This window comes from Neltuma alba, unplaced genomic scaffold (genome assembly GCF_004799145.2).
Source record: "Neltuma alba isolate B1F8T4 unplaced genomic scaffold, ASM479914v2 tig00010389_pilon, whole genome shotgun sequence".
Classification (NCBI taxonomy): Eukaryota; Viridiplantae; Streptophyta; class Magnoliopsida; order Fabales; family Fabaceae; genus Neltuma; species Neltuma alba.
This window is the reverse complement of record NW_021635292.1, coordinates 434194-578372: the sequence shown is the minus strand read 5'-3', so window position 1 is coordinate 578372 and position 144179 is coordinate 434194. Positions and strand designations below refer to the sequence as shown.

The 144179-nt window shown below is 32.7% G+C and overlaps 4 protein-coding genes, 2 long non-coding RNA genes and 1 other non-coding gene across 13 annotated transcripts; 3 read left to right on the top strand and 4 right to left on the bottom strand.

Annotated features, from left to right (window-relative positions):
- Positions 1 to 34776: 34776 nt before the first annotated feature.
- On the top strand, positions 34777 to 38389 carry LOC114756381 (uncharacterized). Its single transcript, XR_003741446.1, has 3 exons — positions 34777 to 35085; positions 37475 to 37535; positions 38070 to 38389. It is a non-coding gene; the product is annotated as an uncharacterized LOC114756381 (long non-coding RNA).
- A 4118-nt stretch (positions 38390 to 42507) lies between these two features.
- On the bottom strand, positions 42508 to 90581 carry LOC114756355 (disease resistance-like protein DSC1). 4 transcript variants are annotated; one of them, XM_028945294.1, is made up of 6 exons: positions 89847 to 90581; positions 89450 to 89752; positions 87999 to 89346; positions 86664 to 86691; positions 43191 to 43287; positions 42508 to 42728 (listed from the first exon to the last, which is right to left on the bottom strand). In XM_028945294.1, the coding sequence occupies exons 1-3, from the start codon at positions 90501 to 90503 to the stop codon at positions 88108 to 88110; spliced, it is 2199 nt and encodes a 732-aa protein (XP_028801127.1). In that variant the 5' UTR covers positions 90504 to 90581; the 3' UTR covers positions 42508 to 42728; positions 43191 to 43287; positions 86664 to 86691; positions 87999 to 88107. The 4 variants fall into 4 exon arrangements, with proteins under 4 accessions (XP_028801127.1, XP_028801130.1, XP_028801131.1 ...); XM_028945297.1 differs by lacking the exon at positions 42508 to 42728 and adding an exon at positions 42742 to 42825; XM_028945295.1 differs by lacking the exons at positions 42508 to 42728; positions 43191 to 43287 and adding an exon at positions 86466 to 86497.
- LOC114756372 (ankyrin repeat-containing protein At2g01680-like) lies at positions 50478 to 52114 on the bottom strand. Its single transcript, XM_028945315.1, has 2 exons — positions 51488 to 52114; positions 50478 to 51368 (listed from the first exon to the last, which is right to left on the bottom strand). The coding sequence occupies exons 1-2, from the start codon at positions 52112 to 52114 to the stop codon at positions 50478 to 50480; spliced, it is 1518 nt and encodes a 505-aa protein (XP_028801148.1).
- Positions 78008 to 81496, top strand: LOC114756356 (uncharacterized). The gene is made up of 3 exons (XR_003741440.1): positions 78008 to 78086; positions 80655 to 80699; positions 81271 to 81496. It is a non-coding gene; the product is annotated as an uncharacterized LOC114756356 (long non-coding RNA).
- On the bottom strand, positions 90569 to 91648 carry LOC114756371 (TMV resistance protein N-like). The gene is made up of 3 exons (XM_028945314.1): positions 91052 to 91648; positions 90651 to 90903; positions 90569 to 90583 (listed from the first exon to the last, which is right to left on the bottom strand). Exons 1-3 carry the CDS (start codon positions 91642 to 91644, stop codon positions 90569 to 90571), a joined length of 861 nt encoding a protein of 286 aa, XP_028801147.1. The 5' UTR covers positions 91645 to 91648.
- Positions 91649 to 93181: 1533 nt separating this feature from the next.
- LOC114756385 (U1 spliceosomal RNA) lies at positions 93182 to 93335 on the bottom strand. Its single transcript, XR_003741447.1, has one exon. It is a non-coding gene; the product is annotated as a U1 spliceosomal RNA (small nuclear RNA).
- Positions 93336 to 124862: 31527 nt separating this feature from the next.
- Positions 124863 to 128901, top strand: LOC114756382 (peroxisomal membrane protein 11C). 4 transcript variants are annotated; one of them, XM_028945321.1, is made up of 8 exons: positions 124863 to 124989; positions 126450 to 126659; positions 127014 to 127088; positions 127182 to 127256; positions 127358 to 127438; positions 127549 to 127623; positions 127741 to 127914; positions 128621 to 128901. In XM_028945321.1, the coding sequence occupies exons 2-8, from the start codon at positions 126468 to 126470 to the stop codon at positions 128654 to 128656; spliced, it is 708 nt and encodes a 235-aa protein (XP_028801154.1). In that variant the 5' UTR covers positions 124863 to 124989; positions 126450 to 126467; the 3' UTR covers positions 128657 to 128901. The 4 variants fall into 4 exon arrangements, with proteins under 4 accessions (XP_028801154.1, XP_028801156.1, XP_028801157.1 ...); XM_028945323.1 differs by lacking the exon at positions 124863 to 124989 and adding an exon at positions 125046 to 125187; XM_028945324.1 differs by lacking the exon at positions 124863 to 124989 and adding an exon at positions 125255 to 125426.
- The last annotated feature ends 15278 nt before the right edge of the window (positions 128902 to 144179 follow it).

Below are 144179 nucleotides of genomic sequence, written 5' to 3'. Positions count from 1 at the left end.
GCAGAAAAAGAGTTGCAAATTGATAAAGAGCAAAGATAGATATATGAGTGTGTTTGATGATTGGAAGTAACAGAGAATAAGAAAAGGAAAGGCTATTGTGTACGAGCTGCCAAATAAAGGTACAAAATTTTTATTAACGACTTGCCTGCGTAATTTTCTTACTCCATAGAGACTTGCTCTCTCCGGTCCTAAATATAAAATCCTTTTTGTGGTGTAATTTACACCACAAAAAGGGTTTTATATTTAGGACCAGAGAAGTACATATCTTTTCTGGCTTTCTTTATGATATTATAAGCATCAAATTAATAAAAGTTTTCAGTGACGACAAGTCATCGCTGAAAAGTCGTTGCCGTAGCAGCCGCGGCTAAAAACTTTCAGTGGCGACTAAAAAAGTTGCCGTTGAAAAATACTTTCAATGGCGACTTTTAGAAGTTTCGGCGGCGTTCGGCAGCGACATTCTTGTCGCCGCTAAAAGACTTTTCAGCCCGAAAGTGTTTTCAGCAGCGACTTTTTGGTCGCCGCTGAAAGTAATGTCTAAGAAGAATGTGTCTTCTTCAAGGTTCGAACTCGTGACTGCCTCCTTTCGTGTCCAATCTTCTTGCCGCTGAGCCAGATTGAATTTGTTTATTAATATTGTAAAATAAAATATATATCATTATATTACACTTTCAGCTGCGACAAAAAAAGTAGCCGCTAAAGATCCACTTTTAGTGGCGACACTTTTATCGCCGCTGAAAGTTTTAGTTTCAACAGCAAACTTTTAGCGGCGACAAAAAAAGTCGCTGCTGAAGGTCCACTTTCAGCAGCGAACTTTTAGCAGTGATAAAAAAAAGTCGCCGCTGAAGGTCCACTTTCAGCGGCGACAAAAAATGTCACCGCTAAAACTAAGATTTTCAGTGGCGACGAAAATGTCGCCGCTGAAAGTGGACTTTCAGCGGCGACTTTTTTTATCGCCGCCGAAAGTCGTCGCCTAAAGTCTGTTTTTTTGTAGTGTACCCCTATCTAAATATTTTTTAAGTGTATCATATTTTATATTTTGCGCTGACATTATATAAATTATATTAAACTATACATCTAGAGTCATAATGAAATCAAAATCAAAATTATTAATATTTCAATTAAATATTTTTTAAGTTTATCATATTTTATTATTGTTTTGTTATTTTGAACCCATGTTATACACAAAATATTCCCTAACTATTATCAATTGAGAATAAATAGATGCTCACACACACACACGCACGCACGCTCCAGAGACCATTATGATTAAGTATTGTAAATGTTATAGTTATTTATACCCGTAATAGGCCTATCATACTGGGTACTTACTGTTACCTTGTCCAAGGATTGATCCTCGTATAAATACTGTCACATGGAGTTGGGACCCACATAGATTCTTGGCAAGTTCATCGATGAATTCACATCCATTTAAGGAATTCAAAATCCATAATAGCCATTATTGTCATATATGATTTGGTTTCTTTAAAAGCAAGAACTGGAATATGCAAATTAAATGCATGTGCCTGCAGTTCATGTTAAAGTTGATTTGTCTTTTGTTTCTTTGGCAATAACTTTTAGCCATTCTAAATTCCAAATATCGCATGCAATTATCATTCACACAAATGACACGGCTCTGAAATGAAACAGAAAAATGACACAAAAATTCTCAAAAAGTTTGATAGATACATTTTAACAATGCAAATTAGCATGTATTAATTAATAGTTACCTGTAGGATCTAATATTGAAACATCTAATTAGGTAACAATTTTTTCTAGTGAAATGCCCACAAAAAATAATTTAAACACAAAAAACTGGTCAAAAGATCCTCCCACATCGTAGTTTAGTAACACCGTCCCTTGGCTTTCTTATTAATTGATCATCTTATTTATTGGGTCTTGTATTAGCAGTCATTCTTCTTGGTCTCCTAGAACTTGACTTTTACCATATATTTGCTCCCCAAGGAAACTTCGCAACAGGTAACTTAAAATAAACTTGATATATGGTTACTGGGGAAATACAAAGGAAAGACAAATTAAACCAAGCATCAGAAACACATCAACTAACTGTTATCGACAGTTGAAGAATGAAGACACGGGCTAGTTCTGAGTCTTACCTCTGGGCTGAGACGGATGAGCTCATAAACACAACGAATCAAGGAGACTTTGATGGAGATTTCCAGAAGAGGGTTGGAAAGTTGGAAGAAGATCTCAGAAGATCTCAGCAACTTCAGGAGCTCATCGTCTATTTATTTGTTGAGATCTTCTTCCAACTTTTCAACCCCCTTCTTGAGGGCGCAGAAGTGTCGATGAAGCTCCATGAACTGACTTTTCCATTCTTTACATATACCTTCGCGGCAAACACACAACGATGACGAATAAAGGAGAAAGATTGAAGCAGTGAGGGAAATAAGGTTGATGATGAACCAAATGGCTGGGGGCTCACCTTTATGTTGTGAAAGAATGCTTTATTTGGAGCTCAAAATGAAGCAGAGGTTGAAGAGATTCGGACAGATAGAGAAATTTTTTATTAAAATAGATACAAAAAAATGTGCAGATAAATGTCGCCTTGCATTTATATGTACTCTGTAGTATATGGTGGAATTTGATTTTACTTAGATCAGATTCCAGTGACAAATTTTTTTTTTGGACTAAGATTTATTTCACAAATTTGTAATCTGGGTATGTGCTAAGTATTAGTCATGTCATCTGTTTCTAGTATTGTTTCTCTTACAAATTATTAAATTATGAGGGCTCATGTCAATGAAATTAAAATAATATTTTATTTTTACTTCATTTTTAAATTATTAAGATTAATACAAAATGTATTTTAACCATTTGCATTTACAGGGGAAGCAACTTTTGCAAGGACGCGGTAAAACCTAAAGTACAACCTACGGACAAAGAAGGGAATCCTAAGTACAACCTATAACCAAGCAAGGAAACTAAGACTTAACCTACACCCTTCTTAGTGTCAGCAGAAATGTTACAGCAAGTAAGGTCCTGAAGTAAAATCCGGTTCAGAGGAGGTGGTGGCTTATCAAGCCATCCTTGCAGTACCATTCTCCTCATAGCTTGTGCTGCTAAAAAGTCTGCAGCACTATTGCCCCCACGAGCTACCAAGGCTATTGACCATCTGTCCGTCTTATCCCCTAACTCTAAACACTCCTGCATCATTTCCACACACTTCCAATCGCATCCATCCAAGCTCCTACTTCTTACTCTTCTATACAGTTCCAAACAGTCCGTCTCAATTATCACCTCTCGATCACAAAATATATCTTTCATTTTCAAAGCTTCAAGTAAGGCTCTACATTCAGACATGAAAGCAGACCTTGCATCAATAATCATACCAAGGCCGCCCAAGTATCTGCCATTACTGTCTCTTCCTATCACCCCAATACCAGCAATCATGTCTTTACTACAGAAGGCCCCATCTATGTTAATTTTCACCACCCCTTCTGCTGGTCTCTCACAAGCCAAAGATCTCTCCACCACTGCAACTGGCATCTTCCTTCTCTCCCTCTTCTTGAAACAGCCCCAATACTCATTAACCAATCTGATAGCCTGAGATAAGCAGCCCCCAGCATCTACTTCTTTTCCTTCAAACACACTACAGCATCTGGCCTTCCAGACCCCCCAACACAAGGCAGCAAAAAATGATATATTATAATCATCAATCTCATTCTTCTTTGACAACCAGCTTTCCAGCCACCTATCCAATCTTCCCATATTCTTCTCATCAAATCTCAAAGCTAGAGGGGAACTGAACCAGCATAACTGAGCCCAGGGACACAAAAAAAGTGCATGTTCGACCGTCTCCACATACACTTTGCAAATGCTGCCTATAGGATCTCTTGCACATTTTCTCTTAAAGAGAGCTTCTTTTGTCGCCAAAGCATTGCTAACTGCTCTCCACATGAACTGATTGACTTTTGGAGGCACCTTCACTTTCCAAATACTGTTCCAAACCTTCTTGGACATAGTATAGGAGCTACTGGGGGCTTCCCTTTCTTCCTTTGCTTCCTGAAGTCTGGCAATTTTGTAACCTCTCTTGACCGAATATATTCCATCTCTACTCCCCAACCAAGTATACTTATCTTCCCCTCAACCACTGGAATTTTCACCTTTAGAATAGCCACTCGATCTTCCTCATCCAATAAGTCTTCAAACCCATCAAAGTTCCAATTCCTATTGGAAATAATGTCTTTTACCTTTAGCTTTTTCATTTCCTCAGTGAGATTTCTTTGCTTAAGACAGAAACCTTCCTCCTCGGTCAACCATTTTCCTTCAAACAGACTTATCTTATCTCCTTTATTAACTCTCCAAATTAGATCCCTTTGCAGCAACTCCCTTCCTTCCAGAATGCTCGACCAACCCCAAGAGGCTTTACTACCCTTTTTAGCTTGCAAAAAATCAGCATTTGGAAAATATAAGCCTTTGAGGATCCTGCTCCACATCTCATCAGGATTCTGACAAAGCCGCCATGCAATCTTTGCTAATAAGGCTTTATTCATCTTCATAAAATCTCTAAATCCCATACCACCTTCCCCCTTATCCCTACACATAGTTTTCCAAGACCTCCAGTGAATTCTTCCTTCCCCATTCTTTTGTCCCCACCAAAAGCCAAAAATCATCTGATTAAGCTCTTTACAGGTCTTTTTGGGAAAACTAAAGCAAGACATAGGGTAAATTGGTATTGCATTCGCTACTGCTTTAATCATGACCTCCCTTCCAGCAAAAGTCAACAATTTCTGCTTCCATCCTTGTAGCTTAAGGCTTAGTTTGTTCTTCACAAAAGTCAAAGCCTCATACTTAGACTTACCCCACAAGACAGGAAGGCCAAGATACTTTCCAGGTTCAGCTATATCCATAATTCCCATAATCTCAAACACCTCCTGCTTCACCTCTTCTACTGTATTCTTTGAGAAGAAGATACATGACTTGTCCAAATTCACTGATTGGCCCGATGCTTTGCAATAGCTATCCAGAATTTCCCTCAAGATATCACAATTCCTTCTTTTAGCATTGACAAAAAACACCAAGTCATCTGCAAAAAAGCAATGAGATAGTATAGGAAATTTGTTAGCCAGCCTGATTCCTTTCAGTTTCCCATTATCAACATAAGCATCAACCATGGCAGACAGAACATTAGAAGCAATTATGAAGAGAAAAGGTGAAAGTGGATCCCCTTGGCGTACCCCTCTTTCCATATTCAAATCAGCAATCTTGTGTCCTCCTACTACCAAACTCAATTGAACTAATCTCACACATTCCATAATCCAAGACAACCACCTTTCTCCGAAGCCCATCTCCCTCATAACCGCCTCAATGAAGTCCCATTCAAGCCTATCATAGGCTTTATTCATATCGATCTTTACAGCCATTTCAAACTTCCTTCCCTTTTTTTTATTTTTCAAATAATGGTAAGCCTCATGAGCTACCAGAATATTGTCTTGTATAAGCCTCCCAACAATAAAAGCTCTTTGATTTCCTGATATAATTCTAGCCAGCAACTGTCTCATTCTGTTTGCCAGAATCTTGGAAATGACTTTATAAGCAAAGTTGCAAAGACCAATAGGTCTATACTGTCCCACATTCTCAGCATTATCTACTTTGGGAATTAGTACCACATTAGTCTTGTTAATAGCTGCTAGCTTTGCATTATTATTAAAGAAATCAAAGACCATCTCCCCTACCTCCTTACTAACTTCTGACCAAGCCGACTGATAAAACATGCTAGAGTAACCATCTGGTCCAGGGGCTTTAGATCCCCCAAGTTGGAATACCGCCATTTTAACCTCCTCTATTGTCACAAGTTTCTCAAGCTGCACATTATCTTCTATAGTTACTTGTTTCTTAACAAATTTCAGAACCTTCTCTAAATCCCTGCATCCCCCCGAGGCAAACAAAGTGCTATAGTACTTGGTAAAAGCACTATTAATCTCTTCCTCCTTCTCCAGCCACGTTTCCCCTCTCCTCTCAATTTAATCACTTTGTTTCTTGTATGCATCTGGATCGTGCTAGAGTGAAAGAAACGTGTATTCCTGTCACCAGCTTCCAGCCACTTTATCCTCGATCTCTACCACCAATACACCTCCTCCCTATCCCAAGCTTCTTCCATTTTCATTATTATTTCTTCAATTTTCAATTTCTTCTCAGCAGTCAAAAGTCCACTTCTGCAGATACTCAATTCCTTGTTTAACTTGTCGATGGAAGTCCTTGCATTTGGAAAGGTCTACTTACCCCATTTCAGTAAAGCATCTTTACAATTTTCCAGTCTGTGTATAAACTCCTCTACTTTATTCCCTTCCATTTCCACCACTTTCTGCCATCCTTCCCTTACTACTTTCAGAAAATCTTCATGTTCAATCCAGAATGCTTCAAACCTGAAAGCTTTAGGGACCCTTGAATGCTTATATTCACATTCAACACTAAGCATATGGTGATCAGATCCCACAGGTTCGATATGGATGACTAGTGCATTCTAAAATTTCTCTCTGAATTCCACATTTACTGTAGCCCTGTCTATTCTTTCTTTCACATGAGCCTCCCCCAATCTTTTATTGTTCCAGGTGTAAGGCACCCCATTGAAATTCAGGTCAATCAACCCACAATCAGATAGCATTCTCTGAAAATTTAACGTTCTTCTCAGATCAATAGGTCTGCTGCCAAACTTTTCAAAACAAGAGACCATATCATTAAAGTCTCCCACGCACAGCCAAGATCCTGTTACTCCCCCTGCAATACGTCTCAAGTCTTCCCACACCTTCTCCTTATCTTCATCTCGAGGGGCACCATAAACATATGTAACAAAGTCAGGGACATCTAGCACTGTGGAGTTCATGCTTGTGTGAATTATATTGCGTGAACTATGTACGTTTATCACAACTTCTTTTTTCCACCATAAAGCCATCCCACCACTTCTACCTACTGGTTCCACATACCATTCCTCATCCATCCCACACTTCTTTTTCACATCTTTCATTTTTCTACTCTTCATTCTTGTTTCCATAAGGAAGATAACTGAGGGCTTTCTTCTAATATTTTCTTCCCTCAGTTTTTTGACTGTCAAGGCTCTCCCAAGACCTTGACAGTTCCATGTGATGAAATTCATTGCCCCTTGGTGGCTGTTAAAGGCTAGCCACCTTCACCTTCAGCAATGACACATGATTCACTTCTGTCCTCCTCCGATGTATCTTGTACTTCTCTTCTTACCATTTCCTCCAACTTTCCCCTACCATCCTTCCCCTTCCTAGCCCTTCTTTTTAACAATCTGACACTCTTTCTGGTTATTGTTTTTTGACTCTCCTGCTTGTTCAACCCAAAATCATCAGCAGAATTGTTGAAAAATAGCCTTCTTCTCTTAATATTCAACTGCTCTACTCCTTCTTCAAGCTCTCTCTTCAGTTTGATCCTTCTTAGACCAATAGCCACTTCAGAAATAGGTGAGAGTTTGTCAAATACTACAATTGCCTTTGACAAATCCTCCTTCAACTTGGGAGATCCATCAGTCGACATATTTATCACTTCAATTTCCTTCATACTAGAGAGGTTCCTAACATTCTCATTGTCCACCCCTTCACTCACATCAATCTTCTTTTGTGTCTGTACATCAGAACTTCCTTCCCCTTTAGTTTTCTTTCCTTCTCTAGGATCAACCTTCATCTGTTTATCAATCTTACCACTCCTCAGGTCATCCTGCCCCTTCAAGGTTCTGTTTGCCAGTTTCTTTAACTCTTCTTCCACACTTCTTTTCACTCCATTCTTCCTAGTTATTATTGCAACAAACAATCTCAGCATCAATTCTCTTAGCAGCTTGAACACCTAACCAGCTTCCAAACTCTAAGTCACCATACTCTGGTTCCTCACTTCTTGGACAGTTTCTCTTATCATGTCCCAGCAATCCACAACGATAGCAAAAGTTTTGTAATCTCTCGTACCTGGCTTTGATCCACACAGGCTCCTTTCCTGGTCTGGTAGTCCACATACCAGACACCAGAGGCTTTTTCGTATCCACCAAAACTCCTACACGCAAATAGCTATGAATCAACAAATTGCCAGACCTAGGATTCTCCACCAACATCACCTCACCTAATTCAGATCACAGGGTTATCGCGTTCTCTACATCCATTCCTTCCAGCGGCAGATCATGGAATTGAATCCAAAATGGACATTTGTTGAAGTCCACTTCCTTGTAAGTCATAAACTGTTTCCATAGCTGAACGTTGAGCAGTATTCCTTGGATTGACCATGGACGCCCTCGCAAGATCCTTAAGTAATCTTCCCTGTGACGGAATTCAAAAATGAATGATCGATCCTCAATTTCAATGATCTCCAGGTCCTCATGCTTCTCCAAGTTCCAGCCTTTCCTGATCATCTTGATCACCGTCAGAGCATTGAAACTCTTTACTATCATCATTCTTCCAACAAGTGCTCCACCATATAATTGCCGATGGTCGCTCTTCTTCCAAACCAGCTCCACTTCCTTTCCTTTCCTTCCCCTCGCAACTCCGTCTCCACTACATTGTCCTTCTACTCCTACCTCCATACCTTACTAATTCCTCTCCATCATAATGAGCGACAGATCGGACACTCTTTAGTCACCGTCGCAGTAGGCGGCGGATCTCGCACAAAGAACGACGATAACCGTCGTAACTAACTCTCACAGAGGAGTCTTTCTCTCTTCTACTTGATTGTTGTTGAAGAAATATTACTAGGATTAATTTAAAAAAATTGATAAACATATTAAATATATCTTATATATAAGACCGACATCGATTCTCAAATTAAGTCCTACTTTAAGAAGTATAATAATTTTCAAAGTAAAAGGATTATGTTTGAGATGATTTACAAAACTCAGCAAAACTCCAAATGTATTTTCTATACCTTATAATTCCATTCGTGTGGGGCACGTTGCAAGTTGGAGTCCACCACTGTTTCCCTTTTTTGGGTCTGTTGCCCTTTCATATTCTTCTTTTTTTTTTTTCCAAAAAAAAATGACGATTTCTAGTTTTGAAATACGACTATATGGCTGTAACAGATGCACAGTGAGCTAAGAGAAAACGGCTATAAAAGTTAATTAGTATTCAATTAAAAAATGTTTTCCAAAAGGAAATTTAATAATCTCTGCAGTCTTTTTAACAATTAGTCGCCTAAATAGGCACCTAATTAAAAATTTAGATAACATTTATTGAGATTTAATAAAATTATGAGGACCTGATAAAAATTTTGTAAAACTATAGAAGTCTGACAAAAAGTAAAAAAGCTACAAAAACTTAATTAAAAATGAGATGAACCTATATAAATATACATATTTTCAGAGTTAGCTTGTATTACTCAAGGGTACTTGGTTTGATGGTGAAACCAACTAGATCACAAAAATGGAGAGAATATTTTTTCTTATAACGACTGCATATCTTTTCTGGCTTTCTCTATGATTTATTATAAAAGAATGTAATAATGATCAAAAACTCCTGGGAATCATTTTGCTCGCAAAGTCTCAATCTAAATTAGTTTGAATTTTTATATTTAGAATAAAAATAAAACTCCTAATACGTTTAGAACGAGAGGGGATATATATTTTTTCTTATAAAGACTGCATATCTTTTCTAGCTTTCTCTGTGATTTATTACAAAGAGAATGTAATAATGATCAAACTAATCAATGTGTGAGCTGGTGGAACAGTCAACATTGATGAGCCTGACCCATCTCCCGTGAGAGCATTTTGCTACTCTTTCTTGAGTTATAATTTATTTAATTTTTATGGATGAATTAACTGTTAAGATAATGATTTCATATAAATATGAAAGCCCAATCTTCTGTTTCGTAAATATTTATATTATATCTAAACATTTTTAAGTCTATTATATTTTATATTTTATACTGATATTAAATAAATTGTATCAAATTAAATTCGGAATAAATCCAAATCTAGTATAGAATTAAATAAAATCAAATGAACTTAAAACCTAAAACTAATGTGTGTGTGTGTCCTAGTAATTATTGGTGTTTCGTCGGATGCCATTTGTCTTTTCGCTTGTGATCGGCGTGCTACCCGCACTTTCTGACGGCGATTTGAAGTTTGAACTTTGAAGGAAGTTAGTCTCCCCTTGCACTTTCCGACGGTGACTGTTACACATTAATATATATATATACACACGCGCGCGACTTCCGATACTTAATATAAGATTTTGTTTGATTTTTATTTTGATCCTAAATATAAGACCTCAATCTACTTTGTCTCTTATATATATTTATTTTTTTCTAAGATAGTCTTTCTAATAATGGTAGTTCTAACTAATAAATTTGATTAGTAAGGATATTTTAGGAAAGATAACACCTATTTATTATAAATATCTAATTTTACTTATTTTCTTAATCTACTGAAATTAATCAACTAGCTTTTATATTTAGGATTGAAGGTAGTATGTGTATATATATATGTTATATGGATGAGAATAAGCCGGCCGGAGGTGGGAAATTTCCAGGAAATTTCGAAGAAGCAAAAATAGAATTTTTGCAGCAACGAGAGATACGAGTGGAATGCAGAAAATGGAAAGGATGAATGAGTTGTTGGAAAGAGTAATTAATGCGACCTTCGTTAAATGACGAGCTAAATTTATCTCCTTCATGGATCAAATGAACAAAAAGTTTTTGGTTATTTGAAAAATTAATTAAATATTTATATATTGCAAATAAACATTATTTTATTATTATTACTAAGACTAGTAAGGTGAGTAGTGCAGCAACTTGAGATGTCCGCATACCATGGCTAGACGACGACCCCATCCTAGAAATATATAAAGTGACGTCACAGTCTGCGTTGACGCCGTTACTAGACTGGCATAAAAAACAAAAAAGTTAGTGCTATTCCTAAAATGTAAGATAAAGAGAAAAACATAAGGTAAAAGAGTAAACAAAAATTAGTTAAAAATTTTAACCCTATTTTATTATTTTTTTAAAACAAGCTCATCAAAATTTTTGCTGGGAAAATGACAGATAAAGAACTTTGAAAATGTCAATTTGGAAAGCTAAGGAAATGTAATTACACATAGGAAAGTCCTTCCCAAATTAGAATTTTGAAATTCAGTGAAATGACAAAAATACCCTTTATTCTTTTTTTTTTTTTAAAAAAACACAACCCCTCACCGGTGGCCGCTGACCGCCTCTAGCCACCGGCACCGGTGTGGTGGCTGCCGATAAAGAATTTTTGTAACAATTTTTTTTTTGGAATGGGATAATATTGGTTCAAAGTGGCAGGGGTGGGATTTGATTCCACAACCCCTTGGCCACTTGGGCCAACAAAAGGGAAAATGGCCATTGGGCCATCAAAAATTTCTTAACTTTATAATGCAAACAAAAATATAAGTTAACTCTTTTACTGTGACTCCAGCTCGTGACAACAATTTATTTTGAGGATGACAAATCTTAATTGAGAAATAACAAGTCTAAATTTGATATTAACAAAGCAACTTTTCCTTATACATAACAAATAGCAGCATGTGCATTAATTAAAAATGATTATAATTTATTTAAAAATGACACGTCTTTACTGGAAAATGATAAGTCTAAACTTGATATTAACAAAGCAATTTTTCCTTATATATAACAAGAAATAGCATGTACGTTAATTAAAAATGGCCATAATTTATTTGAAAATAACACATCTTTACTAGAAAATGATAAGTCTAAACTTGATATTAACAAGGCAACTTTTCCTTATACATAACAAGAAATACCGAATAAATTGTTGTTATTTTCCAGTAAAGACGTGTTATTTTCAAATAAATTATGGTCATTTTTAATTAACGTACATGCTATTTCTTGTTATGTACAAGGAAAAGTTGTTTTGTTAATATCAAATTTAGACTTGTTATTTCTCAATTAAGACTTGTCATCCTCAGATAAATTGTTGTCACGAGTTGGAGTCACAGTAAAAGAGTTAACTTATATTTTTGTTTGCATTATAAGGTTAAGAAATTTTTGATAGCCCAATGGCCATCTTTTTTTTTGTTGGTCCAAGTGGCCAAGGGGTTGTGGGATCAAATCCCATCCCCGCCACTTTGAACCAATATTATCCCATTCAAAAAAAAAAATCTTGTCACAAAAATCCTTCACCGGCAGCCACCACACCGGTTGCCGGTGCTAGTGGCCAGAGGCGGTCGGCGACCGCCGGAGGCTAGTTGCCGGTCGCCACCCACCGGTGAGAGGCTGGTTTTTTTTTAAAAAAAAGGACAAAGGGTATTTTTATCATTTCACTAAATTTCAAAATTCTAATTTGGGAAGCACTTTCCTATCTGTAATTACATTTCCTTAGCTTCCCAAATTGGCATTTCACATTTTGAAGCTTCTTTATCTGTCATTTTCCCATTTTTGTTCTCCTTTTCTTCATTCTATTCCCTCATACCAAATTTGACTGAAACATCCTAAAGGATAAAATGAAAAAAATATAGTTAGATTAAATTTCTTATGCTTATTATGTTAAGTTTTTTAATCTTATATAGCTATGTATTTTTTTTTTGTATAGGTTTATAATTAAATAATAATATTTTAAAAATTAAATAGATGATCATGTGTGATTGAAAAAATATGTAAAAAAGTTGATGTAGATATTGTCTAAACACTGATCTAAAAAAGGTAATGATCATGCATTTATTTTAAAAATAATAGAAATATTAAATAAGAATTTAACGTCCAAAATTATGATTTTGTAAGGTAATTCTTATGTCCTAACATTTTTTTATATAACCCTTTGGGCCACCTGGTATGCATCGCTTTTTAAAATCTTATTACTAGGTATTTGAACAATTGCATACTAAGGGCTCCAATATAAGATCACTGGCTAAGCAGGACAGACCACTTATCATTTTGACCAAATACTTGTTGGTATTCCTATTTTGTGTAGGAATGTTAATTTCTCCAAATTGATTAACTAGGTTTTATATTAAGGATTGAAGATAGTATGTTCTTAATTTTATTAATTTCAAATTAATGTCTAGGGAGAATCCCACAAAAAAAAATTAAAATTATTAAATCCTAAATTAAGTTTGGTAACGATACTTTAATAGGTTTAGATAATATTAGACTTGCAAATAACAGCATATTTTTATAAAAATTTCTTATTTGGGATTTAGTAATTTCAAAATTCTTTCATGGAATTCTCCCAAATGTCTATCCCATTTGCATTGAGTTTGATAAATAAACAACATTGTTCATTACTAATACATAATAATGGAACTTGTCAGAAGTTTTAATTTTTTTCAGTGGCATACACAATTTCTTTAGTTTATAACAATGACAAGTTCTAAGATGAGATAAAAACTTTGAACGGTCTCACTTTCAAGACTAGGTACTAATACCTTTAAAACATGGATAAATTAAGCAACTACAACAACTTTTTGACCCCACGCAAATTTACTGTATTTAGATTCACAAAATCTAGCTTGTGATATCAATGGAAAGAAAAGTATTATAGCCTAAAAATTCCAAATAAATTTAATTAGATCAAAGACATATAAAATAATTATAAGTAACTAACAAGTGTCGGTCTTAGTGAAAAAGATTTTGGCTTCTTAAGCATAGCGTCTCAAATTTGAGTCCATATGAATGTAGAAAAACCTCTCAATATAGAGTTGCCTCTAATTAGGCTCGACAATATTCAAATCTGGCCTAGTCAAATAATATATATGTAGATATATATATATATGTACTTATTTTCATCCCAAAGCTTTTTAACATTGTTGTTTTGCATGTGAAGTTCAACAAATGATGTACAATGTGGGGTCAAGGAATGTGGGGACTTGGGTTAAATCCAGTGTGATAGTTGAAAATGGTGTAGATGTTGATAGTATGACCATTGAACCCATGTATCTCACAGAATGTGTAAAGCCTTCCTTGCTCCTACTTGAGTTTGAATTGGAAAGGAGCACAACTAGGCATAGCGCTGGCTGCTGGAGGAAGATGATGGTTATGATTTCCTTTGTAGTTTGTTACTAGCACTATCTTGTCCTTGGCATACCTTTGCAATTGTTGAAATGGTATCTAGTTTTTGATAATCTTTCAATATACTTGAATACCCTACATATAAGTCCAAGATTTCAAGATGAGAGCCTAATGGTGTGGAAACTCAATGAATACTGTAAGCAGAATGAAAAAAAATCAAAACAAGAAAACTATTGTAATGTGTTTCAATGTCACCAACAGTTTTAGAATGGGAGTTAAATATTTTTATTAACCCAGCACAAACAAAGGAGAAGAGGGGACATGGGTATTGGAAAGCAAAAGAAGAATAATAAAGCCTTACGTCATATGATCAACTTCTTGTAATAAATAGAGGAGAAGAGGAAACATGGGTATAGAATATTAGTTATACAACAAGAATATAATACAAAGCAACAAAAATAAAACACTTCAGTTACAAAATACAAACATTCCATACAACCCATTACTTCTTACACTCCCTATCAGGTTAGGGATTGAACAAACCCAACTTGCCTATAGTCTTCCTCTACACTTCACCAGATATTGCCTTATTAGTGAGAATATCAGCTTCTTGTATGCTTGGTCTAACATGCTTGAAGTTAATCTGTTTTGATCCCCACTTTTCCCTGATAGAGTGACAATCCACCTCAATGTGTTTTGTGTACTTGTGATAAACTGGATTAGTAGCGATATGCATGGCCGCTTGACTATTGTAGTAAACATCTACCAGCTGTTCATGCTCAATCTTCAAGTCTCTATGTAGTCCCAAAGCCCACACTATTTTTGAAGTTGCCATACTCAATGCCCAATACTTAGCCTCTACAGACTTAGAAACAAAGTATTGTTTCTGTCTCTGACATTACTAATGAGCCTTCAAACGTTAGTAAATACCCTGTAACTGAGTGTCTTGTAATCCCACATGATGCCCAGTCTGAATCACAAAAGCACTGCAGCTCCAGTTTTCCTTCTGAACTTATGAAGAGTCCCAATCTAAGAGTTCCCTTCAAATATCTGATTATTTCTTTAACTGCTGCCATGTGTGATTTCATGGGAGACTACATGAATTGGCTCAAAACCTGCACAGAGAAAGAGATATCAAGTCATTGTATTGTTAGATAAATTAACTTACTAACTAGTTGTTTGTATTTGTCTAGTCTACTAAACAATTCTTCCTCTTTTCACTACCAGGAAAAAGGCTTTTCACGGCAGTTAATAGTGGCTTTTCACGGCGATTTTGAAGGCGACGTTGAAAGGTGAAGAAAACACGACAGTTTCAAACCGCTGTGGAAAATGTTTTTAACTGCAGTTATACATATAACCGCCGTTAAAAATTTTTTTTTTAAATTCTGCTCGGTTTTCATTTTCACCACTCTACAGTTTACAGTTTCAAATAAATGTAGACAGTGCAGAATAAGATCAATTAGCTAGTTAATATATATACAGTATTGAAATTTCTTTTACAAAAAGCGAAAATAGAGAAACCGGCCAATAGAACTAAGGGGTTAAGACCAAAGAACACATATAGGCTAGGACCAGCAATTCTGAAGAAGAAGTGACTATTTCTCTGTACAATAGAAATCATGAACATGTATAAGAGGGAACCAAGAGAAAACATCTAACAATGAATTTTTTGAGAAATGACCTAACTATTTGAAAGCTAAATTTCAATAGTTTGTACCAATGTTGTTGACAAAGTGTCCCTCATCAAGTTGATGTCATCCATGAGATATGGCGTAGTATTTTGAAATACTTGTTAATAAAAAATAGGGAAAACCATATTGTAGGTATCTATACTTTCTCTTAATTTTTAATTTGGTACCTATGTGTTTTTTGCCCTTTAATTAAACATTTAATTTTATCTTTTTAGCAACATTAGCTCTTATAACTTTGTTCCATTGATATTTTTAGTCTCTACATAAGGATTAATGATGTTAATAGAGGAAAAATAAAGATTTAGTTAAGAACAAAAAACACATAGGTACCAAATTAAAAATTGAAAAAAAGTATAGGTACCTCCAATATGGTTTTCCCTAAAAAATAACATAGTAAACTTAGTCAAAAATATGAAATAAATTGAAGAACATCATGCAACGTAACTCATCTTTACCTCGTCTAATTTCTCAATCGTTCCTGTCTCAATGATGTCATTCATGTAGCGGATGACATAATATTCACATTCAACATGTCCTTGTTGACAACGGTACTAACAAAATGAGATATAAAATTGAATATTAGACATTATTGATTATAAACATTAACTTTAATTCATCTAAAAATGTTTAAAGGTTAGTTCAAAACAACATATACCTTTGGAAGAATCCATCTTGGTGCTTGTCTATTTTGTTTAATCGTCACAACATTAAAACTATGAAAAGCCCTATCAATAGTATAAAAGAAAATGATATTAGAGCATGTTTTTATAAACTTCACAAGTAATAAATATATAAACACAAACTAATGTGTCGATGACATCTTTGGTTTCTTCGGATGGACTTCCACAGAGTGAATCGAACCAGTAAACTTTGTTATCAAAAGGGGCACAAACAATTAGAGTCTAATAATAACTACAAAAGACAAACCATGTTAATTATAATCTGACACATACAACTTGTGTATCTCAAATACAATAATACACTTACCCTTCCATGTAAGGTGCAAAATATATTGGCTTTCTGGTCTGAGTTATTATGGTCATGATGTAGATTAATCTCGCTTCTACAGTATTAAACTCTTTCTGCACCCTTTGAGGACACATAAAACCATATGTTCCTTCAAGTCCTTTGTTTCGACAGATTTGATTAAAGTGCCTGTTGTTCAAATAAAAAACATTAGGACATGCATAAAGTATAACATGAAATAAGAAAATGATATTGTAACCTACAAAATAGAGAGCTGCATGAAGACTATATCAAGCTCCTCAAAGTTGAGGAACTAAATGAGGTCCCTCTTGTCAATGGTGAAGTCGTATGTTATATATGAACCCACAATTCCCAACGGCATCTTGAAAGTAACAGGCTTATCTATGTTTGGCACCATGGAATGAAGAACCTCCAAACTGGAATACATAAGTGCAACATCACCAGAAAGAGGTAAGAGTACAGAATCTGATGATGCGCTCGTTGTGGCCTTCTTCGCTGCCACCTTCTTCACCATTAGCTTTGCAATAAGTCTCTTTGGCCACAAAATGAAGCGTTCTTTAGCTTGGGCCAATAGTCGAACCTCATCAGTAGGATTAGGCACTGGTGTACCTCCTGACCTATGAAAAGCCCTATCAATAGTATAAAAGAAAATGATATTAGAGCATGTTTTTATAAACTTCACAAGTAATAAATATATAAACATAAACTAATGTGTCGATGACATCTTTGGTTTCTTCGGATGGACTTCCACAGAGTGAATCGAACCAGTAAACTTTGTTATCAAAAGGGGCACAAACAATTAGAGTCTAATAATAACTGCAAAAGACAAACCATGTTAATTATAATCTGACACATACAACTTATGTATCTCAAATACAATAATACACTTACCCTTCCATGTAAGGTGCAAAATATATTGGCTTTCTGGTCTGAGTTATTATGGTCATGATGTAGATTGATCTCGCTTCTACAGTATTAAACTCTTTCTGCACCCTTTGAGGACACATAAAACCATATGTTCCTTCAAGTCCTTTGTTTCGACAGATTTGATTAAAGTGCCTGTTGTTCAAATAAAAAACATTAGGACATGCATAAAGTATAACATGAAATAAGAAAATGATATTGTAACCTACAAAATAGAGAGCTGCATGAAGACTATATCAAGCTCCTCAAAGTTGAGGAATTGAATGAGGTCCCTCTTGTCAATGGTGAAGTCGTATGTTATATATGAACCCACAATTCCGAACGGCATCTTGAAAGTAACAGGCTTATCTATGTTTGGCACCATGGAATGAAGAACCTCCAAATTGGAATACACAAGTGCAACATCACCAGAAAGAGGCAAGAGTACAGAATCTGATGATGCGCTCGTTGTGGCCTTCTTCGCTGCCACCTTCTTCACCATTGGCTTTGCAATAAGTCTCTTTGGCCACAAAATGAAGCGTCCTTTAGCTTGGGCCAATAGTCGAACCTCATCAGTAGGATTAGGCACTGGTGTACCTCCTGACCTATGAAAAGCCCTATCAATAGTATAAAAGAAAATGATATTAGAGCATGTTTTTATAAACTTCACAAGTAATAAATATATAAACATAAACTAATGTGTCGATGACATCTTTGGTTTCTTCGGATGGACTTCCACAGAGTGAATCGAACCAGTAAACTTTGTTATCAAAAGGGGCACAAACAATTAGAGTCTAATAATAACTGCAAAAGACAAACCATGTTAATTATAATCTGACACATACAACTTGTGTATCTCAAATACAATAATACACTTACCCTTTCATGTAAGGTGCAAAATATATTGGCTTTCTGGTCTGAGTTATTATGGTCATGATGTAGATTGATCTCGCTTCTACAGTATTAAACTCTTTCTGCACCCTTTGAGGACACATAAAACCATATGTTCCTTCAAGTCCTTTGTTTCGACATATTTGATTAAAGTGCCTGTTGTTCAAATAAAAAACATTAGGACATGCATAAAGTAAAACATGAAATAAGAAAATGATATTATAACCTACAAAATAGAGAGCTGCATGAAGACTATATCAAGCTCCTCAAAGTTGAGGAACTGAATGAGGTCCCTCTTGTCAATGGTGAAGTCGTATGTTATATATGAACCCACAATTCCGAACGGCATCTTGAAAGTAACAGGCTTATCTATGTTTGGCACCATGGAATGAAGAACCTCCAAATTGGAATACACAAGTGCAACATCACCAGAAAGAGGCAAGAGTACAGAATCTGATGATGCACTCGTTGTGGCCTTCTTCGCTGCCACCTTCTTCACCATTGGCTTTGCAATAAGTCTCTTTGGCCACAAAATGAAGTGTCCTTTAGCTTGGGCCAATAGTCGAACCTCATCAGTAGGATTAGGCACTGGTGTATCTCCTGACCACGAACAATTCTCTCTACTGTCACCCTTGCTTGATTGCTCAGAATTTTATTGCCGTGAATCGTTATGCCCATGGATGCTCGACCACTAGCAACATGAACAAGTGAATTTTCATAATCCACATAGAGAGTACACGGCATCCCATTGTCTTCGACAGGGTCAGGGTTAAGGTCAGGGTCAGATACTGTCAGTTGCTGTGTCTGATTATTACTGCCCTTCCCGCTTTTTATCACAGGTGAACCCTGAAACATAATATGAAATTAGTTAAGGAACATTAAATAAGTTTAAATGGATCAAATGAATCTTTAGAAGATTTAAAAAGATGTGTGATTATTACCTGGGAAGGTTCAGATACTCGGGGCATCTAGAATCCGCTCGTGACCATCATCATCAGAGTCTGTTGAAACTTGGCATCGAATTCGTCACGTATCTTTTGCATCTCTGCCATGTGTTGTTGACTTAGTTCAGCTCGAACTCTCTCTGTTTCTTCCTGTAGTCATTGGTCGAGCTCCTCTTTAGATACCATGTTAGTGGAGGATGATCTAGTGCTTCTTCGTGAAGCAGAGCAAAAAAATTCTTTAATACCAATCCCTTTAGGGGTCTCTCTGACTCTGCCGGGATGGCCAACCTTTCCAATAGCAGTGGCCAAGATATCCATCCGTCCTTGAGGGATGAATGTACCTTGGGATAATTGCTTCTCAAGTGTATCTTGTAACATTAAAGCAACAAATTCAATTTAAGATAATTGAAAAAAAAAACAATTAATGAAGCATAATTCTTAAATATTACTTACAATCCTCTCAACAACAGTAGCAGACTGTGGAGTAATGTATTGACCCTTTTTAATCCTCGCCGCCTTCCATTTTTCTTGGCGAGAAGGACACTCAATGGGTGGAATATAGCCAGTAGGATCTGAAGTAGTAGCCATCTGTGCATTCTTCATCCGTTCCTCCATCATACTTCTTTCCAACCCACCATACCCTGCACGAGACATGGTATGTGGGTATACATTCTGCTCAAATATTTATTTGTTCTTCTGACTCAATGCCTATGACAATGAAACAAATTCGACAAAGTTAGTTTAGTTAAATAAAATATGACCTGATTAAAAACTAAGTTTGAAGAAACCAAACCTGAAATGCAGGGTCTTCACGTTGCTTCACAAAACTCTCACATGTCTCGTCACTAATAAACGAATATCGTTCCTTAGGATGCTTACCCTTTCTTTTTTCATGAATATAATGTTTTGTAAGCGTGGCCTTAAAATCCCTCCACCGTTCATCAAGTTACTTAAACAGACAGTCTCTCATTTGCTCAGTGGCAGCAAAATCAAATGTCAATTGCAATACAATAATAGTATAGAGTTATAAAGTAAATAAGCAACTATAATTGAAACAAGTAGAGAAAACAATTCACAATATACCAATATATCCTCCCAAATGTTTTGCTTCAAATCTTTGTCCACCTTCTTCCAGCTAGGAATGTCAATGCCAATCTTACTACGTGCGACATAACCCACATAACTAGTAAATTGAGCCCTAGTCTTTCCTATAGGCTTCAAATCATCATCAAACTCCACTATAATCCTCATAGGCTGTGTGGTCTCATCATGTAAAGCTAAATGCCTCATACGGGTTGGCCCTCTACCCTTTCTCTGGCTAGTAAAAGAGTTGTCATCACCAGAACCTTGTTGACCGGATCTGTTCATTTCCTGTTTAAAGAACAACGAATTAATAAATGTAAGAATAAGAAATATCAAGTTGATATAAAACATTATTAAGTATATTTAGCAAAAAATCATCAAATAATTTATTTAAGCCTTACAATGATTATCCTCCCAAATTCCTTCACAATGATCATCTCTAACAGCATAGTCATCATCTACCAAATCTAATTCAACTGTTTTAGGTCGAGTGGCTGTGAAAGGCGGGGTCTCATCAAGATTAAGCTCTAAGTCACCATCATCTCCACCAACTCCTTGCCTTTTACCTTGAAGCATGATAGAAAATTTCTTTTTTGCTAGATCGGGAACAAAGAACACTTGTTTTGCTTGACTTGCCAAAATAAATGGCTGTCTCCATATCCAAACCTCTCAAGATCGACCGAAACAAATCTAAATTCTTCATCCACTTGCACAGCATTACTATTAACCCACTTACATTTGAAGACAGGAACTTTAAACTTGGTATAACTAACCTCCCATATCTCTTCTATTATTCCATAATAGGACATTGCCGCCAACATTGGATTTCTGTCTTTAGAACTAGCAAAATGCATAGCTTCCGCTACTACCATCACCCCACTATTCTGCATAGTACTCTTATCGTCTTGGGCTTTTGTGTAAAAAGAATAACCATTTATATCATATCCACCCCAACACAAAACCTCAAAAGAAGGCCCTACAACTAGCCTCTATATTGTCTCAGAAGGATTGCCATCTTTTAACACTTCTCGCTTGAACCACTCTGCAAATGAGTTATTATGTTCATTAGCTAGTTGCATATCGTTCTTTCTTGGATTCAAGTTCTTCAACATATTCTTGTGAGCATTCAAGTAAGGCAAAACTTCATCTATGTTGTTTAAAATGTATAGATGTGCCTGCATTACAACTTCTCTTGACATAGACCTCACTATGACACCCCATGTTCCTTTGCTTCTTCTCCTTTGATCATGTCGAGATTGAGGAAGACCAACTGCCTTTACCCTATCAAGATATGCGTTACAAAACTCAACTGCTCCTCAGCTATATATCTCTCAACAATTGATACCTTAGGCTGATAAGGATTCTTAGAGTACCCTTTTAGGATTTTCATGTATCTCTCAAAATGGTACATCCATCTTAAACACACAGGGCCACAAAGTCTTATCTCTCGCACAAGATGAGCTATCAAGTAGACCATAATATCAAAAAATGATGGAGGAAAATGCATTTCTAATTGAGAGAGGATCACATAACCTTCATTTTCTAATTCATCCAACTCAGCAGGATCAATGACTTTGCTGCAAATGGCACTAAAAAACATACAAAGTCTTGTAATAGTATTTCTCATATCGGTTTTCATAATGCCTCGAATAGCAAGTGGAAGTAATTGTTGTATTAACACATGACAATCATGAGACTTCATTCCCATTATCTTCAAATCTTGCATTGAAACAAGTTTGCTTAAATTAGAAGAATAACCTTGTGGCACCTTAATACTATTGACAAAACCACAGAAACTTCTTTTCTCTTCTTTTGATAATGTGTGCGCAGCTGGATGTAAATAAGCCCTCTTACCATCTCTTTCTTGTGGGTGGAGGACATTTCTTATTCCAATTTCGACTAAGTCTCGTCTTGTATTGATTCCATCTTTAGTCTTTCCACTTATATGCAAAAGTGTACCAACAAGGCTCTCACACACATTCTTCTCCACATGCATCACATCTAGACTATGCCTCACATCAAGACTTTGCCAATATGGAAGATAAAAAAAATAGATCCTTTTTTCCATATATTCCTCTCACCGGCAGTCTTCTTCTTCTTCTTACCAAAGACCACATTAATTCCCTCCACCTGCTGATAAACTTCTTCTCCAGTTAATGGTCTTGGAGCCATTTCATATTCTTGTGAGCCATTAAATGCCTTTTTCAATCTACGGTAAGGGTGATACCGACTAAGAAACCTTCTGTGACCAAGGTATACTGTCTTCCTGCCATGTTTAAGTTGCATATAGTGGGTGCCTTCTTCGCATATTGGGCATGCTTTATGCCCCTTAACACTGTATCCTAAAAAATTTTCATATGCCAGAAAGTCATTTATCGTGGTGAAGATCATGACACATAAATTGAACGTCTCTTGTTTATATGCATCAAACACATCAACACCTTCCTCCTATAATTTCTTCAAATCCTCAATCAAAGGTTCCAAATACACATCGATATCGTTTCCTGGTTGTTTTAGCCCCGAGATCATCAAAGATAGCATGATATACTTTATTTTCATACATAACCAAGGAGGCACGTTGTAAATTACGAGGAGCACTGGCCAAGCACTGTGTGTGCTACTAAGATTACCGTATGGGTTAATTTCGTCCATACAAAGCCCTAGCCGAAGGTTTCTTGGCTCGCCACCAAATTGAGGAAATTTTTTATCTATTGTTTTCCATTGAGGAAAATCTGCCGGGTGACGAAGCTTTCCATCACATATTTTCTCATTGAAATGCCATCTCAAGTTCTTTGCATTTGTGGCATTAGCAAATAGACGCTTAAATCGTGGTATTATTGGAAGATACCACAGAACCTTCAAAGGAGAACCTTTGGTCATCTCATTATAATCACCATCATCTTTCTTCATTTTGTATCTTGAAGTCCCACATTTAGGACACTTATTCAACCCTTCATAATCATTTCTTAATAATATGCAGTCATTAGGACACGCATGTATCTTCTCATATTCCAAACCCATCGGACACAAAATCTTTTTTGCCTCATACATTCGTTTCAGAAGTGAATTCCCTTTAGGAAGAATATCACTAAGCAATTCAAGCAATTCCGTAAAACTAGCATCGATCCAACCATTTCTTGCCTTCAAATTCATCAGTTTCAATACAGTTGTCAACCTTGTGTAATCATCTTTGCACCTTGGGTATAAAGGCATCTCTGCATCGCTACACAAAGTTTCAAAGGTGGGAGAGAACTGTGTAGAGGATTCAGACCTTATATCACAAAACATATCCGAAATTCTATCACTAAAGTCTTCATTCACAACCTTCTCATTTGCAAGCAGTGTAGTCTTTCTAATTTCTCCATGCCATATCCAGTTTGTATACCTCAAATTTATCCCATCACAGATAAGATGCTCTTTTATCTCAGAAATACTCCGTCGACTATTGTTTAAACATTTGATACAAGGACAATAGTACAATCCATCTCTTTTACTAGGGGCATTTCTTTGAGCAAACTCAAGAAACCTTTCAACCCCATCCTCATATTCCTTGCTAATTCTCTTAGCTTTCATCCAACTACGATCCATTGTTCTACAGAGTCAATGAATATAGTTGTCAAGCTCAATTCTAATTTCTTAATTCAAATATTGAAATAATAAAATCATTAAATGTTAGTCAATAAATTAAAATTGACTAACATTAATTACAAATTAAAGGGAATGTCTCTTTTTTAAAAATAAAAAATTTGACAAAATTTCCCCTTAACAACTATGTACAAATTAAACACCAAATTAGAAAAAAAAAAACTCAAAATTTTTAATCAACATGAATCCAAAAATATAACAAATAAAACAAAAGTAAAAATACCATATTTCAATGTTGAAATAGTTAAACAAAAATTATTTTAATAAACAAAAAAAATATTGTTCATAACATATTTCAACATGATAAATTTGAAAAAATATAACAAATTTGAAGAAATATAACATATAAAACAAAACAAAAAAGCAATTTCAAACCAATTCAATTAATAAAGATTTTTAAAGCTAAAACTTCTAAATCCAAAACGGGAACACAAATTATATCCATTTGCAGTGAAATTTTAAACAACACTTTACTATCAATCAAAGTTCATAACGAAGAAAAAAAAAAACAAAAATAACAAACAGATTATTTATTACTAAATTCTTATATTCATTACAAAAAAATTACCAAAAATTCGAAATAAATATCAAAAAATTATTAAAAAAATTTAAAAACTTCACAACTAATCAACTTCAAACATTTAAACATGTTTCTAATACGGTATATAAGAAGGAATTAAGGTTTTCTCACATCCAATGCCCACCAATCAATGGTTCAACCACATAAAAAATGCAAAATGAACAACATAAGCCAACCACAATGTAAAACTAACAAACCCATTTCAAACACAACAGATTTTCATGGCCAAAACATTCAACAAACCAAGAAAAATTGAAAAGAATGAAAGAAAAGGATACTCACAGAGTAGAGAAGATTCAAATGCGATATGAGGGGCGTTCGAACTGCGGCGAATGGCGGCAAGACACCACAAGCTCAATGGAGGAGTTTAAACAGTGGGGTAGTGGGGGGAATGGCCGGCGATGGCAGTTTTTTGGTGGTGGGACAGAGGAGAACTACGGCGCACTATCGAAGAACCGAGAAAGAACCAAGAAAGAATGACCAAACGTGAGAGGCCGTAAGGTTAATGAACACACTTTCCACGGCAGTTTTTAAGAAAATCGCCGTGGAAAATAACAACACATTCAACTTATTTACAAAAATGCCACTGCCTTTTTTTCCACGTCGTTTTTCTACTTATCCATTGTTATTTTGTGACATTAAAAGTCTTTTTTCTAGTAGTGTTTGTCTTTCCTTGCTCATATGGCATTAACTTCAAATTATGTGGCATGGGTATTGATAGTGGCCTATGTCCACCCATTCCTGTTTGAGACAACAAATCTAGGATATATATATTTACTTTGAGACAAGACTCACTACTACAAAAGAGGCATTTTATGGCTATTAAAATGAGCTTTTTACAGTGGTTTTGAATGTGAAGTCTATGCCATCAACATAAACAAGTAGAGGATTTCATGACGGTTTAGAAACGGTCATGGTATATGACTTTTCATAACAGTTATATGAATAACGGCTATGGAAAGTTTAGAAACCGCCATGGTATAGAGCCCTAAAGCCCTTCGTTACCAGTAGAATATCAAAGCATTCAACCACCAGTTTAAAGCCAATAAGATTTGATAAAGGTAAAATTGAACACCCAAATTTGGCAAACATAAATTTTAGGCTGTCAAACTCAAATCTATAAAATAAGGGGAACGAAAATTATATTTATTCAAGTTTTCATGTATCAAAGTATATTTAAGCAAGGAGATTAACAAAAAATAGATCTATTCAAATTAATTCAGAACAAACATCATATTTTTAATCAAAGAAAACACTATCCACATCTTTTTAAACAATCAAACCACAAAAAAACTATGAAATCTTTGAAAATAATAGAGGAGAAATGACGAAAAACTCACAAATAAGGATAAAGAAGATGATGCACTGGTGATAGCAATGGAAGAACATGGCGAAGATGATAGAACCAAAAGGGAAAAACATCAACAATAGTGGGAAGAGGGAGAAAATTGAGTAGAGATAATAGTGAAGGACCATGAGCTTTGACTGTAAAAATTAAAAAATTATCATGTGATGGAAATGATTTTAAAATTATGATAAACTTTTTAAAGCAATTTTTTAAAAATCACTATAAAAAGGACTTTTCATGAATTTAAAAAAAAAAACCATTGTCAAAAAGACTTTTCGTGGTAGTTTTCTAGATAACTACTGTGAAAAGCAAAATTAACTTCCAGATAATTACAAAAATATCACCACCAATTTTTTAATAACGTTTTGACCAATAGTCATCATAAATTATTGTCGTGAAAGTCCCCCCCTTATTTTGCGATCTCAGTCACAAGGAAATATTTCATAAGACCAAGATCTTTGATTTTAAAATTAGTACGTAGGAAAGTTTTTTCATCTTTAATACCATCCTTAGAACTTCCTATCAACAATATATCATCAACATAGGCTAAAATGATAACAATTCCATCAAGAAAATTCTTACAAACAGGGAATAATCACCTTTGCTTTGCCTAAAACCTCCATTGCTCAAGGTCTTTGATAGCTTTTGATTCCACCGTGTAGAGGTTTGTTTCAAGCCATAAAAAGACTTTTTCAATATGCAAACCATATACTCCCCCTTACTTTCAAAACCTTGGAGAATCCTCATTGAGGTCTCCTTACAACAAAGCATTGTGCACATCCATCTAGCTAGTACAAATTCCACCTCTTCACAAATGCAAGTTTAAGAACTAAACGCACAGTAAACATTTTCATAACAGAAAAAAAAATTTCATGATAATCGACTCCTTCACTTTGACAATAGCTTTTTGCAAACTAGCTTAGTTTTATATTTTTTTATACTTCCATGAGTTATATTTAATCTTGTAGACCCACTTACAACCTATGGGTCTCTTTCCTTTTGGTAAAGAAATAATATCCAAGTTTTTATTCATCCTCAAGAGCTTTTATTTCATTTCTTATTGCATCTATCCACCTTTTATTTCTGACAGCGTCTTCATATTTAATAGGTTCAACATCATAATCACTAAAGCAAAGAAAACTCGTAATCGAGGGAAATATTTGCATAAGAAATGTTTTTATTAATGGGATACTTGCGCCTACCATTTTGGTTTATTTTATTTCTAGAACAAAGTAGATAGCAAACACAGTCCTTTGACCATATGGAGTCTTCTCTCCTTAATGGGTCTAGGAGGATCAGTCTTAGAGACATTACCATTGTGATTTACCTATTGACAATCGTTCTTAATCTCTTCGTTCTCTACTTCACTATTGCTTTCATTTGCATGATCTATCTTAATAGGGTTGACACCCCCCTGCTCAATGGTCATGGCTTCTTTGTAAGAAAACCTGTCTTCAGAGAAACTCACATGTCTACTAGCCTTAATAGTTTTATTTTTCAAATCAACAAGAAGGAAACCTTTCTGGTTATTAGGATAACCTAAACACTAAAAAACTCTCAAGTTATTCAAGTTGGGTTTATTTCCATGTACCTTTTCATAGGGGTTTTATATCCTATTATTTTAGAAGAAATTCTATTCACAAGATAAACAGTCATTCTTACACATTATCCCCAATACTGTACAGGTATATTAGATTGTAGCATGAGACCCCTCGTTAATTGCATTATAGTCCTATGCTTTCTTTCTACTGTCCCATTTTGCAATGGGGTATAAGGGCAAGAAATTTTTAGCTCCATATTTTAAAATTCTATTCCATTGTCACTTCATATTCTTTTTACATGTTTATGAAACTGATTAAAATGTAATTAAGCGATGAAATTTTCAATGTGAATCACAGCTTCAAATTTATTTCTCAACATAAACCCAAGTTCCTCTTGAAAAATCATCAACTGCAACAAGGAAATACTAGAACCCTTTATCTGTTGGGGTTCTATATGGACCCCAAACATCCATATGCAATAGTTCAAAGCAACTCCTAGTCTTTATACAACTAGAATTAAAAGGAAACTTGGTCTGTTTGGATTGAATACAAACATCACAGGTTTTATTTGTAAGAACCTTATCACTGATTACAAAGTCCAGATGCTGCATTACAGAGTAGGGAGCCAGTCCCAGCCTTTTATGCCATAAACTAACATTAGAAAAATTTTCAATTTTGTAATTGTTGCCACTTTCAAAATGTATAGACCATGAACAACTTTACCAATCAGTTTCATCTTCCCACCCCGCATTCCCTTCATAAAACAGAGATCATGATAGAAGCAAGCTGCACCCCTATATTCTTTGATGAATCTAGATATAGCAATTAAATTGAACTTAAGATTAGGGGCATATAAAACATCATCAAGAACAGTTTCATTTGATATGCTGCTCTATCTATGTGTGTTACAGGAAGTCTAATTCCATCTAGAATTTTTATCGATTTAATTGGCCCTTCATAAATCTTACAATCTTGTAGCAAGTCTAAGCTTCCTGCCCCCAGAGTCTAAAATCCAACTTGTAATAGAAATATGAGAAGAAGGAACATCAGACCTATACCAATTAAGGAATGGCTGGTAACATCAGTGTCCTTTTGAATTAACTCTAGGATCTTTTGATATTGCTCCTGTGTGAATAAAGGCGCCATTGTGTTTGCAGAGCTTGAAAGTGCCTCATGTTCTGAATTCGAGTCTGGTGCTTCTTGATTTTAGTCCTTGCTTCAGTTTGCGCTGTTGCCCTTAAAATTTGGAGGATGCCCAATTATCTGTTAACAGTTCTCTCTATTATGTCCTTTCTTGCACCAATGAGAGCATTCCGAAGCACTTGCTTCACATCCTCGGCCTCCACCTCATCCATGTCCCTCAATCAAGAGAGTTCTTTTTTGAACCAATGATAGATTTCCAGACTTCATCTTGTACATAATCATCGAGTAAGCCTCATTAACAATAGGTAGAGGATTCATCAACAAAATATGGCTTCCTGCTTGTGAATAAGATCCATTCAATCCCAACAAAAATTATAGAAGCTTTGACTCATGGAGTATTTTAGCATACATGCGAGAAGTTGACAGGCGCAAGATGGAAGAGTAAAAACTGTGGATTGCTCTTCCCAAAGTTCCTTTAACTTCGATTAATATGCAGAAATAGAGAGAGATCCTTGTATGAGGGAATTGATCTCTTGATGAAGGGCAAATACTTGAGCCCTTTTTTCTGTTGAACCTCTCCTTTAGGTTGACCCATACGGCATGTGCACTCTAAAAGAAGGTAACGCCATTGACAAGCTCCTTCAAGATTGAATTGATGATCCAGGAGAGAGAGATTGCGTTGCATCATTCCCATTACCCTTGCAGCGACTAATCTTGATCTTCTTTCTTGCAAGTTCCGTTGATGAACTCTAGTTTATTCTTTCCCAGTAATGTGATCTCCATGGCTCTGCTCCACACCTCTATCCAACTCTCTATATGCACTGTATAAAGCTAAGGGAACTTCTCCTTAAACTATAAGAAAGAATACAACAAAGTACATCCAATGGACTTAGCCCAATTGTTGTGGTCTAAACTCTATTTATAAGCTACAAATGAAAAAAATAAGAAAACACTGGCTGAAGTCATGTTGAGCTATATGACAAGAATCCAAGGAAGTAGACATAAAACACTTCAATTACAAAACGCAAACATTCTTTAAAACCCCTTGCTTCTTATAGAAACCTTGAAGGAAGCCTAACCTTCCAGTTAGCCTTGTGCTTCAGAAACTTTATGCATCTCTCCTTCCATCCATTCTCATCTTTAGTGAATCAATAAAGCATAGATTTCTTGCAACCAAATGAATCCCTATTTCAGGAAGGAAAGCAAACAACAATGAGAACCAAATGTCTACAAATTGTTGAAGGCCCTCTTAACAAATTTAAAGGGCGAGGATGAAGACGGCCGTAGAGAGTGAGACACTAATGAAGAGGAGAGAAAGATCGAGTGGGGAATAAGAAATTTGTGCTCTTTCATTGGAGAGAGCTTTAGATACATGTAGATGAGGAGCCAGAGAAGAAGTCCATTGTAAGGTGATGCTCTTTTCATTAATTATGAAGTGATGTTTATAATCTTATATTTTACTCAGTAAAATATGAGTAAAATATAGCTTTGACACCTATTATTTTTCTGGTGCGTCCTTCTCTTGCTTATGTTATTGTTCAGATGCATCTAGTACCATAATCTTATTTATGGTTTAAGATGTTAGATGCATTATCAATGAAATTAAGACACTGAAAGCACAAAAGAAAATAACATTAAGATATTGGAAACACTATATAGATAAGATCAGAGTATTAGATAGAACTGGAAAATAACATGAGGTTGTTGATGGATGCTACTTTACCCTATTTTAATTTATTTGCTTGATAATTCATAAAGTCTTAAAGTTTGTGTGCTGCGTGTTTTTTTTTTTTTTCCTTTGAAATTACACATCGAGTTACCACCGTTGCCTTCTATCTTCCTCTTTCACAGCCAGCCAACCACTATGGACTAGTTGAGCTACAAAACTCAGGAAAAAGCACCTTAATAAAGAGAAAAGTAGATGGCTATGTGCTGGAGAGGTAGGAGACGGTATGGGATAAAATGGAAAGAAAGGGGAATAAGAGAAGGGAATGCTATGTACATACAAGGTCATACTAAATATACAAAAGAGTTAAGTAGATAGCTCTCTGCTATGTTCACCGGACCACTTTTACTTATATGGTTTTTTAAAATATCTTATGCATGCATCCATCACTTGCCCTGAGCTTTTAAATGAAAGATTAACTTTTATGCATTTATAGCCAAACATGATGAAACAGTTCAAGGGTCAAATTCAGAAGCGCACAAACACACACACACACACAGATATATATATTTCCGAGTGTGTGTATCAAAAATATGTGTATACGCACGCGCGCGCGCGCACACACACACAGAGACGTCGAGCTGGTAAGGTTTGTGTCTGTATCTTCAATCCATGAAAGGTTTGACGTCTCTGCTACATTGTGGCTTACGTGATCAACATGAGATTATGAGTTATCAAAGGCAAGAATTCAGGATGCCACCAAAATTTGTAAAATTTCTTCAATCTGTCATAGGATGGGAATTAAATTTCCAGATCCGAGAAATTTAAACAAAAGAAAAAAAGAAAGTGTGGGAATCTTGTCATACATTGTTTGTCGTCAATCAGTGATTGGCCTGAGAAAATTCAACATAGAGTTTGTTTATTGTTTCTTCCCTTTTTTATCAGTGATGAAAGCACACAGCGTGCCGAACTCATTATCCCTTTCAAGTTTAAACAAAAAATATGGGAAATGGTGCACATGCTGATACTGTGGCCGTAGATGCGCAGAGATAGGCCGTTGAACCCATTGATGCATAAAGGTCGCCAGCTGGTTGACAATGGGAGTTAATTATTTTTATTAAGCCTGGCACAAACAGGAATAGATTAAGGAAAAAAAAACGAGGAATAATAAAGCCTTACGGTACGTAATCAACTTTTTCTAACAAATAGAGAAGAGGAAATAGAAAAGAAAAAACAAGACAAAAGAGAAGATAATGATGCAAGTGAGCAGGATTTAGTAACATACACACCGATAAATATTAATAGCCGAAATTTTAAACAATTTAATTAACAAAAAAAGTTATCTGTAGGATCTAATTAATAATTGAAACACAAAGAAACATGTCAAAAAATCCCCAGACACACGTAGTCTAGCAGCAACACACTGAATCCCTTGGTCTACTTATTATTAGTTCATCTTAGTTTTTGGGCCTAGCATTAGGAGTTATTTTTCCCGGTCTCCTAGAATGTGACTTTCGCCAAATATTTTCTCACCCAGAAAACTTAGCATTCTTAAAAAAAAATTGATATATTGTTACTGGGAAAATAAAGAGGAAAGACAAAAACAAGCATCAGAAACACATGAACTAAGAAGTCTATTCTGCACATCATCAGCTAATTATTGTAGTCACTTGAAGAATGAAGACACAGGACCATACATGGTCAAGAAGCCTAGACGAAATAGGTATGCACAGAGATGGATTGAACATCAGAGGAGATTGGAGCCAGCGCTTAGCTACCGGTCTTACCTCTGGGCTGAGATCGATGGAGATTTCAAGAAGAGGGGTTGAAAAGTTGGAAGAAGATCTCAACAAACTTCATCAGAATCCCATCGTACATTTGTTGAGATCTTCTTCTAACATGTCAACCCTCTTCTTGAGGACACAGAAGAAGTGTTGAGAACTCTGACCAGCTAGCAGATTGAGGACAAAGAATTGTTGAGGACAAAGAATTATGATCACTAGGTTGCTTGGATTATGATAGAGACTGGGTATTTTCTCTGGCTTTCTCTATGATATGTTATAAAGGAATGCAAATATAAAATTAATGAATGTGGGAGCTGGTGGTGGAACAGGCTTTTTCCTTTCAAGGAAGTTTGAAGGTAGGTTTATATTCCACTTGGAAACTCACAAAATCATAATGGTCATTGTGATTTGGGTTTGGTTTCTTTAACATCTGTTGAGCAAATAGAGCAAGAACTGGAAGACGCACATGCAGATTAATGTCAAAGTTGATTTTTCTTCCGTTTCTTTAGCAATGAAGACCAGTATGGAAGGATCCCATAAAAAGTGGGTGCGTGTTCTCCAAGAAAACATCCTCGGTCGGGCAATCCAGTCGCCTCATTGTAAAAGCTGAGCGAAAGAAGATAACTACATTTATTTGAGAGCTTTCCATGTGTGGAATTTTCTTCCATAAAGGATATGATGTCTTGTGTGTTTCCTTTTTCTAGAGTGTACTTCGTGTGTGTTGGTATTTCTCTCTTCACTCTCTCGTGCACTTCATTCCATTCCATGTTAGTCAACGAGCGGACCAAACATGTTTGGGAAGCATCAGAAGTGCTTTTAAAAAGTATTTTTCTGCAAATTGATATAAACTTCTCCACATATTTACTTCGTATATCGTAAAAACATTTTCAAAACCATGATTTTGATTCCATCCAAACACTCCCTTAATCATTTTTATATGTTGCCTTGTAGACCTTGTATACATTGAATAAAAATTCTTCCAATACTACATAGTGGGAATTGAGTTTGACTATAGTATTTGGAGAAATATAAAATTCAACATATACAAGGTCTATAAAGTAACATATAAAATGATTAAATATAAAATTCTACTCATCATTTAATAAAATACATATAAAAATTATTTTAAAAAAAGTTAATCAAAAGAATGTACCTTAATTAGGTAAAAAAAATCAAATTTTAAGTTGAAATAAAACATATACAAGAAGGAAGCATACACCACTAGCTCTCTTATAAAAAACCGAAAAAACCTAAAAAGAAAGAAGAATAATGAAAAGATAAAGGAACGGAAGAAAAAAAGACAATAGCACTAGAAGACAAAATCAAAGTTCAGAAGTATGAACATCTTTACCTTTTTAAGTAGGACCCACTAAACTCTTTTTTATGACAAGGAGTTCTATAATTTTAAATGTGAGATCCACTTGAACTTGTTCTCAATAAGAAGGAGTTCTTTATAAATTTAAACTCAATTTCTGCCTAAATGATTACAACTTCACTTTTTTAAGGTGGGACCCACTGAACTTGTGTTTGGTGAGAACGAGTTCTTCATAAATTTAAATGTGATCTTTGCCTGAACAATTTTGAAGTGTAGTATTTCGATAAATATTTTTCATGTTATAATATCTGAGCAAAATAACTTACTGTACATAGTGTATAGGGGTGTTCAAGGAGCCCAGTGACCCGCTATGCCCGCCCAAGCCCGCAAAAAAATGCCCAGCCCATCCTAAAAAAAATGGCCCAAAAGATATATTGGGCATATTCAGGCTGGGCATATTGTCGGGCAGGGCTGGGCATCGGGCACGGTATGCTGCCCTGCCCATTTAGCCCTGCCCACAAAAATATATATAATTTTATTTATATATATTTTATTTGTCTCATTTATTTATCTTCTGAATCAAATACTCTGTTAAATTAACATTCAATATTCATTATACTTATTTATTTTTAAATGATTTTGAAAGTAAACGTGTTATCATTTACTGCAATTTGTATAACCATTCTCTTTTTTAATGCAAACATTATGACTATTAGCAATTTGTATAATTGATCCATGCTCTTACGAGTATCTAGGAGTTATGGGGAAAAAAATATTTACATTTGGTTAAGAAATTTTAAAAATTAGAAAAGCAATCAAGTTTAATAAAGTATACTAATAAAATTTTTGTTTTTCATAGTTTACTCCTCTTAGCAACTATAAAATGTTGTTTCATAATATATCAATTGCTAATAACTAAATTAAAGTCAAGTTACCATTTTAATATAAAATTACATTTTATTATCTAGAAGAACATAAATAACTAGTTAAATAATATAGTATATTGATTTTCTGGGCATGGAAGCCCGTCCTGCCCAGCCCGCATTTGCCCTGCCCAAACTTATTAGGGCTTTTCATGGGCAGGGCCGGGCAATGGGCTGCATTTTTCAGCCCGTTCATTTTTCGGACTGGGCATCGGGCAAGGGTCCTGCCCTGCCCTACCCAGCCCTATCCATGTGCAGCCCTAATAGTGTATACGTAAAAAAAGCCCATTCGAGACTAGAGTAAATTTCCGAAGACGGTAGAGTTGAAATTAAAATTATAAGAGAAGGGCAAAGTAGACTTTTAAACATATCCTCATCTCCACATGCCCTCTGCTTCAGCTTCAAACTCCTTTTTGTGGGCACGTTTCCAGTCCCTCTCCCATCTTCAGCCACCTCTTCGTCCCTGCTTCTCATCTTCCTCAATACGCCACATTTTGTTCTTGAGTGGCAAGATCCTCATCTCCTTCGCTGACACGGTGCTTCTCAAAGAAGCCAAGGAGGAATTATAAATACAGCGAAGATGAATGGATAGAGAGAGAGAGAGAGAAGGAAACCGAGGGAACCCGAGGAGCAAGTCGAAGGGAAAGAAGAAGAGGAAGGAGGGAGGATTTTCCACATGCAATCTGATCTTTGAACCATGGTAAATGCTTTGATTCTTCCCCGTTTTCATTTTCTGGGATCATGGCATTTGAGGGATCGAAGAAGGTGAAACCTAAGGGGTGAGGGAGGAAGACTTATTGAGTGAGTGAGATCCCTGAACCCAAGTGAACTTCTGGATTTCACTCTACCCTCTGCCTCTTCGTTTGGGTCTGATTTAAGGGGGAGAGACGTTTGAAACTGAAGCAAGATAATAGATAGGATATTTGATTAAACTAAGAGTAGTTACTGTTTGAAATTTGGGCTATTCGTCGGAAATAAATCTTGAATAGTTTATTCATATATATATGAATGTTATGCGATTGGTCATGTTGAAAGTGATTTCCGTACTCCTTCTCTTTTGTTTTGGTGGGTGTAGCAACGGGTTCCAGAATAAGATGGAAAGGGAAGTCGTTTGGGCATTTGATTAATGACATTAAACACTTGAATACTATGTATAAATGACATTAAACACATGGAGCTGGATGTGTGTCCGTGCCATTGAGTTATTCTTTTACTTCGAACTTTGGTCAAGCTAACTAAAAGAAAAGAAAAGGGAGAAATTTCTTTAGTTGCTAAGAATATGTGTATGGGTGTGTCATCTGAATATGTGAAGCTGGAATATTTTTATATAACCTTCAAATGCTGCCATCATTGATACTGTAACAGTAGTTTAGAGTTTAGACTATTAAAATGCTGCTAGATTTCTTAATGGAAGCCGTGAGACTGTTGGATGATAATCAAGCTAAGTAAAAGTGATGATAGCTAGTAAATGAGGATGATAATTCAGATTTAAGAAGGATGCTGTCATGAGGCCAAACTGAATTATTGAGGCTTGAATAGCTAAGCTATATCTATATCTATATATATATATATATATATATATATATTGCGTGTTATATTATTGTTGCTGGATGAGATGGATGCTGAAAATTGATTTAAACTTGTTAAATGCTGTTTTGGAAGCTGAAATATGTTGAGAATGCTATTGATGTGAATTTTTCTGATTCATGTTTCAAATTGGATTATTATATGTGTGGACATTTGAACCATTCCATTTTAATGTTTTTAGTTTGTAATTGAAGCAAGAAAAATGGTATTAAATTTCTATATAATGCCTAAAATATTAGCTGAGTAATTAGATTGTTAAATATGTTGCTGGTATAGGATAATGACAGCTTTATGTGTTTGAAGGTATTAAAATGGGAGCTGCCCAAGAAAGAACCTAAAACCAAAGTATATGAGCAATTGGCAATTTGAGGGATGATATTAAATCTGGAAAATTTGCAGAATAATCTGGAAAATACTTCATGAATGAGAAATGTGCGATGTACTTGAATGGGATGATTATAGAGTTGTATGAATGTAATATAATGGATGTGCCGATACATGCTCATTAAATTTGAATGTTGGAAATTGATATAAACTTGTTGTAGCTGTTACCAATGTTGAATGCTACCCACTGTTTATAATGGTTAGAGTGACAGCTGAAAGTTAGGAATTCTCAATTCTATTAAGAGTAGTCATGGTTGCTGCGTGAGAATTGATTATTTTACTATTACAATCTCATGTCCTGTAATTTAAAGACTAAGGACATAAAATAGCCACTGTTTCATTAAGAATGACAATGTGTGAATTATTAAAGGCTTAATATAATGGATAGAATAAAAGGCTTGGAGCTGAAGATCTAATAGAAGTTGCTGTTTGGTATTTACAAATATAAAGTTGCTATACATAGTGTTAAACAGATGCTCAAGTATAGTCGAAAGTTTGGGCTTGATTAAGTGGTGCTGTTTGAAATGTTATAGAGGTTTTGTGCATTGCTAGTGATTTGGATAATGTTTTTAAAAGTTGAAAGTTATTGTGAATGTTGCTGAATTATATGTTTAGATGTTAAACTGTTATTCTCAGCTGTGTGAGTGAGATTGAATGTTCGAAACAGATAAGAAAGGAAACTGACATACTTGATGAAACCATCCATGTTTGTGAAATGTATAAGAGTGAGCTAGACCTGAGGAACTAATTTGAAATTCCTTTTAAATATCTCTAAATGTCAAGTTAATGTTTTGTATAGCTATTCATAATCAAAGACATTGAATGATGATGTACGTTTGTTTTTCTTGCTAATCATAATCCTAGAAACATGAAGATTTGGTAACTAAGTTAAATCTTTTCCCTAAACTAAATTATAGTGGATTAAGAAGTTAAGAGCAACAAAAGTAAAGGAGAGACTTTATAGACCCTTAGACTTATAAAGATAAAATTTTACCCAAGATGACTTATCCCCTTAAAGAGAGTTGGCCCGAGAGGGGGTTTATAGAGAGATTTAGTTATATATGGGTTAGCCATAACCCCAGTTTTGACTTAACTTATATATATACATGCACTGTTAGGTTTTAATTGGTGGCTCGGTTTACTAAGAAGAAACTCAAACCAAGGTACCCGGCAAGAAAGGTAGCTTTAATCATTATTTTGTATGTTTTGTTTTGGTGGTATGTCTGTTTGTGTCATAATGCTATAGTTAAGCATGAGAACATGTAAATTGCCTTACTAGTTATTGCCATGGTCGTGTATGCATTTCACTGTTTATTATATATGTATTTAATAGTTAATTAGATAATAGCTGCACAGTTTTTCAGTTAATCACAGTTATGCAATTAATCAGTTAGTAGCTGTACAAATTACTCAGTTATTCAGTTATGCAGTTTAGATGATTTGTTAGCAACTGCTTAGTTATACAGTTCTACAGTTCAGTTAGTTAGTTATGCAGCTGCCCAGTTATTTAGTTATACATAGCAGTTATATGAGTTTCAATTAAATGACAGCAAATATGTCTCAATTAGTCATTCAGTTCAGTTCAGTTATTTTGTAAGGTGTTATTCTCTATGGCTTGCCTTGCATGCTTAGTTTTTTACCACGTATAATATATGAAATATGATTACTACTGAGATTTTTTGAGTCTTACCCCTCCTTTCTATTTAACCATAGGGCCCAATTCATCCAAGAGGAAAGAGGAGTTGGTGGAAGCATAGCTAAGGTTGAAGGAGAGAAGAACTTAGTGCTTAGTTAATTGATTAATCTTGAATACATTCGATGTAATGTTTCCTCTTTTCTTTGTGATATGTGATGTTTATACTTCCTTTTGAGAAGTTACGTAGATTTCACTTATAGGGTTTCCTACATAAAGATGAGTGATAGGGGGTAGTTTAGCATAGATGGGGAGTTAGTGTGTATGTATTTATGTATATATTGATAATATATCTGGGGCATGAAAGAATTAGAATTTACAAAGCATGATTTATTAGAGTTGGAATAGAAAAGTACAGTTTTTAAAAATAACATCTTTACAGCTCTGATAAATAAAAGTTGTTATCAGGTACCTGAAGAATAAAGGGAAAATCGCAAAAAAAAAGCTTCCGAAATAGAAAAATTATAAATAGGGACTCCTTATAACATTAGTATGGTTTTTGACAATAATAGTACGGGTTTTAACAACAATTTTTGTGAATGGGTCTTTGTATGTAATAATTCAATTTTGATGGTTCTTTTTAGCGATTTTTCCAAGAATGAATCTAGTTCTTATTTTTATAGCATAAATCTTGAAGAAAATAAAATGATAAGTCATGATTCAAAGTTCAATAAAAAGTTTGGTTGTAAGTCTTCAGCCATAATTAATAAATTTGCTCATATCAAGGTGTATAGAGGAGTGTGCTGTAAAAGTTTTTTATATCCCCAATTTTTTCTTTTAATAGATATTATAGATATATTTTGAAAATAAGTTGTTTGTATCAACGACATATAGAGTTGTGTTTATCTTTCAGTCTATGTTATCAAATTTAACAATTAATTTGATTTTTTTTATGTTTATATTTCATTCTTTGAGAGAATTTAAAGCCACTTTTAATAGTAGAATATATTATTTTCAATGAAGGTATCAAAATATTGTCCCTAAAAAAAAAAACAAAAAAGAAACTACCATCACTCTTCAATCTATTAATGGTGTTCTTGGCTCATTTGCTTTTCAAGAAAAAAATCCTCCTTCTTATAACAAGATGGATTTGTATTCTTTTTATATCAATCAAATTTTAAAGCATCTTTATATAATTTTTTTTCTAGAATTAATTAATTTTTTTAAAATTGAATTGAAAATATGAAAATATCAAATGAATATTAATCAAAGGATTAAAATGTAAATATTTATTTTGTTAACTTTATTTAACAATTTTTTAGAATTAAAACACTCCGACATAAGTAGTAATGATATTAAAATATAAAACATGATAAGTTACAAAAAATATATTTAGTCATTATGTATAATATTTATGTTATTAAAATATTTTGAGCCATAACAATGAATATGATAACAATTAAAAAAACACAAATTTGTTGATCAAGAAAAATTTTTATTAAGAAATATTAATAATCTTTTTTAATTGTAAAGATTGTGATATAAAAATTTGTTATAATTAATAATTTCTAACACACTCTAATGCTATGCCCTTCAATATTGGAATATTTTAATACTTTAATTAAAAATTACAGCGTTTGGTAAAATTTTAGTACAAGTTCATGGGTATTTTTTACCCTTAATTTTTTTTTATTAGTGGTATTCTGATATTTTCATATAAAAATTGTGGGTCCCACCGCTAAAAAACAGATGTTAACAGTGTTGGTATTTTTGATCTGCTTTTAAATTTTGATTGGTATATTAGGACATAAAGAAAGTTTGTGGTATTGGATAAACTTTTAGTATATTTTTATGGGTATTTTTAACCCTTAATTTTTTTTGAGGCTACTGTATATGTTTGGTCCTCTAAATTTTCATCAAGTTTCAACTTAGCTTCTTAATTTTATAAAGTGCATTTTCAATCACTGAATCTTAACATTCTCGATTTCACCTAACCGGGGAAAAGTTAACTCAATAAATTTAACTTGTGACTGTACAACTAAACGTTGATAAAACATGGTTACATTTTACTCTTTTAATATGATGTTTTTATTTTTTAAATTGCGTAAATTAACAAACATTATTTAAAATAAAAATAACTCTATCTATATAGAATTGTTCTAGGGCTTCACGTGAACAAAACAGGGATGTTTGGAATACAGGGGTGCTTGGAATGCCTTGGAAGCACTTCAAAAAAAAAAAAAGAAGAGAATTTCAATGAAACCCCATGTAGCAACTTGATATCAGTCAAACCCTAAAGAATTTCAAAATTTCAATCCACCCTTTAACCAAAATGAAATCAAAATTTAACAGTGAAAATACAATAATACTCCTCCTTTTTATATTATTTTAAAAGAATATTAATTGTCACCCAAGCTCTGGTAGCTGGAATTCTGACCTCCAGTGCCAACCACCTTAGCGTCGGTCGCCAAACCTCCGACCTTCGGTGGCTAGTCACCTAAGTTCTTGTAATATCCTAAATTTTGTGGATTTAATTAAAGCATGATGGAGAAAATTTTTTAGAGAAATTATTAAGATTAAAATCCTTAAAATATGGTCTAAATAATTATAAAGCTAATTTAGGGAATTAAGAAGACTTATTTTCTTGAAATTAGAGAAAAAATAGTTAGAGGATTATTTTTGAGCTGCGATTTTTAGAATAATTATTTTTTGGAATAAAGCAGTTAATTGAGATATTAAATCCATTATAAGGAAGCTAACACATTATAAGTGTTAAGGATTAATTTTCAAAATTAAGGGCTATTTTCTTGAAGAATTCAAGAAAAATAGTTAAGAGTGGATTTTTGACTTGAAATTTTTAAGTAAACTATTTCATGGGTCAAAGAAACTAAGGTAGTAACTCTTTAACATTGTTGTGATTGTGCATTGATTGCCGCATACTTGAATGTGCCATTATGCTTATTATGCATGAGAACATGTAAATTGCCTTTACATGATATGATTCGTCATGACAATATGTACTAGTTTCCATTTATTTTGGAATGTAGGCATGATAGTTAGTGACTGGCTATGTAAGTGTATGAAGTTGGTGCATCATTGATTATATTTGGTTGCAAGGTGGTGTTCTCTCTAGTCTTGGTATCATGTTTGTTTGTGATCTTATATGATTACATGAAGGAATTTTGTTACTATTGGAATTCTTTAGAGTCACCTTTTTCTTCCATGTCATACATCAAAAGCAAGTACTTCTAGGGCAAGGGAGCTGTGATTGGTAGAGCTTGAAGATAGAGGAGGTTGAAAAATCTATTATGTATTTTGTTTAAATATGCTTACCATTTGGTAAGTTCATTAAAAATTATATGGTGCTGAGTAAAGTTTTGGTATAAGTTCAAGAAAATTTTTAACCTTAACTTTTTTTGTTCTAATTGAGAGTATTTTAGTACTTTCATTAAAAATATCGTTAAGTCCCACTGTAAAAGTAACAAACATTTGTTCATTTTAATAGCACCGTCATTATTGGGGTTTTTTTAAAATTAGATTAGTAGATTTGAGACCAAAAAAAGTTCATAGTATTGGATGAACTTTTGATATATTTTTATAGGTATTTTTCACTCTTAACTCATTTCTTATTTTATCCAGCAACTTCGGTAAGAAAATTCTAATCAGGAATATTAGGTGGAAGCAAACTAAATTCAATGTGGCATATTGGTCAAAAATCAAAAAGCTCTCTCAATTAGAGATGGATTTAAGGCATCCACGTTCCTGTACCATGCTAAATTGCCAACAAATGTTGTATTTATAGATGTAACCAAGCATGTCAGTCTTCCCTTAACTGGTTCAAGACCTTTATTCGCTACACGATCTCAGAAGTTAGAAATTGAAGATTCTACCGATTCATAATTCTCGTGTTATTTATAAGTTACCTTTAATATATTTCACTAAAATTGCAAAAAAATCTTAAACTTTATAAACTTTACCTTAAAATTTATTCATCCAGTTTTATTTATAAGGTAGAAAGAGAAGTTTTTTTTTTCTATTTATAAGTTATGTCATTTAATTTTTAGAATGAATATATTATTTTGTCATTCATTTATCAGAGTGTAGGTGATTATTTTGTTTTTGAAAGGTGTATATATTAAATAGACATAAAGTTGAAAAGTTGTTATATTTTAATAGAAAGTCAATACAATTTAATATTTTTCTTGATCTGTGCAAAATATACTAAAAGATTTTTTTATAAATAAGACTAAAGAGTAACCATTAAACTTTACCATTATCTAACACCTACACTTTCCAAAAAAAAAATTTAGACAAAAATGAAGGGTAAGTAATACATTTATGATAAAAATTTAACAACACGCGTCTCATAAATGGGAGGGAAAATGTTTCTCCCTCTGTCCTATGACAGGACCACAGGAGCAAGTTTCAATTTGGTGAGTGAATTACCCTTGATACCCTTAGAAAACCCATAAATATGATTTTGCCATATATGACCAAAATTTAAGGCGAAATAAACCATTGAGACAAGACATTGATGATCATTAATTTATGAAGACAAACGCCTTAGCTGATGATGGAAAAACACGCATGCTCCAGGGACTCTGCTAATTCATTTGCTTCCAAAAACATTGTTCAGTAAATACATTCATGGAGGGATTATTTTGAGGACGATCATCATCAGGGGAGGGAAATCCCACGCGCAATTGAAAGAAATGGGCTCCACTTGTTGTCCCAGCACACTGTGACGAAATAACTAATGCATTCGAGAATGATGTTTCAGCTACTTCCACGTGAAAGAATCAACCTGTTCATAAAACTTTTTTGACAGGTGATAACCTGTTATAATTAAAATTAATTATTATTAGTTTTAGTCACCTAAAGCAAGAAACTAAAACATCATAACCAGTGCCATTCTTGCTGGAAGAAAATATATTGAAAGATCCTAAAAACTGTTTGGAGTAAAATGATGTTCATCGATTTCTAAATACTAAATTGATGGAACACACATTTTCCAGGTACTTCAATGGTTACATATAGTTCACTTCATTTGCGTTTTAAACGTTGTCCATAGTTAATACTCAAGAAAAATTATGAAGAGGTTGACTTATTTTGTTAGTGCACATGTACTGTTAAAGGGGCAGTTGCAAAATGAGATATGCAAATTTTCAATAAAATAAATATGTAGTCATAATGGCAGGCACCTGATAGCAAGATATTAGGAAGTGATGACAAATCCAAAGGTTCCACCAGTCTCTTTGATATAAGTGCTAGAATCTTCCAAGCTTGGTATTGCTCATTCTGCGTTCATGGCAAATGGGGTTAATTAAATGTAGTTTTTAAATGATTGGAAACAGTGTTACTGTCTTAATGGCAGAGAGGAAGGAGGCCTTTATTGGTGTATACACAACAAAAGTATAGGCAAGAAGAAGGGCACAAACCTCAACCAAGGTGCTATAACCGAACAACCTGTCCAACCAAAAAAGCAAAACAAAAACAATGAATAAATGTATAGGGTAGTTATTTCATAATAAGAAGATAGAATAGTACAACCTTGAATAGACCAAAACCATTGCGAGCCAAAATGGTTGATTTGTTAAAATTTGGAACCAATAGTATTGCCCTGCATATTTCATATCTGACTTCATTCAGCCTCATTCAAATATAAAACCATAAGATCAAGTCCAGCTCAGGTTAATTTGCATTCAATATGCTCATTCTTTATGCCAATCACAGATGCAGAAGAACATTAAAGCACAATTATAGTATTAAATTTTATTATTATTTTATATATTATTTTCATATTACATAATTATAAATATAAATACTAAAATAAATAATATAATAGCTTAAATAATTAGAAATAAAAAATATAACAAATAATACTGTATGAATTATATTTTTTTATACAAAATGAATATTATAAATAAATATTTTAATCAAATAAAAAATTAAATATAAATATTTAATAATAGTATTATTATTTAACAATATGTAATATAATAGACTTTAGTGACGACTTTTTACCTGTTTAGATTGAGTTTATAATAAGTTTTTTTGCCAACGATAATAAATTATATCTAGCTAAACTTTGTTTCTGTTGAAGATGATCTATGCACCCGTCTTAATGATAAAATCTATTATTGGGTTTAAATTTTGATTTAGCCATAAGCTGTTAACAAAAGTTTCAAATAATCGTTGTGAATCAGTTTTATAATCATTTTATGAATCATAATTCAAGACAATTTATTTTACCAATAAATTTTATCCAAAATTTATTCTTCCCACAATTAATTCAAACATACGTGCGTAAGTGGATATAGCATTTAGTAAAATGCTTGTTTTGAGGTGATCATTGCTCCTATATATGGCCCCCAAAAAACGGAGTAACCGCCCCTGCTAATGGAATTATTATATATCCTGAGCTCGTGGATGATACGGCTGAGGGCAAAGGAGGATCTCGAAGCATTTGTTAATGGAGTTTTATCCGAAGAACTGAAAAATAAAAAGCCTATGGTGTTTTGATTATGTTTCTGTCTATTTCTAATACTTCTTCATTCTTAATTTTCTGCACATCCTCCACTTTTTTTTATAAGAGAAGAATAATTAGTTTTTAAAAATTAAGAAACGCAGTTAAGGTCAGTTGGGTTTTATAAATATGTCAAAATTGTAAATTTCTTTACCAAAATATTCTCATCTAGTAATCGAGTGGTTGTTTTCAATAATTGATCCAATTAATAAATATTTCATTTTAATGAAAATAATAATAAATAATCTAAACTGGAGTTCCCCCCCCCCATAAATAATATTAAGAAAATCCTTCAAAAGTTCTTAGTAAAGGATCAAGTTTAGGAAGTACATAACAATCTCACTTCTCGCTAGTGGTCGAATTACATACTACATCTGGTCTTAATTATAAGATCTTGTTTGTATACTATAAATAGAGTTTTATAATTAGGACCGGAGGTTGTATTACAATAACTAAACCTAGCATACCCTCCTATGAGAAGCAAATTAACCTAATTTTACTCTAATTTGATTATATAGAGCCTCCAAGTATATGTCTGTCCTTAGATCAAATCTAATTTCATATTACGTAATCTCATGGTCTGTTGTTTAATATTCCCTTCGTCAAGTTCAATTCTAAATTTCCAAAACAAGCTCAGTGGTGACCGAGCAAGTTACAATAAACCCAAAATTAACTCAACTGAGTTAAAATTAAGTATAACTAAAAGTGGGAATATTCTCTAGATCACAAACAACTTCATAGTTTCTCTGGGTTGTATATCGAACTAGTCGCACATGGCTTTAAGCAATCTGAATTGGGCAACAATAAATTCGAAACAAAATGACATAATGGAATGGAAGAAGAATATAAACAGTGGAATGAATGAACTGAACGATAGAATGATGGAAAACGAAATGAATGCGAACTGAATGAGAAGACCCCAAAGCTCCAAACAATGCAGTCTCTCCCTGCTCTCGTCGGAAAGCAGCCTCTGATCTCCCTCCTCTTCAGCTACTCTCTCAAGCTTCCTCTGAGAAGGAAAGGAAGAACAGCAGCGTGCTCGCCGTCGGTCTCGATCCACTGGCTCAGTATGCTGAACTCGTCCCCTCGTCCAGAGAAGAAGAGAATGAACAGTCGCCTCCTTGTGCAGCTCGCCCTCTCCCTCTCCCTTGCTACCTCGCCCGCGTCTCTGCTTCCCTAAAGAAGAGGCTTTTTTTACTGATATACTGCAAACAGTAAAAAATATTAACAAAATCCTGTAAAGTGAAAATTATATAAAGAACGAGTTAAATTTTATCTTTACTTTTTGTCACGTCATCCTATCAACTTTGACACATACATTTCTTTTGAATAAAAAAGTAAACTTCATCAAGCATGGAACAATTTTGCCTTCCCCTCTCCTCTCTCCTGCCATTAGAATCAAATCGAATGCTCGAAAAATTAATGAGTATGGAATAGTTTTGGAAAAAAATACGGTGATGGCAATTTAGGAGAGAGAGAATGATTGATAGAGTTAATATACCAAATATGGAGTAGAGCAAAATAGGCAAATCAAATACACACTCCGTCAATCCCTAATATAAGATTTATTTATTTAATTTAAATAGATTAAAAAAACTAAACAAATTACTTGATTATAAATATGAAAAATAAAGTAGATAAATGTCTTACATTTATGATCAAAATTCACCCTTAGACTAAGTCCTACATTTAGGACGAAGGAATAGATTGTATCAAAAAATGTAAAAGTATTTTAGTTTAAAAAATTTATAAATATAAGAGATAAGATAGATAAAGGTTTTACATTTAGGAAAAAAATTATAAATATGAGAAATAAAATAAATAAAAGTCTTACATTTAGAAAAAATGATAAATATGATAATTAAGATAGATATAAATATAAGAGATAAGATAGATAAAGGTCTTATATTTAGAAAAAATTATAAACATGAGAAATAAAATAGATAAAGGTCTTATATTTAGAAAAAATGATAAATATAAGAATTAAGATAAATAAAAGTTTTACATTTAGGAAAAAATACTTTTACAGTTTTTGATATAATATACTCCTCCCATCATAAATGTAGGACTTAGTCCTAGGATGAATTTTGATCCTAAGTGTAAGATATTTATTTATCTTATTTCTCATATTTATAATTAAATATTTTTTTTATTTTTTTAATCTATTTAAATTAAATAAATATATTTTATATTAAGAATTAACAGGGTGTGTATTTGATTCGTCTATTTTGCATTTTTGCTCTACTCCATATTTTGTATTTTAACTCTATCGATCATTCTCTCTCTCCTAAATGGCCATCACCGTATTTTTTTTCAAACTATTCCATAGTCATCGATTTTGCGAGCACTCCATTTGATTCCAGTGGCAGGAGAGAGGAGAGAGGAAGGCAAAATCGTTCCATGCATGATGAGTATACTTTTTATTCAAAAAAAATGTATGTACCAGGATTGATACTTGATAGGATGATGTGACAAAGAGTAAAAATAAAATTCATTTTGGAGTAAACGACTTTCTCAAAATTTTAAACATGTTCTTTATATGAACGATGTTAAACATAGTATTCTGATAAATAATTTTCACTTTGCAGGATTTTGGTAATTTTTTTTTTTTACTATTTACAGTACATTAGTAAAAAAAACCCTAAGACGATGAACAGTAAACAACGCCGCCTCCCCAGTCGATCGTGGTTCTTTTGCTCTTAACCCTCCATAACTCTCCGCTCCTCTCCTTTGCTACAACGCTGTCGTTCTCTCTAATTCCTCCGCAGTGAACTTATGGCTTCAGCTTCCCAAATCTGAACTCCTCAAAACCGTGCGCATCTGGCTAAGGGAGAAGAAGAAAACATAATTTAAAAAAATAAAGAAAATAAACTAAAATAAAATAAAATAAAAATAAACTGAAATAGGAGAGATAAGGTAAGATAACCCAATCTTAACTTCCTAAAATTACTTTTAACTACTTTTATTTCTTTTAAAACTTAGATATTTACAATGAAATAATCCCCCAATTAACGCTCCAAATTAATTTCTTTAATATATCACTCAAAATTCTAATAGTACTCCTCCGGTCCTTATTATAAGACCCAATTTGACTTTTTATTTGGTCCTAATTATAAGACCCAATCCATTTTCTCTCTTATATTTATGCATTTTTTTCCCAGATAATCCTTCTAATAATAATAGTTTTAGCCAATATACTTAATTAGCAAGGATATTTTAGGAATAACAACACTTATTTATTATAAATAACCAACTTAACTTACTTCCTTAATCTCCTCAAATAAGTCAATTGGGTCTTATAATTAGGACCGGAGGAGTAACTCTCAAAAAATCACTCAAAATACCATGTAAAGATACTCAAAATGAAGAGTTGTCACTTTACATATATACATATATCTATATATGCATCGATAATAAACTTCATTATTCATCATGTAATAGTTCTAATGCTGGATTCCAATCAATCACCAAGTTCCACTTGCAAAACCGACGTCAAAAATATAAAACTTGTGGAAATGTCAGAGTTTAACACCCCTACTCAGGTAAAACTCAATCACAGAACAGCAAATAAATTAATTTATTAACAAGTACGTAAGGCGAATAATAGAGAACTAACGAAAAGAAGTAACAAGGCTTGCTTGAAGTAACAATAATCTAAGAACAATTCTTATGTTTGGCCCAAGACTTTAACAGCATACTCTGAAGAGATCCATAATTCAGAAGCCTGGTGGTTGTCATATTCAGAATGATAGAGCCACTAGATGGAGAACAAAACACTGATGGCGATGTCGTATACTGTCGTTGCCGATGCTAGGATGAATCTGACGCTTGAATTTTTATCAACTACTTTTCCTTGCCTAGCCAAATAATAAACGCCATGTTATAAGCAGAACAGCCGCACCTAGGAAGCCAACCCAAATCCTACGCGATACTCTTACCATTTTCCAAGCCGAGTCGAAGAGTATTCACCATCTGGGTTCACCAAATAGAGGCCATTAATGCAGGTGGGTGTCAAGAATGTGAGAGTTATGGGCATAGCATCCACATCACAGCCTTATTGCTTGAGGGGAACTCCACTTACGAGTACGAGGAGGACAGTGAGAGATGAAATGAAAGCTAAGTTATTATATTTTGTGTAGGGAGGATGAAAATAAGGTGCGTATCTAATAGCTGATACCGCATCTCTGGGGCATGCCGAGCTAGCATCTTTATTTAGGGTCAAAGAATCCAAACGCTTATATTCACTACAAAACAATAGACTTTAGATAATGACTTTTGATGGCAACAAAAAAATTCGCCACTAAAAGTAAGACTTTCAGCGACATTTTTGTAGCCGCTGAAAATCCATTTTCTGTAGCGACTTTTTTTGTTATCACTGAAAGTCTACTTTTTACGGTTTTTTTTTTTTTAACTGCTGAAAGTAGACTTTTAGCGGCGACTATTAGTGTCGTCGCTGAAGGTCTGACTTTTAACGGTAACTTTATAATGCCACCGTTGAAGGTCCGACTTTCAGCGGCAACTTTCTAATGCTACCGCTGAAGGTCTAACTTTCAGTAGTGACTTTCTAATGTCGCCCCTGAAAGTATAATCTAATAATATATATTTTATTTTATAATAATAATAAACAAATTCAATCCAGCTCAATGGCAAGACGATTGGATATGAAATGAAGTGAACCCTGAAGAAGACACATTTAAGGTGAAAATATTTAGGTGATAACGTGTCATGAGAGTGGTGACGTGGCAACAACATGGAGGCGGTTAATGATGACATGGAGGTGGCTAGTGGTGACTGGTATCTGGTCAGTGATGATGTGGTGACCGACAGCAATGAGGTGGAGATGACTAGTGATGACGTGGTGTCAATGGTGATGATGTGGCATCAGTAAAGTCAATTTTTCTTAGGCATCACTTTTAGTGGCAACAAAAAAGTCATCACTAAAAGTCTCTTTTGGCGGAGACAGAGGTGATTTTTTTGTCGCCACTAAAAGTCACTTTTGGCTGCGACAGTTTGTCGCCGCCAAAAGTTTTTTCAGCGGCAACATGAAACTTTTAAAAGTCGCCGCTGAAAGTTTTCAACCACGATCGCTACGGCAATGACTTTTCAGTGGTTTGTCGCCAGTGAAAACTTTTAAAGTCACCACAAAAAGTCAATGTTTTTGTAGTGATCAGAGTCGTGTTTCCTTAGGCATTGTTTGGATCATCCCCACAAATAAATAACATATATATATATATATATATATTAGTCCCTTTGATTCAAAATGTAAAGAATAGATAACTAATTTGTGGATATTAAAAAAAATAACTAAATCAGTTATTTGTTAAAAAAATATGTTTTATTTTTTAAATATCCTCTTTAATTATTTCTGTGAGAACTATTCTATGATAAAAAATTTCTTAATTTATATAATCAATAGGGATAAATTAAAAAAATTATGAATTTACAAAACAAAGTGGTTTAAAGTTTTACATTTAAGACCAAAGGAAGGATAACATTTTAGGCTAAATTATAAAAGTTTGAACAGACACTTTTTAGTAATTATTTTGCTTGTGTGATATCCTAAATTCATCGATAATCAAATTTCTGTAATTTTTTTAAAACTCCTAAGGTTACAGAAAATACATGACTATATAGTAGTAACAATAATATAACAATAAGTTGAAAAGTAAGCCGCAAGATTGACCACCCTTAGTTGTTGACGATTCTCATTTTAATCTGTTTCTTTCTCTTCGTTAGCGAATCAACGCTAAGCAAGGTATGTTATTCGCTTGTTCTAAGTTTCATCTCATGGTAATGAAAGAGATATATGGAACACTACATAATTTTGCTTGAAAATTCTTGTTATTATCCAAAGAACATATATATATATATATATATATATATAAATATATAAAAACACATACTTATAGCACTCTAGTGATTGTAATCATAGCAAACAACAACCATTTTCTTTTTTGTTCCTCTAACACACTGACATGCGATGTTTAACTATCTTGATGCATTTCTTCACTGCCCATATAACGACGCCCACAATGATGTATAAACCTACGACTCCAAGCAACGCAACCCAAGTCCAAGCGGCTACGTTATACACTTCAGCAGTTGAATCCCAAACTTTGGATGGGGATATCAAAAAGAGTCCATTAAAGTAGGTCAGTGCTAGGGCTGTGAGGGTGATACACATTCCTATGCATAGCGTCCACATCACAACTTTATTCTTCAGAGGAACTCCACTTACCAGCAAAAGGGTAACGCCAAGAGATGCAACGAAAGAGATGGTGTTGTAAATTACGAAGATGCGAAAGGCATCTGGTTCACGAGAAGCAAGCATGGCTTCCCCTGGACATGCTTCATCGATTACAGAACCATCATTATCATCCTTCGGCAGGAGGCAATCGAGGGGTCCCATGTTGTCACTGGATTTGGCATTAGGATCAACTAGACCCTGTTGAATGAAGCTTCCTGGAGGATTAATGACAACTTGAAAGGTCATGGTTGCAATAACAGTGGCCACAAGACTTAAGTTCCCTCTCATCTCCTCTAACCAATCACCATTATGCTTAAACCACTTTCCCATGCACTCGAAAATTTTCCTTCTTTTGCGCTTCGTCTTAGGGCTCGCAGCTGCTTGGTCAAAAGCCGCCTCATCAGTAACTGGTGTTTGATGAGCATTTTCCATTCTTTTCTTTTCATCTCTTTTGATGCAAGTAGCGTTCATGAATATCAACTCTATTTCAAGGCTCTTCAAGTCCTGTGGAATTCGTTTCACAATATCATGAGCCGTGTAACCCATGCAGTTCTCCAAATTTGCCACCTCTCTTGTTTCAGGAACTGAAAGCAAGTACCTTACAATCTGCATATATAATCACAAATTAAATAAGCATGTTAATACTTGTGTTTTTCCCCATAAGATATAAGTTAATTAACCTATAGTACAGGATTTTTAAATAGTAATAAAAATAAGCAAAGTACCTCAACTTGCTTGAACATGACAGCCAAATGGAGAATGGTGTTTTTTCCATCCAAATCTCTTGAAATGAGCAGCTCGTAGGTGTGAGGAGTGTCCAATTCCACCAAAGCTTTTAGGATCTTCAAGCGATTGTGGATGACACAGAGGTGGAAAATGGTGTTCCCGTTGTGGAGCATCCTCAAAGACTCTGGCTTGGCTCTAATCAACTCTATCACAACCTCAAATCTCCCTCTCATGACAGCATAATGCAAGGGAATCATGCCTTGTTGATCAGAAACCAAGCATGCCTCATCACAAGCTAACAACAACTCTTTCACAATCTCGACATGGCCTTCTGCCGAAGCCAAGTGGAAAGCTGTGCTTTGGAAGGAGTTCAACTCAAGAGCGAGTTTGGGTTTGTGAGTAAGAAGGGTTTTTGAGAATTCAAGGTGGCCAAGTAAAGCTGATATGTGCAAGGGAGTTTCAACAAAGATAGTTTGTGAGCTAATTCTGTGTAAGATTAACGGATCGTTCTGTATCAGTGCGTTCAAAATCGAAACACTTCCTTGGTATGATGCCTCATAAAGAACTTTCATATTCTCTTCTTCATGATGATGATGATAAGCAATTTCCACTTTCATGGACTCCATGATAATGGATAGTAGTTAATGCACGGTGTTGGTTAAGGATGAAACTTCTGCAGCTATTTATATTTCTCTGGCCTCTCCTCGTTGGGCTCCTCATGTATTATATATAGTCTCTCTAATTCCACTAATTAAAGTTATTAACTCCTAATAATTAAAGTACTAAACTATTTCACGTGTCCCTCTTTAGAATAAATCAGGTTTGGTGTAAATCCATCCAAATAGACTTGAGAAAGTAAAACCTATATGATTGTAATAATTAAGTGATAAAGTTAACGGAACCGCTTTAGCTTGTAATTAAGTCAAAAACCTATTCTCTTTAGTCTTATAAAGTATTTTTAATATATTTTACACAAATCAAGAAAAACTTTAAGCAGCATTAACTCTTTATTAAAATATAACAACTTTTCAACTTTAATCTTATTTAATATATACACCTATAAAAAAAATACTTATCTACATTATAATAAATAAAGGGCAATAGAATATATTCATGATAAAAATTTAATGAAATGACTTATAAATAAAATCAGGAAAAACTTTTTCTTTCTATCTTATAAATATGATCAGAGGAGTATGATGCCACGTTTCATGCCTTAGTTGACTACCTGCATTTGTTCATAAGAGAGAGTTGATTTCATACTTAACTAAGGCTGCATATATACATCAATTTGTTGTTTTCTCGAGCACCATGTCTTTCATCAATGAGGTTATAAATTAATCCCTTTTATCTTAAATACAAAAGCCAATGGCAGGTGACACGATGACTTTCTTACTCCTATCATGGCTTCTGCCTCAATACCAATCATCAATCAATATCAATGTCTTTTAATACTCTTCCATCATGCGACTTAGGCCTGTTTGGTAGAGTGGTAAAAGTTATTTATGAACATATTTTACAGCAAAATTATTTTCATATACTTGTCCATATTTTGTAAATCATTATTGAAAAATAATTTATAAGTTATTTATAAATTATTCTAAATAAGTTCTTAGTTTTTAGTTACATAATCATGATTTCATCATAATTTTATTGGGCTCTCTGTTACATGGCTCATATACATTCGGTTGCGTGCTACAGATACATATTTTGAAATCTGAATCTGAATTTTGAATTATCTCATTTCTCAGTCTTAAATTCAAAATTTAAATTAATTATTTATTACTCACTTTCTTATTAAAAAAAAAATAACCTCTCCGGCTTTTTCAGCACCTTTCATGCTGATCCCTTCTTCTTTTCCCCTTGCCCCAAGCCTGTCATCATCCCTCCCGGTCTCAGTCACCCTCATCTTTGAATTCAAAATTCAAAACTCAAAACCTCCCTCTTTAAGCATAGAAAGTGATACCAGTCCGTATTTGCAAAATTGCAGAGAAGGACGGAGGGTGGAGTACAGCTGGATACAAGGTGTCAACTGTGGCGGTGAAACCGAAGTTGGACAATCTCTTTTGTCTTTCACACCAATTCCACTGCTAATGGTGGTTGGCCCCACTTTCTCGCGCCTTTTGTTGTCGATTCATACTCTTATTATTAGTATTATTTTTTCTAATAAATTAATACTGTAATTCCATTTGTCTAATTTTTTGATGCGAGGATCGCACGAGGACTGAGGAGTATCTCCCACACCTGGAGGCGCCAGCAGATTATAATGAATATGTGTGAGAGAAAGGATCAGTATCTATGTGTGAAATGTATGTCCGATTGGGAATCAGTTGGGGGTGGATGTTTGGTTTGAAGCGATTGAGAAGTGAGAAGGGGCAAAGGAACTGGTGTTGGCGGGCGTGATATTTAAGAGCCTGTTCGGAAGGGTTTAAAAAATTTCTTATAAATATATTTTATGTAAACCGGAACAAAACTTTTTTTTGTATATTTATCTCGTATTTCTTAAATCATTATTAAAAACTACTTATAAGCTATTCTAAATGGGTCTTAAATCACCTTATAAGCTCATATAGTTTGAATTTAATAATCGTGTCAATTTTTAAAATGTATGGAGTGGATATCTAGATTATGAATTGTAGAGATTGAAATGTTATGATGAATTGACCTTCCTTTTTTTTTCAAAGAAATATTTTATATTAAGAAGTTGATGATTCCAATGATGAACAAGCCATAATTTCATTTTAAAAATCCTTGCTGAACGTATGTTTTTATTTAGCGCTTATGCATCTCATGCTAAAGATATTGCTTTTTGGTATATTAAGTCGGTTCTTGCTGGTTTGATAGAAAAAAAATGAAGTTTATGATTTTTAAGTAATCCTTCAATTCTTTAAATAAATGGATTTATAGATGAAAAGAACATTGATATATACAAATGAAAAAAGAGGCAGTTCCTCTAACATGGTGATAAAAACGTATTTTCATTTTGCATTGATGTGAAATTAAGTCCCAAAATTTTTTTTACATAAGTCCCATAAATTATCATTTTTTATTTTAAAACTTATCATTTCAAACTATTTAGATTGTTTTTGGGATTTTTTGATAATTTTTTTAAGAATCTCATTATAATTTTTTCAAAATCATATTCCTTCCTTCAAGTTCATTGTTACAATCATCCGACGAGTGTTTGGGGCTGACAATATTATATTGTGCAGAGGGTTTCAATTTATTTTAATGCAAGTTGAAACCAAATATAAGATAGCTCAATGAGAACAAGTTATTTGGTTCATCCACTTAACGTAAAATATTTCATGTCATTCTATTTTCAAATATTCAAACAACCTTAAGTGGAATCTTATAAAAATGATCAAGACAATTTAAATTTCAAACTCTTATAAAAAGGACAGGAGGGAGTATGAAATAACTTTTGTAAATGAAAAAAATTGATTTGAATATAAAATGAAAAATAAAATCAAAATATTACTAAAAATATATTTTAAAAAATAATGAACATATTGATAACTAGATGGGGGAGTCTAAAACCAAATCTTCGCCTAGAAAGACGGAAGTTAATTTGGCACGAGGATTCACATTCGCATTATTGTGTCGGTGGACATTTCTTGTTTTTTTTTTTTGGCCGAAAAGACATTTCTTGTTTTTTTTTTTGACCAAAAAAAGACATTTCTTGTTTAAAGTAAGAAGAAATTGCAACGACACAATTCGAATCTGTCTCTGGTAGACTATTTTTTTAACCAGTCCAAAAAACATTTTCTTATTTACAAACATCGCGTTCTGTTTGGAGAAGGGTTTTCCACAAAAATACAGTGAAAGTTGATTCGTACAAACACTTTTTTGAAAATAATAGATTTAATTTGTAATCCAGTTTAAACTATTAACTAAATTTTATATTTTGAAGTAGAGGTAGTATCTGCTTTTGGTTTTATTGGGAAGTTTTAATTTAGCCCCAAGGATTCTTCCCAATTACGTGGAAATATTTTATGTTGTAACATTTGTTAATATAAATAAACTAATTCAGATTCTAAAGGTATAAAAGTGATCTCAGTAAAATAAACAATAATGATCATGTGGTTATTTTTAAAATGATTGTAATATTCTTCTGATCATATTTATAGGATACAGAAAAATATTTTCATATAAATATATAATTTCACCCTTCATTTAATATTGTTTTAATTTTATTCTAATAAGGTATACTATATATTAAATAGAGATAAAGTTAAAAAATTATTAAATTTTAAATGAGAGTTAATAAAATTTAAAATTTTTCTTGACCTGTATGAAATATGTTAGAAATGACTTATAAATAAGACCAGAAGATTATTAAATATTTATAAGTTGGAAGCCACGTGTACCCCAAAAAAGTGCATACGATTTACGACATTTCTTGTTTACATCCAACTTTATATACAATATTTCTTGTAACCATAATTTCCAGGTGGCCTTTTCCTTTGTTTCGCAACCCACTTCCCTAGTGGGATGGAGAAGATGTGATTCTCTTCTTTGCTAATGTTCTAATAACCAAAGCTGACCTTGTCAAAATTGATTTAATTGTGAGCCACCTCACTCCTTTTTAACAGCAGTTATGAATCTCAAATTGATTATAGAGTTGTTAAAAATTGAGTAAAATTGTAGGGATTTATAAATTAATCTTTTGCAACTTTTATCAATGAAAAAAATTTGATTTGGTTATAGAATTAAAAAGAAAATCAAAATGCCCTTAAAAAAAATAATGATTATATTAATACCCTTAACAAGAACATCTAAGTGCCTATTTGGCAAAATACCACAATTAATTAAAATAATTTTATGCATGTTATGAGAAAAAATTCTTCTGATATATTTATTTGTATAACATAAAACGAGTGACTATTGACAACAGCAGCAAACGGATGAAAGGATTTGTGTGTTTTTTCCGTTCATATACAAGATGCGTCGTTCATGGTTCGGTAGAAATCATCCCATTTTTTGTCAATAGCATTTTTTATTTCTCAAGGTTCTGGGAAGAAAGAAGTTGCATGCTTCAAAACTTCAGCATCTTATTAGATATTATTGGCACATTAAAGGGATGGTGAGCGTGGTTCAAAGTTTTAACAATCCTCTTGTTCTGTATTTCGATCACGTTGGAGACCGACTTAGGTTTCTGAACTACGGGACTCGGATGCTGCAAGGATATTCTCTTGCTCTCTCTGATTGGCATCCAAATGTCTATCTTGATGCTGCTGTCTTTTCAAAAAATTCATGTTTGGGTCCGATTCTCTGGATTGCCTTTGGAGTACTCTAAGGAGGTTGCAGTTTTTCTAAGCAATGCCCTGGTGTTCTATTGATACGAAACATAACAAATAAGAGGTAGGAACTGCAATTGTTATTAAAAAAATTATTAAAAAATTAGTTAGCATGAGTAATTACTCCCTCCGTTCCTTATTATAAGAGACATTTGATGTTTATGACATGTTTCTATACATAAGAGACACTTAAAAGTTGTCTTTACTTTTTTGTGTTGATTTTCTATTTTAGCCATATTCATTGTTTTCAACTCACACTCTCTCTCCTTATTAATGAGAGCATTTTTAGAAAAAAAATTATACTTTTTACATATTGATTGTTCTTAACTAATTTTAACTGTTTTTTTTTATCAACCTAATTCGGTTATTCATCTCTTATAATAAGAAACGGAGGTAGTATTGGTTACATAGAATTGGACAAATATAATATGTCGAATTGGAAAATATCATGAAAAGAGATAATATTTCCCAATCCTACTTTTATGGATTTGTCTAATCTTATGTAATAAATAATCTCTCATATTTAATATTTTTTTAATAGATTTTCTCAAATTTAATCCTAATCTCTACCTTTTATTTTCATTTCGTACCAAATGAGGACCCACCTTCTTCCATGAAACATGACGAGTGTGTTGAATTGGATAAGGAAGTAACCATTTAATGCTTGTTCATCTCTTATACTCATTCAAGTGAGAAAGGCTGCCCGTCATTATTATTTGCGCACATTAATGGCATCCGCATTTGTTGTAGTGGATTGGGTCACGAGATTCATCATTGCTATAAGGACACTGTGGCCCAAAGTCATCTTATGTTAACTCTCAAGGACAAGATTTATTCGCTACGCGGTCTACGCTTCAAAATATGAAGAACTTCTTTTAGTGCGGATACAGGTTCAATGAACAAAGCACATGGCGACGTGGGCTTGAATCATGGTGAGCTTGCTTCAAATATTGCCACGCGTAAAAGAAAAGGATCGTACAATGAGATCGAACCCTTAGCTAAGCACCCTAAACATAGCAGGCTGGTTTCTCCCTCAACGATGGAGGTGGTAAGGTTGATAATATGAGTTAAATTTATGGATCTAACCTGCCAACTTCGGGTTAAAAATCAACCCGTCATCAAACAACTTTTTTCCACTCATATCGCAAACCCACGACCTGCTGAGAGTTAGTCCGCATTTATTTTTTTGGTATTTTTAAATTTTATTAATTATTATAATTATATTATTATATTGTATATCCTATAAAAAAATTTTAAAAAATACCAATATCATTTATTGGTCTTTTTAATCAAATATTTGAAAAAGAATAAAAATTTTATTATATTATCTTTATATTGTATAAGAAAAATATTTTTAAAATGAAAAAAATTTAAAACTATATACATAGTTGGCGGGCCGGCGGGCTTGCCTGTTAACCCACTATGATGAGTTAAGGCTGGTTAAAAACTAACTTGTCATTACACGGGTCTTTTCAACTCGCACTGTTTAATCCTAATCCGTGATTGCGGGTTGGTTCATATTAGCACTGCTAGCAGGTACCACGCTACAAGCTAATAGTTAATGAGGTGTCACCATCTCATCCTAACACGAAAAAAAGTAGCAGAACTTGGAAATCTTGGGTCGCAGACGGAGGAGATAGCATTTATTGGACCTAACTGCTTTAATTCACAAATGGGTACAATCATGTCCATCCTAAATGCTTCAATAAATCCTACTGTTGGTGGAGACTTGACTCTAATTACACGTAGAGGCTTGCTAGATGTAGAAGAATTGGCTAAAACTCTCTTGGACATAAGGAAACGGAAGTTGCATGATCTTGTGTATTATCAATCTTTTGTTTCGGCTCTACTACTTATAACTAAGGCACTATGCTTTCAAAACATGGAGAACTGTTGCTTTACAGGAAAGCATTCACGGGACGAGCCTTGTGATCATGATCTGGGTTCCAACGGAGTTTGTGCCAAAAAGCTCCGTGCACTTACATGATTATATTAAGGACCTCTAAGTTCCTTAGCAGCCACTTAGAGGTCCATCTTGCAGTGCTATTTTTCAGAGTCTTTTTACATCAATTTGTTGTGTTTTTATTATCATCATCTTCTATTTGCACGAGCGAGAGTAATTGTTTCTTTGTGGATGGCATGCTTTGTGCATTATAACACCCTTCAAGATTTCAATACCCATTGCGGCGTCTACGCCGTGAGGTTTTGGCTTATTCTAAGGTCTTATGGTGGCATGTCTCGGTAGTTCCGAACAATTCATCTTCACAAGGTCCTTGATCGACGGAACTTCCTTCTCAATATGATCAGAAGCTTCGGCTGCCGGTTTGGATTTAAGTTTGCTCAAGAAAGGCACAAGTTTGCACTGAGTTTCGTTACATGTGGATATTTCGCTTTTCAGTAGTTTGTTGTTAGCTTTTTACGTTGCGGTTTGTGTTGTTGGATTTCTGCCTTGATGTTCTGGGTCGGTCTAATCATTTGGATAATTTAGTTAATATCATTACATGACTTGTTATTAGAGTTGTTAATAGCACTATAAGAGTTATTAATATCATTATATGACTTGTGAACCACATTACTCAAGTTGCAAAAATACCACTTTTTGAATTTTCTGAAAAATCTATTGTTAATTGTTATACCAAACTTATTAATAGTGTTAAAAAATTTGTTAACTGTGTTACTAAAATTGTAAAAATGTGAATTTTAAATTTGTTGGAAAACCTATTGTTAAATGTTATAACGAACTTATTAATCACATTAAAAAACTTCCTAATCATATTACTACACTTAAAAAAAATCCCAAAAAATTAGTTTCTCGTCACTGGAGATTTGGTGACCGGTCACCAGCCGGCCTTTCAGAGCTCAGGTAACCGGTGGCCTACCTGAACTCTGACGGTGGCCAGCATCACCAGAGCCCTAGTGACGAGCTGGCTATGGGGGTGTTTGATAGTTTTTTTTTTTTTAAAAAAAAGACAATTTGGTCTTTTCAGCAAATTTCAAAATCTAATTTTGGCCATATGTACTCAAAATGTTATTTTTATCATTTAGATGACCGAATAGGGATGTAGAAATTTAGGTGTCATTTTTCCTATATTCTTGCCCATTTAATATTTTTATTATTTTGCTGAAATTTGTGCTTACCTTTTTAGTTTTACCTTTGTCTATACAAGAATTTTTTAATTATGTTCATCCAGAAACAGCAACGAAGCATTTTTATTTGTTAATTACATTATTGGAGTTGTAAAACTATCACTTTTTGAATGTTTTGAAAAACTTATCATTAAGTATTATAATGAACTTATTAATAGCATTAAAGAACTTGTTAACCATATTACTAAAGTTGCAAAAATACCAATTTTTGAATTTTCTGAAAAATTTGTTGTTAAATGCTATAATGAACTTGTTAATCATATAAAAAAAAATTGTGAATCGTATTACTGGACTTGAAAAAATCTAAAAAAAAATAGTTGCCGATTACTGGAGATTTGGTAACCGATCTTTGGCTAGTTGTCAGAGCTCAAGCAACCGATGGCCTACTTAAACTCTAACGGTAGCCATTGGTGTGAATCTCTAGCGACCAGCCAGCTGGTGAGGACGCTTGATAGTCTTTTAAAAATAAATTAAAAGGTAATTTGATCTTTTCAGCAAATTTCAAAATTTCAATTTGATCGGGGATTTTCATTATTTAGGTTACCGAATAAGAACTTCTAAACTTAAGCGTCATTTTTATGTCATTTTCCCGAGAATATACCAAGGAGGACATCTTTATTTAATAAGCATAAATTTTTGTGAAATAATTAAAAAGTTTGGTCTTTTTTTTGGGAAAAATGTTTCGATTGAATTTCGTATATCTTAAATTTCCCAATGACATAGGTAATTTGTCTTATATTTTCATGTGAGTTTATAATTAAATGATAATATTTTAAAATAAAAAAATAATTATGTATGATTAGACAATTTGATATAATGAATATGAGCAACTTAGGTATGGATTGTCCTTTTATATATATATATATATATATATATATAAAAGAAAGAGACAACAAAATAAAGAAATCAGAAACAGAAGTAAAATCAGCTACGTGACTCCCAGTCAAAAATGCTTTCATTTTTGGGTTTTTATTGTTTAAAGTAATTAACAAATTCCACGAAGTCTTGACAATCCTTCAAATATAGATCTTTCTTTCTTCATGTCATTAATACGGGCTGCGTCCAAATAAAAAGTACTTCTTTTTTGTTTCTGGTTTAACCTAATTACAACAAAATTGTCCAGTGGAAATTTCAACAAAATGTAATGAAAATCTAACTTTACCAATTCTGTTAGTTAGAAAGAGTGTGCACGAAAGGTTCTCGCAACAGTGATGTCCCCCTTCCTGAGGAGGTAGAAGGCTCAACCAAGGAGGAAGATGATGTTAGACGTAGGAATATGAAATCGATGGAAAGTAGAACATGGTGAACAGAAACAAGCTTCTACTGGGAAGGACGAGGTTATGCAAGACTTTCAAAATGAGAATGGGGGGACAAAACTCAGAACCAAAATCCTCCACTGGCAACAATGAAAACTCAGTTCTCTTATAAATCCAAACTTCTGGGAAGAGAGGAAAAAGCTTTTAATAAGGGATTTGAAGTACAAATGAAGGAGTGGCTAGCTAAGGAAGAGGCTATGGCTCCTATTTTGAATAAAGAACAATAAAAACTCACTGAGAGTCTACCAAAACTCAATATGCCAAATAAAATATTAAAGGAGTTATGAAAACCTTGGAAGGATGCCCTTGTTATTACTACGTTAGGGAAATATACAAATTTAAATATGATGAGAAACCAAGTAAGCGGGCTAATTCAAGCTCCACAATTTGAGCTCATCGACCTCCCCAACAACTTCTGTGTTATCAATCCCCTGATAAAGAACTATGTCGAAGATTGCTGTTTGATGGCCCTAAGGCAATACAAGGACACTATCTAGCAGTACAATGCTGAAGTCTAAATTTCAATATGATTGGAAAAACACTAAGGTAGATATCAATACACTTGCTCACTATGAAAATAAAATAGCGATGGAAAAGGGGAAGTATGTGCGAGTAAGTATGAAGGTAGATCTGAATAAGAAACTCCAATCACAGTTTGTGATTCACAAGACCATATACACTGTTGAAGACAAAGGGCTCGACATCATCTGCTTCAAATGTGGAGTTCGCAAGCATCGTTAGGAAGATTGTCCTCTGAATAGTAGTATTACTATGACTAGCTCACTGGAAACAACTTCAGTTGAAGCCCAGGGGTCGCCATTGGAGGTAAGGTCACCAGAAAAGCTTAATCTGTTTAGTATAGTGCGCATTAAAACCGAGGAGGAGTGCAGATCTTGGATAAAAGCCAAGAATACCTTCAGCCAGAGGAACCAAAAAACTGAGTCAGAGAAAAAAAAAATAGAACAAAAAGCATGGGGAGCCTAGACAGACGAAAAGAGATCAGAAAGTTATTGCTAGTACTTGATTCAATATCCTGAGGGATGTGGACGTTCCTATCAAATCGACAGAAAAAGATAAGCCTAATACAAATAAGATACCTGTGAAGATTCAGAGAATGAAAGTAGAGAAAAATAAAACATTGAAAGAAGCCTCTAAACCTGGTACTAGTGGACAAAAAATCAACATGACAGAGGTTGACGATGAGGGAGAAAAGAAGATGGCTAGTACAGAGGATAAAGACAACGACAATGGCTTAGAAATGAAGGAGGGAAGAGGAAGCAACATACTGGTTTAGAGAATAGATTCAGAATAGATTTTGTGAAGAATAGATTTTGATAAAGTGAGAGTGTTTGGATATTTGTTATCAGTAACACTTTTTATATGTGCAAATTACTAAAAAAGACATAAGTTAATATGATAACTATACAAAAAATAGATTTTATAATATATTTTAATTTGAAAGAATAAAATTGTTAATAATATATTTTTTTACCAACATAATTAATAATATATAAGATAATATAATTAATAAATAATTAATATGTGTATATGTATTTATAAAATATAAGATTAAATATGCTTATAAAAAAATAATTGAGGGGTGTTAAATTCATATTATCATTGAGACCTACTCAGACAGACAATTATACTCTCTAATTTGAACTTGAAGCAGAATGAATTCACTTCTTCTGAAACCATGATTTTTGTTTTTTTTTTTGTCCTTCAGTGTCTGACAATTTTTTTGCCCAAATCATAATTTGGACAATTACCTAAATAGGCCCTTAGAAGCATATGAGGGATAACAAAACCCCAAACAAAGAGAAGTGGATCCAAGCCGAAAAAAGCCCCAAAAATATGTGGGATGAAGAAGCTAAGTAGGGGGGGGGGGGAAGAAGCTTCACAGATAGGCCCAAGACTTTGCCCCTTCTGCTAAAAAAGAAACAAGCAAGTCATGGGCACAACCTGGTCCTAGGCTCCCTGGCCTACAATACTTGGGCCAAACTTTACATGATGGAATGCAGACTAAAAAACAAATCTATAAACAAATTATTTTATCTGAAGCCTAACGTCAAACCCCAGAGGCCGCAGAACAAATCATTCCTTCACCCAAACCACTTGACTTGGCACATTTCCAAATTCCAGGACAGTGGGTACCAGGAAAGTGAACCTGCCGAGGTTAACGATATGTGGTTTGAACCACTTGATGAAGTCTGAGAAGAAGATAAGGATGTTAATGAGAAGACGCATGAAGTCAATGGGCTCGTCGAGTTGCAGGAGCTTTGAACTACGATTAGTGGTTTCCCTTTTCCTTGAATTACTGATTATGAATATCATTTATTCGAATTGCTAGGGTGTTATATCTATGTCTTGTCCTGGAAGAATTAGAGATGTGACTTATAGAAGAGAAGTTAACCTCCTCATTCTGTTGGAAACATGAGTGAGTGGTGAGAAAGCTAATTGAACCATGTGCAAATTGGGTTTCAATATGTGGTTATGTCTTGAAGCGACTAGTTATGCGGGAGGAATACATTTGCTTTGGAATAAAGCAAGTATCTCTGTTCATTATGTGACCTCAAACCCTCAAGCTGTGCATGCTAAAGTCTCTACTTGGGAGTTCTCAAAATTTGAGTGTCGTGTGTTTATGCTGAACCCTGCATTAATCTTCGAAAGTTCCTTTGGGAAAAGCTCATTGAAATCAGTAATAGTGTTGAAGCATCTTTGATAGTGGTTGGAGATTTCAACTCTTACTTATATCTTACTGATAAAAGAGGAGGATCTAAGTTCGATCAATGACTCAGTTCAGGGATTGTATACAATAACCCACACTCATGGAAGTTGATTATGTAAGTGAAAGATTTATGATCTTATGCCGTTTAAGAATCAAATTTAATACTCTAATTAATATACAAAGTGGATCAACTAGAGGTTGGTCTCAGAGCTTTTACGTTTCTTGGTGAAGTTTAGTGATCAAATCACAAATTAAGATAGGAATTAGGTATATAAGAGAGAATTTGGATTGGAAATCATTTTTATAAATTGTTCTGAATTCAAAATGAGAATGTAGTAGAAAACAGAGAATTGGAAAGCTAAAACAGAGAGTGATTAAAAAGACGAAATCAATGAGATGGTCAAGTTCCTAGGATCTACGATTTTATTTCATTTCTTATTGCATCTATCCATCTTTTATTTCTGACAGCGTCTTCATATTTAATAGGTTCAACATCATAATCAATAAAGCAAAGAAAACTCCCCATCAAGGGAAATATTTGCATAAGAAATGTTTTTATTAATGGGATACTTGCACTTATCATTTTGGTTTATTTTATTTCTAGAACAAAGTAGATAACAAACATAGTCCTTCGACCATATGGAGTCTTCTCTCCTTAATGGGTCTAGGAGGATCAGTCTTAGAGACATTACCATTGTGATTTACCTATTGATGATCATTCTAATTCTCTTCGTGCTCTACCTCACTATTGCTTTCATTTGCATGATCTATCTTAATAGGGTTGACTCCCCCTTGCTCAATGGTCATGGCTTCTTTGTAAGGAAACCTGTTTCAGAGAAACTCACATGCCTACTGGCCTTAGTAGTTTTATTTTTCAAATCAAGAAGGAGGGAACCTTTCTGGTTATTAGGATAACCTAGGGAAATACGAGCAATGGCCCTAGGTTGGAGTTTATCATGCACCTTGAGGTTGGTGGCATAAGCTAAACACTAAAAAACTCTCAAGTTATTCAAGTTGGGTTTATTTCCATGTACCTCTTTTCATATGGGGTTTTATATCCTCTTATTTTAGAAAGAATTCTATTCACAAGATAAACAGTCATTCTTACCATTATCCCCAATATTGTACAGGTATATTAGATTGTAGCATTAGACCCCTTGTTAATTGCATTATAGTTCTATGCTTTCTTTTTACTGCCCCATTTTGCTTTGGGGCATAAGGGCAAGAAATTTTCAACTCCATATTTTAAAATTCTATCATTGTCACTTCATATTCTTTTTACATGCTTATGAAACTGATTGAAAATGTAAGCAATGAAATGTTTAATGTGAATCACGGCTTCAAATTTATTTCTGAACATAAAAACCCAAGTTCCTCTTGAAAAATCATCAACTGCAATAAGAAAATACTGGAACCATTTATGCAATAGTTTAAAGGAAATCGTAGTCTTTATACAACTAGAATTAAAAGGAAACTTGGTTTGTTTGGATTAAATACAAACATCACAAGTTTTATTTGTAAGAATCTTATCATTGATTACAAAGTCCAGACGCTGCATTACAGAGTAGGAAGCAAGTCCCAGCCTTCTATGCCATAAATTAAAATTAGAAAAATTTTCAATTTTGTAATTGTTGCGACTTTCAAAATGTATACACCATGAACAACTTTACCAATCAGTTTCGTCTTCCCACCCCGAATTCCCTTCATAAAACAGAGATCATGATAGAAGGAAGCTACACACGTCTATTCTTTGATGAATCTGGATATAGCAATTAAATTGAGCTTAAGATTAGGGGCATATAAAACATCATCAAGAACAGTTTCATTTGATATTATGGCTCTACCTATGTGTGTTGTAGGAAGTCTAATTCCATCTAGAATTTTTATCAATTTAATTGGCCCTTCATAAATTGTACAATCTTGCAGCAAGTCTAAGCTTCCTGCTATGTGGGTCGTGGCCCCCGAGTCTAAAATCCAACTTGTAATAGAGATATAATGAGAAGAAGGAACATCAGACCTACACCAATTAAGGAGTGGTTGATAACATCAGTTTCCTTTTGAATTAACTCTAGGACCTTTTGATATTGCTCCTGTGTGAATAAAGGCGCCACTGTGTTTGTAGAACTTGAAAGTGCCTCATGTTCTGAATTCGAGTCTGGTGCTTCTTGATGTTGGTCCTTGCTTCAGTTTGCTCTGTTGCCCTTAAAATTTGGAGGATGCCCAATTATATGTTAACAGTTCTCTCTATTATGTCCTTTCTTGTGGCAATGAGAGCATTCGAAAGCACTTGCTCCACATCGTCTGCCTCCACCTCATCCTTGTCCCTTTATTGCCATAGCAATTCCTTTCGCAAGCGAGTTATTTTTTGAACCAACGATAGATTTCTAGACTTCATCTTGTATAATCATCGAGTAAGCCTCATTAACAATAGGTAGAGGATTCATAACTAAATATGGCTTCCTGCTTGTGAGTTGTGAATAAGATCCATTCAATCCCAACAAAGATTGTGGAAGCTTTTACTCATGGATTATTTTAGCAACATGCGAGAAGTGTCACAGGTACAAGATGGAAAGTAAAAACTGCGGATCGCTCTTCCCAAGTTCCTTTAACTTTGATTAATATGCAGAAATAGAGAGAGATCCTTGTATGAGGGAATTGATCTCTTGATGAAGGGCAAATACTTGAGTCCTTTTTCTGTTGAACCTCTCTTTTAGGTTGACCCATACGGCATGTGCACTCTAAAAGGAGGTAATGCCAATGACAAGCTCCTTCAAGATTGAATTGATGATCCAGGAAAGAACGACTGCGTTGCATCGTTCCCATTACCCTTGCAGTGACGAATCTTGATCTTCTTTCTTGCAAGTTCTGTTGATGAACTCTAGTTTATTCTTTCCCAGTAATGCAATCTTCATGGCTCTGCTCCACACCTCTATCCAACTCTCTATATGCACTGTATAAAGCAAGGGGAACTTTTCATTAAACTAGAAGAAAGAATACAACAAAGTACATCCAATAGACTTAGCCCGATTGTTGTGGTCTAAACTCTATTTATAAGCTACAAATGAAAAAAATGAGAAAACACTGGCTCAAGTCTTATTGAGCTATATGACAAGAATACAAGGAAGTAGAAATAAAACACTTCAATTACAAAACGCAAACATGCTTTAAAACTCCTTACTTCTTATAGAAAACTTGACGGAAGCCTAACTTTCCCGTTATCCTTGTGCTTCAGAAACATTATGCATCTCTCCTTCCATCCGTTCTCATCTTTAGTGAATCAATAAAGCATAGATTTCTTGCAACCAAATGAATCCCTATTTCAGCAAGGAAAGCAAACAACAATGAGAACCAAATGTATATAAATTGTTAAAGGCCCTCTTAACAAATTTAAAGGGCGAGGATGAAGACGGCTTTAAAGCGAGAGAAACTAATGAAGAGAAGAGACAGAGATTGAGTGGGGAATAAGATATTTGTGCTCTTTCATTGGAGAGAGTCTTAGATATATGTAGATGAGGAGCCAGAGAAGAAGCCCATTGTAAGGTGATGCTCTTGTCATTAATTATGAAGTGACGTTTATAATCTTATATTTTATTGAGTAAAATATAGCTCTGACACCTATTATTTTTCTGGTTCGTCCATCTCTTGCTTATGTTATTGTTCGGATGCATCTAGTACCATAATCTTATTTATGGTTTAAGATGCTAGATGCACTATGAATGAAATTAAGACACTGAAAGCACAATTGAAAATAACATTAAGATATTGGATACGCTAGATAAGATTAGAGTATTAGATAGAACTGAAAAATAACATTGAGGTTGATGGATGCTACTTGTCTGATAATTCATAAAGAGTCTTAAAGTTTGTGTGTTGCGTGTTTTTTTTTTTCCTTTGAAGTTATACATCGAGTTACCACCGTTGCCTTCTATCTTCCTCTTTCACAGTCAGCCAACCACTATGGACTAGTTGAGCTACAAAACCCAGGAGAAAGCACCTTAATAAAGAGAAAAAGTAGATGGCTGTGTGCTGGAGAGGCAGGAGACGGTATGGGATAAAATGGAAAGAAAGGGGAATAAGAGAATGGAATGCTATGTACATGCAAGGTCATACCAAATATACAAAAGAGTAAAGTAGATAGCTATCTGCTATGTTCATTGGACCACTTTCACTTATAGGGTTAAACATTTTAAAATATCTGATGCATGCATCCATCACTTACCCTGATCATTTATAGCCAAACATGATGAAACGGTTCAAGGGTCAAATTCAGAAGCGCACACACATTTATATATTTCCGTTTGTGTGTGTTAATAACATGTATATGTACACACACATAGAGACGTCGATTTGATCTGGTAAGGTTTGATTCTGTATCTTCAATCCATGAAAGGTTTGACGTCTCTGCTACATTGTGGTTTACGTGATCAACATGAGATTATGCGTTATCAAAGGCAAGAATTCAGGATGCCACCAAAATTTGTAAAATTTCTTCAATATGTCATAGGATGGGAGTTAAATTTCCAGATCCGAGAAATTTAAACAAAGGAAAAAAGAAAGAAAGTGTGGGAATCTTGTCATGCATTGTTTGTCGTCAATCAGTGATTGGCCTGAGAAGATTCAAAATAAAGTTTGTTTATTTTTTCTTCCCTTTTTTATCAGTGATGAAAGCACACTGTGTGCCGAACTCATTATCCCTTTCAAGTTTAAACAAAAAATATGGGAAATGGTGCAGATGCCGATACTGTGGCCATAGATGCGCAGAGATAGGCCGTTGAACCCATTGATGCATAAAGGTCCCCAGCTGGTTGACAATGGGAGTTAATTATTTTTATTAAGCTTGGCACAAACAGGAATAGATTAATAAAAAAAAAAAAAACAGGAATAACAAAGCCTTACGGTATGTAATCAACTTTTTCTAACAAATAGAGAAGAGGAAATAGAAAAGAAAAAACAAGACAAAAGAGAAGATAATGATGCAACTGAGCAGGATTTAGTAACATATACACCGATAAATATTAATAGCCGAAATTTTAAACAATTTAATTAACAAAAAAAGTTATCTGTAGGATCTAATTAATAATTGAAACACAAAGAAACATGTCAAAACATCCCCAGACACACGTAGCCTAGCAGTAACACACTGAATAACACACCATTAGGAGTTATTTTTCTCGGTCTCCTGGAATGTGACTTTCACCAAATATTTTCTCACCCAGAAAACTTAGCATTATTAAATAAAATTGATGTATTGTTACTGGGAAAATAAAAGGAAAGACAAAAACCAAGCATCAGAAACACATGAGCTGAGAAGTCTATTCTGCACATCAGCTAATTATTATAGTCACTTGAAGAATGAAGACACAGGACCATACATGTACAAGGCTAAGCCTAAACGAAATAGGTATGCAAAGAGATGGATTGAACATCAGAGGAGATTGGAGCCAGCGCTTAGCTACCGGTCTTACCTCTGGGCTGAGATCGATGGAGATTTCAAGAAGAGGGGTTGAAAAGTTGGAAGAAGATCTCAACAAACTTCATCAGAATCCCATCGTACATTTGTTGAGATCTTCTTCTAACATGTCAACCCTCTTCTTGAGGACACAGAAGAACTGTTGAGAACTCTGACCAGCTAGCAGATTGAGGACAAAGAATTGTTGATGAAGCTCCAACAGCAAGTCTTTGGATCACTAGGTTGCTTGGATTATGATAGAGACTGGGTATTTTCTCTGGCTTTCTCTATGATATGTTATAAAGGAATGCAAATATAAAATTAATGAATGTGGGAGCTGGTGGTGGAGCAGGCTTTTTCCTTTCAAGGAAGTTTGAAGGTAGGTTTATATTCCACTTGGAAACTCACAAAATCATAATGGTCATTGTGATTTGGGTTTCGTTTCTTTAACATCTGTTGAGCAAATAAAGCAAGAACTGGAAGCCGCACATGCAGATTAAGGTTAAAGTTGATTTTTCTTCTGTTTCTTTAGCAATGAAGACCAGTATGGAAGGATCCCATAAAAGGGTGGGTGCGTGTTCTCCAAGAAAACATCCTCCGTCGGGCAATCCAGTCGCCCCACTGTAAAAGCTGAGGGAAAGAAGATAACTGCATTTATTTGAGAGCTTTCCATGTGTGGAAGTTTTTTTCTATGAAGGATATGATGTTTTGTGTGTTTCCTTTTTCTAGTGTGCACTTCGTATGTGTTGGTATTTCTCTCTTCACTCGCTCGTGCACTTCATTCCATTCCATGTAATTCGACAAGCTAGCGGACCACACATGTGGAAAGCCTTTGAAGTTGATATTGAAAAATTTATCAGTGAGACAAACTTGATAAATTTTTATATATATAGAAAATATCGCTAATTTAAAAATCTTATACGCATAGAATATAGATACTTTAATTTAAGTCCTTCCTGCCAACAATTTAATTCATCACCTCTATTTTACCAAATCATTTTATAGCACATTAATTTAATATGCTAAGGTATAGGTTTGATCTTTTGAGTTTATATCAAGTTTCAGCCATTAAGTTTAAAAAGTGTATTTTTGCTTCTTTAGCTAACCTTAGCCCATTTACTGGAAAATGAGCTCTAAATTTTAATTCTTTAACAGAATTATTTTTATATTAAAATTTAAACACTTTAAAATCAGATATTTGATAAAATATTAAGAATTCAAGAATTTATAAAAATGATTATATTAAAGAATTAATTTAGAGTGCGCTTTGTCAGCATTAAATTATGTAGTTACCATTTCAATTTACTAAGTTAGCTTTTTTCCTTAAATGAAACTAATAGTTTTAATGTTAATTAAAATACTAAAAATATATTTTTTAAACTTAAGAGATAAAAGTTGAAGTAAATTTAAAAGACTAAATGTATATATTATCCTATTAAATAAAAGTGCAATGAGATGATTTGGTAGTTAAACAGATATGGATTAAGATTTATATTTTTCTATTCGCGAAAGCAAAGGAGATGAAATCCATATTATTAAAAATCGTGTTTTCTTATACACTTCATTGTTTTCTACTTGTGAGTAAGAATAAACGAAGCAGGAAGAAGTCATTTGTCACAAAGAATTTCTAAGATGGTTTTTTAGTCAGGTTAAAGGTGAAAAATATCAATAAACTACACTAAAAATTTACCAAACACTATATAATTTTTAATAAAAGTACCAAAACATCCCAAATCTCAAAAGACTATCACATCAAAGTGTACTACCTCCGATTCTAATTATAAGCCCTTGTTTGTAGACTATAAAATAAATTTTATAATTAGGACCAGAAGCAGTATTAAAGAATATTAATTATAATAACTTTTATAATTAAAATAACACATAAAAAAATTTTTGAGCTTGAATCGAATTGCTTTTTAAAGATAAGTTATAATATCCCAAATTTGAAACTAAGAATTTATAAGATTTCTGAGTGGCTAAATAATTAGTCAAGGCCTCCGGAAAATAATTATAAAATAAAAGCGTAGCTTTGAGCAAGAAATGCAGAATAAAAATCAGGAAAGGAATAATGATTAAAAATTTGTATCTTGGCTTAGAATAATTATAGAAAAATTGTAGATAATTATTTTGAAAAATAAATGAATTTATTTTCCAAAAGAAATAGAGATCATTGAAAAGCTAATTTTCAAAAATTCAAAAAAAATAGTTAGAGGTTAATTCTTCACTCGAAAGTTTTAGAAAATAATAAGGATTAATTTTTAGAAACCATTTGAGATGGCTTTACACACACACTACAAACAATAATTTATTTTACTCAGATGCTATTATAGTATAAAAAATATTTATTGTGATACTACACTTCAAAATCGTTCAAGCAGAGGTCGAGTTTAAATTTATAAAGAACTCATTCTTATTTAGAACGAATCTAGTTGGTCTCACATTAAAAATTGTAGAACTTGTTCTTACGAAGAACGAGTTCAGTGGGTTTCACCTTAAAAAAGTAAAGTTGTTTGCACGTTGAACAACTTTAGTTTTGTCTTTTAGCGTTGTTATCTTTTTTCCTTCAGTTCCTTAGTCCTTCCATTATTCTTCCTGCTCTTTAAGTTTTTTCATTCTATTGTAAGAGAGTTGGTGGTGTGTGCTGCCTTCTTATACCCGTTTTGTTTCAACTTAAACTTGATGTTTTTTCCCTTGATTAAGGTACATTCTCTTGATTAACTTTTTTTTATAATTTTTACATGTATTTTCGTAAATAATGAGTAGAATTTTATATTTAGTCATTTTATATGTTGAGTTTGTTTAAATTTTTATATTTAATCATTTTTATATGTTGCCTTGTAGACCTTGTACACATTGAATAAAAATTCTTCCAATACTACATAGTGAGATTGAGTTTGATTATAGTATTTGAAAAAATATAAAATTCAACGTATACAAGGTTTACAAGGCAACATATAAAATGACTAACTATAAAATTATACTCATCATTTAATAAAATACATATAAAAATTATTAAAAAAAGTTAATTGAAAGAATGTACCTTAATTAGGTAAAAAAGAAATCAAATTTTAAGTTAAAACAAAACAGATACAAGAAGGCAGCACACGCCACCAGCTTTCTTATAAGAAAACAAAGAAACTTAAAAAGGAGGAAGAATAATAAAAAGATAAAGGAACCGGGGGGAAAAAAGACAATGGCACTAAAAGACAAAATAAAAATTGTTGAAGGTATGAATAACTTCACTTTTTAAGGTGAGGCCCACTAAACTCGTTTTTTGTGAGAACGAGTTTTGTAATTTTTAATGTAGGATTCACTAAACTCGTTCTTAGTAAGAATAAGTTTTTTATAAATTTAAACTCAATCTCTACATGAATGATTACAACTTCATTTTTTTAAGAGAAAATTACACACAGGTCCCACAGAAGATAATTAATTCAGAAAAAGTCTCTAGAAATCCCCAAATGCTTTCTAAGTCCCCAGGGACCTCTGAATAATTAATTTCAATTGTGATATTACCTATTTACCCCCATTAATTTGAGTGTGAATCATTTGCCCGCCTTAAACCCTCGGGACCACCTTCTTCGCGTTTCCAGCTTTCCATTACAGCACAGGCGGCTTCACATCCATCATCGGCGAGCTTTACTCACACTGTTGGCGAGCTTCATACCCCATCATCGACAACCTTCGCACCCCACTACCAGCGAGCCTCGTGGGTTCCATCATCGATGACCTTCGCACCCCACCGCTAGTGAGCCTCTCTCTCTTGGGATATCATATTGATATTATCTATTACTGGCATATTTAGGTGAGGTGCTTCTCAGTTTCAGAGCAATAGTTGGCTATTGTATAAGTTGTATTATTTAAATTTTGAAGTAATGTTGGCTATTGTCAATTGTTGTGTATAAGTTGTTATTCCAATGATCGAAGGTTGTCATTAACGATCCCATGACCTGTCCTGTTATGTAGAATGGAAGACTTGTGTAAGTTGTATTATTTAAATTTCGAAGCAATGTTGGCTATTGTTAATTGTTGTGCATAAGTTGTTATTACAGTGATCGAAGGTTGTCATTAACGACCCCATGACCTGTCCTGTTATGTAGGATGAAAGACTTGTTTGGACGTTTAGATGCATTGTCCATGTCTCCACACAATGTGTTTAGTGAAGAGCCACTATCATTGTTATGTGGTTCAAAAATGATGCTAACCCCAATTCCGGAAATGAATTCAACAAAGTGAAAGGGTTTGGTTATTGGAGAAGGACACATTTTTCCTAATGCAGTGGCCCTTAGACAAGCACTATATAGGCACAACATTGCTGATAAGTTTTCATACAAATTTGTTAGACCCATTGTGAAGGTTGTTAGCCACTTCTCTTCGGGTTGTCAACACCTGCCGTTGAAGTTGTAAATGAATTGCTGCAGTAAAAATCTGCTGTAATCCTATTGGGTTCAATTAAAGCTGTTAATAACTTCAAAATGCTCTCAATTTTTTTTTGTTAATGTCGTTATATGTGCTGATGATATAATCTATTTAGAAGCTGTGGTATCCCACAGAGTGATTTGTCAGGGGCACTGTCCAGGTTGTTAACCACTTGTCTTCAGGTTGTCAACAACCCCCGTTGAGGTTGTAAATGGATGTGGTAGAGAGGATTGTGATCTATGTCTATCATGTCATCATGGTTACCATTTCTTTATCCATTTTTATTAGTCTGCATTTGTGGACATGATCCATGTGTGGAACGAAGAATTTCTTGTTTTGTCAAAACACATGAATGCCATTACAAAAACTTCATAACCAGTAAAGGATGTCAATACACATTAACATATCTTAACATCCAGCTATCATTACATGGTCAAATAAAGAAACAAAATTTGAACTTTACATTCAGCTGTCAAATTAAAAAAACTAAATACAATCTATGCTCATCGTTTATTTCTTTCTCTTGCCTTGGGAGTTTCCTCGTAGCAAAGACAGCACTTGATCACCATGCAGGTTGTTCTGATAAGTTACAAGCCACCATAAGCATCCAACCTTCAAGTCATGGATTTCTTGAGGGGAGTACAAGCATCCAACTACACAGTATACAGTCACAACCTACATATCAGCCAATCACAACCTACATTTATGCCATTCACAACATACACAGCAGCCAATGACAATCCATGCTAAATCGAATGGCAACAAGAACAGCAGGCAATTACAACCTATAAATAAGCAAGTGACAAACTAACAGAGGCTAATGACAACCTGCACACAAGACAATAACAACCTTCACACCAACCAATCACAACATACACATAAGCAGTTGACAGCGTACATACTAGCAAATGACAACATAGAGTAGTAAATGACAACATACAGGATAGTAAATGACAACATACAGAGCAACCAATTACAACATATACAAAATAGTATATTCCCACTGAGGAAGTTATTTGATATATCCCTAGAAAATATAGGAATATGATGAATGAATGCGATTTGTCCATCCTTATAACAACATAAATTGGATGAAATGAACCAGAAACTACATTAAAATACTGCACTCACGAACTTCTGAGCTGTGATAGGTTTCCTAATTCATTTGGAATTGCTCCACTTAGGTAATTGCAACTTATGGACAACAATTGACAATAGCCAACATTACTTTGAAATTTAAATAATACAACTTACACAAGTCTTCTATCCTACATAACAGGACAAGTTATGGGGTCGTTAATGACAACCTTCGATCACTGTAATAACAACTTATGCACAACAATTGACAATAACCAACATTACTTTGAAATTTAAATAATACAACTTACACAAGTCTTCCATCCTATATAACAGGACAGTCATGGGATCGTTAATGACAACCTTCGATCACTGTAATAACAACTTATGTACAACAATTGACAATAGCCAATATTACCTCGAAATTTAAATAATACAACTTACACAATAGCCAACTGTTGCTTTGAAACTAAGAAGCGCCTCACCTAAATATGCCAGTAATAGATAATATCAATATGATATACCAAGAGAGAGAGGCTTGCCGGCGGTGGGGCGTGAAGGTCGTCGATGATGGAACCCATGAGGCTCGCTGGCAATGGGGTGCGAAGGTCGTCGATGATGGGCTACGAAGCTTGCAAACAGTATGAATAAAGTTTTCCGCCGATGGATGTGAAGCCGCCTGTGCTGTAATGGAAAGCTGTAAACGGTGATGAAGGTGGTCCCGAGGGTTTAAGCCGGGCAAATTATTCACACTCAAATTAACAGAGGTAAGTAGGTAATATCACAGTTTAAATTAATTATCCAGAGGTCCCTGGGGACTTAGGAAACATTTGGGGATTTTCAGTTTTCTGAATTAATTGTCTTCTGTGGGATCTATGTGTAATTTTTCCTTTTTTTAAAGCGGGACTCACTTAACTTGTTTTTTTGTGAAAACGATTTCTACAATTTTTAATATGGGTAAGAACGAGTTTTTTTATAAATTTAAAGGTGATCTTTGCTTGAACAATTTTGAAATGTAGTATCTCAGTAAATATTTTTCATGTTATAGTATCTGAGTAAAATAACTTATTGTACATAGTATATATGTAAGAAAAAGCCCATTTGAGATTAGAGTAAATTTCAGAAGAGAGTAGAGTAATTAAAATTAGGAAAAATTTCATTTAAGGATTGCAGAAGAGAATTTATATCAATCAACTCCCAAAACATTCTGAAATATCACTGCAGGACCAAGGGACCAAACTGAAATTAAAACTAAGAGTAAGATTACAATAATATCCCTCACTTTTATTTTTTTAAAAACTAAATATTAATGAACGCAACTATTCTGACCACTGGAGGTCAGAGGTCCAGTCAACAGCGCTCAAGTGGCCGCCGTCGGAGGTTGGACCTTTAGTGGCCGTTATTGTAATTCTGGTGGGCAGAATTTTTTTTTTTAAAACAAGGTAGCCAAAGGAAGATTTGAACCTATGACCCCTTGGCACACCAAAAGTGATGTAACTACCAAGCCAAACAAGTTATTCAATCATGTGATGCAAATAAAAATATATAACAAAACAAACGCAACTGTTTAAGTATAAATGAACAAGTAAAATTAAACGATTTACAAGTAAAATTCAGCAATTTACAACAAAAATTAGGTAATTTACAAATAACATGATAAAATTTACAACTCTAAATGCAAGTATTTAAGTGCAAATGAGCAAGTGAAATTTAAAAACTTACAATAAAAGTTTATGAATTTACAACCAAAATTTAGTTATTCATAAGAAACATAAGAAAATTCACAACTCAAAATATAAGTGTTTGAATGTAAGTAAACAAGTGAAATTCGATAATTTACAAGTGAAATTCGACGATTTAGAAGTGAAATTTAGCAATTTGCAACAAAAATTAGGTAATTTACAAATAATATAATGGAATTCATAATCCCAAATGCAAGTGTTTAAGTGTAAATGAGCAAGTGTAATTGTCGAATTTCACTTGTAAATTCATAAACTTTTATTGTAAATCTTCAAATTTCACTTGCTCATTTATACTTAAACACTTGCATTTGGGATTGTGAATTCTATTATGTTATTTGTAAATTACCAAATTTTTGTTGTCAATTGCTAAATTTCACTTACAAATTGTCGAATTTCATTTGTTCACTTACACTCAAACACTTACATTTTGGGTTGTGAATTCTCTTGTTTTTCTCGTGAATAGCCAAATTTGGGTTGTAAATCCATAAAATTATGTTATAAATTTTCAAATTTCACTTACTCATTTGCATTTAAACACTTGCATTTGGGGTTGCGAATTTTATTATGTTATTTATAAATTGCCTAATTTTTGTTGTAAATTGCTGAATTTTATTTGTAAATCATCTAATTTCATTTGTTCACTTATATTTGAATAGTTGCATTTGTTTTGTTATATATATTTTTATTTGAATCACATGATTGAATAGCTTGCTTGGCTTGGTAATTACATCATTTTTGGTGTGCTAAGGGGTCATGGGTTCAAACCTTTACTTGGCCACCTTGTTAAAAAAAAAAAAAATTCTAGCCATCGGAGCTACAATAACTGCCACTAGAGGTCCAACCTTTGGCAGCAGCCACCTAAGTGCTAGTGGCCGGAACATTTGCGTTCATTAATATTTATTTTTAAAAAAAATAAAAGTGAGGAGTATTATTGTAATTTTACTCTTAGTTTTAATTTCAGTTTGGTTCCTTGATCCTATAGTAATATTTTATAATGTTTTGAGGTTGGCTGATATAAATTCTCTTATGCAGTTCTTAAGTGAAATTTTCCTTTAAAATTATAAGAGGAGGGCAAAGTAGACTTTTACGCATATCCTCATCTCCACATGCCCTCTGCTTCAGCTTCAAACTCCTTTTTGTGGGGCACGTTTCCTGTCCCTCTCCCATCTTCAGCCACCTCTTCGTCCCTGCTTCTCATCTTCCTCCATACGCCACGTTTTGTTCTTGAGTGACAAGATCCTCATCTCCTTCGCTGACACGGTGCTTCTCAAAGAAGCCTAGGAGGAATTATAAATACAGCAAAGATGAATGTATAGAGAGAGAGGGAAGAAAACCGAGGGAACCCGAGGAGCAAGTCGAAGGGAAAGAAGAAGAGGAAGGAGGGAGGATTTTCCACATGCAATCTGATCTTTGAACCAAGGTAAATGCCTTGATTCTTCCCCATTTTCATTTTCTGGGATCATGGCATTTGAGGGATCGAAGAGGGTGAAACCCAAGTGGGTGAGGGAGGAAGACTTGGTGAGTGAGTGAGATCCCTGGACCCAAGTGAACTTCTAGATTTCACTCTACCCTCTGCTTCTTCGTTTGGGTCTGATTTAGGGGGGAGAGACGTTTGAAACTGAAGCAAGATAATAGATAGGATATTTGATTAAACTAAGAGTAGTTACTATTTGAAATTTGGGCTATTCGTCGGAAATAAATCTTGAATAGTTGATTCACACACACACACACACAGAGACACACACATATATATGAATGTTATGCGATTGGTCATGTTGAAAGTGATTTCCGTACTCCTTCTCTTTTGTTTTGGTGGGTGTAGCAACGGGTTCCAGAATAAGATGGAAAGGGAAATTGTTTGGGCATTTGATTAATGACATCAAACACTTGAATACTATGGATAAATATACGCATGGAGATAGATGTGTGTCCGTGCTATTGGGTTATTCTTTTACTTCGAACTTTGGTCAAGCTAACTAAAAGAAAAGAAAAAGAAGAAATTTCTTTAGTTGCTAAGAATATGTGTATGAGTGTGTCATCTGAATATGTGAAGCTGGAATATTTTTATATAACCTTCAAATGCTGCCATCATTGATACTGTAACAGTAGTTTAGAGTTTAGACTATTAAAATGCTGCTAGATTTCTTAATGGAACCCGTGAGACTGTTGGCTGATAATCAAGCTAAGTAAAAGTGATGATAGCTAGTAAATGAGGATGATAATTCAGATTTAAGATGGATGCTGTCATGAGGCCAAGCTGAATTATTGAAGCTTGAACAGCTAAGCTATATATATATATATATATATATATATATATTGCGTGTTATATTATTGTTGCTGGATGAGATGGACGCTGAAAATTGATTTAAACTTGTTGATTGCTGTTTTGGATTGAAATATGTTGAGAATGCTAGTGATGAGAATTTTGCTGATTCATGTTTCAAACTGGATTATTATATGTGTACACATTTGAACCATTTCATTTTAATGTTTTTGAGTTTGTAATTGAAGCAAGAAAAGCGGTATTAAATTTCTATATAATGCCTAAAATTAGCTGAGTAATTAGATTGTTAAATATGTTGCTGGTATAGGACAATGACAGCTTTATGTGTTCGAAGGTATTAAAATGGGAGCTGCCCGTGAAAGAACCTAAAACAAAAAAATATGAGCAATTGACAATTTGAGGGATGATATTAAATCTGGAAAATTTCCAGAATAATCTGGAAAATACTTCATGAATGAGAAATGTGCGATGTACTTGAATGGAATGATTATAGAGTTGTATGAATGTAATACAATGGATGTGCCGAGACACGCTTATTAAATTTGAATGTTGGAAATTGGTATAAACTTGTTGTAGCTATTACTAATGTTAAATGCTACCCACTGTTTATAATGGTTAGAATGACAACCGAAAGTTTGGAATTCTCAATTCTATTAAGATAGTCATGGTTGCTGTGTGAGAATTGATTATTTTACTATTACAATCTCAATTCTATTGGAAATTGGTATAAACTTGTTGTAGCTATTACTAATGTTAAATGCTACCCACTGTTTATAATGGTTAGAATGACAACCGAAAGTTTGGAATTCTCAATTCTATTAAGATAGTCATGGTTGCTGTGTGAGAATTGATTATTTTACTATTACAATCTCATGTTCTGTAATTTAAAGACTAAGGACATAAAATAGCCCCCGTTTCATTAAGAATGACAATGTGTGAATTATTAAAGGCTTAATATAATGGATAGAATAAAAGGCTTGAAGCTGAAGATCTAATAGAAGTTGCTGTTTGGTATTTACAAATATAAAGTTGCTGATATAGTGTTAAACAAATGCTCTGGTATAGTCGCTGGAAAGTTTGGCCTTGATTAAGTGGTGCTGTTTGAAATGTTATAGAGGTTTTGTGCATTGCTAATGATTTGGGTAATGTTTTTAAAAGTTGAAAGTTATTGTGAATGTCGCTGAATTATATGTTTAGATTTTAAACTGTTATTCTCAGCTATGTGAGTGAGATTGAATGTTTCAAACAGATAATAAAGGAAGCTGAAATACTTGATGAAACCATCCATGTTTGTGAAATGTACAAGAGTGAACTAGACCTGAGGAACTGATTCGAAATTCCTTTTAAATATCTTTTAATGTCAAGTTAATGTCCTGTATAGCTATTTATAATTGAAGACATTGAATGATGATGTACGTTTGTTTTTCTTGCTAATCATAATCCTGGAAACATGAAGATTTAGTAACTAAGTTAAATCTTTTTCCCTAAACTAAATTATAGTGGATTAAGAAGTTAAGAGCAACAAAAGTAAAGAAGAGACTTTGGAGACCCTTAGACATGTAAAGATAAAATTTTAGCCAAGATGACTTATCCCCTTAAAGAGGGTTGGCCCGAGAGGGGGGTTATTGAGAGATTAGTTATATATGGGTTAACCATAACCCCACTTTTGACTTAACTTACACACACACACACATGCACTGTTAGGTTTTAATTTGTGGCTCGGTTTACTAAGAAGAAACTCAAACCAAGGTACCCGGACAGGAGAGCAGGAGGAAAGGTAGCTTTAATCATTATTTTGTTTGTTTTGTTTTGGTTGCATATCTGTTTGTGTCATAATTCTATAGTTAAGCATGAGAACATGTAAGTTGCCTTATCACTTATTGCCATGGCCATGTGCATGCATTTCGCTGTCCAATATATGCGTATTTAACAGTTAATTAAGTAGCAGCTGCACAGTTATGCAGTTAATCAGTTAGCGGCTGCACAATTATGCAATTAATCAGTTAGTAACTGTACAGTTACTCAGTCATTCAATTTCGCAGTTTAGATAATGTGTTAGCAATTGCTCAGTTATACAGTTCAGTTAATTAGTTATGTTGCTGTTCAGTTATTCAGTTATACGTAATAGTTATATGAGATTCACTTAAATGACAGCGAATATGCCTCAGTTAGTCATTCAGTTCAGTTCAGTTATTTTGTAAGATGTTGTTCTTTATGGCTTGTTTTGCATGCTTAGTTTTATACCACGTATAATATATGAAATATGATTACTATTACTGGGATTTTTTGAATCTCACCCCTTCTTTCTATTTAAGCATAGGGCCCAATTCATCCAAGAGGAAAGAGGAGTTGGTGGAAGCATAGCTAAGGTTGAAGGAGAGAAGAACTTAGTGCCTAGTTAATTGATTAATCTTGAATACATTCTGTTATGTTTCCTCTTTTCTTTTGTGATATGTGATGTTTATACTTTCCTTTTGAGAAGTTACCTAAATTTCACTTATAGGGCTACCTTCATAAAGAGGAGTGAATAGGGGTAGTTTAGCATAGCTGGGGAGTTAGTATGTATGTATTAATGTATATATTGATAATATATCTGTGGCATGAAAGAATTAGAATTTACAAAGCATGATTTATTAGAGCTGGAATGGAAAAGTACATCTTTTAGAAATAACATCTTTACAGCTCTGATAAATAGAAGTTGCCATTAGGTACATAAAGAATGAAGTGAAAGTCACAAAAAAAAAAAGATTGTCGAAATAAAAAAAATTGTGAATAGGGATGCGTTACAGTATTAATATGGTTTTTGATAATAATAGTATGGGTTTTAATAACAATTTTTGTGAATGGGTTTTTATGTGTAATATTTCAATTTTAGTGGTCTTTTTTTTTTGTGATATTTCCAAGAATGAATCTAGGTCTTATTTTTATAGCATAAATCTTGAAAAAAATAAAATGATAAGTCATGCTTCAATGTTTGATAAATTTTTTTGGAAATTCCTCTTTTTTTGGCAGCCATAATTAATAAATTTGCTCATATCTAGGTGTATAGAAGAGTGCGTTGCTTAAGTTATTTACACCCCTAATTTTTTCTTTTAATAGACATTATAAGTATCTTTGGAAAATAAGTTATTTGCATTAATGATATATGAAGTTGTGTTTATCTTTCAGTCTATATTATCAAATTTAACAGTTAGTTTGAATTTTTTTTTTATGCTTATATTCCATTGTTTGAGAGAATTTAAAGCCACCTTTAATAGGAGAATTTATTATTTTTAATAAAAGTATCAAAATATTGTCAGTAAAAAAAAAAAGAAAAAGAAATCACCATCTCTCTTCAATTTGTTAATGGTGTTCTTGGCTCATTTGCTTTTCCAACCGAAAAAAAAAAACCCTCTTTCTTCCAAGATGGATTTGTATTCTTTTTATATCAATCAAATTTTAAAGCATCTTTATATAATTTTTTCTTGAATTAAAAATAGGAAAATATCAATTGAATGTTAATGAAGGGATTAAAATGTAAATGTTTATTTTGTTAACTTTATTTAACAATTTTTTAGAATTAAAACACTAACATAAGTAGTCATGATGTTAAAATATAAAACATGATAAGTTACAAAAAAATATTTAGTTATTATGTATAATATTTCTGTTATTAAAATATTTTGAGCCACAACAATCAATATGATAACTATAAAAAAAAAAAAGACAAATTTGTTGATCAAGAAAAAAATTTATTAATGAATATTAATAATCTTTTTTAATTGTAAAGATTGCGATATAAAAATTTATTATAATTAATAATTTTTAATATACTCTAATGCAATAGCCTTTTAAGATTGGAGTATTTTAATACTTTATTAAAAAATACATAGTGTTTGGTAAAGTTTTGGTATAAGTACATGGGTATTTTTTACCCTTAACTTTTTTGAATTAGTTGTATTTTGATGCTTTCATATAAAAAACCGTGGGTCCCACCACTAAAAAACGGATGTTAACGGTGCTAGCATTTTTTTTTACCTATTTTTAAATTTTGCTTGGTATATTTGAACACAAACAAAAATCATAGTGTTAGATGAACTTTTGATATATTTTTACGGGTATTTTTGACCCTTAATCTTTTTTTAGGCTAATGTATATATTTAGTCATCTAAATTTTCATCAAGTTTCAACTTAGCTTCTTAATTTTATAAAATGCATTTTCAGTAACTTAATGTTAACACTCTCAATTTCATTTAACAGGAAATGTTAACTCAGCAAATTTAACTTATGACTGTACAACTAAACATTGATAAAACATGCTTACATTTTACTCTTTTAATATGATATTTTTATATTTTAAATTGTGTAAATTAACAAACATTATTTAAAATAAAAATAACTATATCTATATAGAATTGTTCTAGGGCTTCATGTGAAGACAACAGGGATGTTTGGAGGTGTTTGGAATAACTTAAAAGCACTTTTAAAAAAAAAAACAGAGAGAGAAAGAATTTCAATAAACCCCCATGTAGCAACTTAATATTAGTCAAACCCTAAAAGATTTCAAAATTTCAATCCACTCTTTTGAACCAAAATGGAATTAAAATTTAACAGTGAAAATACAATAATACCCCTCCTTTTTATATTATTTTAAAAGAATATTAATTGTCACTAGAGTTTTGATGGCCGGAGCTCTGACCTCCAGTGTCGACCATCTGAGGGCCGGTGGCCGATGGTCGAACTTCTGACCTTCGGTGGCTAGTCACCTAAATTCTTATAACATCCCAAAATTAATGGATTTAATTAAAGCATGATGGAGATAAAATTTTAAAGAAATTATTGAGATTAAAATCCTTAAAATATAGTCTAAATAATTATCAAGCTAATTTGGGGAATTAAGAAGACTTATTTTCTTGAAAATTTGAGAAAAAATAGTTAGAGGATTATCTTTGAGTTGCAATTTTTAGAATAATTATTTTATGGAATAAAGAAGCTAATTGAGATATTAAATTCCTTATAATATGTTAAGGATTAATTTTGAAAATTAAGGGCTATTTTCTTGAAGAATTCAAGAAAAATAATTAGGAGTAGATTTTTGACTTGAAATTTTGAGGTAAACTATTTCATGGATCGAAGAAGCCACGGTAGTAACTCTTTAACTTTGTTGTGATTGTGCATTGATTGCCGCATACTTGAATGTGCCATTGTGCTTATTATATATGAGCGCATGTAAATTGCCTTTGCATAATATGATTCGTCATGACAATATGCACTAGTTTCTATTTATTTTGGAATGTGTGCATGATAGTTAGCGACTAGCTATGTAAGTGTCTGATGTTTGTGCATAATTAATTATATTTGATTGCAAGGTGGTGTTCTCTCTAGCCTTGGTAGCATGTTTGTGATTTTATATGACTACATGAAGGAATTTTGTTACTATTGGAATTCTTTAGAGTTACTCCTTTCTTCCATGTCATACATCAAAAGTAAGTACTTCTAAAGGCAAAGGAGTTGTGATTGGTAGAGTTTGAAGATAGAGGAGGTTGGAAAATCTATTATTTATTTTGTTTAAATATGCTTACCATTTGGTACGTTATGGTGCTTAGTAAAGTTTTGGTATAAGTTTATGAAAATTTTTAACCTTAACTTTTTTTGTTCTAATTGAGAGTATTTTAGTATTTTCATTAAAAATATCGTAAGTCCCACTGTAAAAGTAACATACATTTGTTCATTTTAATGGCACCGTCATTATTGGGGTTTTTTTTAAAATTGGATTAGTAGATTTGAGACCAAACAAAGTTCATGGTGTTGGATGAGTTTTTGATATATTTTTATAGGTATTTTGGAATCTTAACTCATTTCTTATTTTATCGAGCAACTTGGGTGAGAAAATTCTAATCAGTAGTATGAGATGGAAGCAAACTAAATTCAACGTGGCATATTTGTCAAGAATCAAAAAGCTCTCTCAATTAGAGATGGATTTAAGGCATCCACTTTCCTGTACCATGCTAAATTGTCAACAAATGTTGTATTATAGATGTAACCAAACATGTCAGTCCTCCCTTAACTGGTTCAAGACCTTTATTCGCTACACAATCTCAGAAGTTAGAAATTGAAGATTCTACCGATTCATAATTTTCTTGTGTTATTTATAAGTTACCTTTAATATATTTCACTAAAATTGTAAAAAAATCTTAAACCTTATCAACTTTACCTTAAAATTTATTCATCCAGTTTTATTTGTAAGGTGGAAAGAGCAGTTTTTTTGTGTTCTATTTATAAGTTATTTCATTTAATTTTTAGCATGAATGTATCATTTTGTTGTTCATTTATTATAGTGTAGGTATTTTTTTTTTTTGAAAGATGTATATATCAAATACGGATAAGTTGAAAAGTTGTTATATTTTAATAGAGAGTCAATGCAGTTTAATATTTTTCTTAATCTGCGCAAAATATACTGAAAGATTTTTATAAATAAGACTAAAAAGTAACCATTAAACTTTACCTCTGTCTAACACCTACACTTTCCAAAAAAAAAAAATTTAGACAAAAATGAAGGGCAAGTAATACATTTATGATAAAAATTTTACAACACGCGTGTCATAAATGGGAGGGAAAATGTTTCTCCCTCTGTCCTATGATAGGACCACAGGAGCAAGTTTCAATTTGGTGAGTGAATTACCCTTGGTGCCCTTAGAAATCCCATAAATATGATTTTGCCATATATGACCAAAATTTAAGGCGAAATAAACCATTGAGACAAGACATTGATGATCATTAATTTATGAAGACAAACGCCTAAGCTGATGATGGAAAAACACGCATCTTCCAGGGACTCTGCTAATTCATTTGCTTCCAAAAACATTGCTTAGGGAACACATTCATGGAGGGATTATTTTGAGGACGATCATCATCAGGGGAGGGAAATCCCACGCGCAATTGAAAGAAATGGGGTCCACTTGTTGTCCCAGCACACTGTGATGAAATAACTAATGCATTAGAAAATGATGTTTCAGCTACTTCCACGTGAAAGAATCAACCTGCTCATAAAACTTTTTAAAAGGTGATAACCTGTTATAATTAAAATTAATTATTATTTTTAGTCACCTAAAGCAAGAAACTATAAAACATCATAACCAGTACCATTCTTGCTGGAAGAAAATATATTGAAAGATCCTAAAAACTGTTTGGAGTAAAATGTTCATCGATTTCTAAATACTAAATTGATGGAACACACATTTTCCAGGGACTTCAATGGTTCCATATAGTTCACTTCATTTGCGTTTTAAACGTTGTCCATGGTTAATACACAAGAAAAATTATGAAGAGGTTGACTTATTTTGTTAGTGCACATGTCGTACCGTTAAAGAGGCAGTTGCAAAATGAGATATGCAAATTTTCAATAAAATAAAGATGTCCAAGTAATAGAAAAGCATAAGGTGAGTGAACTTGTAGTCATAATGGCAGGCACCTGATAGCAAGATATTAGGGAAGTGATGACAAATCCAAAGGTTCCACCAGTCTCTTTGACAAAGTGCTAGAATCTTCCAAGCTTGGTATTGCTCATTCTGCGTTCATGGCAAATGGGGTTAATCAAATGTAGTTTTAAATGACTGGAAACAGTGTTACTGTCTCAAAGTAAGGCGAAAAGAAAGAGAAGTTAATGGCAGAGAGGAAGGAGGCCTTTGTTGGCGTATACACAACAGAAGTATAGGCAAGAAGGAGGGCACAAACCTCAACCAAGGTGCTACAACTGAACAACCTGTCCAACCAAAATGTAAAACAAAAACAATGAATAAATGTATAGAGTAGTTATTTCATGATAAGAAAATGGAATAATATAGACTTGAATAGACCAAAAACATTGCGAGCCAAAATGGTTGATTTGTTAAAATTTGGAACCATATTGTATTGCCCTGCATATTTCATCTCTGACTTCATTCAGCCTCATTCAAATATAAAACCATGAGATCAAGTCCAGCTCAGGTTAATTTGCATTCAACATGCTCATTCTTTATGCCAATCAAAGGTGCAGAATAACATTAAAGCACAATTATAGTATTAAAGGAGGCTAATAGTTTTGTGACAGATGATTTAAGAGGGTATTTTAGGAAAATTAATGCATATTTTTCACAAGTAACAAGTTAATTTAAATGATTTCTTTAATCTATCCAAATTAATAAAAAAATTTATATTAAGAAACAGAGATATTAGCAATAAACTTACCCAGTAGCAACACTCGGCTTCTATCTCAGAAAAGGAAAAGAAAGACAACACAGTAGCTTGTTTACGAATTCAATTTTACCAAAGAATAAGGATTTTACCTTTTCAGCTGTCTTATTTTAATTTCTCCAGTTTCATTTCAATATTCAAACCCCTTACCTGACTATTCCTTTTATCCAGGGTCATGAAATAAATGGTTGAATGCAAATAACCAACCGCCTTCAAAATTAAAATTTATTCCAAGAACCAAAAAATAACCAGAAAAAAAATGCTCAACCCCCTGGATCAAAATTTCAAAATCATTGAATTTTTTTTATCAAGATTAAGTAAAAATTTGTGAATACAAGTCACAGCTCAAAAAGAATTAGCACAAACTACGCCACGTCACAATCTTTGTATGCAAACAATATATATTTACGACCAGATGGGTGATAACACTCAAGTTCTTTGAAAAGGAATTTTCTAATTAATAGCAACACTTATAGGGAGGAGAGCAGAGCATATTAATAAAATTATATATAAATATATATATATACACACACACACACCCACGCACACATATCCACACACACATTCATACATTGCAACACTGAAAGGGTAATTAGCCACATCAAATATTTAAAGATGTCATCAAGTATTTAAACATTAATCACTACCTTCTCAACACTGAAAGAATATAACAAATGACTGCCAACAAAAGTAAGCAGTGCAATAAACTAAAATTGAAATAGTTACATTATCATATATATGTAAGCATAAATTCATAAATTATGTCACGTGATAGAAAGGTTGGAGCATGTGTGCTAAAGGTTAGTTTGTAATAAGCAAAGAAGCGAGAGTAGATACCTGTCAAAATATCAAAGTTATTTCCAAAACTCTCGAGAGTAGGTTGAAAGACAGCAGAATGGTTGAGTTGCTCTGTGGGAGGGATTTCAGACCCCGCCGACTCTGACTCCTAGTGATATATCACGTGGACGCCACATGCTTTTGCAGGGACAGAGAAAAAATGTTCATCCAAAAATTCCGCAAAGAATTCACATGAAATCTTAGCAGCAAATAAGCCCCTATGAATGTACCATAGAAAAACATGATCCTGATTCAGTTCATGACTATGAGAAACACAGTAATGATCATAATAACCAAAGCGATATTTCTTGTTGTCATCCCAATAGCATTCACAGTAAACACCACAAAAGAATCCCTTTGAGACGGCTTGACTAGGACCAACGCAGCAAAATAATATGTCGTGTGATCGTTTTGGATTGCAAGTAAATTCGATAGCATTAGAATCCTCCGTCATGGGTCTATATTCCATCCACTTTGGAACTCTGCTTCCTGGGTAACAAGTTGAAGCAAAATAATGCCCATCCTCATTAGAGGCTAAAGTCAGTGAAGTCAATGACGAATGGGTTAATTCCTCAATAAAGCCATGCGAACGCTCATCCAACTTCACACAGTTATGGAAGTAAAAGTCACACCGTGTCAAAACTAGAGAGTCGGAGGACACAGTCTCCAATGAAGTGCAATCAGTGGCACCCAGTACTAGAAGCATGGGAGGAAGTCCAAGTATGGACTTCAGCCTTTTACACTCGGTCACGAAAAAGCGTTTCAAGTTTGAAAGATGTTTGATATTGTCTGGGATTTCTAACAAGAAACTCCACCTCTCCAAATATAGTTCTGTTAAATTACGCCAAGCATCAAAAAGGGAGTGCAGCTCCATTGTGTGAATTTCTTGCTTGAAATTATCAACACAAAACCTCTCAAGATTTGTCAAGCAACGCAGCTCATCCATTGGAAGACCCCTCAATCCTTCACCATCAACATCAAGCGTTCTAAGTTCTGTGCAATGACTATTTGGCAAGTGAAATATTTCGAGTTTATGTCCCTTATTAAGATATAATTTTCTCAATTTCTTCGATGACAGAGAGAATTTCTTGAGGTTATCACAACCACTAGCCCAGACTAATGTGAGAGATTCTAAATGAGTCTCACTTTCAATACTCTCTAGTTTCGGGCAATCATTTACCCACACTTCAACAATAGTGTTGAGTGATAAAATAGATGGATGAATAGTTCTCAAATTCTTGCATCCACGAAGATATACGAATTCAAGCTTACGCGCCATAGAGAAATCAGCCAACTCTCTCAATTGTTGGGACCAAGACAAATCTATTTTCTTTAGATGCTCAAGGTCCTGTGTTGACAATGAAAAGGGAAAAATTACCCAAACAGGCCTTACTAAATTTGATGACATTGAAGACGTCTAAAAATATACATTAGTATATATATAGAGGTACCTGTTTTCCATCCCAAAGCTTTTCAACATTGCTTCTTCGCATGTCAAGTTCAACAAGGTTCTTAAGATAGGAGCCGAATGGTAGAGACTTTAATGGACAATAATCCCAATAAAAATACCTTAATTTGTCAGGAAGATAGTCAAGACCATGAGGAAGCTCTATACGTGTATTGGGCCGCCCCATTGAATAATCCAAAATTTTAAGAATTCTTAAATTTCTCATCTTCATGAAGGCGTCAGCACTCAATTGTAAATTTTTTATTCTGTTCACGAACAATATCATGCCTTCAATTTCATCAGTTCCCTGAACGAAAGTAAAATAAAAGAGAAATTAAATTTTTTTAACTTACAAAACATAAAAAATAAAAGGAATAAATATTGATGTACCTTTCTCTTACCATGTTACTTTTCAATATATCACATATTTCATTCTCATCATTTAGTCGGCTACGTCTCTCAGGATGTTTCATACATTCCTCACGAACTATCTGCTCAGCCATTTCTCGTATCAAATCATGCATTACAATTCGGTCATGCCCATCTAACTTTATGAGAGCTTTATCTATCAGATTTTGTATTCCACTGATTGCTCCGAGATGACAAGCCTCTAAAGCATAAGTAAGTTCAGCCTTTTCTACTCCCAAGAAAAAGAATGCAATATCCAAAAATATTTCCCTATCCATAGGATGCAATCCATAAAAACTCACCTTCAATATATTTTGAATTCTTTGAAGGGGACACTTTTGGAGTCTTTCAAGTTCACTTTCCCAATAATCTTTATTCTTAGAATGAAAATGGGAACCCAAAATTTCTAAAGCTAAAGGAATGCCTTTAGCAATATCTACCGTCCTTCTCGATAGCTCTTCATATCCCATATTGGGACGAATTTTTCCGAAGGCATGTCTACTAAAAAGTTCAAGTGATTCTTTAAAATTTAACTCCTCAACTTCATATATATATTTTTCATCAATCCCTCCACTAATAAGAACGTGCTTGTCTCTACTTGTTGCAATGACTCTACTGCCTCGTCCCAAAACCAAATTGCTTAATAGCATTGAATTGTCCACATCATCAAGTACAATTAACACTTTTTTTTGTTCCAGCCTTCTCTTTGCGTTACTTATATTTTTGCAATCTTTTTCATCTAATAGCTCAGGAAGAAGTTTTTTATCGAAAGACATCTGATCATATTCTTCTCTCACATTTAAGAAACAGTAACTTTCAAATTTAGACGAGAACTTGTCAAATATAGCAGAAGCAAGGGTTGTTTTGCCTATCCCTCCTGGACCCCAAATTCCAAGGACTCGAACTTCTTCTTGTGACTCAACTTCCATTAATGATTCAACCCTAATGAAATTTTGATGAAATTCAATAGGCTGAGATCTTGGAGGACTGTTTTCTTCCAATATTTTTAAGACACGTCCAACTATCGCATCGATGAGTTCAGGTTCATTTCTAGCATTAGAAAAAAAAAAAAAAAAACTGTGTAAGTTACTCATTATAGATGCTAGACATAATTTTTATACAATTTTACTATATTTAAATCGTTTTGGGCAAATTGAGAAAAAAGATGAAGAAATTAAGAATCATAAAACAAACTTACCGAAAATTTAATGAATGGTAACCTGCTAAGTTCGCAGTTTTTTCTAAGACTGATCTCCAAATTTGCAACTTTTCCATGTTATCATTGAACTTCTGTTCATGATGAGTGAATGCCTGGAAACCACATAAGTCTGCAGCTTTTTTCAAGACTGATCTCCAAATTGGCAACTTTTCCATGTTATCATTGAACTTGTGTTCATGATGAGTGAATGCCTCCTCATATCTGCCTTTCTGGTGCCTGACATCTGATGGATCTATATCGTAAAAAACTGGTATCACAATCTGTTGCTTGGTTTCCTTACATTCCATGATTTTGACAAGCTCTTCTAAGCACCATTTTGAAGAAGCATAATCTTTTGAGAATATCACCAATGCAATCATAGATCCTTCTATTGCTTCTACAAGTGCTGATGATATCTCTTCTCCTCTTTGAAGCCTCTCGTCCACATAGACATTTATGATCTTCCGACACAACTCGTTTTTCAAATGGTTGAGGAAACCAAATCTGACGTCTGATCCTCTAAAGCTGATGAAGACTTCATACTCTTTTCTAGAGGGAACTTGGGAAGAAGAAGCAGAAATAAAAGCAGCCATTGCTTGGAGACAAAAAAAGAAAAGAAAAGAAACAATATAATGTTTTATAAGCTGTTGATTGTTTCTTAAAAGAACAAAAGAATAGCGTTCAAGTTGTTAGAGAATAAGGGAGAAAGACCATATCAATACCTTGGTGGGAGTGGCTAAATCAGATAAGTGGTTGATTTGGTGAGTTCGCTTGTCTTGGGAATTCGATGGGCACAACAGAAAAATGAGTATGTGAGTACTAATCCGTTGTTTAGTTTGCGTTAAATAGGCAACAACCAACGAAGCTGTCGGTGGAAATTCCTTGTTTAAAGTAGGCCGAAATTTTCATCAAATGATGAAGACTTTTGTCAGTGGCTCTTTTTGACTTCGAGTCAACAAAAAACAAATTTTTTTTTTTTTTTCATGGGGTGGTTCTTGTTTAAGGAATTAGATCAATAATAACGCCTTTGCCGTGTCGTCAATCACATGTCGGACAAAAATGGCTGCACAATCGCATGCTTCCTTGCCCATTCATTTTCTACTTTCTAAAATGGCCCGCATACTTCCTGTCGGGCAAAGTGAAACGCTGAAACAAATAACGCACACAAACGGTGTCGGCATTAGGTGGAAACGGTGTCGCATCATGGGCAGACTGAAACGTTGAAACAATTAAACAAACAGCCCACACATATGTACTATAAAAAATTATAGCATGTATATCACTAGCTTTCCACAACACTACTATTTCAGCCAAAAAAAAAATCCCAATTACACAATTTCATTTGGCCGTCGTTCTTACAAAAGTCAAGAGTCAAGATGCATCTTGAGGTATTTTATAAATAGCTTTCAATATATTAAATTAATATTTTCTAAAGTATTTTCTAAGTAACTTCTAATATCTTGAAGTATTTTTTATCTAAGTAGTATTCAGTATTCTAAATTAATTTGTGAGTCATCTAACACTCCAAAGTATTTTTTTCAAATGTATTTAGAATTTAAAGAGTTTAAATTTTTTATTTTTATTTAATAAATTTGGATATTTGATTTTACTTTAAAAAAACTGTTGTCTGATACGACTACAGTTAATTAATACAGTTAATTAATAAAACGACAAAGCTCCAACCAAGGGTAATAAAAATCCGAGGTTGAAGATTTGAAGTTGAGTGGGTGAGTTCGCTTCTCTTGGGAATTCGATCCGCGCAACAGAAAAATGAGTACGTGAGTATTCAGCCATTCATAGAAACACTTTTCTTTCAAAAAAAAAAACTTTTATATAAATTGAGATTGTCTCACAGACTTATTTTGAATATAGCAAAATCACTTTTAATCTTGTTTCGCATTTAAGAGTTACTCCTTCCAAAGTTACTCATTCCCTTTTTTTTTATAAAAAATAAATATTAGTTATAAATTGTGTTTTTAAAGTAGGCTGTTTTTTATTTTCCCTCTCATTTAATTATTCATTTTAATATGAATACATATATTATCATATGGCCCCCAAGCATTCTCTCCACCGCACATTGGATTTCTTCCACAAGCGTTTTTTTTTTTTTTTTGCAGACGTACTCATTGGGTAGGGGCCGCGCGAACGCAGGCCCCCACTACCACAAAGTATGACGTAGGGTCCACCTGTTAGGTAGACCTTAGGCGTGCGCCCCTCCGGAGTGCAATGGAAGTCACAATCCTTTTCATTTTAATGATTTTTCCCTTCTCTTCTTTACAAGAATAAATGAGGGAGCAACAGGAGGAAGCCGTCGGTGGAAATTTCTTACCCATCATACGAGGCCGAAATTGCCACGAAATAATGAAAACTTTTGTCAGAAGCACTTTTTGACTATGAGCCAACAATTTTTTTTTTGGGCATTATTGTTTGAAGAATTAGAATAGAATTTTCATCTAGTATGCCGAAATTTCTGCGAAATGATAAAAACTTTAGTCGGTACTCGGTAGCACTTTTTGACTCAGTGCCAATAACTCTTCTTTTTTTTTTTTGGGGGGCATTATTGTTTAAAGAATTAGAAATTTAGAATAGAATTTTTCGGGATGCCATTAAAGCTCCTACGGTATGCTGGTCCCAAAAACAAAATTCTTTCGGCATGATTTTTTCGCCCTTTATTTCCCATTCAAAGTAGGCCGAAATTTCCGCCGAATAATGAAAACTTTTGTTGACTTCAAGTCAACAACGCTTAGATTAGAAATTTTCGGACAGCCATGAAAGTTTTTGGGTATGATTTTTCTTTTCTTATTTTGTTTCTGGTTTCAAATAGGTAGAAATTTCTTGTACCAGCAAAAATAATCCAATACCTAGCCTAAATATAATATTTATTTTGTACTGTAATTTGTATTATAAAGAAGTAATACATAGAGATTTCTATGGAAGTCAATTCTTTCTTGTTTGAAGTGGGATTTTCCGATTAAAAAATATTCCTCCTATTATTAAAAGCAATTCTATTTAAAATATTATCAGGTATTAAATATGAGCACCTTTCTTAACAAGAATTCAAACCTTGATTTATTCTATAGTGACTAACTAGTTCTTTCTGTTAGATCCAACCCCTTCCACTTAAAGAAAGATACTTGTTTTCATTTTATTTTAAGTGGTCCCAAAACTTATTCATGGTTAGGTAATTAAATTTTCACAATTTTAATTAATTATGACGATTAAATAATTAAGGCTCTAATTTTTTATACGAGTTAAGGCTCTAATTTTGTTTGAAGATAAAGGTCTTATCTTACAAAATTAGTGAGTAAAGGGGTGCATGCCATTTACATTTCTTATTTGGCAAAAAAATATGCATTTGATTCTCTAACTTTGTACAAGATTTCTCTTAATTTTATAAAATATCATTTTAATCTTCAAACCCTAGTACCATTGGTCTAAAATAATGATGTTGTATATCGATCATTATTATCTTTTGTTAGAATAGTTAACGCAATATTTTGATGATAACAAAATTACAGAAGAATTTATTTTGTAAGAAATTTAATTAATTAAGATATTTATTGAATAAGTTTTATATAAAATTTATTATTCTTAATTATGTCTTAAAAAGTTGTTTAATTAGTTAATAAGTTTTAAACGATTTTCTAAGTATTGAGTATTTGATTCTCATAAATTCAAGATATGAACAAAGTTAGAAAAGTCTCATTCTTTACTCGCATGCTATTCTTTTTCATTGGCTTTAGCAACGGACTTGAATATATTGAAAACATGTTAAGAGTCGTTTTCAACTCTACATCTATCCGAGGTGTATTTTCATTAGTTGACATTATGTATTTGAATATTCGACTCGAATGCATTTAAAATAAAGATCAAGTCAAAAGTGACTTTGATCCTACCCAAATCAAACTAAACACATTATATCTCTATTAGTTTATCCTAAGAGATTCAGATTCTGATTATCTTCCTATCTAAGTTCTATGTTAAAAAATTACTTTATCGAATTTAAAAATGTTCTAAAAAATTACTTTATACAAAATGTCTTGTTAAGGAGAAAATATTTTCACAATATATTAAAACATTCTATAGAATATCAAAGTTCTAACAGAAAGATCTAATGGGAAAATTAAAAAGAAAAGTGTTTTGTCAGAAAGGGTTATAATTGAGTCGACTACATCAGAAGCAAGCTTTAACGAAAAGTTATATTTAATGCCCTCACCTATCCCAGACACTTGCTTCAATAAAAACCACATTTTGTGTCTAACAAATATTCAGGGACATACTACAAATAAAAGAATACATTAATTAAATGAAGAAGTAGGGAATCATATGGAAACAAGTGCATAAGCTACAGAAAGAACATTCTTTGTCAAACTGAAAAATTTATTAAATTTCAGTGATTAACATTTACTCTATTAAGAGAAAAAACCGTTATTTATTCTATCATTATATACTTTTTGTTTATTGCTCAGAAGCATAACATTCTAAGTAAGGATAAAGCCTTACTTGTTGCAAAGGGAAGTAATTGCCTTGGGATTTAAAGTGTTGCCTTGGGTATAGGGGTCGGTGGACTCATCATTCTAGGCCGAAATTTCCGCGAAATGATGAAAACTTTTGTCAGTAGCACTTTTTGACTCGGAGCCAACAATTTTTTTTTTTTTGGGCATTGTTGTTTAAAGAATTAGAATAGAATTTTTTGGGAAGCCATTAATGTTCTTCCGGTATGATTTTTTCGCCCCTTATTTCCCATTCAAAGTAGGCCCAAATTTCCACCAAATAATAAAAACTTTTGTTGACTTCAAGTCAACAATGCTTATCTTAGAAATTTTCAGACAGCCGTGAAAGTTCTTGGGTATGATATTTTGGCCCTTTTTTTCCCATTCAAGGTAGGCCGAAATTTCCACCAAATAATGAAAACTTTTGTTGACTTCAAGTCAACAATGCTTAGATTAGAAATTTTCGGACAGCCGTGAAAGCTCTTGGGTATGATTTTTCTTTTCTTGTTTTGTTTCTGGTTTAAAGTAGGCAGAAATTTCTCGTACCAGCAAAAAAAATCTGATATGAGGCCTAAATATAATATTTATTTTGTAATGTAATTTGTATTAGGAAAAATGACACAAAAATAATACTTAAATTTGAAAATTCTCATTTGGTCACTTGAAAAATGAAAATTTCTATTTGGTCACACATGTAATTAGGATTTTAAAATTTGTTAAAGAGACCAAATTGCCTTTTAATTTTTTTTTAAAAAAAATCTTCAAGCACCTTTACCAACCGACCAGTCGCCAGAGCTTCGGTGCCGACGGCCACCACTAAGGTTAGGTGGGCCACCGATTGCTTGAGCTTTGAGGGCCGGTCATCGAAACACCAGATACTAGTAACTATTTTTTTGAGATTTTTTTTCAAGTTCAGTAATATGATTAACAAGTTCTTTAATGCGATTAGCAAGTTCGTTATAATATTTAACAACATGTTTTCCAGCAAATTCAAAAATTAACATGTTTACAACTTTAGGAACATAGTTAGCAAGTTTCTTAATGCTATTAACAAGTTTAGTATAACAATTAACAACTGGTTTTTGAGAAAATTCAAAAAGTGGTATTTTTACAACTTGAGTAATGCGGTCAACAAGTCATATAATAATATTAACAACTCTTATAATGTTACTAATAACTCTAATAATTATAATGATAGCCTAATAAATGAAAAAAAAATTGTTGTGCGAATACAATCTTTATAGAGAGCTAATATTAAAAACATCAACATTCATAGAAAATTTTGTTAATAACGTGATAGAGGTTGAGAATGAGGGAGAAAAAAAGGTGGCGGCTAGTACAGAGGATAAAGATGGTGACAATAACTTGGAAATAATGGGGGAAGAGGAAGTGACGGACTTGGAAGAAGATAACAATTAGCAAAACCCTAGACAAGGAGAAGTGGATCCAAGCCCAAAAATAGGTGAGAATAAGAAGCTAGGTAGCAAAAAGAAAAGAAGCTTATCAAATAGGCCCAAAATTGTGTCCCCTGTGCAAAAAGGAAACAAAGGAGTTGTGGGCACAACCTGATCCTAGGCTCCTTGACCAATTTGGGCCTACAAAATTTAGGCCGAACTTCACATAATTGAATGGAGACTAAAAAACAAATCTATAGACAGATTATTTTATCCCAAATGATTAATGAAGTAGAAGGAAAGCAATGTCAAACTCTAAAGGTCGCAGAACAAATCATTCCATCACCTAAACCACTTGACCTGACACATCTTCAAGACAGTGGGTGCCAAGAAAGTGAATCTGCTGGGGTTAATGACATGTGGTTTGAACCACTTGATGAAATCTGAGAAGAAGATAAGGACATTGATGAGAAGATGCATGCAGTCAATGGGCTCGTCGAGTTGCAGGAGCTTTGAACTACGTTTAGTGGATCCCCTTTTTCTTGAATTACTAATTATGAATATCATTTGTTGGAATTGTCAGGGTGCTACATCTAAGTCTTTTCCTGGAAGAATTAAAGATGTGACTTATGGAGGAGAAGTTAACCTCCTCATTCTGCTAGAAACATGAGTGAGTGGTGAGAAAGCTAATTGAACCATGTGCAGATTGGGTTTCAATATGTGGTTACGTCTTTGCAACGACTGGTTATGCGGGAGGAATACGTTTGCTTTGGAATAGAGAAAATATCTCCTTTCATTATGTGACCTCAAACCCTCAAGTTGTGCATGCTAAGGTCTCTATCTTGGAGTTCTCAAAATTTTTGGTTGTCGTGTGTTCAAACTGAGCCATGCATTAATCTTTGAAGGTTCCTTTGGGAAAAGCTGATTGAAATTAGTAATGGTGTTGCAGTGGTTGGAGATTTCAACTCTTACTTAGATGTTACTGATAAAAGAGGAGGATCTAAGCCTAATGTTCGATCAATGACTTGGTTCCGGGATCGTATACAACCACCCACACTCATGTAAGCTGATTATGTAAGTGAAAGATTTATGATATTATGCCGTTTAAGAATCAAATTTAATATAATATAGAAAGTGAATCAACTTGAGGTTGGTCTCAAAGAGCTTTTATGTCTCTTGGTGAAGTTTAGTGATTAAATCACAAATTAAGATAGGAATTAGGTATATAAGAGAGAATGTGGATTGGAAATCATTTTTATAAATTGTTCTAACTTCAAAATGAGAATGTAGTAGAAAACAGAGAATTGGAAAGCTAAAACAGAGAGTGACTGAAAGGATGAAATCAATGAGATGGTTAAGCTCCTAGGATCTATGATTTTGCCTTCATTGCCTTCTTTCTGTAAGTTCAAGAGCTTAAAGCAAATTAATGATTTACTTATATAGAAGGTATGAGAGATTAAGCGAAGAATCCGGCCACTTCAAAAAGAACATTAACCAATGACTCTCTTGAATTAATCACAATATATGAGTCTCAAACTGAACATAGCTCATGAAACAACCTTCCTAAATAAACAGATAAACCTATTTTTTTTTTATAGTTACTTTAAAAAATAACTTTTTATAACCAAACCATGCTAAATATAAACTCAAATTATATCACAATCATCTACACTAACTAATTATATAATATTCTTATCCGTGATAGAAAAGAGCAGCACCCAATCATACATCCTATCACAGATAAAAGAACTTTTCTTAACTCATTTAAATATAAACTATATAAGAAAGGATCAATCTTGTCTAATATGGTTATAAAACAACATATAATATATCTCATAAATCAAAATATTAAAAATTAAATCTTAATTCATACTTTATAATAAATTCATAAATAAATCACATGCGAATATGCGATCCTAGCCTCTGACCACCTATCAGCACACATACCACAATAGTACACTCAAAGGACATAAGAAATAATAACGCATGAATCAATTAAAACCAATTTATCCTAAGGTGACAATATACAGGATACAACATAGCTTATAAACCGAGGAGACGCTACAAGTTGCTAATGTAGCTTTACTCCTCCTGAGCCTTCCCTGACGCCCCTCCTTTAAAGCTTTCACCTGAAAAATGTTAAACAATAGGGATGAGACAACGTCTCAGTAACTAAATCCCTACCTATCACACACCCTAGCATGGGCTAGCGAGGTGTCAGGTGGGATACACAGAGTTAATAATAATTGGTAAACATTTATTTAACATTTAAACTCACAATAATCATATAAGACAAATATTTCCACCACTCTCATGCAATTGATACATTTCAAAAGAGATAACATACTTGTCATTTATTTAAAAGATATAAATATCAATGAATATACCATGTCATATGCAATTCCTGAACCCAAATCCATCCTTATATCCTCCTTATTTCCGCCGACTGGACCCATGGGCTAAGTTCTTTCCATTTGACTGGTAACTCTGACAAGCTCACCACACGAATGATGTGGACCGGCCAAAGACCACAGAGCACTCGGTGGACCATGGGTCCCCCCTCGAAGAACTAGTGGGGTGTCGCAGTCCCTCGAAGAACTAGTGGGACAATAATAGCAGCCAACCATAGAGCTCCGTATGGAGGCTAATACCACGTGGCAAGTATATGAATCTCAATAACTCCAATTACCTCCTTTCCCCACCCAAAATAGATGCACAGGGTTCAAAATGACACATTTATATGCATAATCAACAGAATTTCATAATAGCACATCATAATCATGATCACCAATTTCTTGCAATACAAACTATATCAATCCTTTTTAAAATAGCATCCCACAAGACAGTTCATACAAAACGTAATATACTTTTATAGAATTAGTTATAAACCGCTCACCAACTTCATACTAGAGCATGCAACAGATAGAAATTTAGTTACCTGGTCTCCTAGCTAACAGTCAACTACAACCAGAGTCCAACCTCGAAAATGCCACAATAGAGGTTATATCTACAAACAAAATTAAAATATTATCTCTATAGTATTAGAGTAGGCTACTCACAAAATTCTAGCCTCTAACTCCTCCTCTAAAAGCTTTAATTTTACTCAGAACTCTAGCCTAAAAGACATTTCTCTAAGGTTTGGAATGAGAACATATATATATATGATTTAGACTCGATTCCTGAATTTTCCCTTACTAAATATCCTTTAATTATTAGATTATATTATTAGAATCATCAAATTCATAATGCAAATAGACAAACTATAAATTTATAACTTATATTCCATCTTCGAAGGACTTAGACAAATAGACTTAGTACGAACCAGGTTATTCTCACTACAGAAGTTAAACCCTTAATCTAACCGTTGAATTTAATTTCCTATCTATCATGATACTATCCTCCAAATTGTAGCTCAATCTAACGGTGAATGAATTTTAAAATGCTAATTTACTATTCAGGACTCTATCTGCTAAATCCAAAAGATATAAGTTAAAAACGTACCTAATAACTTGTAACTCGGAGATCAAAATGATGATCCAACCGTTGAAATTAACGATTTGGATGTCCCAAATGGGCTGACCAAATTTCAGTCCGATCCAACGGTTAATAAACTCAAAACTAGCACTTTTCTAAGACTACCTCAGATATGTGCGAAAATTATTTACTCACTTCAAGCTCCACTCACTATCTCCTATATATAGGCTCCTCAAACTCCTTCACTCTAAAGATTAGTCGATGTGGGACTTCTTAACATTGCTATTTTATCCACTTCCTATCATTTAATCAATGTGGGACTTCTTAACATCGCTATTTTATTCATTTTCACACACACACACACACACACAAAATCAGAATTATTTTAATTACATATATGTATATTTAACCTCTACCTATTCTATAAAAATTTGTTTAAATATTAGATAAATGAAAATTAGGATGTTACAATTCTTCCCTCCTAAAAGAAATTTTGTCCTCAAAATTTAGGTTCCAAATAAGTTTATCATGCCATTCACTATCTCATATATATACATTTTATCTCTAGGATATATAATGTTGTTGTTTAACTTTCGCATTTGTATCACCACACATACATGTCATATACATATATATTCCCTAAAATTCTTGAACCACAATTTCATTACGTTACTCTCACTTACAACTTTTATTCTCATCTATTCATAACTTTCTAATCTAACTATTATCTTTTTATCTCTAGTTTTTTTTTAAAAAAAAAGAAATCTCAAGAGTCATGCATTTTATATTACCAACTCTACTATTTTGTCAAAAATCTCAACCAATTTACTCTATCTCTTTTTTTTCACTTATTTATGTTAATTTCATGCAAATAAATTGGTTCCCATCCACATATAGAGACAATTACCTTATACCTTAGGTGTAAGTGCCCCTTCATAAATAGTAAATATATATATGTTTTAGCTTTTTGCACAAAACACATTAGTTTATAACAAGCAAGATTATACTGTTACATGTTATAATCAATTCATGAAACTCTTTTTTTTTTCCTCTTACTAAAAGAACAAAAATTACAATGACATTTATACAAACTCCAGCAACTATGAAATAAAAGAAGAGTAGAAATGTCACACTTATATTGTAACAGTGTTTCTAAGGTTCAATAATTAATTCTTTGTTCTATTCATATTTATACTAAAATTTTCATTAAAAAAAAGTCAATTTTCTTATAAGATCCCAAACATTATTTTTATTCACTAATAGCTTTTCATAATTCACGAATTGATCTATAAACTCATATTAATATTTTATAAAACTTTTCATACATACACAATCCTAAACATCCATTAAAATCATGAATAATCCTTATCCTCTAATTCTCAGGAAAAAAATCTTAGAGTTTAATCAAAATGTTTGACTATAGTAATTTATATTACTATTTCAAAATATAATTAGAAACAATTAACACTATGCATGCCATTTTCAATACAACTTCATCTTCCTCATCTAAACAGATGTATGTTAAAAACAAGCTCACACCTATAATCATTATTTACCATTATTCCCCAATATTTTGCAATATTTTCAAATAATTTTCTATAACTTCCTGAATAAAATATTCATGAACGAAGAAGGAATTTTGATTAAAAAAAATACTAGGCAAATTATAATTTAAGGAATGTCCTTTCTTTTATTTGCACAAAAAAATTCTCTAGTTCACAGCATTTTTTTTTTAACTCATCTTTAAGAATTTTTTTTAATTCAAACATTCAGTAATGATCTAGTAGCAAACAGTCATATAAGATATACATGAAGTTCGGTACTGTATCTAACATACACACACATGTATATATTCATTGAATACTATTTAGTATCATCTTATGGGTGTAAACAAGCTGAAATAGGTTCTTACTCTCTAATGTAATGCTTATCATTAAACCAATCGACTCTTTCCTATATATATGGATTTTGTTCATTATTCAACATTAAGATTATTTCAAAATAAATCATTATGACATGAGAATATGAAGTTACATAATGGTATGTCTTAGATTGTTGATTTTAAATTAGTTTAACAAGTAGGAACAATACACTCCAACTAGATGCACAACACAATACCAAACTAATATATCATTAGCAACATACTGAGCATACACATACAGAAGAAACACACACACACACACACATATTCATAAGATACATTATTTGTCAAAACACAGTTTATGAGGGCTTCCTAATAAAAATAAAATAATTTACTATAAAATTTCAAAAATCTTATATATATGTGTGTACATCAATATTTTCAAGCTTATAAGAAGATCAGTGGCCTAATCCAATTTACTATCGTCTATTAATACCAATAGTAACACTTTCATATGGATAATACTCACAATAATTACTCATACTTTCTCATCCAATATTTCACTTTAAATAATGCTTGGAGTATAAGAATATTTGTTTTCTATTATTAATTATCTAAAGTACTCATTCATTTTATTATATATATATATTTTGCTCACTCATTTATAACATTTCTCATGTAAGTATAGAATTTATAAGAATTTGTCATCCAAGGACCTTATTGTTATTAGGTTCGTTAACATGTAAGAATATGTTTAAATTTTTTTTTTAAAAAAACCAATTCAAAGGAAATTTCTCTTCTTCTTCTTGTTTTTTTTTTGGGGTCAAAGTTTGACCATTACTCTCCTTATAAGTAGATAAATCTTCTTAGTATGAAAAATAAAAAATAACATTATTTAATTTATATGTATAATACCAACCTTCACAAAAAATTTGAGAATGAATTTAATAGAAAAATTTGTCAGTTCTAAGATTTTCAAGTAAAATTTCAAAAATATTTCTTAACATAAAATTTTGGAAACTCAAAAAGAGAAATAGCAATTACTAAATACTTCATCTTACCACATCACTTTATGTGAACTCTAAGTCAAAAACAATGCATTAATACAAATGAATCCATACTTAAATATACATATATTGAAAAAAATCTTTCATTCATTTAAGCTTCGCCACTCTGTTGTACAATATATTTATTCATAATTTCATAGTGTCATAGTGTCTTTACTACTACCCATGGTCTTATGCTTAATTCAAAATGTCTATCATCAACATAATTTGGTGACATATACCTTAAGTTTCACTTACTAAATCTTTCTCTTGTTTATCGGTATTCGGAATGGTTAATCTCTACTACTACTTTTCTTCTCCATTTTTTTTAATAGATCAATTATATTAATAGAAAAAAAATACATAAAAGTAGTTATATTCAATACACAATTTACGACATCAAGCATCAAACACAAACATATATAATAGGGGGAAAACACACAAGGCAATTCTATAGCATTGATTACACAACACAATTATTATTTGGATCTTACAATAACTCTTTCCTTTTTTTTCCGTTTGAGTTCTTATTACTTGTATATTTTGAATATCACTCTCTTTCTTTTTTTTTTAAATTGTGATCTATAACAATTTATATAGTATTTAAATCTCTCCTAATTTCAAAAAGTCATAATTTTTTTTTCTTTATAGCATTTAGGTTGAATCATAAGCTACATAACCTAGTGAGATGAGTTTAGAGGTCATCTAACATAAAGCAATGTGATTCACATCTCTTAATTAGAAGTACTCATTTAAATTTCAATATTTTTCCAAACATCTTATTTGTATGTCTTTATTGTTGAATGACTAGTATTCTATATCATTTTAGTTCAAGGTATTAATGTAAAATGTTGTCTTCCATGCATTTGGAAGCTACTTAGTTACATTTATTATCATTGATACCATCAACACAAATACCTATTATCAAAACTTAATACATGGTAATACAGTCACACAGGATTTCAACATATACTTTACAACTAATAATTTTTTTTTAACCTAAAACCATCAAATCTTATTTATTTCTAACTTAAAAGTCTCCAAAACAAGTATTTTTTTTCACACCTATTCATTAATTTTTTATCATAAAGGCCCTATATCTTCCTCTTATTAATAAGAAAATATTCGATAATATATTTTATCAATACTCATAACAAATTAGTTGTTAGAAAAACAACAAGGGACAAGCTACCATAAAAATTTATATTTGTTACTTCTCTTATGAAGAGTTTAACTATACAACAAATTTCTATAAACATATGTTTACACTCTTATCAATATTAATTTTTAATCAGGTCAATAGTCTTATATTTACATTAAAAGACACAATTCTCATATAATTTTGTTGTTAAATGGAATGTAAAACTTAGTTATCAAAATTAATACACATTATTCTTCTTATGTATTGTTTATTTGACATCTCATTCTTTTTTTTTATTCCTAACTTTGAAATTTACTCATAAAAATATAACATCATCTCCTTCATTTGGCTCAACATTATGTTGTTTTTAGTTACAAATACAAAAATAATAATAATATTTTGAACTTTTTAGTTTTGTACCCTTTCTCCCCTCCTAAGGATGCAACCCACCTTAATATAAAGAAAACAAAAGAAAAAATAATAATAATAAAATATAACACACAAAACTAAGAGGTTGACAGGGAAGGATATGTTGAAAGCTGTATAATGCCACCATCATCTATATGCAATGCAATAAACAAACCATAGAGTTGCAAGACCGTTTGCTCTGATACCAAAATGAAACAACCTTCCTAAATAAACAGATAAACCTATTTTTTTTTATAGTAACTTTAAAAAAATAACTTTTTATAACCAAACCATGCTAAATATAAACTCAAATTATATCACAATCATCTACACTAACTAATTATATAATATTGTTATCCGTGATAGAAAAGAGCAGCATCCAATCATACATCCTATCACGGATAAAAAAACTTTTCTTAACTCATTTAAATACAAACTATATAAGAAAGGATCAATTTTGTCTAATATGGTTATAAAACAACATATAATATATCTCATAAATCAAAATATTAAAAATTAAATCTTAATTCATACTTTATAATAAATTCATAAATAAATCACATGCGAATATGCGATCCTAGCCTCTGGCCACCTATCAGCACACATACCACAATAGTACACTCAAAGGACATAAGAAATAATAACGCATGAATCAATTAAAACCAATTTATCCTAAGGTGGCAATATACAGGATACAACATAGCTATAAACCGAGGAGACGCTACAAGTTGCTAATGTAGCTTTACTCCTCCTGAGCCTTCCCTGACGCCCCTCCTTTAAAGCTTTCACCTGAAAAATATTAAACAATAGGGATGAGACAACGTCTAAGTAACTAAATCCCTACCTATCACACACCCTAGCATGGGCTAGTGAAGTGTCAGGTAGGATACACAGAGTTAATAATAATTGGTAAACATTTATTTAACATTTAAACTCACAATAATCATATAAGACAAATATTTACACCACTCTTATGTAATTGATACATTTCAAAAGAGATAACATACTTGTCATTTATTTAAAAGATATAAATATCAATGAATATACCACGTCATATGCAATTCCTGAACCCAAATCCATCCTTATATCCTCCTTATTTCCGCCGACTGGACCCATGGGCTAAGTTCTTTCCATTTAACTGGTAACTCTAACAAGCTTACCACACGAATGATGTGGACCGGCCAAAGACCACAGAGCACTCGGTGGACCATGGGTCCCCCCTCGAAGAACTAGTGGGGTGTCGCAGTTCCTCGAAGAACTAGTGGGACAATAATAGCAGCCAACCATAGAGCTCCGTATGGAGGCTAATACCACGTGGCAAGTATATGAATCTCAATAACTCCAATTACCTCCTTTCCCCACCCAAAATAGATGCACATGGTTCAAAATGACACATTTATATGCATAATCAACAGAATTTCATAATAGCACATCATAATCATGATCACCAATTTCTTGCAATACAAACTATATCAATCCTTTTTAAAGTAGCATCCCACAAGACAGTTCATACAAAATGTAATATACTTTTATAGAATTAGTTATAAAACCGCTCACCAACTTCATACTAGAGCATGTAACAGATAGAAGTTTAGTTACCTGGTCTCCTAGCTAACAGTCAACTACAACCAGAGTCCAACCTCGAAAATGCCACAATAGAGGTTATATCTACAAACAAAATTAAAATATTATCTCTATAGTATTAGAGTAGGCTACTCACAAAATTCTAGCCTCTAACTCCTCCTCTAAAAGCTTTAATTTTACTCAGAACTCTAGCCTAAAAGACATTTCTCTAAGGTTTGGAATGAGAACATATATATATATGATTTAGACTTGATTCCTGAATTTTCCCTTACCTAAATATCCTTTAATTATTAGATTATATTATTAGAATCATCAAATTCACAATGCAAATAGACAAACTATAAATTTATAACTTATATTCCATCTTCGAAGGACTTGGACAAATAGACTTAGTACGAACCAGGTTATTCTCACTACAGAAGTTAAACCCTTAATCTAACCGTTGAATTTAATTTCCTATCTATCATGATACTATCCTCCAAATTGTAGCTCAATCTAATGGTGAATGAATTTTAAAATGCTAATTTACTATTCAGGACTCTATCTGCTAAATCCAAAAGATATAAGTTAAAAACGTACCTAATAACTTGTAACTCGGAGATCAAAATGATGATCCAACCGTTGAAATTAACGATTTGGATGTCCCAAATGGGCTGACCAAATTTCAGTCCGATCCAACAGTTAATAAACTCAAAACTAGCACTTTTCTAAGACTACCTCAGATATGTGCGAAAATTATTTACTCACTTCAAGCTCCACTCACTATCTCCTATATATAGACTCCTCAAACTCCTTCACTCTAAAGATTAGTCGATGTGGGATTTCTTAACATTGCTATTTTATCCACTTCCTATCATTTAATCAATGTGGGACTTCTTAACATCGCTATTTTATTCATTTTCACACACACACACATCCACAAAATCAAAATTATTTTAATTACATATATGTATATTTAACCTCTACCTATTCTATAAAAATTTGTTTAAATATTAGATATATGAAAATTAGGATGTTACAGCTCAAGAATCACATAAAACTACCTTGAATCAAGAAGTTTACCTCTGAATACCTTCACATCACAGATTCGGCTAAGTGAGAAAAGAAAGGAGAATTTGAATTCCAAATACAATTAGATTGACAAGACAAATCTAAATTGAATCAAAATTGAATTTGAGCTCCTAAACTCCCCAAAAATTCATAGCTCTGGCTCCACCATAGCTCCGGCTCCACCATAGCTCCTAGCACACTTTACAGGTTTAGCTGTACATGGAAGATGGAAGAACTAAGCTAGATCTTGGACTCTTCATGGCAGAAATGCAGAAACCTAGAGGAAGATGATTCTGGAAGAAAATCAAATAAGAGTCTAATCTTTATTTTCAGCTCCTAAACCTTGTGATTAGCGCCTCTAACTACCAGAAGATGCAAGATCCACATCCAAATCAAATGGGGCTCCAAGATCCAAATGCTTCTCTCTATTCCGTGCTTCTGTTTGCAGTTATTGCTCTGTTTGAATTTCAGAGCATTCAAAACGCACAGCTTTGGGTAATTAAGCAGAAACTTTCAGTCTTTGCAATCTAGCCCCTATACTATGCTCATTTGCAATTTAGTTCCTGAGTGCTTCTTTCTTTACTTTCTGGACCTAAAATCATACACAATGGCGAAACACTTCCTCTAAATAATTATCAGAATTTTCGTACAAATAATTCCAGAATTAGACACAAAAATCCATGAAAACCATGCTGGAATTGATAGAATATATGGAAACATCAATTTACTTGGGAACAAAACATTCTAATGGAACAGATTGGCTGGGTTTTTTCTAATAATGAGTGGCATGTCCCTTATCCTTTTAGACAAGTGCACTGGTTGAGCAAGTATGGATCAGATCATCACCCTTTATATTTGAGAGCTGTACTAGCAAACTACTCAAGATGGTTTCAGCCTCCTTTTCATTGTGAAGCAGCTTGGACCTTGGAGGAGGGCTTTCAGGAGGTGGTTGAAAAGTGCTAGCACACAAGCTCTTGGAAAAATCAAATTGACACGTTCACTACAGAAGCCAGAGCTTGGAATAAGAACAAAATAGGTAATATTGTGACAAAGAAAAGAAATTTGTTGAAATGAATAGAATGTATTGAGAGAGCACGAGGAAGGAAAGATAACTAGTATTTTCAGCAAACAGAGAAGGCACTTTGGAAAGAGTATAATAAAGTGTTAGCTCAGGAGAAATTATTTTGGTTCCAAAAGTCCTAGTGCAATTGGCTAAAATGGGGAGATAACAATAGTAAATATTTCCATGCCATTACAGTGATTACAAAAAGAAAGAACAGGATTAAAGGTTTGAAGAATGCAGCTGGTGATTAGATCTTTGGAAAACAGGAGCTTAAGAGATTGGCCTTGGGCTACCATCAGCAGCTCTTTACCAGTGAATGCCATAGGACTAACCTATTTAGGACTCATTGTCGGTTTCCTGCCCTCTGAACCAAGGATTCGCTTTTGTTATCAACATAGGACTAACCTAAAGAAGCAGCTTTTGACCTCGGTGATTTTAAAGCTCCATGGCCTGATGGTCTTTAAGCGTTTTTCTTCGATGAGTATTGGGATTTGATTGGGTACTCCGTTTGTGAACTTGTACAAGGAACTTTTGCAAACCCTTCAAAGATTGCTGAGGTAAATGGGACAAATCTAGTTCTGCTTTCTAAGGTTGAAAATTCAGAAGTTATTAAGGATTTCAAACCCATCTCTCTTTGCAATGTGAGCTGCAAGATAGCTTTGATATATGTGTGGTTTCAGGAGTAAACTCATTTCGATTCCCTCAGCTATAGCATAGTTAATTGGAGTCATTCATGGCTTGAATATAAGCTAGACCAGAGGAGTTAAAAAACGGCATGTCTTTTCGGATAGCTTTGATGTAATTAATTTTATCTCTAGAGAATGTGATTCTAGCCACCCCTTTAGAGATATTATAGAGGAGGCTAGGGCTCTTATTTTTCAGGGATTGGGAAGTGGTTTCAGCCACATCCCCAGAGAAAATAACACTCAGGCCAATCGATTGGCCAAAATATCTCATAGTTTAGTAGAGAATTTTTATATCCTTAATCAACACCACCTTTTAACCAAGAGTTGGCCGTTGATGAAGTAGTACAGGCGTTTGTCTTTCTTGTTTTGTCTTGAAGTTGTAGTCAGTTCCTATCGCCAAAAAAAAAAAAAAAGAACTACTGTTTACGGTTTGTTGGTTCACAGACACTGTTTGAAGCAGGATTTTCCACGAAAGATAAAGTTGTTTTGTACAAAAACATTTTGACTCCCAGTCTCTCTCTCTCTCTTTTTTAAATTTTGAGAAATTGGTTCATAACTCATAAGATTGTGAGTTTAAATCTTACTGCCGATATAAGGGTTTTAGTGGTGGGCAATATATAAGTACCTCTATAATCATATTTTTTGAACCTAAAGACATGCCTTAATTCTATTAGATCTTAAGATTCAACTCATCTAAATTTTCTTTTTATGAAAAAAAATTTAGCCCCAAAGATTCCTCAGTGTTATCGGGCACAAAGAGAAATAAGAAAAAATTGTAATAAAGTTGCAAATAAGGAACATAATTACTAAAACGCTCGTGTAACAATAAAGTAGCCTACAACGATAGGTTTTAGTGTAGCAAATGACAATTTCTTACTTGGCATTAAGACTTTTTAATAATTATATTTCTTTTTTGTGACTTCACTGTAATTCTTTCTGGAAATAATGGATCACTCCGTGGATAATATATATTACTTGCACCCCGATTTTTTGGCCAATAAACAATTGAATTACTCCAATAGATTCACATGATAAAAGTTACTTTCCTAACCCAAATGCCTGTGGTAATTGGTAGCTCCCCAACCGCTACTTCATATAAAACGACAAAGCTCCACTGGTTATGCAAAATCGTGATGAGTTTTCCAACTTCAAAACACTTTTTCCCCCTAAAAAAGAGTTGTTTAAAAATATATAGATTTAATTATGTATTGTGAAAAATAAAAATTAAACTTCTTCTGAAAAATAACAAAACAGACCACCATTTTTTATGTTTTGTTACTTTTTGTGTGGCAAAATTAAAGAAGAGGCGCAATACATTGTATTTTCATTAATGGCAAACAAGCTAACAAAACGAAATATTCTTTTACCCTACTCTTTAAATTTTGAGATATGTTTTTCAAAATAATGAATAACAAAGCATGCTCACCCCTAGGAATCTTGAAAGTTTACCTAAAAGAAAGCTTGGAGCCTTATGTAATAGCAATGTGTATATTAGTTGTCATAGATTAGGTTGTGATTGGATGTTAAAACTTCTAAATTGTAGATTATTATTATTATTATTATTTAATAATTACATTTTTAGAATATTTTAACCCTATCCAAACCTAGTAACATAGAAATTGCTTTGAATAAGTTCATAACCACGTATGAATATGTTTTATGTAAGTTAAGACAAAATTTCTCATATATTTACCTTATAATTTAAAAATTATGATTAAAAAACTATTTATAAACTGTTCTGAACAAGTCCTAGATAGAAGACGTTGTTTTGCTCAAACTATCACTATGGAAGTCCATTTTCAACCTCCAGTTGATGGGCTCGACCCGATTGGAGCATGGGCCGGGTAGTAGGACCCAATTCATTTCAGCCCATATCTTTGCTGTCCAGCCTCCATTTAACGTGTTCCTAGTGTTGCTTTCTTCTTGTTGGCCCCCCCCCCCACGCAATGGCACCAATATTGTCACCCAGAAATAAAGCTTCCTCATGACCCAAACTCAGGAATCGAAAGCGTCGATTTCATTTTCACACGCAGCATGTTCTACAATATTTTCTTTTTGTTCAAGGGTTTTTAACATTGGACATATGTCTTTGAATGTTCGTACATTGTCACATGACACAAAAAGTATGAACGGAAAAGAAAAACAAATAGGCATAAACAAAAAATGAACATAGGAGAATGGTACCAAAAACATTAAAAGGAGGAACTGTGTAGGAAACATATCATACTGGCCGTGAGTCGTCAGATCAACAAAAACTCCTTTATCAACATAGGTTTTATATTACATTTAAATTGAAGTGTTCATTTAAATTCATTTTTTGATTGAGTTTATATCATATATTACATGTATCTTTAAATATATTGTATATATAATATAACTATTTCTGAAATATTTCTTATATCAATTTGTATAAAAAAAGTTATTAATATTCTTATCATATTGTTTAATTATTATTAATAATCAAAAGGAATTGATTTTAATGAAATATAAACAAATTTTTTTAAAGAAATTGTCTTCCTATTCTCATTATGTATCTAATGGTCAGATGAATAATGATGATATATTCATTAACACCAATTCCACAAATATATTAATTTATTTTATAATTAAAAATATATTTAAACACTTATATTTTTAACTATGTTATTATATAAATTGTTGTAAGATTATAATTCAAAATAATGAAATTTAGATTTAGAAACAGATTAATGACAAAATTGTGACAGAATAGATTTAGTGACAAAAGACAAATAATTTAGTAATAGAATTAGCGACGAAAATTAGTAACAAAATTTGTTTTGTTGCTAAAAATTTTATAATTAGAATTAGCAACGAAAATTCGTTATAGAAAAATTTTAGTCACTAAATATTTACTGATAGATTTTTTGACGAATTAGCAATGGAATTTAGTGATGGAATGAAATCTTGTCGCTAATCCGTTACTAAGTTTAGCGACAATATTTTCATTCGTAATTTTTTAGAAATTAGTGATGGAATAATTTCTCATCGCTAATTCCATCGGTAATAAGTTTTTTTTTTGGTAGTGAAAGTTGACAATAATTCATTTTTGGACTGGAAAAAAAAAAGGCATTAAACAGTATATTAAGGTAAGAATGAGATCAACTTCATAGGTTAGATTAAGCTCGTAGTTGGGTTGGCATTGTGAACAGAAGATGTGCATTCACAATAGCACAATGCTAGAAGATTTGAGCTTGGTCATGTGTTTGGATCAGTTTCTTTCCTAATTACTCTCCTAGTCTTATTTATAAGAGATTTTCATATTTCAGGTAAATTGAGAAAAATCTTAAATTGCATTAATTCTTTCTTAACATATAATAATTTTTTAACTTTAGTTCTATTTAATATACACTTTTTTTATAAAAAAAAAAAAAGTAACTACCTAATCTATAAAAAAAAAATGAATGGAAAAATAGCATATTCATGCTAAAAATCAAATTAGGTGATTTATAAATAAGAAAAAAAAAATCTTCTCTCTTTATCTTACAAATATGACTAGTGAAGTAATTAGGAAAAAGCTACTTCAATGCAAAAGCTAATTTGATGGGGCTTTCACGTCGAGACTGTGGAGAGAAACTAAAAAATGACAATGAGAAAATACAAAATTATTCTAACAAACCAAATAATTTGATGTTTATAAAACTATTAAAGGAAGAAAAATTTAAATAATGAGATGTGAAAAGAAGGGAAAAGTTTCCCCATTAAAAATTTAATTGATCAGAAAGACCTGATTAATTTTTATACATAACTTAGTATTGGTACTCTGCAAATTTTGTACATATAGAGTATAGTGTCTACTATCTAGTACTTTGATTTACTTCCTTTTTACTAATTAAATATCCATCATGTTTTAGTATTTTAATATTTTCAAATTTTTATCCATAATACATTAAATATTTTCATTTTTATAATTATAATTTTAATATTTTTCTAAAAAATTCATGCTTTTTGTCACTTTACATCTACACTTGCTTTTCTATTAATTATTTAAATAAGTTTCACTTTGTTAGTCTTTTAGCAAAATTTAATCTAAACATAAATCATATTACACTGACTAACTTTTACCCTAGCATAACACAAGTCAGATAAAATAAAAGTCACTTTTATCGCTGCTAATCCAAACACACTATAAAAAGTTAGGAGTGGTAATACATGCCAACTCGCGGGTTGTGTGTTGGCTTCGACAGATTGGATCCACATGGGTTGGGTTAGAAAGTGTTATTTGAAGGTGGGTTTCAGCCAACCCTAACCCGCTAAATTGGGTTGGGTAAACCCGCCAACAATTATTTATTTTTTTAATTTTTTATCCTTTAATATTTTTTCTTATTCAATATCCAAAAAAATATAATGAGATTTTTGTTTTTTCTTGAAATATTTGATTCAAAACACCAGATAAATTATATAGGTATTTTTTTAATATTTTAGATAGAATATAATATATAATAATGTAATTATAATAATTTTAAAAAACTTTAAAAATAAAAAAAATGTGGTTAGCCTGCGAGTTGGCAGGCTAACCCTCAATGGGTTGTGGGCTTAGCGGTACAGGTTAGAAAACTTCATTTTCAGGCGGGTTTGGCTTTTAACCAATTCTAACCCTCCATCTTTGGTGCGTTAGTGGGTTGGACCCATGATTTCAACTCATATTACCAGTTCTATGAAAAGCTACAATGAAGGGTCATCGACAAGCTGCATATTAAAAAATATGACTAGTGGTGACTCTAAAGAACATTAAGATGTCAATTAATTTGTAACGATATTTTATGTTGGAATTCCTCTTCAAGGTGTAAGAAGAGACCACTGATTTGCAAAATAAAATTTGGAAAACCTGTCTGTGTTTAATTTTTTGACCTCGAATTCATGAGTAGGTTTTCCTTTTGTAAATTACTCTATCAAAATAAAATGGGAAAAATCCTAAAAAAAATACTCCTTGAATTTCTAAATTTCAAATCAATCTTGTTGACTACACTTTAATAACAATCGATTACATTTAAAAAGTAAATGACATTACATTTTTGTAGTAATTCCTCATTTGAGATTTTGAAATTCAAGATGTATATTTTTTTTTTGGGTATTTTTCCAGTAAGATATTGAAGTTGTTAATAAATTATGAACATGTAGTACGGAATATATCCACAGACAATGAAAAAAGAAAAATTACGCATAAGTCCTAAGGAGTCAAATTTATTTATCTAAGGTCCCACAAAATGTCAAAATTAATAGCAGATCCCAAGGGATCTTAGCATATTATATTGTAATTATAAAATGATATTACTACCCCTCAGGTTTTCAATTCACAATTTTCTCTGCTAGTGTGATTGACAATCTCAGCGGTGAGTATTAACAACCTAATAGGAAGCTATTGACAACCTAAATAATATTAGCAGACAATTTACTTTATAGGATCACATAAGCTCTGTATAAGAGTAAATTATAACCAAATAGGATAATACAACAACTTTAACACTAAAATGAGAAGCTTTTTGAAGGCATTAAGAATTTTAACTAAATCTAATATAATTATAGCATAATTTTAATACGGAGATCTATTGACAACCTCAACTGTGAGTGTTAACAACATAAGGAGAGCTGTTAATAACCTAGACAGTGTTTGTTAACAACTAATTCTATAGGATAATATAGCCTCTACATAAGATCAAATTATAACTAAATAGTATAATATAACAACTTTAACACTGAAATCATTTGTATGAAAACTTCATAGCAATACTGTACTTATATAGTGTTTGTCGAAGGGCCGCTGCATTGAGAAAAATTTTTCCTTATCCAATAACCAAATCTTTCCATTTTGTTGAATTTATTTCAAAAATTAGTGTTGGCATTATTTGGGAACTACATGGTAGTGTTAATGGGTCTTCAGCCAACACATTAAGCAAAGACATAGACAATGTATCTGAACCTTTGAATAAATCTTCTATCCTACGTAATAAGACAAGTCATAGAGTTGTTAATGACAACTTTCGACCACTGAAATGACAATCTAAGAAGAACAATTGACAAGAGACAATATGACTTCAAAATTAAAATAAGTAAATTCCACTTACACATATTGTTCTTTTATTAGACTATCCCTTGTTGATTGTAAATTTTCATCTACAACGTTCAAAAATATACACTTATAAAAGATTACTATAATTTAAAACTTTTCTCCCTCAAAAAGAAGTTTTCTCCACGTAATAGGCTAATGTATATATCAAATGATTGAAAATGACATTATTATTCATTCAAATCTAAATCTAATCATGTAATACCTATCCAATAAAAAAGAAAAAAAATTACATTTAATACTATTATAAAAATCAAACATGGCTAGGTTATATTATCCTATAAAGTCAGTTATCAACAAATACTGCCTAGATTGTCAACAGCTTCCTCTTGGGTTGCTAACACTTATAATTGAGGTTGTCAATAGATCTCCGTATTAAAATTCTGCTATAATCCTATTGGGTTTAGTTAAAGTTCTCAATACCTTCAAAAAGTTCCCATTTCAGTGTTAATGTTGCTTTATTATACCATTTGATTATAATTTACTTTTATAGAAAGGTTGTGTGATCTTATAAAGTAAGTTGTCAGCAGATATTGTTTAGGTTGTCAGCAGCTTCCCCTTGGATTGAGGTTGTCAATTATACTAGCAGTGAAAATTGTGAATTGGGAGCCTGAGGAGTGGTAATATCACTTTACAATTACAATATAACACTCGAAGGTCCTTTGGGACCTGCTACTAATTTTAATATTTTGTGAGACTTTAGATGAATAAATTATACTCCTTCGAACTTGTGCGTAATTTTCCCATGGCAAAATGGTGAAGCACTCAAACATCTATGGAACTAAGATACAACGGGCATGTCATTTCACACCCATTGGAAAGATTAAGCACGAGGGGGGGGGGGAAGCTCCACCTTAGGATCACAATTTAGAAACTATTGAATAAAATCAAGGGCATGAAACTCTGTTTGTGTAAGTATTTGTTTTTAACAAATATTTCTCCCACCTTATTTATAAAGCAGAAAGAAATTTTTTTATCCTATTCATAAGTGTACTATTTTTAGCATGTCATGTCATTAAATTTTGTAGCATGAATGTACTATTTTTCTTTTATTTATTATAGTGTTAGAATCATTTTCAAAGAATATTGTCTGAAAATTATTATATGTTGAATGGCTAAAATGACATCAACCTTAGGCATACCTTTATCACTTCTCTACCAAATGAGCTTCAACCTAATTTTCATAGAGCTATGTACATTATTATCTCCTTGAAAAGTATGTATACTAAATACGGGTTAACCTGAAAATATATTATATTTTAAAGTAGAATTAATATGATTTAAAGTTTTTCAGAAGAGTATAATGTAATATACATCCTTGATTTAAAGTCTCTGGATATAACAAGAGAAATACGAAGGGCACTAAGTTTCATATTGTCAAAAGTCAAAACCGCAGGGCTTATTCAGTAGCACAAGTTTTTGGAAGACAGGGTTCTCATGTTACAATAAATAAGTGAATCCCAGCTCTTAAAATTATTTTATGAATTTGTTTTTTCATTTTTATATGGTCAGTGACTGATTTTTTTGGTCCGCACAAAAATTGTTTGGCCCAATTCAGTTCCACAATATTAATTTCAAAGAAAGTTTAGGGCTTCCAGTTTGGGCTTCCTTACTTATCCCTCGCAGGATAGCATACAGGTCCAGCTCGGCATGGCTTCTATTATGACATGCGATGGTAGTTCTGCGTATGAGATGGCCCACCATGATTCTAACACGTGGAGGAGGAAACATAGGGAAAAAACCATTTTGCTGTAATGCCCATACTTTTTTTTTTTTTTAATCCTCTAAGTTTCTCCCATTATAACGGTTAGTACCTATAGTTTGAAAAATGTGTTGGAGGGCCAACAGAAGGATAGATGTCGTTAAATTAGAAAAACGGAGAGAAGTAAATCGACGAGCTTAAAACGTCCTCTGCTTTGATCACGTCATTTCAATGATCTTAATTCTTCTTGAGGAGTTTTACCTTGTTATTGATAGGAATTAGAGCAACAGAAATGAAGGGAGAATAAATAAATATTTTCACAGTCCTAAATATAAAACCCCTTTTATAATGTAATTCACATTACAAAAGGGGTTTTATATTTAAAACCGGAGTATATTAAAAATATATTAAAACAAGCATAATACCTAGATAGACTGTAAATTTTCATTCTTTTCCCTCCAGCTATACAAGAATTTTCACAAGGAAAACAGGATTACAGTTGCGGTATTTGATTCCAGGCATACTCACATTTTCATTAATCTTAATCCTACAGCCCATTTTCTAAGAGAAAACATAAACAAACCTTGCAAAAACTTACTGTAGTGGTAAACTAATCAAAAGTCAGATCACCGTGTCCAAATACATAGTACCCAAAAGGAACTCAGGAAGAACAATAGCATATCAAGCCTGTACGAGAGAAAAAATCAACGTCACCAGGTTGACCTCAGCCATGATTTAAAACCCTTTAACATTCCATTCCACCAAAAGCCAAGATTCTCACATAGGTGACTCTGATTCTGTTGCATACCTTCTGACCCAGGTTGCTCTGATTTTGTCGAAGACCTCCTCAGTCCTCACCCAGATTGTTTTAATTTCTTTGATGGACAAAAAAGATTGCCTTGATTTGGTCGAAGAACTCCTCACCCAGGTTGCTTTGAACTATTGAAGATCTCCTCACCTAAGTCGCTCTGATTCCGTCGAAGAACTCCTCACACAGGTTGCTCTGATTCCGTCAAAAAGTATAGGCTTTAACAATGTCTATCCTTCTGTTGGCCTTTCAATGTATTTTTCAAACTAACAGTTGCAACGGAAAAAACTTAAAGGATTTTTTAAAAACAAAACACAAAAAAATATAGGTACCAAATTAAAAATTGGATGAAACTATAGCCTATAGGTACTTGAAAAATGGTTTTTCTAAAGATGAATCATATAAAATGAAGAGAGCCATCCATTAAGATCCGCATTAAAGAGTTTAGGAAATAAAATATAGTTTTGTAAGAAAATAAAGTTAGAAAAAGATTAAAACAATATGTTAACATCTCTTTTCTAAGATGCCATTGAGATCAGAACGACCAAGTAGATTATTGAGCAAATTTTTCTTGCAAGAAACAATATTAATATGATTAAAGGATAAAGAGAGAGCCGTGGCTACTTGAATAATCCAACTTCACGAATAACTTTCTCCTCAATATTAATTCATAATATAAGTCGTTTCCAGAAAAATATCTTAATCCAAAATTTTAGTTATTTAAAGATCAGTTAGTACTTAAATATAAGTTACTTGGAAATCAATTAATGCTTATTTGTCAATTTTGTTTTTATAATTAATGCTTAAACGTAACTCCTTATATTTTTATCTATCTTTCACAGCTTTATTTACTATGGGTAAAGTTGAAAAAAAATTTCATCATTTTAACACAGATTTAATGAGTTAGCTGCCATTTCTTGATTATGCTGAATTAGTTAAAATAACTTATATTATGAAAAAAAAGAGTAAATTAGATGGGTTTCTTTCTGACGAATTTTTCAGTTAACTAACCCAGGAGTTACAAAGTACTCTTTTGGTTTTAAATGTAATAATCATTTTGTGGTATGTTTTAAATTACATCACAAAATAAATTTTATATTTAGAGTCGTATGATTGTATCAACTCCTCCTAAAAAATTGCAAGGTGCCGTTTTGAGAATCTCTCTACGCGCCGCTCTAAGTCTGTGGAGGAGGAGGCTCAGCTAGTTTCCCACAATAGTTTTCAACTTTTTTTTTTTAAAAAAAAAAAGTGTGCTCGGTTCTTCACTATCTCCAACATGTGATGTTTGATATGATGTCATCAAATCCTTGGGAATTCGGTCCTCATGAAGTAGCTACTCCTATATGTAGAAAGACAGGGGCGTTGCTCTTGCTCATCATCAAGGCAATTACATCTCAAATTTAAGTTTAGAGCCATGAAGCATAGGAGATTGGATCATTTTCACGAAGCTGGTTTCTGTGCTTCTTGGTCAAGAGCACTTTGATTGTAGTAATATCGGTACTCCTCGATCCCGCTTATAACCTTATGTTGTTAGTTGGTGGTAATTAATCATTAATCAATAGTGACTATAATTGGTTAGCTCGTAGCGACTAATGGTAGTGACTAGTGATGATGACCAATAGTGATAACTTGATTATAATAATTATAATAACTTCTCTACAAAAGTATTAGAGACTACTTAGAGATGATTTAGCACTATTTAGAACCACTTCGGTCTCATTAATAATTAATAAGTTTAAACTCCAAAATTAATATTCGGGGTTACTATTCATGTGATAACTCTTAGAATTTTTTTTTATAAATTTTAAAAAATCATAACTAATTCTAAAAAACCAAAACGAAATGGTTCAAGTCTCTAATTCAAGATCTCAAAGTGTTCTCTAGGATCAAAAATACATTCTAGTATATTTGCTAGCTTAATTATTCCAAAAACTTTGGTAATCATGTATTGTGCATTTGGTCAAATAATAATTCTAAATTTTTCTGCCCTAAATTTAAAAGTTCATAATTCTTAACGCACATATCCAATTTAGGTGTTCTACCACTTGTTTTAAAACTTAGTACATACCAAAATTCACCGGTAGATTTGGTCATTTGCTCTTTGTTTCTCTTCACCTTAAATTTACTGATCATCTATGACATCTCATATTTTAAATCATAAACTCTCACTCTATATATGTGTGTGTGTGTGCTTGAAACCTAACCATTATACTTCGGTTCGGTTAATGTACACTTATACTTGACGTTTAACCTACTTAACCATCACATATAATTGAAATATTTCAATACTCAAGAATAAAAACAATACTTGGCATTTTTTAGTGTGAAACCGCCACAAATACAATTTTAAACGATTTGTGATCCTTCCATATCTCCTAAACTTCCATGCTTTGTAAATTCTGAAAACCGTTACATTATTTCCACGTTATTTAACCTCCAACCATTAGCACATTACTTCTTGCATTTTCATTTATGTAGTTTAATCACCATGTTTCCAAGTCCAGGCACTGGAGACCAACTGATGATGATCAGATTAGCCTGTGTTTTCTTTTGCTACACCGCCTCATTAACACCGCTTAAGGGTTCCATCAGACAGTCCATTAGTTTGTGTGTAAGCAAGCACGCACGCCATCCTAAAATAAAACTCACTGCTTTTGTTCATTCTTTGGGCAAGAAGGTAAACAAAGTGTTTGAGAAGGGTGGATGGGGTTCAAAATGAATTCCCAAATCCTTCGTTTAGTGATGACGAGGATGTGATAAGGATGCTTCATTTACTAGATGCATGCCCGGAGCAACTTTAAAGGGTGCTAGAAAGAGGAAAACTGGAAAATTGTCATTCTAAAGTAATTTAGGCGTTAAGCTGCTTCTTTGCCAAAAACAAAAGGGATGATAAAGACGCTCAAGACATTCCTTGTTTCTTTTCTTGTTTTTAATTAAAACTGTTTTTTTGTTTAAAAAAATAGAAAACCTTGATTGGTAATTTGTTTCTCGTTAAGTATTTTTAAAAACATAAATATGTTTGTAAAAACTAAAAAATCAAGAAAATTTTTAGTTATTTTTTGTTTCTGTATTTTTTTAGTTTTTTCAGTTGAAAAAAATTAAGAAACCCTTTCTTCTCCACTCGATGACTTTTTTTTCTTCATTTAAAAATTTGATTTCTCATTGAAGTTTCACCCTCTTATATTTATTTTTAAAAACAAATTTTCAGAATAATCATTCAAACACATTTTTTCTCTTTTTTTCTTTTCAAAACTTGTTTTGAAAAACAAATTTGTAAAATTGCTTGGAGAACAAAAAACATAGAAAGAAACAAACATGGCCCTAATTTCGTTTTTGCATTTTCTTTTGTCATTGTTTCTTTTTTTTTTAATCTATTTTTTATTTGCAATACGAACTTGATGGATTATATAAAAAAAAACCATCAAGTATGTTTTATTTTTATTAGGTTAAATAAAATAAGTTAAATTTTTAACATACTTGATTATTTTTAACGTACAATCATCTTATCATCAGTATATTTATGATACCTGACGATTCTATAGAACACCTGCTACCTGACAGCCTCTTGACATTCCGAAACCTTCCAGACTTTGGTTTTCCGAACTGTTTGCAACTCCAGTACTTTGACTTCCTTTCTGGACCATTGAGGGAGGTTTTCAGGCGAAGCCTTCAAATGATTTAATTTCTCAGCTTATATGGAATTAATCCCTACAAATGCATTTTGATGATTCTTTAATCATATATTCAATATGTAATCATCAAAAATTCACATTTGTTATGCAGCACTCCTCTAATTTTTTTCAAGCCAAGACTAGCCTCTAAGTATTTTTTTTCCTTAAATTTTTTGAGAAATTAAAACCAATAGTATCATCTTTGGAGTAAATTATCATTTTTATAAATTCTCTTTAATACCCAAATAACTATTGCCCAGTTTTTTCAATTATTTGAGGTATCCTCGTATTTCAAAAATTTGATTTGGTTAATATCATTTAATTAACCAGAATCTCAAAAATAACTTAAATTGTCTTCTCGAGGTATTTTCCTCGTTTTCACTCTCCAATGGGTCTTAAAACATTATTTCCTATTTTTTCTCATTTTTTTTAAATATTTTCAAGCATTTTTTTCTCATAATTACTACTACTACCCAAAACTTTCTAAAGTTACACTTTGACTACCGCTGGTATAAACATTTTTGCAATCTCTAAGTTTCGACATAACTTATAGACCTTTTACCTCAATTTTGAAAGTTGTAACTTTTCTAGAATCTCTGAAAATATTTATAATTTAGTTTTAAAAAATTTTTTACTTTGCATTTAGTCCTTTAAAATGTTCTATTCCTTTATGGTATTCTTGGGATCTTTTATTCACCTGAGCTTAATAGCCTGTCTATTTTAGGCTTGTTTTTAAACTTCCGGACTTGAAATCTGAAATATGACAAAAGCCATTCATGATGATCGTTGGGCTGATGGTGAAGCCCACTAGCGGATGGCAATGGAGGTCAACTGATGCCACCCATGGTGAGTTGACAATAGGCAGTGCCAATCGGTACTGGTTATTACAGGTTGTACTAGTTAGGTTAGTAGCAGTAGAAGTAAATATTTTTTTAATATGACTTTTGAATAAAAGTTAGTTAGCACTGCCTCCGGTCTTTAATATAAAATTTTATTTGATTTTTATTTTAGTTTTAAATATAAGACCTCAATCTACTTTGTCTCTCATATTTATATTTTTTTTTTCAAAGTAACCCTTCTAATAATGATAGTTTTAGTTAATACACTTAATTAGTAAGAATATTTTAAGAAATACAACACATATTTAGGACAAATAACTAACTCAACTTACTTTCTTAATCTCCTCAAATTAGTTAAATGGCTCTTATAATTAGGATCGGAGGTAGTATATTGTAATTTATGTTTGGATGAGCTTTTTTTTTTAAAAAAAAATCAGTCTGTAAAAGTAGAAATTGTTTGAATTATTATTGAAAAAAAAAATTAATTGTAAAATAATTGAAAACGATATGAATTTTATTAAATAATATATATTTCTTTTTTTTGCGAGAGTATAGATATTATGTTAAGTAAATAATACATATTTTTTTCCCACGATATATCTATTTTTCACTATTATATATATTATATTTACAAAATATGAAAATTTTAAGAGAAATGTGGGAAAAAAAAGAAAATGGGAAAATCTTCTAGCAGCCACAATTAATGCCTCCTAAGTCCTACTGGCTCCCTTATCAGCATTCTGTTTTTTGCGTAAAAATTATGCAAGACTAACATTATCAATAATTTATCATTGAACAAATAAAAGAGCGGCTAGCAGGCAAAGTAAAATACGAAAATTGCTGAGCTAGCAGAGAAAAAAAGCAAGACAACATAAGGCAGCTTTGGCAAGTTAATTTTCATAGGGCATTAATTGTTGGTAAAAATAGCTTACCGCACTGTTCATTTCTCGGAAGCAGAAAAATTTGGCTTGTGATTCGTTTATAAAAACTTATAAAAAGTTTTTTAATCATAATTTATAAAACACGAGATAAGTATATGAGAATTTTTTTTTATCTTAACTTATATGAAACGTATTTATAAGTATTTTGGATGCTATCTCAAACAAATTTTTAATCTTTGACTGAGCTTTTGGAACAAAAGTCCCTTATTACTTAATTACTTATGCCATCCCAAACTCGCCGTTAGATACGACATACCAAAAATAGGAGCAGCTCTAAGATGTTTCCATTTTCTTGATTTTAATAACCAAAAATAGGAATTGTTTTTAAAAAAACATTTAGATACGACATACCCCCTCAAGCAAACAATTTTTTTTTTCCAAATGAAAACAATTTTCAAAAAACAGAAATCAAACGCACTTACAATTTACGGATTTTATGATTTCAACTGCTCTCCACCCCTGCTGCTTCTTCCTTCTCCTCTGAATTATGTACCCTAATCATGCATCTCTTTTGCCTTCTGCAGATCCTCACTTCTTTATCGTTCCTATGAAGACTTGCTTGTTTCTTCTAACTAAATAGAACTGGCTTAATAGACACCTTTTCAGAACCAGTGACTGTAGGGAAGATTTTTATTTTTTTTATTTTTGAAAACTAGGGAAGAGTATTTTACGTTCAAAATTTTAGTTTTATTTAAGTCTCTTAAAGTGTTATCGGCATTTCCTCATTTGGTGAGACTTAATGGCATTAGTGCATTCCCATGGAACTTTAATGTCATCCTACCGATAATAATTTATATATATTTAGAAATATAATAATTTTAATGACTGTCTTTTGAACCACAGTTTAATTTGAATCCAATTATTGAACCGTGACCAATGATACTGTTTCTTTTCCGCCAACAGAGCTAATAGTACTTTAAGTGATTTTTTTTTTTTTGGACCAGGGAAGTACTTTAAGTGATTTAATATTCGGTCTCCTTCAGAAAGCATTGGTCAAATCTTGATTTGGAATTTCTCAATTTCTTTTTTTATTTTGAGAAAATTTCTTAATAAAAGTTAAGTTGTATAAAGTTATTAGATACTACCTCCGATCTTTAATATAAGACTTTGTTTGATTTTTACTTTGGTTCTAAATATAAAATTTCAATCCATTTTGTCTCTATTATTTATGCATTTTTTTTAAGGTAGTCCTCCTAATATTAGTAGTTGTAGCTTATACACTTGATTAGTAAGGATATTTTAGGAAAGACAACACATATTTATTAAAAATAACTAATTTAACTTATTTTTTTAATTTTTTAAATTAGTCAACTAGTTTTTATAATTAGATCCAATTTACCAATTAATTTCTCACAATTCATCCCCAATTTTCCTTGCTTTTTATTTAATAAAGAATTCTGATCTATTTAGTTTTAAAAATGAAAATCTAGAGACTTGAACGGTGTCGTGGGGGTGGGTCGCAATTTCCCATGGAAAATCTTGATGCAGCCATATAGGGGTCTAAGCGGATTAAGATGAAGGAATTTTCGTGTGCTAAAAATGTTTTGTTTGTTTGCCGGGAAACGAAGAGGACCAACCACGCCCTTTTCAAAAGCCTATCATCGCAATGCTACAAGCAACACAGAGGCGTTCTGGTTCTGCCAACTTTGTGATTTTGATTATTCAAAGCGAATTTATCTGCCACTTCCTTTGGTACATCCACTCTCTTTCTCCTGTTCTCTCTGCGTGTCCTGTTTGTTCGCTGTTCGCCTCCGTCGAGTAATCAGGGAACTCACTTGCACCTATGGTTTCTAGATGGTTGAAATTTTTGTTTGTGGTGCAAATAGAGTAACTTTTGATTGCTGGATTTGAAGTTTTGGATTTTGGGTCTGATTGGGGGTGCTCGTCTTGGTATGGCTCAGGATTGAGAATTCATAAAGGAACTGCTGAAATTTATCATTTTGGTTATTTGCCATATTTTTTATATTCTTTTCTATATCCAGCTCAAAAAAAAAAAAGATATTCTGTTCTATAAATTGTTTATTTTGTGATGCACGGTAGCTCCGAACTTTGAAGGAAGGACTGGGGAAATTGGGGATTTTAAGCTTGTGATTCACATGTTTTCTTTCAATATGTGTTATTGAATTCAGGTAAAAAATATGTGTTATTGAATACGGCTTATCGTTTCGAGTTTTGACGATATAAAATTTATTTCTTTGCAATTTCAATCATATCCAAACAGTTGTTTTTGCTATAAAAATACACTTAATATTCATTGCAGCTTGAGTCACATGCTAAACGTATCTTGGGTCTGTTCATATTTTGGCTTCTCCTCAAGCATTTATTTCTTTCTTCTTTGTAAGAAATTTAATCCTGATTAATGTCCTGATGCCCCAGCAGAAAAATTATAAGCTTTTAGAGGAGAATTTGAAAGTTGTTCAAAACATCAACGAAGGGCCTATTAGACTACTTCTGTTCTTATTCAATACTTGTAAAACAAACATCGATGCTGATGCCTTAGCTTTTAGTCATTAGTTTCAAAATTTCGATCTCAAGGTGGACATTTTTACTGGTTCTTTTCTGTTGGAGTAAATTTCAATTCTAGGCGGTTGATTATTTGGATTCAACCTTTCTTCATGCTATACTACGAGTCTTTATATTTGAGTGGAGAAATTAAAATAAACCTGCTGAAAAAGTGATTATTAAACAATTTACTGCATTGCCTTTGGTTCCTTTTCATTTTTCTTTAAAATCGAATGTTACTAATGGGCAACAATTTATTGCTACAGCAAGGCTAAATTGTCAAGCACACAAAGGCGTACCCACTTAATTTTTTTGTTCAAACATATCCACTTAGTTGAATCACACTTCGTACCATGATTATCATTTACTTGCCAGTGTAAATGATTTGCATGCTTGTGTGGCACGAGCTGAGGTTTTGTCTTCTGCTAAATTGTATTGCTCATTTCCATAATGTGTGAGAATACCTTTGTGCTTATTCTTTCCAATGTGTGTGAAATTGCACACTGTTGTATATGAGTTCAATAGATGAACAAGTCATCTTTTCCTTTATTTAAATGATTCTTTTTGCATATTATCAATTGAATCAGAATTCTATTGAGCTAAAACTCATGGCCTCATTTAACAGTAGAATTGTGCCTTTTGTTTTGCAGCTTTAACAAGTATAAAAGATGAGTACATTGGATGCAACCAGAGCGGAACTTGGTCTTCTGGTTTTATATTTGAACAAGGCTGAAGCCAGGGACAAAATATGCAGGGCAATACAGTATGGTTCCAAATTTCTGAGTGATGGGCAACCTGGTACTGCCCAGAATGTCGACAGATCAACCACTTTGGCTCGCAAAGTTTTTCGTCTATTCAAGGTTGGATTATCCATTTTAATCTTGAACAATTATGCTATTCATTTATTCATTGTTTTTGTTTTCCTTTGGATAATCTACTCCTTGTATTATACAAATGGATTAAATCTTTTTACTTGTCTGCATTCTCTTAATTCCTTTTTTCTTTGGGCCAAGTCTTTATTTATGTAAATGGAGAAACTGTAATATTTCTACTAATGTGAATATTATTCTTTGTTTCTACAGTGACAGAATTGGAAAGTAAATTGTAACAGACAGTTTTGAAACATTTATTTTGCAACCTATTTGTTTCTTCTTATACTCAAAGAAGAATTCCTAACATAGAAAAGAAGAACTAATTGATATTTTGATATGCAGTTTGTCAACGATCTGCATGCTCTGATAGGTCCGGCTCCACGCGGAACTCCTCTTCCCTTAATTTTGTTGGGAAAGGTACAATCTTCATCAAAGTTATTCCAACTTTTCGTCACCCTCTTATTTTGTTCCTCATTCTTACCTTGATATACTGTTTAATGCTATTTTCAGTCCAAAAATGCATTGCTGTCAACTTTCTTGTTTCTCGATCAATTTGTGTGGCTTGGCAGATCAGGCATCTACCAGGTAGGAATCAAAGTGTTTCCTTTTTATTCCTTGAATTATTCATGGGAAACTTTCACCGAGTAATCAAGTTATACATGTAAACTTTTTTGGTTCAACTACAGAGCAAAGAACATACTGAGCTAATCGGCCGAATATCGCTTTTTTGTTGGATGGGTTCCTCAGTGTGTAGCACCTTGGTTGAGGTTTGTGGCTTCCCTTTCTAGTCCCTATACTTTTACCGTGTACATACCAGCAAAGGCTCCTTTCTCTCTCCTCTATTAACATCTTTATGGTGTTTTCTAACTTCTATCAGCTTGGGGAGCTTGGGAGACTCTCTGCATCAATGAAGAAGTTAGAGAAGGAACTCAAGAACAGTAATAAATATGATGTATGGGTTCTTCATAGCCCCCCACCCCCCAAAAAAAAAAATCTTGTTTGGACGGTATTGGTGCTTTCCTCTGTTCTAAAACTACATTTTATTTAACCCCATTCCCCGTGAGTGCAGAATGAGCAGTACCGTGCGAAACTAAAAATGTCGAATGAGAGGACTCTTGCGCTTATCAAGGCAGCAATGGATATAGTTGTAGCAGTTGGGCTGCTTCAATTGGCACCCAAGAAAGTTACTCCCCGTGTGACCGGTGCCTTTGGATTCGTCACTTCCCTAATATCTTGCTATCAGGTGCCTGCTATTATCCCTATGATTAACCTTCAGCGTCTCTTATTCCGAGCACCCTGATTTTTTTGAGAGTTAGTGTCTCTGTTTCATTTTCCAACTTCTTTTATATCCACTTGCACTAACAAACAAGGCATGCTCTTGGTAATTTTTCTATAGAGACAAATGGAATTGAATAACAATGTTTAGGGAGCGCACGGAGTTAGCTAGCATTTGAATCCCTGGAAGATGCATGTTCCATCAGTTATAGTCTTTAGAAATTAATTATCATTCTTTGACTCGAAAAGTTTTAGAAATCCATTAATGTCTTGTTGCCAAAGCTTTATCCTATGATTGGTACAAGAGAAATGTGGTTTTTTTTGCGGTTGGGGGGGGGGGGATCTTATTGAACTCAATTTAAAAAATTTGAGAAGTAGGGTTAAAAAATTTTAAGATAAAAGAGTAAGAAAAATTATTATAAGTTTTAACCCCACTTTTTTAGTTATTGAAATCAAACTCATTAAAATTTTTCCTTTCCTCCCCTCCTACCAAATAGTTTACATTCAATTTTGTTGATGGTAAGATCATATTTATGGGTTTTCAACGTCATCAATGGTGATTCACTTAGCAAATTGAACTCAATTTCTAAAGAATTATCTTCCTTTTACACCATCCGAGGGGCTTTGCAATGCTTATTTTATTTATTTGCTCAATTTTGTTTTGTGCAATGCAGTTGCTTCCTGCCAGAAGCAAGCCCAAGATTCTGTGAAGATGAAGAGACAGACTCAATCTGATGATATTGCATTGTAGTTGTAAAGTAATTATACAAGTTTGTACTGAACCAAATTATACTAGTTTGTAAGTTAAATGTTGTTGGATGTGTGCAATGATCATTGTGCTGGTGGCTACTGAGGTGTCATTATAAGTAGTACCAATTATTGTGCCATGAACTCCGTTTATCAATTTTTAGTCATTTTTTTCTTTTGGTAGAAGTGTCTATTGATAGGGTTTTGACTTGTATGTTTGAAAAATCTGTTTAACTTGTGTTGAATCTTTCCTTTTCATTTTCTTAAAAGAGTTTTCGGCTTTTTTAAATGGCTTCATGCCTTTTTGGGTTTTGGCTTCGTGCCTTTTGGTGAGAAGAATTAAAGGAGGGAAGGGAAAGGAAAAATTTTGCTTGCGCACGTGTTTGGCATGTTATGTGGTTTGATAAAAAAACCTGTGTTTGGTAAGTTGAAAATAACAATAAAATAATGGAAAAAAAAACCTTATTCAAATGACTATGGATTTATAAAGAAATTTAAATTTCAGAGACGCCATTCTGCAAGGTTAACCAAATTTGGATTTGAAATCCGAGATGACAAGATTTACGAAATTCAAATGTGTCTAGAAAATTTCTGTTAGTATCCCTCTTTATCCCTACAATTGAACAGATCAACTTACAAACTCTAATGAACATAAACAAAATAAATTTAATGATCAATTTGCAATGAACATTCATTTATTAATTTAAATTCAAATTGACCGAATGATATATTATTGAAAAGCTATATGAGTCTACTTTCTAATACAAGAAGACATTAAAATAATCTTTGTATTTTGAAAATTATGATCCAAATACTAAGCAAAGGTTAGGAGTATTTGATAAATGGTCTTACAATATCTCACAAATTGCGTTCTTATTGTTGGCAAGAAAAAACAAAAGAAAAGAAAACTGTGTAGTGAAACTTGTTTCATATCAAAATAAACTCAACGATCTTTTAAATAACACTCATCTCATAACTTTTTTATGATAAAAAAATGTGGAGCTTTAATCTGATATCTGATGAGAGAAATATTTTCAACCTTTTCTGAATATTTTGTTAATACATTTCAAAATACATTATGTCCACCGGAAGTTGAGTTTTTAGTTGTTTTGTGTAAGGCAAGTCAAATTTGAAACTAGTTAGCAAATTCAAATTTAATAGGAGAAAATTCGAATTTCTTTAGCATAAATAGAAAAAAAAAAATCCAAGTGTTCATTAAGTTTCAAGAATTCGTGAAAAAGGTTTCAAAGCCAAGGGATGCTTCGCTTGTGCGCTGATTTGAAAATGGTGACAGCCTGTTTAGTTGCTTAATACTTACACAGCTTTAGGGTTTCAGCTTTTAATAGCGTGAAATTATGGGTTGCTTCCCATTATGATGCTGTGTCTGGTTCTTAATATAAGAATTAATTAGAGATTCGATTTAGTCCTAAATATAAAATCACAATCCATTTTGTCCCTCATATTTAATTACTCCTCCGGTCCTAATTATAAGACCCAATTGACTTATTTGAGGAGATTAAGGAAGTAAGTTAAGTTGGTTATTTATAATAAATAAGTGTTGTCATTCCTAAAATATCCTTACTAATTAAGTATATTGGCTAAAACTATCATTATTAGAAGGATTATCTTGGAAAAAAATGCATAAATATAAGAGACAAAATGGATTGGGGTCTTATAATTAGGACCAAATAAAAAGTCAAATGGGGTCTTATAATAAGGATCGGAGGAGTATTTTATCCCTAAATAATCTCCAAGGCAATTGCAAGAATTGTTTTAATGCATGTTTTATTTGTAAAAAATATTTTGTTCAGTGTTAGCCCATGTTTTAATGCGAAGCTAACTATTTCTTTTGTTAATTGAACTGAACACTGGGGTCTTCTAGCTTCGAGATTGGTCAGGCGAAGAGTTTTTACTTGTATTTTCAGGGGTAAATTTATTTTTTAGATTTTCTCATCGCAACTAAAAATTGGTTTTCGTCAAAAATAGTGGAACGCAGCACTGCCGTGTATAAGAGAAAATTATGTCCCGCATGAAATTGAATTCCCATAAAGGTTGACGTCCGAACATATTGGGTGTGATGAAAAATAATAGATTTTTCCCTTTTTTTTTTTCCTTTACATTTTTATTGTGCCAAATAGATCCTAAAAATGTGTAGTTAATTTTAGGCTCTATTTGGTATGATGAAAACAGAGGAAATGAGAGGGGAGAAATAATTTTAACAAGCTCAATTTTCAAAAATTGAAGAAGTGAGATTAAAAGCTTTTAGTTAATTTTGCTTACTCTTTTATTTTACGTCTTCTTTCTATCAAAATTTTGCAACCCCACTTCTTTAATAAGTTTTTTAAATTAAACTCATTAAAATTTTCTCTTCTTTCTCCTTCCTTTTAATTTCCTCATACCAAACATAGGGTTAAAGACCTGATTGTCAATTCAAATATGACCAGTAGATTTTTTTTAAATTATTCATCTATTTCGAAACCAAAAAAGTAATATTGCAAAATTTGGATATTCGTATTTGATTTGTGTTAGAATGACAGACCTAATATTTTGATGATATCAAATTTAGAAAAGAATTTATTTTGAAGGTAATTTAATTAAGTTAAGATAAACTTTGAAAAGTTTTCATAAAAATTATTGTCTTTAGATTTGTTTCATAAAACCCGTTTAACTTATTCATAAACGTTTTCTTAATGTTGAATATTTGATTTGCCTGGATCCAAATTATGAACCAAGACAAGAAGAGTCTTGTTCTTTATCCGGATACCTTTTTTTTTTTTTTTCATTTGTGTTAATAACCAACTCCAATATATTGAAGTTTTACTACAAGTTTTTAATGCTAAAAGTCTTTTTTCAATAAAATATGATAATATGAGTGTTCGAGTACAATTTTGAATAAATTTTAGTCAAAAGTGATTTCAACTCTATTGAGTGGGACGGAGTTCTAACGGTGTATTGCTTCTGTTGACCAATTTCACTACTTTGGAAATTTGTCCAAAGATTTCTCTATTCAATTTCTATTATTAAAGATTATTTTATTAGATTTGAAAAATACAATCAAAATATTTTCAATAAGAGTATCTTGTCAGGAGAAAAATATTTTCAGAACAATCTACAAGATATCAGAGTTCCAACAAGTAAAATATGAAGAGAAAAAGCACTTTGTTAGAGAGGATTAAAATGAGCTGACTCTCAAATAGTCACATACACAAGTTTCAAACATTTAATGCTCTCATCCAGCCTAGACGCAAGCTTCAACAAAACTATACTTTGTGTCTAACTGACAAATTCAGAGGTAGACCACAAATAAAAAATTGCATAGAATGAAAAAGAAGAATATTGTAGTGAACAAGAATTGAACTACTAGCAAACAGTTGAAAGAATGTTTTTCACAATATTCTGTGAAAAATTTATCGAGTTTCAGTGATCATTATTCACTCTGTTGTGAGAGACAAAGAAAATTCACTGCATTGTAATACATCTTCATTTATTACTCCCTTTGGTTCAAAATATAAAATAAACTTTATTTATTTATTTTTATCAAAAAATTAGTTAAAATTAGTTTTAAACAATAAATATGTAATGCACGTATTTTTTTTCCAAACATGCCCTTATTGATGAAGAGAATAAGTAAAATATGTTATAAATGAATCAAAGAAGAAAGAGAATATATGGAGGGTAAAATTCAAAAAACTCATTAAATGCTTAGACAAAATTAAATGTTATCTTATAAAACAAAAAATAAGCCTTTCCAATAAAGTGTAGTTTATATTTTGAACTAGAGGGAGTACTTAGAATCATGGGATTGTAAGAGGGATAGACTCTTACATGCACTAAGGCAGAGTCATTGCCTCTGGTATTGAGGTATTACCTCTAGTATAGAGGTGTTTGATGTACCGTGGCACTATGACCAAGTGTCTCTCTATGTAGTTTTCATTACAGGAAACTTGACAGTTAGAGCTAAGATCAAAGACTAAGGAATTACACAATAAAAAAACCAAGTGTCTCTCTATGTAGTTTACCGTGCCACAATGCATGGGGATGCGGCCAAAATGTCGTATTTTGCAGCACAACGTTTTGAGCATTAGATCCAAAGCAAAACGGATCCTACCCAAATTTTAATGACCAGACTCCACTTTCTCCGTGAAATACACGAACCTTAGGCTTAGTTTAGGACTTCCTACACCTGCATTCCCATCTCTTGTCTCTCCATTTCTTTGTTGCTTTACCTCTATTTCTGCCATTCTTCCTTGGTTTCTATTCATTTTCTTTCATTTCCTGCTGCTCTAGCTGACGGATTCACTTTGATTAGAGTCAATCTTGAAGCTATGAGTGGCTAGGAGCAACTGTTGAGGATGGCAACGGTGGCATGAGTTTCCAAGCTTCAAACAGGAGTTTAGCTTCAATCTTTAATTTTTAGTTATGTATTTATGATTTTCTAGGTCTTAGGAATTGTAATTCTGGTTTTGACACTTGAATCGTTCTATAATCATTTCTGAATGATTTAATTTTGTGACTTGGATTGGTTAATATTGGATTTTGTGCTTTAATATATGTGGTTATATATATATGTTTCGTTGTGATTTTCTTGATTCTTTTTTTTCTAGCATAATTGTGTGTGGATATTGAGTTGATTCTGAGTTACATTAAACCAATTGCATTGATTATTTTCAAATTACATATTAGGAGAGCTTAACAATGTTTTTACCCTTTTATTAATGAAATTCATTGATTTAAACATCGGACGCAATGGGTCATTGAGGTTTTTAATCACAAGAGCCTAATGATTTTTATAAAACTCTCATTATCTTGAGTAAACTATAATTGCCATCAACACTGTTTTCAAGAGATTTCATATCATCCATTTTCACTCAATCATTTTATTCAAAAATACCAAAAATATAGTAGCTTAGGCTTCTTCTTCTTTTTTGTATTCATTTAGTTATAATTTGTTTTGATTTTCAGACCAAAACCATGTTTTCTTGCATTGCATGGCATTTAACTTAGCTTAGGATATCACTAATGGCTCCTCATAGTCAAACAGCCCGAGGTTGCACTATGTTGCATCTTTTGGTTAAATTGTTAATTGAGAATCCCAAGATGTAGCATAACAAGGTTCCCATTACACCAAGAGCCCACTGAATCTCGAAATATAGTGAAACTTTCAAGTGAAGTTTGAATATTGGACATAAATTAAGGTTTGACTGAATCAATATAAATCTCCATGTGTTTTGTTTCTCCTACTCTCCCTTTAAATAATAGATGATACCTTTTTCACTCTACTCTGATTATATTGTTTAAGTTTACATTCTTTATTTGTTGCAAAATTTTTATTAACACCAAATTTACTCTCCTCTTGTGTGTTTGGCCATACTACCAATTTGAACATATCAGTCATACTTTCCAACCTCGTCTTTATCTCCAATTTTTGGGTCGAAAATTCTTGTCTCATATTTCCCATGTTGCTTGCTTACCCGTATTGGTACCGATGCACGCAAAAAAGTGTTTTTCTTTAATAGGATTATGTTAAATTGTTGTTTAGTATTTCTTTTATTTTCAAAAGGGAAAAATTAATCCATTATTACATTTTACTTAATTTTTAATCAGTCCCTATAGTTTTTTTTTCATTGTTTATTAAGTATTGTTTCTTCAATTATAAACATTAATGTCCGTACTCATAATTTGTTAATTAGATGAGCCAATGCTTGTTAATTGACATAAAATATAAAATAAAACTGAAATTTTTTGTTGTGAATTGACATAAAATTTTTTGCACAAAAAAAAAGATAAAAAGCAAAATTACACATGAAAAATAAGATCAGAGACAAAATTATACTACTAAAAATTTAGGGATAAGATTGCATCTGAAAAATAAAATCATAGTCAAAATTGCATATTAACCCTTTTTTGTTTATCAATGGCCAGCTATTCCATTGGCAATGCTAGTTATGACGCTTAGATGAGGTTTTGGGCAAGTGTATGCTGAATGAGAGCCATGTCATTGGCTATTGATACCATTTCTTATACAAATTAATCAAGGGTTAAGGTCCAATTTTGTCACGAAAGTATTAACTTAGGAGCAGTGAGTCTGAAAATATTTTTTAGAGCAATGTCGCTCTGAAAATTACCAAAACGTAGTATTGTCGCCCCACCCATTAGCAAAGTTAATTTTGACTATTAATTGACCCAGTTATGCTGAAATGGCTTTGACACATAGGATATAATGCCACATAATATTTCACCCATAATGCCACGTCAGCATCATCTTCCCTTCACTCCTTCACCCCTTGCACTACTAGGCCCATTTCCTTCTTCTGAAACCTTCCCTTCACTCCTTCATCTACTTTCACAACCATCCTAAACTTGGATTCAGAGATGGCAAGCACGATGGAACCCTCATATCCCAGTGCGATGGTCGACCACATAAATTTTCTCAGTCTCCTCACTGTGGGTCCTGTGCCTCGTATCTGATCCTTCTCTGAGTTTCACTCACTACAGCTCCAAACAAAACTTTGACGCCTGTACTGCACGTCCTCACCGTTTGCAACGACGCCATGGCTATCGACTGCTGTTCGGTCAGCGATGGTCCTGTCCAATGGGCCATCCTAACCATTTTTTCGGTTCATAGTGATGAGTATATTTAAATACTGCAATTTATTTCTCAAGAAGATGAAGGAGTGAAGGGAAGGTTTCAAAAGAAGGAGATGGGTTTGGTAGTGCAAGGGTGAAGGAGTAAAGGAAAGATGATGACGCCGATATGGCATTACGGGTGGAATGTCACGTGACATTATATTCTGTGTCAAAGTCATTTCAGCATAATTGGGTCAACGAAATATTTTTGGATACTCACCACTCTTAATTGAATACTTTTGGGGTAAAATTGGACCTTCTCCCATTAATAAATTATAAATATTGGGGACTAATACATGTAATTAGAGAAATTCTAAGGACTCAACAACAATAATGAGAATTTAATTAAAAATAAAGCCAAATTATAGAGGCTTGCATTCTAGTTTTCTCTTTTTGAAATAAAAACATTTTTTGAGATTTTTTTTATTTTTAGTTTTCATTTTATACTTTTAGAATGTTTTTATAAGATTATTCACTTTTGGCAAAGAAAATAAAGCATTGTTTGTTTTCTTGTTTTAAAAACTGTTTCTTGTTTTTAAGAAAAAAACAAAAAATTTGTTTGATAATTTATTTTTTAGCTAAGTTTTTTTAAAAAAACAAACAAAAACAAAAATCGGTTTTTGAAAACTAAAAAGTCAAAATAATTTTTTTGCTGTTTTCTTGTTTTTACTTTTACATTTCTCATTTTTTGTTTAGGAAAATTAAAAAATCCTTTTTTTTTGCTTGATGGCTTTTTTTTTTTTTTTTTATCATTTGAGGAATTAAGTTCTCATCGAAGCTTCATTTTTGAGTGTCGGTATGTTTATTTTCAAATGTAATTTTTTAAAGCATATCCAAACATTTTTTTTTCAAAACTTGTTTTAAAAAAAAAATTTATAAAATTATTTTGAGGGAAAAAAAAAAGAAACAAAGAGGTCCTAAATTTTTTTTTTTTTGGGTGAACAGAAGTCCAAAGATTTTTTACATTGATAAAAGCTGCTACATATAACCTTTCCGCACAAGACAACTGTAAGGAAAAAATGAAAATAAATAAGAAATATAATCACAAGAACAACTTTTGTTCTTGTGTCATTAATTTTAATTTTTTCCTGTCCGATTAGACTGGCATCTTCGAAGAATTTTGGTTATTGAATTGTGTGATATAATAAAAGGTTAAATTTGATCCAACACTTTGGAAAATTTTTTGAGATGTGTCCAATATTTTAAAGAATTTTATGGTTCATTTAACACATTCAAATATTTTTCTAGGTGAATTTACAGTGTAAAGTATTTTGTTATTCACTGGTCACTTTAAAATATATTTTTTCCCTCAGTGCGTAAAATATTTTAAAAAATATTAAAAAAATATTTTAGAGTGCTTGATGCGTATTCACTTAACATATTCTTTAAGGAGTTAATGATGATATTAACATTAACCCTCAAAAATATTTTAAAAGCAAAATTACCCCTAAAAAGGTTAATACTTCAAGGGTAAACTTACAACACAAAATACTATTAGACACATTTAAAAAAATACATCAGGATACTAAATAAAACAAAAAAAATATTTTAGAATGATGACTACCCATCAAAAAATATTTTAAGAAGCTGAATGAACTTTAACACTACAATAAATATTATTAATAATTACCAACACCTCTTTTTATATTCTATCTATGAGAAAGTGGCCTAATCCGATTTATAAGATGCACTTAAAATATGTCCAAGATCGTAATAAATTTTTTATATTTTAACCGTAATTATTTATATGTTATTTCACTATATTAATTATTGATTATTTTTTATATACTCTCTCATGCTGAATTATGCAGTTTAAGAAAATAATTAAAATTAGTTAAAGCAATAAAAATGTGAAAATTGAATTTTTTTTTCTAAGTATACCCTTATTTAATTAGAGGTAAATGAGAGAGAGAAATACTAGTATTGAAATAAATGATGAAATAGAAGGTAGTATGAGGGAAAAAATGAGAGGAGAGAATAGATAATTAATTAAGGGAAAATTGATACTCCTCCGGTCCTTATTATAAGACCCAATTTGACTTTTTATTTGGTCCTAATTATAAGACCCAATCCATTTTATCTCTTATATTTATGCATTTTTTTTCAAGATAATCCTTCTAATAATGATAGTTTTAGCCAATATACTTAATTAGGAAGGATATTTTAAGAATGACAACACTTATTTATTATAAATAACTAACTTAACTTACTTCCTTAATCTCCTCAAATAAGTCAATTGAGTCTTATAATTAGGACCGGAGGAGTAATATTTAACATTAGACAATCATAAGTCAGGTCTAATGAAAAAAAACCCAAACCAATTTTAGAATCTTATAAAAAGGACACGAGGGAGTACCTCTTGTTTTTTTATTCACCTCTTCTCTTTTTAACCCACTCTCCAGTTTCTTTCACTACATCTTCGTAAGAAATTCTGCTTCAAATAATATACTGTTGACTTTAATTCAGAAAGATAAAGTATTTTTTACTATAGTGTATTTTTTACCATGGGGTATTTGGATTATTATTTTAAAAGTGATTTTATGATATATTATATTATATGAAAGAAATTTTGTCTCAACTCAGGTGAAAATGTTTTTGAGAAGTTTAATCCAGACACCTTCAAAAGACTTAATGAAGATATATTTTCATTATTTTGTTGAAATTTCTGCTTACCTTTTTACTTTTTCCCCTGTTTGGACGAAAACATTTTAATTACGTTGAACTAGTAACAACAATAAAGAGTTTTTATTTGGACACCGAGTTCATATTATCGAAAAGAAGAATAAAAGGTTTGTACTCGAAGGATTTTCAAGACTTTAGACAAAAAGAGTTTGGTGGGGGGGAAAAAAAAGGACACAATGAAATCAAAATCACTTGGTGAAAACTTTTAAATACTTTAGACAACAAAAACCCCAAAAAAGAATAACAGTGCTTTTGGCTCGGAGTCAGAAATTATTTGATGACCAAACTTTTTCATTATTTCATATAAATTTATGCTTACTTTGAAACAAAAGATGTCCCCCAGGCACAATGGGAGGGTACATTTGGTATGCTAAAAATATTGTGATGAAAAAAAAAGGGAAAATTACACTCAGGTCCCACAGAACATAATTAATATAAAAAAGGTCCCTCGAAATCGCGAAATGATTCTGAAGTCCCCAGGGACCTGTGTGTAATTAATTCTAATTGTGAAATTACGTAGTTACCCTTGTTAATTTGAACCTATTTACAACCTCAACAGTGGCTGTTAACGACCCGAGAAGAGGTGGTTAACAACCTCAACAACGCCCCTGGTATTCCACAGAGTGAGTTGTCATGAGCACTGCCGAGGTTGTCAATCACGTCTTCTCGGGTTGTTAACAGCACTGTTGAGATTGTAAATAAAATTAGAACCTATTTACAACATCAACAGTGGCTGTTAACAACTCGAGAAGAGGTGGTTAACAACCTCAATAACGCCCCTGGCATTCCACAAAATGAGTTGTCATGAGCACTGCCGAGGTTGTCAATCACGTCTTCTCGGGTTGTTAACAGCCACTGTTGACATTGTAAACGAATTGTTGCAATAAAATTAACAGGGGTAAGTAGGTAATTTCACAATTAGAATTAATTACACACAGGTCCCTGGGGACTTCAGAATCATTTCGCGATTTCGTGGGACCTTTTTTATATTAATTGTACTCTGTGGGACCTGAGTGTTTTTCCCAAAAAAAATGTTGACTTTCCATCGATTACGTGCGTTCGGTTTTCTGTAATTCATTTTTTGGCGCAGCGACAGATTTTCTATTGTACAAGGAAAGATGGGTTCCCATCAATTTTGGTGGGAAGCGATTTTCCATCACATTCGGAAAAATGCCAAAGACCAGATTACCCTTAAAATTTAAATAAAACATGGACGCTTTATTTGTGACCTCTATGAAAAGTATGAAAGCTAGTTATGTCCCTTTTGGATCCGCTCTCCTATGAATCTTCCCTTCCGTTAATTCCACCTCGATGTCCTTTTTTCATTTTATAGTAATCTTCCGGTTTTTAATATAAGATTTAATTATTGAGTTAATTTTGATCCTAAATATAAGACCTATTTCTCATATTTATCAATTTTCTCTAAATTACCCCTGTGGATACTCCATCAACCATAATCAAGTAAAAAAGAGGGGGTATTAAAAATGATGATTATGGTGTTTTAGAAAAAATGTGTGACTTTTTTTATAATTAACTAACTTACCTAACTTTCTTAATCTAATCAAATTAGTTAAATGGGTTTTATATTAAGGACCGGAGGAGTATTACTTTCTATGTGCATATCCATATCAGCATTAATGTGTTTGCTTATGTATTCATAAATAAAATTTGGCAACCAATGTATATATAAAATGGAAATTACATCTGTATTTAATATTTCATCTCTCCCTGCTAGATTCATCGTTCACTACAAAAAAAAAAAAAAACATGTAATTAGTGACGAAATTTAACAGGAAAATTAAAATTTCTGTCAGTAATTGGCAACAGAAAAATTCCATCGCTAATCTGATTTTTTTAAAAAAAAATTAAAATGCCATGTGGCGCTTCCATCATCTACCACCTCACCATTAGAGACGGCTGCTGGCCACCTCCATGTGGTGCTGTCATCTCACCTCCATCACCACATGTCACCACCTCAATTCCACGTATCGCTGCCATATCACCTTTGCCTACCACGTGTCGTGAAACAACCTTCCTAAATAAACTGATAAACTTAACTTTTTCATAGTAATTTTAAGAAATATTTTTTTATAACCAAACCATGCTAAATACAAACTCAAATTATATCACAATCATCTATACTAATTAATTATATAATATTGTTATCCGTGATAGAAAAGACCAGCATCCAATCATATATCCTATCACGGATAAAAGAATTTTTCTAACTCATTCAAATACAAACTATGTAAGAAAGAATCAATCTCATATAATATGGTTATAAAACAGCATATAATATAACTCATAAATCAAAATATTAAGAATTAAATCTTAATTCATACTTTATAACAAATTCATAAACAAATCACATGTGATCCTAAACTTCTAGCCAACTACCAGCACACACACACCATAATAGTACAACTCAAAAGACATAAGACATAATAATGCATGAATCAATTAAAAACAAGTTATCCTAATGTGGTAATATACACGATACAATATAGCTCATAAATTGAGGAGATGCTACAAGTTGCTAATGTAGCTTTACACCTCTTGAGCCTTTTCTGACGTCCCTCCTCTAAAGCTTTCACTTGAAAAATGCTAAACAATAGGGATGAGAACATCTCAGTAACTAAATTTCTATCTATCACACACACTAGCATGGGCTAATGATGTGTCAGGTGGGATACACAGAGTTAATAACAGTCAATAGACATTTATTTAACAGTTACACTCACAATAACCATATAAGTCGAATATTTCCGTCAATCTCATGTAGTTGATAAATTTCAAAAGAGATAACATACTTTTCATTTTATTTAAAAGATACAAATATCAAATGAAGATACCATGTCATATACAATCCATGAACCCAAATCCATCCTTATATCCTCCTTATTTCCGCTGATTAGACCCATAGGTTAAGTTCTTTCCATTTGACTGCAACTCTGACAAGCTCACCACATGAGTGATATAGATTGGTCAAAGACCACAAAGCACTCAGTGGACCATGGGTCCCCCTTCGAAGAACTAGTGGGGTGTCGCAATCCCTCAAAGAACTAATAGGACAATAATAGTGGCCAATCATAAAACTCCATATAGAGGCCGGTATCACGTGGTAAGTATATAAATCTTAATAACTCCAATCATCTCTTTCCCCCATCCAAACTAGATGCACAGGGTTCAAAATAAGACATTTACACGCATAATCAACCGAATTCTAGAATAAAATCTCATAGTCATAATCATTAATTTCTAACAATACAAATGATTTTAATTCTTTTTAAAATAGTATCCTACAAAACAGTTCATACAAAACATAATATATGCATATGAAACTTGGTTATAAAATCACTCACCAACCTTATATCCATGCATGTAATGGATAGAAATTTAGTTATCTAGTCTCGTAGATAACAGTCAAGTACAAACGAGGCTCATACTCAAAAATGTCACAATAGGGTTTATATCTATAAGTGAAATTAAAACATTATCTCTACAGTATTAGAGTAAACTACTCACAAATTTCTAGCCTTTAATGCTCCATCTAATACTTTCAACTGTTACTCAAAATTCTAGCTCGAAAAGCTTTTTCTAAGGTTTGGAGTAAGAACATATATATGATGATTTATATTCAATTCTTAGGTTCCCTTAACTTACATTATCTTTAATCATTAAATTATATCATTTGAATTACCAAATTCATAACCTAGATAGAGAACCCTCAATTTATAACTTATGTTTTATCTTCAAAGAATTTGAATAGGCAATCTCAATATGAGTTAATTTATTTTTATTGTAGAAGTCTAATTCCAACCGTTGAATTTAATTTCCTACATATCACAAGACTACTCTATAAATTTCGGGTTAATCCAATGGTGAACGAAATTAAAAACGCTAATTTACTATCTAGTATTCTACCTACCAAATGTAAAAAAATAAATGAAAAACATACCTCATAACTTGTAACTCAAAGATTGAATTGACGATCCAACTGTTGCAATTGACGAGTATGACGTCTAGGACCAAGTGACCAAATTGCAGCCTGATCCAACGGTTCACAAATTCATAAATAGTACTTTACTAGATTGTCTCAGTTTTGTGTGGAAATTACTTAATTCATTTTTAACTCTCCCCTACTACCACCTATATATAGGCTCTTAGAGCTCCCTCTTCTTATCATTTAATCGATGTGAGATTTCCTAACATTGTTATTTTATCTATCTTCCTATCATTTAGTCAATATGGGGCTTATTAACATTGTTATTTTATTTATTTTCTCATACATATACATATACACATACATAAAATTAGAATTATTTTAATTGCATATATATTTAACCTCTACCTATTCTATAAAAATTTGTTTAAATATTAGAAATATAAAAATTAGGATGTCACATGTCGCCACCAAATAATTCCTCCTCAAAATGACTTATCCGTGGCTCGAACCAAGGATCTAGTTTGCTTGCGCGTGGGCCTTTATCAGTTTAGCTGCAATAAACTTGCTGACTTATTATGCAAAATTAAATAAATATATAATATTTTTTTACGCAAAGAATTATATATACACATATATATTATTAAAAACTAAATATAAGCTCTATGATAATTTTAATCATAACTAATTTTGTGACAAAATAATTTTTAAATATTTATTTTATAATTTTTTTAAAAATATTTTCAATATAATATTAATTTCTAATGACACTAATTTTAAATTTTAAATCATAAATAATTTTTTCATAAATATATTTTTTAAATTTAATTTTTTAATTTATATTGATAAGATATATAATTACTAAATATATGTATTATATTACATTATATTATATTATCTATATGTGTTTTATATATTTGATGAAAACCATTTATAATTAGTAAAAAAATCTTGTTATTCAAAAAATAGCTACCATAATAAAATCTAATAAATTATTCTATATGAAAAAATTAAATTATTCGAATATATTACGATAAATAATATTCTTCTGCTTATATATGTATCCTATATAATTTATTTTCTTAAAATTCTTTCTATACACGATTTGTTTTTGCGTTGAAGACCAAAATCAATATCATGATTAAATTTCATTGTCTACTGATTGAAATTCAAAATTCACTTCAACATTAGTTTGATTTATAAACATAAATTAAGGAGTTCATATAAATTTATTTTTCGATTTTGAATTTTTATCATATATTAAATCTTTCAATATATTGTACATATAATAGAATTATTTATTTCTTATATCAATTTGCACAAGAAAGTTATTAATATTCTTATCATATTTGTTTAATTATTATTAATAATCAAGAGGAATTGATTTTAATGAAATATAAACAAGTTTTTTAAGAAATCATCTTCCTATTCTCAGTGTGTATCTAATAATAAGATAAATGATAATGATATCTTCATTAACACCAACTCCACAAATATATCAATTTATTTTATAATTAAAAATATATTTAAATCATTATATTCTAAATTATGTTATTATATAAATTGTTGTAAGATTATAATTTAAAGTTAGAGATTGATTAGTCACAGAACTAGTGATGAAAATTTTGTTGACAAACCATTTAGCAACGAAATTAGCGATGAAAATTAGTGATAGAAAAAGAATTTTATAATACAATTTGTGATAGAAATTTCTGACAGAAAAAATTTCGGCGCTAAATATTTACTAATAGATTTTTCAACGAATTAGTAACAGAATTTAGTGATAGAATAAAATTTCATAGCTAATCTGTCGCTAAATTTAGCAATGAAATTTTTATCGGTAATCTGTCAGAAATTAGTGACAATAATTTTCCGTCACTAATTTCGTCGATAATAAGCTGTTTTTTTTTATAGTATTTAAACGGCAATGTATAGCCTCCTTTAAATAATTTGGCAACCCAAGTTTAATGCGAATAAGCCTCCAATGACAAAAACCTCAATCATACATAGGAGTTTTATATCTCTGCTTTCAACACAAGAATTTGTAGCTGCTTAACTTGTCTCACTTTCTGATTACATGTTGTGTAACCAACTGCCATGTTTTCAGTTAAGAAAAACAGAGGTAAAAGGACAACGTTAAACAAGAATTTGGTGGAACAAATTTGAATTTGATAGAATTATATTCAAATTTGCTGCATAAAATTCTAATTTGCCCATGTGATGATCAAATTTTT

Bases quoted from the DNA above. Each gene is read 5' to 3' on its own strand.
- LOC114756382 (XM_028945321.1), top strand. From the start codon at position 126,468: ATGAGTACATTGGATGCAACCAGAGCGGAACTTGGTCTTCTGGTTTTA. The intron at 127,089-127,181 runs GTACAATCTTCA...TGCTATTTTCAG, and splicing joins CCTTAATTTTGTTGGGAAAG to TCCAAAAATGCATTGCTGTC. The intron at 127,257-127,357 runs GTAGGAATCAAA...GTTCAACTACAG, and splicing joins GCAGATCAGGCATCTACCAG to AGCAAAGAACATACTGAGCT.
- LOC114756355 (XM_028945294.1), bottom strand. From the start codon at position 90,503: ATGCTATTAAGCAATTTGGTTTTGGGACGAGGCAGTAGAGTCATTGCA. The intron at 89,753-89,846 runs GTAAGAGAAAGG...ACTTTCGTTCAG, and splicing joins ATATATTGAAAAGTAACATG to GGAACTGATGAAATTGAAGG. The intron at 89,347-89,449 runs GTACCTCTATAT...TTGTCAACACAG, and splicing joins AGCTTTGGGATGGAAAACAG to GACCTTGAGCATCTAAAGAA.
- LOC114756371 (XM_028945314.1), bottom strand. From the start codon at position 91,644: ATGGCTGCTTTTATTTCTGCTTCTTCTTCCCAAGTTCCCTCTAGAAAA. The intron at 90,904-91,051 runs GTAAGTTTGTTT...TTCTAATGCTAG, and splicing joins TACCATTCATTAAATTTTCG to AAATGAACCTGAACTCATCG.
- LOC114756372 (XM_028945315.1), bottom strand. From the start codon at position 52,114: ATGGAGTCCATGAAAGTGGAAATTGCTTATCATCATCATCATGAAGAA. The intron at 51,369-51,487 runs GTACTTTGCTTA...TTATATATGCAG, and splicing joins TCATGTTCAAGCAAGTTGAG to ATTGTAAGGTACTTGCTTTC.